Genomic DNA, 126081 nt, shown 5'->3' with positions numbered 1-126081 from the left:
TTCTCATAGCACATGCTTGGCTAAACGCAGTAAACAGCAGAAGTATTATCGAGAGGTGTGCCTGATCAAGTAATAACCCAAGAATTGATGCTTCTTTCAGGGGTGGAGCTATTTGCAGCAGTCATAACAAACTTTTTACATCAGCTCCTGAGAAAAATAAACCAACTAGAAATCAGAAAAAGGAGATACCAATGATCAAGATATAATCCAAATGATCAACTCATAAGGAAATGCCAAGAAAGAGTAAATATCTAGCAAGGGTTGGGACTAGATCTTTGACTGCAGGGAAAATGTGTACTAGATCACACTGGATTATTGTTCAAGGTGACTGGAAGCTACCAGATCCCATGGAGTAACAGTTGAATACTGTTATTAGAACATAAAAATATATCTTTACAACACAAGATTTTGCAGACAAAATTAATCCAGTGGTTCACAGTTTGTGTATGAATATTTCAAGAAGTTTGTAGGTGACTATGGAATTGATCATGTTCTTACCCACAGGCCAATGGAGAGACCAAGATTGCATTGAAAGCTATTAAAACAATAATGATTTGCTGAATTGTAGACTGATATCCTCGAATAATGGATGTTCACTGATGGAGCTGTTATGGGCTGAAGCTTGAAAAACTACAAATGTTATTGTTGTGGCAGGACATAAAACCAAATACTTCTATGACTATAAGAAACTAAAAATTGTGTAGAAAAACAGAAGATCTGGCGTAATTGCAGGCATAGAGTGCAGACTTTGTTTTCATCTCTTTAGTACAAGATAAAAAAGATTTGAAAGACTGAAAGAGTGAAAACAGAGATTACACAAATGGAACAACCACATTCCAATGCCTTTTGGAACATTCAGAAAACACAGAAAAAGTTTGAATATTATTAGAGGCTATAGGAACAAATTAATTTGAGTATTACAAGCTTCTGGCTTGATGGAAGCAAGGCTACATCAATTTATTACAAAATGCTGATAAGTTAATGAACCAGCTGAAAGTATCACCCTTGATTAATGGTGACAAAAACAAGATGAGGGAGAATTGTAAAGGCACAGCAAAGGCACCTGTCAAGTGCAGATTTTGCAGGGAGATAGAATGTAAATCGATTAAGAAAGTAATTTTTAAATGTTCAAGAATGTTATTTAAAAAATTGCAATTATCCTTAGAGTGAGATAGAGTCATAGAGATGTACAGCATGGAAACAGACCCTTTGGTCCAACCTGTCCACACAGCAGATATCCCAACCCAATCTAGTCCCACCTGCCAGCACCCAACCCATATCCCTCCAAACTCTTCCTATTCATATACCCATCCAAATGCCTCTAAAATGTTGTAATTGTACCAGCCTCCACCACATTCTCTGGCAGCTCATTCCATACACATACCACCCTCTGTGTGAAAAAGTTGCCGCTTAGGTCTCTTTTATACCTTTCTCCTCTCACCCTAAACCTATGCCCTCTCGTTCTGGACTCCACAACACCAAGGAAAATTGTCTATTTATCCTATCCATGCCTCTCAATTTTGTAAACCTCTATAAAGTCACCCCTCATCCTTCGACGCTCCAGGGAAAACAGCCCCAGCCTGTTCAGCCTCTCCCTATAGCTCAAATCTTCCAACCCTGGCAACATCCTTGTAAATCTTTTCTGAACACTTTCAAGTTTTACAACATCTTTCCGATAGGAAGGAGACCAGAATTGCATGCAACCATTAAGTGTATAAGTCCTGCTAAGATTTGCTTTCCCAAAATGCAGCACCTCGCATTTATCTGAATTAAACTCCATCTGCCACTTCTCAGCCCGTTGGCCCATTTGGTCCAGATCCTGTTGTAATCTGAGGTAACCCTCTTCGCTGTCCACTACACCTCCAATTTTGGTGTCATCTGCAAATTTACTAACTGTACCTCTTATGCTCACATCCAAATCATTTCTGTAAATGACAAAAAGTAAATGACAAAAGCACCGATCCTTGTGGCACTCCAGTCTGAAAAACAGCCCTCCACCACCACCCTCTGTCTTCTACCTTTGAGTCAGTTCTGTATCAAAATGGCTAGTTCTCCTTGTATTCTATGAGAGCTAACCTTGTTAATCAGTCTCCCATGGGAAACCTTGTCAAACGCCTTACTGAAGTCCATATAGATCACATCCACTGCTCTGCCCTAATCAATCTTCTTCGTTACTTTTTCAAAAAACTCAATCAAGTTTGTGAGACATGAGTTCCCATGCAGAAAGCCATGTTGAATGGGTAAAGAGTAATAAGTTAGTGATATGATGTGGAAATATCCATGATATCATCAGTAAGGGATGATGTAATAGTCTGTGAGAAAAAAGAATCTATAGAGAAGTGTAGAAAGTACCAAAGTGATGTGTCATTGATTCACAGAGATGTGCAGCACAGAAACAGACCCTTCAGTCCAAATTGTCCATGCCAAACAGATATCTCAACCTATTCTAGTCGCATTTGCCAGCACTTCGCCCATATCCCTCTAAACCCTTCCTATTCAGACACCCATCCAGATGCCTTTTAAATATTGTAATAATACCAGCCTCACTTCCTCTGGTAGCTCATTCCATACATGCACCAACCTGTAAAATTTAAAAATGGCCTAAGGGGCAAAATTTTCACCCCTCATCCTCAAACTATGCCCTCTCATTATGGACTTACCCACCCCAGAGAAAAGACCTTGTCTGTTTACCCTATCCATGCCCCTTATGATTTTATAAACCTCTATAAGGTCACACTTCAGCCTCCGACGCTCCAGGGAAAACAGTCCCAGTTTATTCAGCCTCTCCCTATAGCTCAAATCCTCCAACCCTGGCATCATCTTTGTAAAGCTTTTCTGAACCCTTTCAAGTTTCACAACATGGTCCTGATAGGAGGGAGATCAGAATTGCACACAATATTCCAAAAGTGGCCTAACCAATTCTTGTACAGCTGCAACATGACCTCCCAACTCCTGTACTCAATACTCTGACCAATAAAAGAAAACATACCAAATGCCTTCTTCACTATCCTATCTACCTGCAACTCCACTTTCAAGGAACTGGATAGGTTTTTCTTGACATTCGACACTGATTTCATGATCGTCATCAGACTCTTAAATGTGCATTTTTATTGGAATCAAAATTCCAACATTTGCAATGATGGAACTTGAACCCTCTACCCAGATCTCTACTATGGTCTCTGGATTAATAGTCTACCGATAATATCACAAGGGCATTGGGATTGAGAAATTCTGGAATTTCATGGGTTTCTCAAACTTTTGTGCACACTTTTCTCTATAGTTAACAATCCAAACGTGTGTCTGATTCCCCGAAAGCATCCGTGACCCCCATCCCAAAGGATACCTAACCCTGAAAGGATACATGAATCCTACCCCAAGGTATTCTGAGATAGTATGTCCAGGGGTACTCAAGATCTCCACAGGGGCACAATGCACTCAGAAGGGAAATGGCTTTACCTGACATAATTTGTACAATTTGGGTTCCAGACACCAGCAACTTCAAAACCTTTTTTGAGTGGAAGGAGCCTGTGTATGTATGTACCATGACTCTCCCCAAATCCCATCCCATGAAAATACGATATGCTTCGTTTGGGAGCAAGACGCCTCCTAGAATTTTCATCTTGGTGGCAGAAGCTCTACAATACAATGAAAACCTGTCATTTTCAAGCATTGCCTAAAGAATATTTTTGATGTCATGGTCACTGGAATGGAGGCTGTGAGGGCAACCTCTGTCTCAGAAAATCCCCTCATGTTTCACTCTCTGAGGTGTTTATTTTGAAGGAGAAAGTGTTGTGATCCTCTACTTTATTGATCAGCCTTTGGAAGCCAGTAGGAAGGGATTAAGAAAAATCATTTACATATATCTTTGGCCAAGGAATGCACTGAAGATGCAAAAAAAGAGAAGTCAAAGTAGACAGATTGGCACAACCATGACAAAGAGGGATACATTTCCTTTTTGTTTTACATGAAAAAATATCCCCCAAGAACCTAACCTTAGTTTCCTTCCACTTCTCAGTTATCAGCTGCCTATCAGTGACATCTTCTAAAAACGCCAAGTAACATTTCATCTGTGCTCTGATGATAAGCAGTTCTAACTCACCACCACTTCACTCAGCCTTTCCACTCTCTAATAGTTGCACAGCTTATCTGACATCCAGTCACAGATGGGTCATAGCCTCTCTCTGGCTAGCATTTTGTCTTCCTCCTGTGACCAATTTGGAATTGGGGAGGCCATTTAAACAGATATCCACCACACCTCCACTGAAACTAAATCTGTGGCGGCCCATTGATGGCCTTTCCACACTCCCACAAATTAGGCTTTTAATTGGAAATTGAATGCACAGCCAATGCCTCATTCAGCATGTGACTATTAGTTCAGTGGTAGGCAGGTCTGATGTCATGCAGGGCACATGACCAGGAAACATGTTTGGATGCTTATGGTCTCTTCAGGCCAGGGATTTGTCAAGCATCTGTGCCGCTTGTCCCTCATTCAAAGGCACTCTGTGCCTGATTGTGGGACCCCAGCACCACTGAGGGGATGGCTTGCTCAGACCCACCACCCTATCCTTGCTGTTGACCCCAGCATAGTCCCTCCTCCGTGAACCGCACCCCATGAATTCTCTCCTGTTATCAGACACCTGAGTCCAGGGGTTAAGTGAGGATCTAGACCTTGGCTGGAAGTTTTACCAGCAGCAGCGACTGCCAACTTGGCTGAATTGAGTGGGAGACAGAGTTGTTATCCCCTGATTGATTGGCAGCTCTCAGCAGGCCAGACCTTCAGTCACTAGGTACCTAAACCAGTGTAAGACCTAGTTGGAACCTGTCACCCATAAGGAAAAACTAGTGAATGTGATACATTGGGGAGAAAGTGAGGACTGCAGATGCTGGAGATCAGAGCTGAAAATGTGTTGCTGGAAAAGCGCAGCAGGTCAGGCAGCATCCGAGGAGCAGGAGAATTGACTTTTCGGGCATGAGCCCTTCTTCAGGAAGAAGGGCTCACGCCCGAAACGTCGAATCTCCTGCTCCTTGGATGCTGCCTGACCTGCTGCGCTTTTCCAGCAACACATTTTCAGCAATGTGATACATTGGCCTAACCCGTATGCTTCAAAGTGGAGGCGCTATATGACTAGTATGTACATCTTCAAGGATTACTGGCTTTTTTCACTGGACCTTCCTTCTGGGTGATTGCCAAAATCAGCCAGCTCTCCTCACATGGAGAAATTACGGTATGTCCAGTTTCTAGCCAATGGCTGAGTCTCCTACTGTCTACTTAAAAAGCTTTTCCCTCCAAATCCTCTCCTCTCCTTTAAGATATTCCTTAAAAGCTATCCCTTTGACCAAGTTTTTGTTACCTTTCCTAACATGTTGTTCCATGGTTCTGTGCTGGATCTTGTCTTGTAACTCTCCTACATCAGGAGAACCTAGGATGTTTTATCACATTAAACCATACTATCTAAATGCATGTGGTTAGTGTTATAAAATTGTTGCCAGTCTGCAATATTCTTTGGGAAAGGAAAATAATCCTGTGATCCAAGAATAAACAGCAGCGTTCTCACAGAGTCATCATTCCAGATTGTTCTATTTGCTTCTATCACTCTATTTCATAAAAAATGGGAGTACAAAAAATGTTGAGAGAATTAATTTTGCAGATGCTGAACATGTGGACACCACGTGCACTTATGCACAATGGCTTGAGACTACTGAGGATTAAATAGTTTGAAAGAGGCCGCCTGCTGTGCATTTAGAACTGCAGTCACATTTACAAAGCTCGTTTGAAGGCTTGATACCATTCCTGTAATTTTTATAGCAGGCTTAGGCTGTGCCAGTTCTTTGCGAAAACATTGAGCTCTCTCAAAGACTGGGACTGAATAAATAGCGCATGATCCCCTCAAGGCCTCTGTTGCCAGGTAACAACTTCATTTGAAGGTCATCCAGTCCTTATTTGAGGAGCCAGATGATTAAAATTAATGGGAAACTTTGTCTCAAACTGAGAGTTATATAACTCAGCAGTTGTGCCTTCTAGTGTTGTCCCATTCTCCCATGTTTAGTTGTTGTTTGTCATGTGCAAGAGTTACTCTTTTGAACCAACTCTCGCCCCTAAAGGAACGAGACTCTTGTTTTACTTTAATTGTACTTGTGCCTGCAGCCCACTGTAACTTTATCCAATCAGTTACTCTTCATGGCTGAAGCTGAGCACTCACTGTCGGCATTATACAAAAGGCATCAGAACCAAAAGCGACCCTCATACAGAGTCCATACAGTCTTGGTCTTCAATAAGGCCCAATGAATGGTGATCATGAGTCAGAAACGTAGTTAATTTTTCCCTCTCTCACCCCGAAACGCTGCTGCCAATTTGTCAAGCTCCCTATTACTTCACCACACTATAAATAATATAGAAGCCACATCTAGTGAAATATTACTGTCATCTGAATAATCTGACATCTGCTACTACGTAAACCAAATGCAAGTAAACTGAGACAAAAAAGAGAGGAGATTTCTAGCCAACAATGGTTAGTGGAGAAGAACTGGAACCCTAGATGGCTGCAGGCATTGAGTGAGGATTTGGAAAACAAATCCCCCACCACAAAGTTTACTAAGGCTGTCAAATACTTGAAAATTGCTCTTCTGGCAATCTTATCTAGCAGACGTAAAAGGGGTGGAATGTCATCTTGGAGAGACGTTGAGACAGTTGAAAAAAGAAATCTCTCTGTGTGCTCTCAATTTCTGGCAGTGATGACAGGTTATGATCCCAGCTCTCACTTGTCTTCCCGAGCCATTCATGACATAGACTGGGTCTCCAGCCCAGAAAATGTGGGTGATTAACAACTTTAAAAAGATGCTGGATGACTTCAGCAACAAATTGTGACTTTTTGAAATTCATTCACAGAGCCTCAGCATTGCTGGCTAGGATACATTTATTGCCTATTCCTAAATACAAAGAGGTCAGTTAAGAGTCATTCGCATTTCCATTGGGCTGGAGTCACATGTACACTAGACCAGGTAATAATGTGAAATTCCCTTCCCTAAAAGAAATTAGTGTCCCAGATTTTCTTCATTGTGGCCTCCTATACATAGAGGAATCAATGCGCAGACTGGGTGACTACTGCACAGAACATCTACATTCCGTCCCCCCAAAAAAGACGCTGAGCTTCCAGTTTCCTGTCACTTCACCACCACCCTATTCCCTGGCCAACATCTCTGTTTCAGGCTCGCTGCTCCAGTGAAGCTCAACACAAGCTGGAAGAACAGCACCTCATTTTCCACTTGGGAATTCTACAGCCTTCTGGACTCAATGTCGAGTTCAACAATGTTAGGGCTTGAGGCATTTTCTCCTATATCCTTACCCCAACTCACAAATCATCTCCAACAGCAGCCATTCATTCTCCTGGGTTGACCACTATCCACTCCTTTGTCTGTCCAACTCTCTTTGACTCTATCTCTACTTATGGTTTACGCCTTACCCCACCCCCTTCCGCATAAAAACTGACATTTTTCTAGCTACCACCCATTCTGAAAATGGGTCACTGGACTGGAAACATCAGCTCTGATTTCTCTCCACAGATGCTGCCAGACCTTGTAAGATTTTCCAGCAATTTCTTTGTTCGAGCAGACAGATACAGCCTGGTCCTATCCATGAGCTGAGTGCATGTACCTGAGCACACAGTGTTCTTGCTGCAGTATTACGATGAGAGTTACCGCTGCAGCCCTAAGGTGACACTGATGTGCAGAAGTGTCCTATTGGTGGATTGGATGTGCCATGAAGTTTCTTAGAAGCTGGTACATATCTGATGCCAATGTCAGTGGATGTGGCCAGTGGCTATGGAGTGTGCCCTCAGATGTTGGTGTCCATTTGGAGTCAGCCCTTTGGAACATGCAAACAGCTGAAGTTGCTAGGTACCCCCATTTTCACTTCCATGTCGAGAATTCTCACGTCTAGCTTATTTGATGCATTTGGAGAGATGGGACTCTGTACATTACTGAGGTGAATTGGCCTCCATAATGACGTGTTTAACAAACTACAATCCCTCTGAATTGGCGACTCACTACTGCCTAGTGAGAAATTAGGCAAAGGCATGAAAAGTGTGGCGAGTTGCTCCCAATGTTGAGATAGGCCTTGCCTGATTTCTCACCAGATCCTACCATAATCTCAGTGTAATCCATCATCCAGGCCCCTATAAAATTCTAGTCTGAAGGTTTATTTCTCATTTCAAGGCAATGAGGGTTCAGGAATAAACTTGGAATGACTGAGTTGAAGTTTGTTGATTTAGCTTGAGCACAGGATGAGGACATTGGGATTGAAATCAAAATAATTTATATTGGTGCAATACAATTGGTGTGTAGAAGGATATTATCAGCACTTTCATTTGATCATGTGAAGGATGCACACAATCTCGGCCACCAATGATAATTTGTAAACATTTGCCCATTGCAGTCCTCCTACAACACTAAATATGCAGGAGTTACCTGGTCATATTGCATACTCCATCTTTTTCCCTGCAATATTCTCTCACTCCAAATAAACACATAAGAAAGTGGTGGAAGATGCCATAATGGTCTTCACATTCTAGTAAATACCTTCCAAAACCACGGTTACATCCCTTATGATGGCATTCTCGATTTACTTTTTAATAGTAAAGTAGCCGACTGGCAAAGTCAAGGAGTTGCCACCTGATTTCCCTTAGATACCTATTGTAAATGATCAGCCATGCAACTAAGAGACTCCTATCTCTGTAGAAGACATAGCAGGCACATGTTAGTTCTGTGCATTGAAGGACAGCACAGTGCTCACCAATCACCAGATGTGAATTTGAGAGAAAATCAGTCCATTTTCTCATTGACAAGATATGTACAGAGTGATTAGGGCCAAAACGCAAAGAAGCCTGGACAGAACCATTTCCAAATGGAAGCCTTGGTAGTCAGGGAGGAGAGCTAAATGTTAGCAAGGAATTGAGTTTGTTTCCCGGGAGACCATAATAGCAGGAGTCCTTTGGATTGTGATCTGTGCACACAGCTGTTTAGCAGCTGGTAGAGTTCTGCCACATTTTTGGGTTATTACACTGCTTAAGTCTCGAGTTCAGAATCACTGGTCACTCCTGAAAACAGATGTTTAACATTTATAATATGCAAAGCACATTTTCCTGTCTGATATTTAGATACAGGATAGCATGATCCAGGGAAAATTACAAAGAAACCTTACACTGCTCCAATGGCTACTGAATATATCAGATACCAGCGTATGTTAATATCAGACTGGACACAATTATATTAATATTATTTAATATATGTTAATATAATTTAAAGGACAGCACAGTGACTTAGTGGTTAGCACTGCTACCTCACAGCGCCAGGGACCCAGGTGACAGTGTGGAGTTTACACATTCTCCCTGTGTCTGCGTGGGTTTCCTCTGGGTGCTCTGGTTTCCTCCCATAATCCAAAGATGTGAGGTTAGGTGGATTGGCCATGCTAAATTGCCTCATAGTGTCCTGCAATGTGCAGGCTAGGTGATTACACATGGTATTTTGGGGGGTTACAGGGATGCATTGGGATGCTTTTTGGAGGGTGAGTATGAACTCAATGGGCTGAATGGTCTTCTTCCACAATGTAGGGATCCTAGGAAACCTCAAATGGGCCTTTCATCCAATAAGTAGTGGATGTGAGGTATTTAATGTGAAGGGCACAATTAAACAGATTAATATATAATCATATACACTTCTTGAAATACAGAATAAAGGTGTTACAAGTTGACTTTATAAATAGGGATTAAACAGGTAATTGGCAGTGAGCGTCTTTCACCTAACTTTGCTTGCTCACTTATTGTGCTACGAGATTTGAAACAATAATGACTGTTCCTTGGAAACCGACTGTGGTTTGCTTTTTACCTTTCTATCTTTTTATTGCCAGTGTCGCAGACTACCAAACTGTCAATCACAGCACACTGTTGGCAAAAGTGAGGACTGCAGATGCTGGAAACCAGAGTTTTGAGTGGTGCTGGAAAGGCACAGCAGGTCAGGCAGCATCCGAGGAGCAGGAAAATTGACGTTTTGGGCAAAAGCCCTTTGTCAGGAATAGAAGCAGGGAGCCTTCAATAGCCTTACTCTCTGCTGCAAGTTCTTGGTAACAACAGTCAATCAAAAGTTTTATACCAAATAGGGGCCTATCCTTGAGTGTTTGATTAGGGAATTTCTCATAATCTGTTTGGCTATATGTCCTTCTGGATACTTAGCAAAACTTTAAGAGTAAAACATCCAAAAGTTGTGCACCATGGCATCTAATTGACAATAGTTCAGGCTTACTGGTTTTCCAAATAGGAGAAAGTTTTCTTTAAGGAAGGCATCCTTGCAAGATTTCTTCAAGGAAGGCATCCTTGCAAGATTCCTGATGAAGGGCTTATGCCCGAAACGTTGAATTTCCTGTTCCTTGGATGCTGCCTGACCTGCTGCGCTTTTCCAGCGACACATTTTCAGCGCTGGTTTTCCAAATAGCAGACTTCAGCTTAACTTAATAAATAATGCAGTTATTTTCTTATTTCTTTATTATTGCCACTTTCTCTGACATTGCCAAATTTTCAGTTTGATGCTGAAGTAGTTCCACCTGGTTCTGTGGCCTCATGCCAGTGGATATCAATGGTGCCTAAATAGTCTGACCTTTCTATGATTATCTTATTCTCTCTCCTCATTACTTTTGTAATGGCAGAAGAACAAGATTGGGCCGAAGGGAAACGTCTCTATTTCCTGCAGGGCTTATAAACCAGTCGGAGTTTATTCAAATGAAAACTACTGCTGTGCTTGGGTCTAACCAAGAGAACATCGCCAAAAGGAAATTCCACAGCAGCAGTCTTCTGGAACTATTTTTGGCTGTTTTCTGGCTTACAAAGTTTCCTGTGCCTGTGGTGATACACAAGAACATACCATTGTTTCTTTGATGTAAGCACTTACTTCAGGAGACGTGGCCATGGGCAGTCAGGAAAAGAAATGGTGCCTCCTCGAAAATACACCCCTTTCAATGTTATCTGCACAGGGCAAGGCCGGTGAGCTGTGCTTCTGGTAAACTGTACAGGAACGGGTAGTGGTGCTGGGGAGAAGTCTGAGAAGGGACAAGGAGTTCAATTGTAAGAATTGCTGAACAATTTTCATCTTTTGGTCACACACCTAAAAAAATTGGCAAGCTTTCTGACCCTAGCCTGGGCATCTGAAATGTTAATAATCCCATTTCCCACATCTAGGAGAAAGTGAGGATTGCAGATGCTGGAGATCAGAGCTGAAAAACGTGTTGCCAGAAAAGCGCAGCAGGTCAGGCAGCATCAAAGGAGCAGGAGAATCGACAGTTCGGGCATAAGCCTTTCTTCCTTTCAAGCAGAAATGACCTGATGTGAATTGTTAAAATGCTTTTTCTTCAAAAAGTAACCGCAGTAAGTGAACAGATAGAAAGCAGCTATAAACACACCTCACTTTTTCCAGTGTTTTCCTTAAATTCTTGAATAATAAGGAAACACGTTTGTTTTGTGTTATTTCCCTTTCTCTATAGTTTCACCTGTAAAATAACTATGATCTACATCTCAGAGTCTAGTCTTAGGCTTGCTCTTTGTCAGCCCTGATTAAAGCTTAATTCAAGGAGGTCAGGATACCTCACGGACATGCTCCTGTGCTCTGACTGAACAGTCAGCCTGTCATCAAAACTAACTACTTCCGCAGTTCATGTTTGTGGCCTCTTGGTGGGTGCAGGTTGGGTTCAGATGGGAAGATCATTCCAATGATAAAAGTGTAACTGTTCTCCAGAATTTCTAACTTGCGGGGTGTGTGTGTGTGTGTGTGTGTGGTGCTTGAGAGATGATTCTCTAATTTGAGAAGTTGGAAGCCAAGGATACTGCACAATACCAACATTCACTGGTGCAAATTCTCTGTTTAACATACAGCAAGATACAATACCTTTGTTCACCAGTCACCCATAAACATTATCAAAGCCCACTGAGTGTGACTCAGGCCAGTTATGGGTCACAAAGACGACACATCCTTTCTGTGCACTCAAAATTGTGATCAAAATTCAGAGCCAATAAAACATTAAAAAAATGATGATGTTAAAATAGTCCACAAAGTAACACAAACACGAACAGAAGTTGTGGTTCTGTTCGCCGAGCTGGAAGTTTTTGCTGCAAACGTTTTGTTCCCTGGCTAGGGAACATCATCAGTGCTATTGGAGCCTCCTGTGACGCGCTGCTTTGATGTTTCTTCCGGTATTTATAGTGGTTTGTTCTTGCCGCTTCCGGGTGTCAGTTTCAGCTGTAGTAGTTTGTATGTGGGTTCCAGGTCGATGTGTCTGTTGATGGATGTTCTTGCCGCTTCCGTGTGTCAGTTTCAGCTGTAGTGGTTTGTATATGGGGTCCAGGTCTATGTGTCTGTTAATGGAGTTTGTGGATGAATGCCATGCCTCTAGGAATTCCCTGGCTGTTGTCTGTCTGGCTTGTCCTATGATGGTAGTGTTTTCCCAGACAAATTCATGTTCCTGGTTGTCTGAGTGTATGGCTACTAGGGATGGCTGGTTGTGTCGTTTTGTGGCTAGCTGATGTTCATGGATGCGGATTGTTAGCTGTCTTCCTGTTTGTCCTATATAGTGTTTTGTGCAGTCCTTGCATGGTATTTTGTAAACTATGATAGTTTGGCTCGTGCTGGCTATTGGGTCCTTTGTTCTAGTGAGTTGTTGTCTGAGTGTGGAAGTTGGCTTGTGAACTGCGAAAAGAGGAAGAGGAACACCTATACAAGGTATTCGCCAAAAACGGATACCCACGCAACTTTATCACCAGATGCCTAAGAGATAGACCACGGAACGAGGACATGCCACAACCAAAAGGACTAGCCACACTACCATACGTCAGGAGCGTCTCAGAACTGACAGCCAGACTATGATGTGATTATGATGTGATTAGGCAAGATTTAGATGCATAGGATGGGGAAGGAAACTGCAGGGGATGGGCACAATTGAAGTATGGAGCTTATTCAAGGAACAGCTACTGCGGGTCCTTAATAAGCCTATAGCAGTCAGGCAGGGAAAAGGTTGTTGAGCGGGGGAGCTATGGTTTACTGAGGAAGTTGAATCTCTTGTCAAGAGGAAGAAGAAGGCTTATGTTAGGATTGGATGTAATGGCTCAGTTAGGGCTCTTGAGAGTTACAGGTTAGCCAGGGAAGATCTAAAGAGAGAGCGAAGAAGATGCAGGGTAGGACTTGAGAAGTTATTGGCGGATAGGATTGAGGAAAACCCTAAGGCTTTCTATAGCTATATCAGGAATAAAAAAATGACAAGAGTAAGATTAGGGCCAATCAAGCATAGTAGTGGGAAATTGTGCGTGGAGTCAGAGGAGATAGGGGAAGCACTTAGTTGAATACTTTTCGTCAGTATTCACATTAGAAAAAGACAATGTGATCGAGGAGAATACTGAGATACAGGCTACCAGACTAAGTGGGATTGGGGTGCATAAGGAGGAGGCGTTAGTAATTCTGGAAAGAGTAAAAATAGTTAAATCCCCTGAGCCAGGTGGGATTTACCCTAGGATTCTGGGAAGCCAGGAAGGAGATTGTCGAGCCTTTGGCTTTGATCTTTGTTACCATTGTCCATAGGAATAATGCCAGAAGACTGGAGGATAGCAAATGTTGTTCCCTTGTTCAAGAAGGGGATTAGAGACATCCCTGGAAATTATAGACTTGTGAGCCCTACTTCGGTTGTGGGTAAAGTATTGGAAAGGGTTATAAGAGAAAATATTTATAATCACCTGAAGATGAATAAGTTGATTAGGGATAGTTGACTGGTTTTGTGAAGGGCAGGTTGTACCTCACAAACCTTACTGAGTTCTTTAAGAAGGTGACCAAATAGGTGGATGATGGAAAAGCGGTTGATGTGGTGCATATGAATCTCAGTAAGGCGTTTGGTAAGATTCCCCACAGCAGGCTTTTGTAGAAAGTACGGAGGCATGGAATTGAGGATGATTTAGTGGTTTAGATCAGACATTGGCTAGCTGAAAGAAGACAAAGGATGGTGATTGATGGGAAATATTCATCCTGTAGTTCAGTTACTTGTGGAGTACCGAAAGGATCTGTTTTGGGCACTGCTGTTTATCATTTATATAAATGACCTGGATAAGGGCATAGAAGGGTAGGTGGATGACACTAAGGTCAGTAGACTTGTGGATAATGACGAAGGATGTTGTAGGTGGCAGAGTGACATAGATAAGTTGCAGAGCTGGGCAAATGGACTTTAATATGGAAAAATGTGAGGTGATTCACTTTGGAAGGAGTAACAGGAATGCAGATTACTGGACTAACGGTAAGAGTCTTGGCAGTGTAGGTGAGCAGAGAGATCTCAGTGTCCAGGTACATAGATCCTCAAAAGTTGCCACCCAGGTTGATAGGGTTGTTAAGGAGGCATATGGTGTGTTAGCTGTTATTGGTAGAGGGATTGAATTTCAGAACCATGAGGTCATGTTGCAGCTGTACAAAACTCTGGTCCAGCCACATTTGGAGTATTGCATACAGTTCTGGTCACTGCATTATAGGAAGGATGTAGACGCTTTGGAAAAGGTTCAGAGGAGATTTACTAGGATGTTACCTGGTATGGAAGGAAGGTCTTACAAGGAAAGGCTGAGGGCCTTGAGACTGTTTTCATTGGAGAGAAGAAGGTTGACAGGCAACTTAATTGAGACATATAAGATAATCAGAGAGTTAGGTAGGGTGGACAGTGACAGTCTTTTTCCAAATTGGCAATGGCTAGCACAAGGAGATATGGCTTTAAATTAAGGGATGATAGATATAAGACAGTTGTCAGAGGTAGTTTCTTTACTCAGAGAGTAGTAGGGGTATGGAATGCACTGCCTGCAAAAGTAATAGACTCACCAAATCTAAGGACATTTAAATGGTGTATAGATCGGCATATGGATGAGAATGGAATAGTTTAGGTTAGATGGGCTTCAGATTGGTTCCCCAAGTTGGTGCAACATTGAGGGCCGAAGGGCCAATACTGCGCTCTAATGTTCTATGTTCTAACATAATCCATTCACTTGTTGGAACAGCAAACCACACTGGGTTATAAATGTGTTCTGCTGAAACCATTCCCAAAAAATACAATGTGTCTTCTAAGGAAAATAATTAAGAAAGGCAAGCTGTTATCACAATGGATGACAGAGTTGTTGAGGAATGCAACAGGACACGTCCGGGAATGTTATAACTAGATGAGGTAGAGCAGTTCATGTTTTAATTGTTATATAGTGTATGTACAAGTCAGTACTAGAAACAGATGAGAGTATTTTAGATTTAGTCATGGCTACTCCTCGCCAACTCTGGTTGGATGACAATAAATGAAGACTTGCCATTGACATCACTAAAAGAAGTACATGTATATCATAATTTTCTCACCATAACGTTTATTTGGTTTTAGCAATATTTTGCTTGCTTCAAGTCAAATTAATAAGGAAATGCTCATATACAGTGCTTGGTGGCTGATGTTAAACTTTTCATAGCCAGTTACTAAAGGAGATCAAAAGTCAACCTTTACTCACTTTTAGACTTACTTACAAAGTAAATCCTTACAGCGACTAGCTCTTAATTCTTTCATACATGCTGTCGATGTCCACAAGTGTCTCTTTACAATTTTCTGATAAAATATAAGGACACCAATGTTAGAAGCCTTATCCATCAGGCAACATAGTTACTGTCTCTCTGCATTCACACAAATCATCTTTCAGTGAGTACCTGCTACCTGTTTACACATAATCTAATTAACAGCTGATAGCTAGAGAATCTGGCACTGGGTTGTCATATGGAGCTGCTGTTGCTTCCATTAGTTCAATCCATAGAAATGGAACTATTCAGATGCAAACAAAATATATATTTTGTAGTCTTTTGCCTCCCATGAGAAGTTATGGCTGAGTGGAGTTGTTGTTGAGCTGGTAATTCAGAGGATGTACTGGGTTCAAAGCCTACAATGGGAGAAATTGAATTTAATAAAAATTTAGAAGTTTCACAAAGCCATACTTGTTGTTGTTAAATACCCATCTAGTTCACAAGTGCCCTTTAGGGAAGGAACCTGTCCTCACTTGATCTGGCCTATACATGACTCCAGACCCACAGCAATGGGCAGGCCACCTGGCATTGAATAAGGCCTCATTTCTGATTAAGGCTTTTGCCTGATAAGTGGATTTTCCCGCTCCTCGGAAGCTGCCTGACCTGCTGTGCATTTCCAACACCATTTTCTAATCCTGACTCTAATCTCCAGCATCTGCAGTACCTACTTTTTGCCCATTGAATTGAATAGTCTTTGCTCCAAGTGCCAAAGAATATACATATAAATGAATTTAACAATCCAACACTAACTGCATTCTGTCAAAAATCAGGTCTCCATTTTCTGTCAAACCCACTTACTCTTCAAGAACAAAGATGACCCCCTAGCTTCCATTTTCTGGTCTACTCACAACTTATGTTCCCTTTACCCCCACATTTATGCCCAACAAGTGGAAATAACTCACAGCATTTTTATTTCATGAAATTGAAATTATCGGATCTCCTGCTGCTTTCCTTCTCCTTTTCTACCAAACTTGCTTTAGAAAGCCAGCTGTTTCCAAAACCCTGAGCTCAGATTTTTGAGTAATTTTCGTCATCCCTCATTTCTCTCTGGGCTTGATCTCATCCATGATACTGACCACCAGCTACATTTATCCCATTTTAATGAACACATACTTTGTTTTTCTTGCCCCATACTAGTTTTGATTGCAATAGTTTTGTCTCTTGAAGTTGTATTTCCCTTCTGTTTGAAACTCCCATATTGTCCCATCCTCAAAAAGCTCATCTTTGACCACTCTCTCTGAGAAAATTATGTCCAGTCTCCAACCTCCCTTTCCTCTCCAATGTCCTTGAGAGACCAAAACCAAAGTCAAAAGTGACATTCTTTAACTATGGTGCAGTATCCCATCTCATCCACTTTGAATTCACTATAGTCTTGAATGTAATTGATAACATCACCTCGCCTAAGTCCTCTGTTCTGTTGTACAGGTTAATTTTACACTAATCCAACTGATCAGAACATCACCAACAATGGCTTCACTGCCTCACCATGCACTGCTACCTCTTTGTCCTTGATATGGCGCCCTTTGGCATAGAGCCAACTTCATAATTTGACACCCAGCATTACCATCTCCAAGACTTCACTGGACTCCTCCAACTGGCTCTGGATTGTCAGATTGCTCACCTAACATCCCATCCTAGATGAGCCTTGATTCTCTTTAGCTAAACATTAGAAGAAGCATAACTGTCATCTTTGACTCTCACCACAATTCTCCCCAGCCATTTGCTGCAGTTGAACCAAACTCTTCAGAACATTGGTATAGTTGATGCTAAGCTGAACTTCTGACCCAATACCCCTTTAGTCAAAAGCAGCATTTAGTTCTAAGCTGTAGCATCACCCACCTCTTTTCCACATTGTCTCATTTGCTGCTAACCAGTTGATAATGAATAGATGTGGTTTTATGTACAGTAAACTGGGATTGACACAAGCAGGACAACTAGTAACACAACGGGAAATACTGTTGAGTATTCAGGAGAATCCTTTTTTCAGGTATCTCAATGAGTCTCTGACCTGGGAAGGGTTGGGGCAAATTCAATGGTTCGGCATCCAACTCCAGCTACATTGCAAAGCAAATGATCAATTCCAGGAAAACTTCACTGGAATATACTTTGTGCAGAGCAGGGCACATTGTATGTTTCTAACACTATCTATTTCACTGTACTGCATGTACTGAGTGTCCTCTACTGGTAAACGTTCAGACTGCAATGAATTGCAGATGGCATTGTAACCTAATGGTGGCGCTATTCACCTTTGTTGTCAGCTGATCAACTCTACATCAGTTTGAGAAAGTTTAAATGAAAACTAGAAGAAGCACCAGCTCTTTGGGGGTACACAATGATTATTAGGCTCTATCTTTAAGTGGTTTAATTAAAGTATTGCATTAATTGGGATACTTTTACAATTATTCATAAGACCCCCTTCCCACTGACCTCTATTTTTGCCAAAGAATGTGGCACTTGTTCTCCTGAACAGGCAAGTTGGAGCCAATGGCGTCCTTTATTAAATGTGCAGATCAGGTGATCATTGTTGCTTCATTATCATAACCATAGGCCTGAAAGAGAAAACTCATTGTGAGGTGCTACTTCAAAATTCATAAGAAAAAATTCAACCCTCCTTTTTTTTATTTTTGTTTGGATATTGCTGATGGACTGTTGTTCTCTCTGGAGAACTTTTAGTTTTCTCAATGTGTGTAATCAAAGGCAACTGAGTTGGTGAAATAAATAATACTCTTCTTTTGACTTTATCATGGGTTAGATTTATGTGAGGAACTTCCACTAAGACCTTTAGCTATGTTGCTTCAGTCAGTATCATCATTTTATTTGGTTTCCTCACTGCCAATGGCATTGAGTGTGCCTTGGTGGTAATCCCTTCTCTGAATGTTTGTGTTCTCTGGTCTGAATGTAGTAAGAATTCACCAGTGGTTTCAGATGGAAGTTCTACAAAGACTTTCTGGAGGACAAATCCTGAAGATTATTTCATTAATAAGGAACAAATAAACAATTCTTTAAGCACAGTGAAATTAGTAGTCTTTTCCGTGTTGGTAATGTGAAACAGTTGGTTAATACTAATCGCTGGTCTTATTTGGCGTATGGTTACTTCTGGATTTAGCCAGTGTTCTTTTGAAACCAGTAGGGTCTCCTTGTTGACATATGTCAAGTTGGTCAATGATCCACGTCTTTTTGGATGGTTGGAATCCTTCCTCAAAGTTCAAGATGCTTAAAGCAAAGCATAACTGCTGGCTCAAAGGTGAAGTCTTTTGGTTCTGGGTATGTTCTGCAAACTGAAGATTTTATGTCTTAAAGAAATTTCTACCATTCCTTCAAACTTTAGGGATTGCTCTGTCTTCCCTATGTCGCATGAAATCAGTAGGCTGCATCTTCAGCTTTTTCTGTTAAGGACGTCAGTCAGGTAATGCGCTGTCACTTGATCCTGCATCAAGTAGAATGTACACCAACATGGATGAACTCTGTTATTCCTGATTCAGATCGGTCACCCATTTCTGACAGGAGCTGCTGTGGTGTTTTTTTCTAGAGAAGGAATGTCATAATTTATGGATACACGATCCAATGGAAATATACCTCAGGAATCTTTTATTTCTAATTATGTTTGATATAAAGTATTGATTTCTTTGCAGATGTTGCCAGTACTCTCTCTGTTATATAGGTAGTATTTCTGTGTTTCACACATTTTTAAAATAAATGTTCACTTTCTTGCAAAAGTGATATTCTTTTCAGAGAGCTGGAGATTGTTTTGCTTCAAATACTTTTCTTTTGCTCAATATCTTGGACAGTTACTCAGAGTATCAAATATTTGAACACTCTTTGTCATGTGACTGTTTGAGATATTTGCACCTTATGAAGTTGATAAAATTTGAAAGTCTTCTGGAGTACATTTGTCCCTCTCTTTCTCAGACTTCCAGTGGATTTAATACAGTCTGGATAGCCATTTACAATGTGAGACCTTGATTTCATTATAAAAGACCTGATAAAGATGAGAACGTTGAACACAATTCTGTCCTTTAGTTCTATTTGTAATGCTTTATATTCACCAGATTCAGGCTGTGTATGAACACCATTGATGAAGTTGTCAAAAGGTTCGCCTGGAAACTGTATCCCTTCGTTGAATCTATTGAAGACACAATCTTCTTATAGTTCTTTAAACTATTTTTTTAAAAACTGATTTACAGCTTCTTTCTTCAAATCTGCTTTGTTTTTTTCTGTTTAGAGTTGTCAAAGCATATTTTAATCTTTTTATTGTGAAGATAATTCTTCAATAAAGCTTTGAAATCAATTTCAATCATTTAAGGATATTTAAAAATTCTTTTTAAATTATCTAGAATTCCTACAGTACGGAACCAGGCCCTTCGGCCCAACAAATCCACACTGACCCTCTGACGAGTAACCCAACCCATTCCCATTTCCCTATGAATAATGCACCTAACCTACACATCCCCATGAATAATGCACCTAACCTACACATCCCTGAACAATATGGGCAATTTAGCCTGGCCAATTCACCTAACCCGGACATCTTTGGACTGTGGGAGGAAACCAGAGCACTCGGAGAAAAACCATGCAGACAAGGGGAGAATGTACAAACTCCACGCAGACAGTCGCCCAAGGCTGGAATTGAACCCTGGTCCCTGGCGCTGTGAAGTAGCAGTGCTAACTACTGAGCCACCGTGCCACCCCATAAATTGTCATTATTAATCAATCTAAGATGTAAAGAATGAATTGGAGGTCTGGAGTTGTTTTTGGTGGGTTTTCCACCCTTTTTAACAATGTTAATAATTTGCACAACTTCTACTTCACCCTAGTTCATTTGCACTTTTTATAATTGTAAAAGGTGCATGGAATTTTAGTTGTACAACAAAAAATAATTTCAACTTTAAAACAATTACTTTCTTTATCTCAAAATCACCTATTTAAAATAAATCTGCATTCAACTTGTCTTGATGTTATCGATTTGAATTATTTTATGAAGAATTATCTTGTTTTTAAGTATTTTACTGTACTTACAGTCATTTTCACAGCCAAAAAAAGGTCATTTTTAATCAAGGTAAAGATTCTTTCAGGTTCTCAACCCAGAGCTATGCAGCTCAAGTAAATATTTTCACCTTTTCCTTTTGCAGAAATACAAAAACAGTTTTAAAAAATCAAAACTAATTAAATAAGGACGGATGGTCAGGTGACATGTTGTTTCTGCATGATGTGGGAGCTGATGCATCCCATTGTGGATCCCAGTGACCATGGAGTAAATGTTGATTGCTGGAAGAACTCTGGCTCAGAGTCGATGAGCTGGAATCTGAGCTTCAAACATGACACATCATCAGGGAGGGGGGAGAGTTACCTGGATGCTGTGTTTCAGGAGATAGTCACATCCCTTAGACTGACTAACTCAAATTCAGCCAGTGCTCAGGGGCAGAAAGGTGTGACTGCGAGAGAGGCAGATAGAGGGATCCAGGAGGTGGAGTTGCAGGAGCCTCGGTCCCAGTCCTCGTCCAACAGATTTAAGAGTTTTGCTCCCTGTGTTGACGGGAATGGAGACTGCAGGGAGAATGAGCCGACTGACCGTAGCACCGTGGTGCAGGAAGCCATTCAAGTGTAGGGAGAGGAGAGAAATGTTGTATTGGGGATAGTATAGTTAGGAGACATAGACACTGTTCTCTCTGATCAGGATTGAGTGTCCCAGAGGTTGCTATACCTCCCTGGTGGTTAGATTGGGGATATCTCTTTTGGGCTGCAGAGTAAAAATCCAGTGGTTGTGGTCCATGTAGGTACCAACAACATAGATAAAACTAGGCCAGAGGTTTTGTTAAGGGAGCTAGGAGCTAAATTATAAAGCAGAACCAAGAATGTAATAATCTCTGGATAACTACCTGAGCCATGAGCTAATTGGCACAGGGTCAATAAGATTAAGCAGGTAAGTGCATGGCTCAAAGATTGGTGTGGGAGAAATAGGTTTGAATTCATGTGACATTGGCACCAGTACTAGGGAAGGTGGGACCTGTTCCAATGGGACGGTCTTCATCTGAACAGTACTGGGACCAGAGTCCTAGTGAATCACATAACTAGGGCTGAAGACAGGGCTTTAAACTAAATAGTGGAGTGGCGGGGGTGGGGGTGGGGAGGGGTTTGCTCAGTTACAGGAGAAGTTAGAAAACCTGAATTAAAGAAGGAGGTAAGAGTGCAGAACTCAGGAGTGGCTATTAAAATCTCCAGCACAGACACAAATAGGACCAAGTCTATGGAAAGAGTTAGCAATCAGACTTCAAGCACACTGGACAAACGAATGACAATGAGAAGAGAGAGGGTTAATACAGAACTGAAGGTGTCATGTCTGAATGCACACAGTATAAGGAATAAGGTAAATGAGCTTGTGGCACAGATTGAAATTGGCAGGTATGATCTGGTGGGCATCATGGAGATGTGGCTGCAAGGACATCAGGATTGGGAGCTGAATATTCAAGGATATCCATCCTATCAAAAAATAGGCAGGTGGGCAGAGGGGATGGAGTTGCCTTATTAGTAGAAATCAAATTAAATCAATAGTAAGCAACAAAGAAGGATCAGAAGGTGTCGAATCTGTGTGGGTAGAAATGAGGAACCACAAAAGGTAAAAAAAAACATAGTTGGAGTTATGAACAGGCCTCCAAACAGTAGTTAGGAGCTGGGCGCAAGATACACCAGGACATAGAAAAAATTTGTAAGAAAGGCAAGGTTACTGTGATCATTGGGGATTTCAATATACAGGTGGGCTGGGAAAATGAGGTTGGTAGTGGGTTGCTAGAAAAAGAATTTGTGAAATGTCTACAAGATGGCTCTGCCCACCAGGGAACGGGCAAAACTGGATTTAGTGTTGGTCAATGAGGCAGACTTGTAAGGGAGATTGAGGTGAAGGAACCCTTCGGAGGCAGTAATCATAATATGATTGAATTTACTCTGCAATTTGAGAGGGCGAAGGTAGAATCAAAGGTAACGGTATTACAGCTGAATAAAAGCAACTACAGAGGCATGAGGGAGGAGTTGGGTAGAATTGACTGGGAGAGGAGCTTAGTGGGAAAGACAATGAAACAGCAATGGCAGGAATTTCTGGGAGTAATTCAGGACACAGCAGAGATTCATCCCGAGGAAAAAGACACATGGTAAGGAAGGATGAGGCAACCATGGCTGACTTGGGAAGTTAAGGATAGCATAAAGGCAAATTATATAATGTGGCAAAGAGTAATGGATTCCAGAGACTTGGGAAGCTTACAAAGACCAACAGAGGGCAACAAAAATAGAAGTAAAGAGGGAGAAGATTAAATATGAAAGTAACCTAGCCAGTAATATAAAAGAAGACTGTAAGAGTTTCTTTTGATATATAAAGGGCAAAAAAGAAGAAAAATTGGTCATTGGGCCGCTGGAAAATGATGCAGCAGAGATAGTAGTGGTAGCAAAAAAAACGCCAAAGAACTGAATAATTACTTTGTGGCAGTCTTCATGTGAAAGACACAAGTAATATCTCAAATATTCAAGAGAGTAAGGGGGCAGAACTGAGTATGGTGGCCATCACTAAGGAGAAGGTGCTAGAAAAACTGAATGGCCAGAAGATGGATAAATCACCTGGCCTAGATGGACTACACCCCAGAGTTCTAAGGGAGATAGCTGAAGAAATAGTGGAGGTATTAGTGGTGATCTTTCAGGAATCGCTAGAATCAGGGAAAGTTCCAGATGACTGGCAAATCATTAACACAACACCCCTATTTAAAAAGGAAGCAAGACAAAAGATGGAAAATTACAAACCAATTAGCCTAACCTTGGTCGTGGGTAAGATCCTGGAATCCATTGTGAAAGATGAGATTTCTGAATATTTGGAAGTGTATGGTAAAATAGAGCAACATCAGCATGGTTTCATCAAGCATAGGTCATGCCTAACAAATCTGCTAGAATTCTTTGAGAAAGTAATGACCAGGTTAGGCCAAGCAGAGCCAATGGATGTTATCTACCCAGACTTCAAGAAGGCCTTTGACAAGGTGCTGTACAGGAGGCTACTGAGTATGTTAAGGGCCCATGGTGTCAGAGGCAAGGTGCTAGCATGGTTAGAGGTTTGGCTGTTTGGCAGAAGGCAGAGAGTGGGGATAAAAGTTCTCCCCACTTTTATCTCCAGGATGGGAGCTGAGGACAAGTGGTATTCCACAAGGCTCAGTGTTGGAACCACAACTTTTCACTTTAAACATGAATGATCTAGATGAAGGAAGTGAGGACATTCTGGCAAAGTTTGCAGACAATACAAAGATAGTAGAGGGACAGGTAGTATTGAGGAGGCAGGGAGACTGCAAAAGGAATTGGACAGGCTAAGACAGTGGGCAAAGAAGTGGCAGATATTGTACAACGTGGGAAAAAGTATGAGATCATGCTCTTTGGTAGAAAGAATAAAGGCATGGATTATATTTTAAATATGAAGAAAATTCTGAAGTCTGAAGTGCAAAGAGACTTGTGAATTGCAGTCCAGAATTCTTTCATGGTAAACTTGTAGGTTGAGTCTGTAGTTAAGAAGGCAAATGCAATTATGGCATTTATTTTGAGAGAACTTGAATATAAAAGCCGGGAATGTACTTCAGAGGCTCTATAAGGCTCTAGTCAGACCACGTTTGGAGTATTATTTGCAGCATTAGGCTCCAATCAGGAGGGATGTACTGGCCTTGGAGCGTTTTCAGAGGAGGTTCACGAGAATGGTCCCAGGAATGAAAAGCTTAACATATGAAAGATGTTTGGGCACTCTGGGTCTATACTTGATGGAGTTTAGAAGGATGAGGGGGGAATCTAATTGAAACCTACAGAATACTGAATGGCCTGGACAGAGTCGATGTTGCAAAGATGTTTCCATTGGTAGGACCCGATGGCACAGCCTAAGAGTAAAGGGAAGACCTTTTAGAGCGGAGGTAAGGAGAAACCTCCTCAACCAGAGAGTGTTGAATGTATGGAATTCACTGCCACAAAAGGCTGTGGAGGCCAGGCCATTGAGTATATTTAAGACAGAAATAAACAGGGTTCTTGAATATCAGGGAGATCAAGGGTTATGGGGAGAAAGTGGGACAATGGGGTTGAGAAAATTATTAGCCATAAGTGAATGGCTGGAGCAGACACGATGGGCTGAATGTACTAATTTCTGCTCCTAGGTATTATGGTCTTTTACGGGTTCAACTTGTATCTGGAGTCCAATGTTGACTGCTTGTTTCCCAGGTCATAAGATGGAATCTCTCCCTTGTCAGTAGGTGAGACTTGATCTAGTCTTTGCTAACTTTCTCTGTACTATTTCCTGATGGCTCAAGCTTGAAATAATTGCACAGAAGCTGGTATCTCAACACCAAGTCACCCATTATTTACATATGCACAGTGCATGGTCTCTGACTAGACAGAATAATATTATTTTAGTATAATGTTATCATTGTTCTTGCTGCACCTTCAATCTCATCCTGTCCTAATGCACAGGCTAATCCTAAATCTCCCTCCAATTGTAAACATAATTATAGTCTTAGTCTTAATAGTCTTAAAGCAAACCTATCCTTCTTTGAAATCTTGCCCTCATTAGCTACTTAATCTTCTCGAGAAACCTTCTTGAGAATGGAAAATAAACCTTCTCGAGAATGTCAATTTTTGATCTACTAGGGTCAAAGGTTATGGGGGGCAGGCAGCAATGTAGAGTTAAGGTCACAGTCAGATCAGCTATGATCCATTGAATGATAGAGCATGGTGTCAAATTAACTTCCTCCTGTTCCCAACTTTTACATTTTTATAGTTATTGTAATTACCATCCTTTTCACAATTACCCTGACAGTGTAATCTACATGAGTGCTACAACTGGCCAAATGAAAGAAATGTTGTTGGCTCAGTTGGTCTGATTGCACTGTAAAAAGAACAAAATTGGAACAAAAGAAATGGAAATGACTGCCAGACTACTCAGAACCCTTGGCATCTTGGTAGCCCACAAACCCACCAATACACTATAACAGCAGCTAATGAACTTGAAGGATCCTATACAGATAACAAGCAAAACTATTGTCATTTAAAAATACCTTGGAAGAGCTGTAACAAGCACTACATTGGACAAACAGGCAGAAAACTAGCCATCAGGATACATGACATCAACTAGCCACAAAAAAACATGACCCACTCTCACTAGTATCATTACATATTGATGAAGAAGGACACCACTTTGACTGGGACAACTCATCCATCCTGGGACAAGCCAAACAGAGACACACAATAGAATTCCTAGAAGCATGGCATTCCGACCAGAACTCATCAACAAACATATTAACTAGGGTCCCATTTACCACCCCCTGAGAAAAAGAACAGGAAATGACATCACCATAAGAAATGACGTCATCACAGGAAATGACATCAATCCAAGGGAGTCTAAACATATAAATAGAATGCGGGCTACCACCAGTGCTTCATTCGGAGGCTTACTAAAGATGGTGTGGTGACGAAATGTCTGAAAATGAACCTTCCAGCTCAGTGAGCAAACCTACATCCAGAAAGCTTCATGAGTGCAGAAAGCTTCTCTCAATTTAACTAATCAATTCTTTTCAAAATCTGAAAAGTCTTCATCAAATCATATTCTGTATTCAACCTAAAAGCATATTTCATCATTCAGTGAGATCAGGACTGACCAACTCCATTTATACAACTAGGCTCCATTTTCGTTAGTATCCTTGACTGTGAAAGGTCAGATTTAAAAGTACAAATTAACCTGACATCAATTTCCATTTCGGGGAACGAATTCCAAACTGGCATCACCCTGTAAGTGAAGAAATGCTTTCTGACTTTTCTCCTCAATTCTGACCTTGAATTTGGAGATTGGTTCTTTCCTCTGAGATAGCTTCATGAGTGCAGAAAGCTTCTCTCAATTTAACTAATCAATTCTTTTCAAAATCTGAAAAGCTTTCATCAAATCATAGTCTGTAATCCAAAGGCTGGAAGTATAGTTTTCGTAAATCTTCACTTCATAATCTAATTATTGGAGGCTTCGTATCAATCTTGAAGTGAGGTCAGAGTTCATCCTTTGACAATTTTTGCATTCAGATCACAGTTAACTGCTGGTTTTGTCCTGGTGTACCACACAGCTTTAGTTTATATGAGGAAAGAAAATATATTTAAAGACTGATATCCATGAATACCTCCGGAATGGCCCTTGGTTACTTCATGGTTATGGTGCCCTTGTTCTGGGTGTCCCATAGAATGGGCCAAAGACTCAGCTAACAAATTGCTTGATTTAGTTTTCTGCAGCTTGTGAGCAGAGTGCGCGCCACTAGCAATTCCATCAAGGCAGACAGGGCAGTGCCTCCTACAAGCACTTTTTCATATCCTGCTTCTGCTCATAGGATGGGTTTATCAAAACATTATCTTTGCCTAATTAATGATGTTGACTTAAAATACATTTCCTCCTCTGTACCACCCTGGGTCAGTTCGGAGTTTACACTTAAAAGGCAGAGATAGTTGCACCCTTCTGTTGACTAGAGAAAGTAAAGGCAGAAATGAGAAATCATTTTAGACACAGCATCATTTAAGTGACTTGTCTTTTACTGACTGTTTCAAGTTCTCTGCAGGTTCCCTTTCTTTTACATTATCATATGTACAGGAGCAAAATGGTTATGAAACTGCTAAGATTTTGTGTGCTCATGTACATGTGTACAGATGCATACATCCGAAAGGGCAGGCTGTAAGACCATGAATTTAAAAAAGGTAAATGGAGTCTTTCTGGCTGGTCCCATTTGGATAATAATATCCCTACAATGTGGAAGCAGACCATTCAGCCCAATAAGTCCACACGAAGAGCACCCCAACTAGACCCACCCCCCCCGCTATCATATCCCTGTAACCCTGCATTTCCCAGCCTAATCCATCCAGCCTGCACATCCCTGATCACGATAGACAATTTAGCATGGCCAATCCAACTACCCTCCACATCTTTAGACTGTGGGAGGAAACCGGAGCACCCACAGAAAACCTGCATGGACACGGGCAGAACATGAGTGTGGAGTTTATACAGTCGCCCGAGAGTGGAATTAAACGCGGGTCCCTGGTGCTGTCAGGCTAACCTCTAAGCGATCCATTCCACTTCTGTCCATTAATGCTGTTGAAGGCCCTTCAGACCTGCAGAAATCCTGAATTTCCACACTTGTTTTCAAATGCAAATCGTTGCCAAGGAAAAGCAGTGCCCTTAACCAGCTTTTTTAGGTTTGTTCATGTGACCTGTGGCAGAGTTTCACTTAAGTCCATTCTGTTTGATTGGAGTCAAGACTGCATAATGGGTAAAACAAACACCCAATAAAACATAGTGTCAGTGTTGGACACACATTGCCACATTTGTATAGTAATGCTTACTAAAGACACAAAGAAAATAATGAATCCTTGGACTGTAACCAGGAGAAGGCTGTTTTCAGAAAAAAGATTTAATTTTTACTTCCTTCTGGCATTAACAGGTCATCCAAAAGTTAATATTAAATCCAAATAATGATCAATGGTTGGGAAGGAGTCTCAGGTAAAAATGCTGATTAATTTAAAATCGAAGGGTTGGGTTTGTGGGCTCTGCATCACCAGCAAAAGTGTTGAAACAAAGATGACAGCAACATTGAATTTCAAGGGGTTTTTAGTGCATTCCCCTCTGGTGGGTAATTCTAGGGGCGCCAAGATTAGTTAATTTTGTGAACCTTCTCCTGAACACTACAAGTCAGGAGGAATTAATATCAAGGTCCAGTGGATCAATATTGGCTCCTGTGCCAGAAACTGAAAACTGTGGCATTTTGGCCGTGGTGCGTCAGAATGTAGCAATGTCAGGTTGAAGGGATCTGTAAACACAGAACTGTGACCAGCAGTACCTAATGGTTGAGACCCTAATTCTAGGCCCCAGACCATAATATATAATTAGGTATTTGTAAAGCAGAAAAGGTCAGGATTTAGCCAACCATGGATGAAAATAGTGTGCTTTAATTAGATTCCCAAGAAAGTGTATTTACAATTGTGAAGCTACTCAATGAATATGATGCATATATTCATAGCATGTTTGAATGTGTATGAACAGCAATAGTAGGCCACAGCTCCTCAAGACTGCTCCATCATTTAATAAGATCATCGCTGGTCTGATTGTAACCTGAAATCTATATCTGATTTCTACTTCTGATAACTTCTCATTCACATACACCCTCGACCACTTAGTCATAGAGATGTACAGCATGGAATCAGACCCTTTGGCCCAACTCGTCCATGCCAACCAGATATCCCTACCTAATCTAGTCCCCCTTGTCAGAACATGGCCCATATCCCTCCAAACCCTTCCTATTCATATACCCATCCAGATGCCTTTTAAATGTTGTAATTGTACCAGTCTCCACCACTTCCTCTGGCAGCTCATTCCATACATGTACTACCCTCTGCGTGAAAATGTTGCCCCTTAGTCCTCTTTTATATCTTTCCCCTCTCGCCCTAAACTTATGCTTTCCAGTTCTGGACTCCCCCACCCCAGGGAAAAGACTTTGTCTATTTATCCTATCCATCCCCTCATGATTTTATAAACCTCTATAAGGTCACCCCTCAGTCTCCTGCACTCCAGGGAAAACAGCCCCAGACTATTCAACTTCTCTGGATAGCTCAAATCCTCCAACCCTGGCAATATTCTTGTAAATCTTTTCTGAACCCTTTCAAGTTTCACAACATCCTTTGATATGAAGAAGACCAGAATTCCACACAACATTCCAAAAATAACCTAACCAATGTCCTGTACAACTGCAACATGACCTCTTACCTCGTATACTCAATGCTCTGACCAATAAAATAAAGTAAGCGCCTTCTTCACTATCCTATCTACCTGCAACTCCACTCTCAAGGAGCTACGAACCTGCGCTCCAAGGTCTCTTTGTTCAGCAACACTCCCTCGGACCTTACCATTAAGTGTATAAGTCTTGCTAAGATTTGCTTTCCTAAAATGCAGCACCACACATTTATCTGAATTAAACTCCATCTGCCACTATTCAGCCTATTGGCCCATCTGGTCAAGATCCCATTGTGATCTGAGGCAATCTTCTTCACTGTCCACTACACCTCCAATTTTGGTGTCATCTGAAACTTACTAGCTATAATTCCTATTTTCATATCCAAATCATTTACATAAATGACGAAAAGTAGTGGACACAGCACTGATCCTTGTGGCACCCCACTGGTCACAGGCCTCCAGTCTGAAAAACAACACTCCACCATCGTCCTCTGTCTTCTACCTTTGAGCCAGTTCTGTATCCAAATGGCTAGTTCTCCCTGTATTCCATGAGATCTAACCTTGCTAACCAGTCTCCCATGGGGAACCTTGTTGAATGCCTTACTGAAGTCCACATAGATCACATCTACTGCTCTGCCCTCATCAATCGTCTTTGTTACTTCCTCAAAAAAGTCAATCAAGTTTGTGAGACATGATTTCCTATGCACAAAGCCATGTTGACTATATCTAATCAGTCCTTGCCTTTCCAAATACGTGTAAATCCCATCCCTCAGGATTCCCTCCAACAACCGACCACCGACGTCAGGCTCACCGGTCTATACTTCCCTGGCTTGTCCTTACCACCTTTCTTAAATAATGGAACCACGTTTGCCAACCTCCAGTCTTCTGGCACCTTACCTGTGACTATCGATGATACAAATATCTCAGCAAAGATTCCTGGAATCACTTCCCTAGCTTCCCACAGAGTTCTAGGGTCCTGGGGATTTATCCACCTTTATGCATTTCAAGACATCCAGCACTTCATCCTCTGTAATATGGACATTTTTCAAGATGTCACCATCTATTTCCCTACATTCTATATCTTTCATGTCCTTCTCCACAGTAAACACTGATGCAAAGTACTCATTTAATATCTCCCCCGTCTCCTGCAGCTCCACACAAAGGCTGCCTTGCTGATCTTTGAGGGGCCCTATTTTCTACCTCGTTACCCTTTTGTCCTTAATATATTTGTAAAAACCCTTTGGATTCTCCTTAACCCTATTTGCCAAAGCTATCTCATGTCCCCGTTTTGCCCTCCTGATTTCCCTCTTAAGTATACTCCTACTGCCTTTATACTCTAATGATTCTATCCTGTCTATACCTGACGTATGCTTCCTTCTTTTTCTTAACCAAACCCTCAGTTGCTCTAGTCATCTAGCATTCCCTATAGTTACCAGCCTTTCCTTTCACCCTGACAGGAATATACTCTCTCTAGACTCCTGTTATCTCATTTCTGAAGGCTTCCCATTTTCCATTTATCTGCGAACATTTGCACCCCCCCCCCCCCATCAGCTTTTGAAAGTTCTTGCCTAATACCATCAAAATTAGCCTTTCTCCAATTTAGAACTTCAACTTTTAGATCTGGTCTATCCTTTTCCATCACTATTTTAAAACTAATAGAATTATGGTCGCTGGCCCCAAAGTGCTCCCCCACTGACACCTCAGTCACCTGCCCTGCCTTATTTCCGAAGAGTAGGTCAAGTTTTGCACCTTCTCTAGTAGGTACATCCACATACTGAATCAGAAAATTTTCTTGTACACACTTAACAAATTCCTCTCCGGCTAAACCCTGAACACTATGGCAATCCCAGTCTATGTTTGGAAAGTTAAAATCCCCTACCATAGTCACCCTATTATTCTTACAGATAACTGAGATCTCCTTACAAGTTTGTTTCTCAGTTTCCTGCTGACTATTGGGGGGTCTATAATACAATCCCAATAAGGTGATCATCCCTTTCTTATTTCTCAGTTCCACCCAAATAACTTCCCTGGATGTATTTCCAGGAATATCTTCAGTCAGTACCGTTGTAATGCTATCCCTTATCAAAAACGCCACTCCCCCTCCTCTCTTGCCTCCCTTTCTATCCTTCCTGTAGCATTTGTATCCTGGAAGATTAAGCTGCCGGTCCTGCCCATCCCTGAGCCATGTTTCTGTAATTGCTATGATATCCCAATCCCATGTTCCTAACCATGCCCTGAGTTCATCTGCCTTCCCTGTTAGGCCTCTTGCGTTGAAATAAATGCAGTTTAATTTATCAGTCCGACCTTGTTCTCTGCTTTGTCCCTGCCTGCCCTGATGATTGACTCACTTCTTTTCTCAACTGTACCAGTCTCAGATTGATCTCTTTCCTTTGTTTAGTAAGCATGTATTCACAGCAGCCTACTTCCATTACCTTTTCAGGAAGAGAATTGTCAAGTCTTCTGGCCTTCACAGAGGAAGAAAAGATCACCTAATCTCTCTTTAAATGTGTGACCCCTGATTTTTAAACTGTGACTTCTAATTCTTGTATATTTTATGAAACCATCGCACAATTAAGTGTTAATTCACATATCAGATTATTGTATGTTCAGAGTCATAATTGTTTGTGTTTTTTGGATTTTATATTCCCATATCCAGCAAATGGAACACTTTGCCTCACTACTGCATGGTAACAATGAGATGTATCTCCCCCCATATCCGGCTGTTTGCAGTTAGAGTTTGGGGCAGTGAGTATTGATACCTATGTTAACTGGGGTTAGTACTTTCCATAGCATTTGAGAGACTTGCTGTGCTGAAAGGTTCGACGGAAATATGGGTCTTTGAGATCAGAACTTAGATTGCCTGATACTTTTCCATTTGGATTGATACATGAATAGGAAAGGTTTGGAAAGATATATGTCAGAAGCAGGCAGGTGGGACTAGTTTGGTTTGTGGTTATTTTCAGCATGGACTGGTTGGACCGAAGGGTCTGTTTCCATGCAGTATAACTCGATATATCAATGCATCAAAATGCAGTCAAAGCACAAGTCTCACATGATCCAATTGACAGATGTCCTGCATATGTTTCAGTCACATATTTGCTATGGGTGTAACTACATTCAATCATAGCAGTCTTCTTGCAGTTGGTAAGAAGGATTGTGTGCAGAACAGGGCAGGGTCTCCTCTCTGGAGGACAATGCTGAGCGAGTGTTGGTCAAGGCCCGATATCCAGTCATTCTTAAGAGCAGTGTAGGAAATCAATAGGAACAACTCCAACATCTGAAACTCAATGAATTGTCATTGCTGAACTGGTTGACCACTTCTGCTTGTTGGAAAACACTTCATAATCTCCTAAATTTAGCAAATTGTGTTCTGTGCTCTTGTGACATCACTATTGAGATGATATGAAACAATAGTGTATTCATAGCCAATCAAGTTCAGGAAGTGGGTTTGGATTTTGGTCATTCCAGTATGAATCAGCTTTTCAAACTCAAAGCAAGCTCAGGAGCAAATCATTCCAAGTTTACATGCTGGAGTGTGAAAGTGCACAAAGGCGTTGTTGTAAGTTTACTGGTTTGTCTCTGATCCATGTTGGGTTGGGAGTGGTCCGTTTTGCTCTCAGATGCAACAGATTTCAAAAAGTATAATTTGTTTTGTTGGTTCTGCTGTTTTAGGAGTCATGCAATGATAGTGCTACTCTTATTTTTAAACATAAACTTGTTTCAGCAACTCCATTGCAGAATGAAGAATTTAAAAATCTGTTCAATGGGACTGCAGTGATTCCAAGAAAACAATGGATGCTATTGTTTGCGAGTGATGGCGAGGCCAAAGTTGAGCTACTCCAGAATGGGAAGAGTCCTCATACAATGTTATGTTGGGTCACATTCTTCAGTTCATGATCACAAGCATTGGAAGGAAAAATGTTGCAGTTCACAGCAGGCTCTGAGTAAGATGGACCAGTGTCAAGGACTTTCCACACGTAAATAAAGGGTGACTTGAGGATGGGAAAGTGGCCTCTGCTGAGTTAATAGAGTGACGACGAGATAAAAGAAACTTGCTTGCAACAGTCGCCTTTGAGTTGGGGTGAGGATTTCTGGCATCATGTTGTTATTTGGGAAGCTTGACTTGTTTGATCCTGCCATCAAAGACTGGGTGGAAAGAATGCGTTATTTTTACTGGGCAAGTGATATTGAGGCAGATGAAAAGCAACAAGCAAACAAAGCTGTATCAGAACACTATTCCAATGAGCCACCACACATTGCAGCACAGACAAACTTCGGAAAACAGGAGAACCACCTATACAACGTATTCAAGAAGAACGGATACTCAAAAAATACAGTCCGCAGATTCCTCAAGAACAAACCACAACAAACAGACCAAACACAGCCAGAAACCCTAACCACCTTACCATATATCAAAGAAGTTTCAAAAATGACAGCCAGACTAATAATACCCCTCGGAATCCCAGTAGCATACAAACCCACCAACACTCTCAAACAAAAACTAACAAACTTAAAAGACCCAGTACAACCCATGGACAAAACCAATGTCATCTACAAAATTCCATGCAAGGACTGCCACAAACACTACGTTGGACCATCAGGAAGAAAGTTAGCCACCAGGATACACGAACACCAGCTAGCCACAAAAAGACACGACCCTCTCTCCCTCGTAGCCATACACACGGATGAAAAAAAACCCACCATTTCGACTGGGACAACACATCTATCCTGGACTGGCTAAGCAAAGACATGCCAGAGAATTCCAAGAGGCCTGGCACTCCAACCACAACGCCATAAACAAATACATAGATCTAGATGCTATCTATTAACCCCGCAGAAAACGAACAGGAAATGACATCACCACAAACCCCAGGAACCCCATCCAGGAGAAAGATATAAATAGAAAACAGGAGACAACAGCTTCGCTTCACTTGGAGGTCGCTACTGGTGATGTTACCTAGCCAGGTAATGAAACGTCTGGAGATCAAACCTACAGCTCAGCAAGCAAACCTACACCCTAAACCTTAACCTGAGCTACAAACCTTCACAAACCTTGCAACAACTAATTCTCCTGACAGTCTGTGGACCAGCAGCTCTTCTGGTTATTAGGGGCCTAACTTCCTCTGAGGCAGCAGATACTAAAACATTTCATGAGTTGATGGATTTAGTTAAGAAATATTTCAACTCCAAGTCTCCTGTAATTCGGAGACACTATCGTTTTCACTGGGCAATTCAAGAACCAGGGGATTTTTGATGAGGTTAAGATGACTGGCAGGGGCATGTGACTTTTCTTTAACCCTTAATGAGATGCTGAGAGACCAGTTGGCATGTGGTATTAACGGTGTAACCTTGCAACAGTGCCTATGAGCTGAAACCATTTGGAGTATCGTCAACCTGGGCAATGTTTCAGCTGACGAGATAATTTTGTAAGGTCTACCTAAGTCACCATTTATCAAGATGAAATGTTAATTACTAAGAAGACCAAAAAGGAGCACTTAGAGAACTTGAACATAGTCCTTTGATGTTTCTCCCAGGCAGCCACACGCCTAAGGAGGGAAAAGTTTCAGGGACCCCAGATAACCTACTTAGGCTACAGAGTTGACATTGGAAGATAAAGTGTGGGTCATCAAAGGTGCCCCGGCTCCCATGTCTGTACAGGAGCTTAGTTATTTCCTTGGGGTGGTGACTTATTATGGAAAATTCATACATGATCTGGTCTCCATCCTGGGAACTTTGTATAAACTCGTAGAAAAAGGTCAGTCTTGGAAGTGGTCATGCAGCTAAGCCATAGCCTTCAGGGAAGTGAAGAAACAGCTATCATTCTTGAAGGTGTTGGCTCACTATGATCCCAGACAAGATTTGGTATGCACATACAATGCCTCCCCGTTTGGCATCGGGGTAGTTTTAGCTCATAGATAGCCTAATGAAGAGGAATGCCCAATAGCATATGCATCTAAGACTTTGACTAATGCAAACAGCAAATATACCCAGATAGAGAAGAAAGGTTTGGCAGTTATATCTTCAGGCAAGAAGTTCCATCATTACCTTTCCGGTTGGAAATTTGTAATAATAATGGACCTCAAACCCCTGCTAGGTCTACTTAAAGCGGACACCCATATCTTCAGGCCAAATTCAGCAGTGGGTTCTAATACTAAGAGATAATAATTATAAGTTGGAACATTGTTAAAAGGCCAAGTAGCAAATGTGAATGCATTGAGCTGCTCCCACTGGCAGATACACTACTGGCTTATACCACCACTGGAAGAGTCTGTGATGGTTTTGAATTTCCAGTCACAGCTGACAATATCAGACTTTGGACACAGAAAGATCCAGTCCTGGCAAAACTGAAACAGCTGGTGGTGATGGGGGAAACTGAACAGCCGTCACAACCAGAACTGAAATCTTTCTGAACTCGGAGAGACTGGATCCTAGTAGAGGACAGCATATTAAAGTGGGCAGCAACAGTGATTGTTCCAGGCAAAGGTCGCTGCCAGATACAGGCTGACCTCCACCAGGGTTATCCAGGGGTTTCCAAAACGAAGATGTTGATGAGAGGTTATGTCGGGTGGCTAGAATTGGATGCAACATAGTTGCATTGGTGGGGCAGTACCCAGAGTGTCAACAAGGACAGAAATTACCACCAGCAGCTCTCCCACATTTATAGAAATGGCTGGGTAAACCCTGGATTCGGTTACACGTAGACTATGCAAGTCCTTTCATGCGCTCAATGTTCTGAGTCATTGTGGATGCCCACTCAAAGTGGCTAGACCTGCATAGGGTTCATTTATCAAAACCGGGACGACAATAGAAAAACTGTGAGCATCTTTTGCAAGATATGGACTCCTGGAAGTGTTGGTCACAGAAACTGGGCCATCATTTACCACCTGGGAATTTGAGTATTTCTTAATATTGAACGGGATTCAGCATATAAGGACAGCTCCATGCCATCCATCATCCAACAGTCAGGCAGAAAGAGCAGTCCAAACTTTGAAGCCAGGCTTTAAGAAGCAGCCCACAGTTTCACTTGATACCAAACTGTCTTGGATCCTATTTGATTATCAGACCACCCCTCGTGCAATCACAGGGATAGCTCCAGTAGAGTTGCTATGGGGGAGAAGACCCCACACCAGGTTAAATTTTATCTTCCTGGACCGAGGAGGGGGCATCAGGAATGCCAGTGTCAGATGCCAGACTCTGCTAAGTATGTGTGAGTGAGAGAGAGAGAGAGAGAGAGAGAGAGAGAGAGAGAGAGAGTTTATTACAGGGGATAAAATTGATGTAGGAACCATGGAACTGGTCCTGCATGGCTAAGAGGGTGGTCGATGTGAGGTCAGGACCAACGACGCACAAAGTTTGAGTAGGAGTCACAGTCCTCAACAAGCGGGTGGACTACAGGAAAGCCGCAAACTTGCAAACAATGCGGGAGCAAAACGTGGCCTACTCCTTGGAACAGAACGAGCGCTTTCAGAGCTCGAGGTTCTTTCTCTCCATCAAGCGTTGCAGAGACCTCCGGACCAGAGAAGGATTCAGCAGATCTTGCTGTATTGACGTCTTTGCCACCAGAAGGAGAGAATGAACTTCTCCTGAGGGGGGTTCCTGTGCTTCACATGTCACCTGTATCCATCACAGAATCAGAGGAACCTAATATGGTGCTAACATGCCCCAGGAGGCACTAAAGGAAAAGGACCGGCCTATGTCCTTGGACTCAGAGGGGGGACGGATGTAATGGTTTTAATGAGGTCAGCCAGGTGAATCTTATAGAAGATGAGTTCCCTGATTGTACTGTTAATCTGGTCCAATCAGGGAGCCGTGGCTGACAGATAAAAAGAGGAGTATCAGACATCCTGTTCACTCTCAGAGTTGGCTCTGAGGGAGCTGGACCAGTATCTATATGTAAATATTTCTATATGTAAATAAAAGGTGACTTGGTGAAGGTATTCTGGCCTCCATGGAGATATTTCAGTGACCAGCAGGCCAGGATTGTGTACCTGGCAGAGAAAGAAAAAGAGAGAAAAACAGAGAGAGAAAGGGAGAAAAAGATCATAAGGGCCTAAGGGCAACTTAGAGCTTAAAGTATTGATCTACTGTGCTGTTACAACATGCAACTCATACAAAAGCAGTAAAACAAACCCAAGGTTGTTACACTTGAGTTTTGCAGTGGGGCTACACTGGGGAATCAGAGACGTGCTTTAAGTCATAGAGTCAGAGCACTAGAGACATACAGAACATAAACACAGTCTCTTTAGACCAAGTTGGTCAGAAAACCTGGTTAGCATGGACAAGTCACTTTGCTTGCTTTTGGCCCATAGCTCTCTGAACCTTTCCTATTCATATACCTGCCCAAATGTCTTTGAACTGTTGTAATTGTATTCAGCCCCGTGACTTTCCCAGGCAGCTATTCTACATACACACCACTCTCTTTCTGAAAAGGGACCCCTCAGGTTAATTTTAAATCTTTCCCCTCTCACCTTAGACATATGACCTCTGGTTTTGGACTCCCCTAGCCTGGGGAAAAGACTTTAGCTGTTCATCTTATCTATTTGGAAGTGTGGAAGTGTTCTCCTGGAAATTCCGATGTACCACGTCGCTAGTGAGAGCAAGTGAATTACTGAACACTTGTAATGTCGAGATGGAGCACAACATATTCAGGCAGGTCGAAGCCATTTGAAGCACTTTAAAAGCAGTCTGGTCTAATCTGGGTTCTTTTACACTTTATTTCCAGTTCCACTTGTTGTTCTCTGAAAGTTTATTTGGAATGAATCCTTTGTCCATTCAAATTTAAATTTCCCTCTTGCAGTGTTCAGGACAACTTACTGGAAATGAACAACAGATGGAAGTGAATAGAATGCCTATTTCCATTCAAAATTACCCTTTTCCTTTAGAGATGTGGGACGAGAAAGACATTTTCTGGATCAGAAACAGCTGTGACTGCATCAGAGTTACTTACTTCCGCCTTACTTTCAAGAGCAGAAGCTGCACAGCATATACTTTGCTCGTTGCTGATTGTGAATTACTTTGGAGGTTTTAATAAGGTTTTTGATTGTTAATTTGCATTGTGTAATAGGGCCACCATTTGTTTCTGGCAGGAGTCTCAGTCTGCCCATCTGAAGGCCTGAAGTGGGAGAGAGGCAAGAATAGAACAGGAGGTTTGGCATATTATTTTGAATGAACTGCTGCCTCACTTCCTCCTGAGAATCCACTGGAGGATCCCAGCTGAAAGGATAGCAAATTATTCAGCACAGTGATCTGCTATCGCTGCTAGGAATTGCTGAACCATTGAGCACCAGGACACTGACACCCGCCAGTGGAATCAATGTCAGCTGACCAGCGGGGAAAATGATTAACATTTGCTGAGACACAAAACAATAACAAAAAGTATTGGGATGTCAGCAAGAGGCAGCAAATTTGATTTGCAAGGTTAAACGAGTTATATTACTGCCAGGTGATAATGTTATTCTGAGAAGTAATGTTGGACGAGAGCCAGTTGATGGATAGAGAAGTGTCAACTTAAAAATATGATTTAGCAGTATTTGTAATTATGAATAAAAAGAGAAATTTGTTGTGTTGCTGTTCGTTTCCTCTTTAGATCCGGGAGCAGACACAATAAACTGAAAGCCTGGATTGAAACCAAAGGGCAAGGTACTCAAGTGAGTTCCTGGGAGTCTCATTCTGAGGATTTCTACCAGTTAGAATTGCAGAGATACCCAACTCGCTGGAATCAGGATTGTAAAATGGAGTTTGTTTTTAACCATCTCGCCAGCCCTTTCGCAGAACACTGCTTTCCTGCCTGAATGATGTGGAGGTGCTGATGTTGGACTGGGGTGTACAAAGTTAAAAATCACACAACACCAGGTTATAGTCCAACAGGTTTATTTGGAAGCACTAACTTTCGGAGTGCTGCTCCTTCATCAGGTGGTTGTGTCCTCAGCGCTCTGAAAATTAGTGCTTCCAAATAAACCTTTGGACTATAACCTGGTGTTGTGTGATTTTTAACTTCCTACTTGAAGACCAACAGAAGAATGTTGACCTCAGTAAGAAGTGTTTGCACAGAATAGGAAATCTGGTTTTAACATGAAAATTGATGACTATTTTACTTTTGGTTACAATTATGGTTTTGCTTTAGTACAAATTCCTTTAAAACTTATGTTAGGATGTTCTTCATTTCTAGAGTTTTCAGGGATAATAACCATTATTTTTATTTAATTAATGCTGAAGTTTTCCATATGAAACCTCCCAGGTTTCTACTTAATGAATTTAAATAGCAGCTGCATAGGTAAACATAGTTTTGGATTTTGGCAATAATTATGGCATATCATGGTACTATACTGCCTGGGAATCAATGCTGTCTGCTCAATTATTCCTGTTGAACAGAGGATGTTAAATCAAATGGATTTTATTCTGGTATTACATAAAGTATTGTTTCCAGTTTACTTCTGTTTTCCTGAAAGTATCTTAAACATACATCAGAGATTTCTTTGAGGCTGAAGATTTTGAGCTTAGCATTCTAATCCTCATAGCTTTGATTACAGACACTCGGCATTATCATTGCTAGTCTTCAATGCATTCCTTGTATGGCCTTCATGTTGCAGTGACATAAATTACACTCAGTATTGAAGCTGGGATCTCCAGCATGGTCTCCAGGAATTTCCACACTCTGATTAACATATTAATGCAGTATTCTGTTTGTTTTACTTATTATTGTTTCAGCATCGAAAAAGGTGGCGCTGGAAAAGCACAACAGGTCAGGCAGCATCTGTTGAGCATGAGGGTCAACATTTTGGGCATACGCCTTTCATCAAGAATGAGGAGGGGGAAGTGGGATGAGAGGGGTGGGCATGGGGGCAAGGTAACTGGGAAGGCGATAGGTGGATGCAGGTGGTGGATAATTGTGATACATCGGGGGGAGAGTGGAACGGATAGATGGGAAGGATAATGGACAGATAGGACTGGTCAAGAGCATGGTGCTGAGTTGGAGGGTTGGATCTGGAATGAGGTGGGGGGAGGCGAGATTTGGAAACTAGTGAAGTCGGTAGTGCTGCCGTGTGGTTCAAGGGTCCTAAGGCAAAATATGAGGCATTCTTTCTCCAGTTGGCAGATGGCTTTGATTTGGCGGTGGAGGCGGCCCAGGATTTGCTTGTCATTGGTGGAGTGGGAAGGGGAGTTGAAGTGATTGACCACTGGGCGGTGGGGTTGTTTGGTGCGATCTATGAGTTGGCATTCTTTCTCAGATGCTGTAGATGAGATGGTAGATGGGCAGGAAAATCTCTCCTGGTTGTGAAACGATCCTTTGGGGCCTTGGGCAGTGAGGGGGAGGTGTGGGCACTGGTTTTACACCTCAGCCAGTGGCAAGGGAAGGTGCGTTGGTGGGGGCTGTGGACCTAACAAAGGGATTCGCGGAGGGAATGCTCTCTGTGGAGTGTGGATAGGGGGGGGGAGAGAAATATATCATTGATGGTTGAGTGTGACTGAAGGTGGCAGACATTGTGGAGGATAATGTGTTGCATTCGGAGATTTGTGGGATGGAATGTGAGGACTGGGTGGGGGAGTGTCTATTCTTGATGCAGTGGAGCGATGGGGTTCAAGGGTGGAGGTCTGGGAAGTGGAGGAGATGAACTGGGGAGGGCATTGTTGATTACACGGGGGGTGAAATTGCAGTCTCTGAAATACGAGGCCATCTGGGATGTCCTGGAGTGGAATTGCTCCTCCTGGGAGCAGATACAGTGGAGGAGAAGGAATTGGAAGTAAGAGATTGCATTCTTACAGGAGGGAGGGTGGGTGGTGGTGTAGTCCAGGTAGCTGTGGGAGTTGGTGGGTTCGAAGTAGATATCTGTGTTGAGTTAGTTGCCGGACTTGGAGGTGAAGAGGTCCAAGAAGGGGAGGGAGGTGTCCAAGCTGGTCCGTGAGAACTTAAGTTTGGGGTGGAAGGTGTTTGTGAAGTTGATGAACTGTTCAAACTCCTCATTGGAGCACGAGGCGGCGCTGATACCGTCATCTATGTAGCAGAGGAAAAGGTCGGGGATGGTGCCAGTGTAACTGTTCTACATTCCCTAAGAAGATGCAGGCATAGCTGGAGCCCATGCAGGTACCCGTGGCTACACCTTTGGTCTGAAGGAAGTGGGAGGATTCCAAGTTGCTGAACCAATTTCTAACCCATTGCATTGGTTCCTCACTGTCTCTATTTCTTCTGTCATTAATCAATAGCTTAGAATCAACTCCAAAAACACCATGAAAAGCTTAGCTATGTTTGAAGTATATTGATTTTTTAAAATGGAAATTGAACATCACTGCTAAACAACCAATCTCGGAATGAAAAAAGAAATTCTATTTTGTGAAGTTTTGTCAAATGCCTCCATCCTTATTAGTCAGTTTTCTTTTAAAAAAGTTATTCCCCCCCCCCAATTTATCTTCTTCCTTAGCCCCTTGTGCATGCCCTGACCTTTATTTTGATATCTGTGAGAAATTCTTAAGTGTGATTGGTAGCTTGATGACATCACTGCAGTTTGAAACTGAGAATTCCCAACTAACTGTATCCATAGCTAAAAATGTGTTGCTGGAAAAGCGCAACAGGTCAGGCAGCATCCAGGGAGCAGGAGAATTGATGTTTCGGACCCTGAAGAAGGGCTCATGCCCGAAACCTCAATTCTCCTGCTCTCTGGATGCTGCCTGACCTGCTGCGTTTTTCCAGCAACACATTTTCAGCTCTGATCTCCAGCATCTGCAGTCCTTACTTTCTCCTAACTGTATCCATAATCAAGTGAACACTGAGGAAATTAATATTCATACTGTAGGCATCGCTAAATTTTTTGGGAGTGTTTTCTTTAGGGTCAGTGCTGAGAACTGTTACTTTTTCACTTGTCTAAGAAATCTACTCCAATGTTTACTGAGATCTCCTTTGCCACAAGTCCATTATATTCCCAAGTTTCAGTATGTTCAACAGGACTAAAGTCCCTAACAGTTTTGTATTGTACCAGGTGTTACCTTAAGCGTTATGCCTTCCATCGATGTGAGACATAATAATGGCTAGGATTTGGGCTCAGCCTATTTGTTGGTGCCAGTACTGCATTAACATGAAATGATGCAAACTTTTCAATGGAACACATGAAAAAGTATCGAGAATAATCAAAAGAAATTAATGGAATACTATATAATAGAATAAAATGGTAGAGAAGGTAAGCTCCAGCTATACAAAGCCCTGATTTGACTACATGTGGAATACTATGAGTAGTTCTGACATTATGTCCAATGAAGAATATGTTGGTCTTGGAAGGACTGGAGTAGAATATTTCCTGGAAAATAACGGTTAAAATATGAGAAGAGACTACACAAACTGTGGTTGGTTTCTCTGGAACTTAAAAGAATTTTTGATAAAAACTTTTGATATGTTAAGGGGAACATGGATATGGGTAAGTTATTTCTACTGGGGAACGCAGGATGAGAGGTTGTAATCAGCTCCTTTGAGGATGAAATTAGAAAGTACTGTTGGATCCAAACCATGATGAAAGCTTAGAATTCTCCTGTACAGTAATCAGTTGGTGGTAAACCAATTGTTCGTTCATAATCTAGGATTGATACAGTTTTATTTGTAAAATGGATATTGGAGAAATTTGGTTTGGAGTTAATTTATAATCTCATTGAATGGTAAAACAGGCTTGAGGTGTTAAATAGCCAGCTATGGTTCCTATATTCCAAAGGACGGTTAGGTTGGAAGTGAGTTAGGATTTTGCTAGAGATCAGGGTACCATGGGTGGAAGCATATGTGTGTGGTTGATCAGATAAATGACAGACAAATAACATTATTCATACCCCCTTAACTGGAGGAAATAATATACACACTCATTACTGGGCATAATCAATACCCCTATTGTCTTTGAATTCTTCTTACCAAAGTGCATGACCTCACACTTTACTACATTTAACTATCTGCCTTCTTTAAAAATTTACCCATTTATTCTCTTGCAGATTCCTTAAGTCCTCATTACAACATGCGTCCCACATATTTTTGGATAATCAACAAATATGAATGCATTCAACTCAGACCCCTCCATGTAATTAACATAGAAACTAAACAATTATGGCCCTAAAATGTATCCTCATGGCACTCCACCTAGTTATATATTTCAATCTGAATGAGACCTATTAATCTTGGCTTTCTATTTTCTGTATGTTAACCAAACCGTAATCCTTTCTAGTACATTATCCCGAATAGCATGAGCTCCTCTCTTGTGCAGTAGTCTTTTGTATGGCACCTTCTGAAATCTGAACACACTATCTACCAGTTCCTCTTTATCAACTCTATTTGTTGTATCCCCAAAGAGCTCTGGCGAATTTGTCAAACATGATCCTCCTTTCACAAAAAACACTCTGATTGTTTGCTTGTTAAATGTCCCTAAATATCTTGTTAGTTCTTCCTTAATAATAGATTCTGGCATTTTCTGAATGACAGATATTGGACTAAGTAGCCTATAGTTTCTTGGATTGTCTCCCATCCTTGTTGAATAGAGATATTATATTTATGGTTTTGAAATCTGCTGTAACCCTCCCAAAATCCAATATGATCTCAATTATTTCAATCAGTGTCTCCACTATCTCTGCAGTTACTTCCTTTAAAGCCTTTGGATATAGGCCATCAGGTCCTGGCTACTTGTCCATCACTGGATACTTCTAGTAAATACAGACAGGATTATAATTGCTTTCTTCTACATACAGTCATAGAGTCATAGAGGTGTACAGTATGGAAACAGACCCTTAGGTCCAACCCATCCATGCCGACCGATATCTCAAACCAATCTAGTCCCACCTGCCAGCACCTGGCCCACAACTCTCCAAACACTTTCTATTCACATACCCATCCAGATGCCTTTTAAATGTTGCAATTTACCAGCCTCCACCACTTCCTTTGGCAGCTCATTCCATACATGTACCACCCTCTGAATGAAAAGTTGCCCTGTCGGTCTCTTTTATATCTTTCGCCTCTCACCCTAAACCTATGCTCTCTAGTTCTGAACTCCCCCATCCCAGGGAAAAGACCTTGTCCATGCCCCTCATGATTTTATAAAGCTCTATAAAGTCACCCCTCAGTCTCTGACTGTCCAGGAAAAACAGCCCCAGCCTGTTCAACTTCTCCCTATAGCTCAGTTCCAACATAATTGGTCGTGCTGTACAATTATTGTTGGAATATTTGGTCATGTTGTGTACAGTCTGTGTATGTATGTAACTTTGGAAAGAGGCAGTGTAAATTGAACGATAGCGAATGGGCAGCCTGTTCTGCATCTTGAGAATAATATTAGGAGAGATGTGAAAAAAAAACAGAAAGATCTGAAGCAGGGCAGGCAGCATCTGCGGAGAGAGAAGCAGAGTCTTTATTCTGATTCCAGGACCTGGGAACAGCAAAGATGTGGAACAGGCTGCCGGTACAACTTCGACACAAAACAGCAACTCAAAATCTTCCCCCATTTCTGGTGTAAACTCAATCTGATTTTAGGAGGAAAAAAAACCAAACTCAATACCCAGCAGCAGCCGAAACAGAGATACTGCAGCCATTCGTTCGAGCTAGCACAGAACTTTCATATCATCAGAATGTATCCCGTTTTCTCTCGGGCTCTCAAACGGATCTCTGGTCATTTCCTGGTCCTGTCGCGTTTTGGGAACGCAGGCTGGTGTTCGAATTAGAAGCTTTCTAATTCAGAGCTGGCGTTAATAGATCTGGGCTGCCAGGAAGGGGGTGAGCAATTCCTTAACCCTCCTGGGAACTGTCCTGACTTCAGGAAACTAAAGAGAGGTCACGTTAGTGGGCGTTTGTAAAACTTAGACACAGGCAAAATAATTAAACTGAGTGTGTGTGTGTGTGTTATTTTCTCGGTCTCTTCCTAACACACCCGCGAATGACACACAGCCTCTTTTTAAGTTTTTAAAACCCCAAGCAAGAAATAAGGTAACGAATCAGAATTCCACACCCACTCCCCCCTCTTTGGGCTCCTCCTGTAGGAACTCCCACATCCTACAAACCCCCTCTCTTTTCCATCGCCACTGACTGCTGCTGCGGCTTCTCCAAGTTCCCGTCCAGGACTCCAGCTCGCCGAGGGAAGGGAGGGAGGGGGGCTAAGGGGAGCAACTATAGTGGACAACTTTTCCCAACTCCGGGAGTGTGTGATAATAATTTACTGCAGGACAATGAAGGAGCGACCTCGGAGCAGGATTACAGACAACCCTGGGGAATAATTCAAACAACCAAAAAGCAAAACAGGATTTTTTAAAGAGGATTTAAATACTTTTTTTCTTTAAAAGGGTATTTCCCCCCCCCCATGAATGGAAGGAGACCGGTGGAGGAAGGAGCTGAGCCTCTGAAAAACATTCCCTCCGTTTGTTTCTCTGTGCTTGGAATTGCTGAAGGAATGTTTGGCTGTAGAAGTTACTGGGGGTGACCCCCTCACCCTCTCTCTCCCAGGGGGACGTGCCAGAATATGTGAGCCTGAGGTAGGAGGAGGGGGGGACAGAGAGCAGAGGAGATGCTGAACCGGGCTCCCCGCACGATGGATCCGAGTGGAGGCGGCTGCTTCTGGCTGGCTGTACTGACCGTGGCGGCTCTGAGCCGGGCTCAGGAGCTCAATCCTAGCGGCAGGAATGTGTGCAGGGCGAAGGGGTAAGACGTCGGCAACCGGGCAAGGGATCTTTGTTTGGAGGAGGGTGGGGAGGCGGGGGTGGGAATTCTGATACCCTCCGAATTGCCCTCCAGGCGGATGCAAGGGGGAAGGGGGATTGAACTGTCAAGTCTCTTTACCCCTTGGGATGGGTGTGGGGGGGGGGGGGGCGTGCAATATCAGGCACATCCTCCAAACGCACCGAGAATTACCTTGGCCTGCCTCAAACTTTTCTCAGTTCGCCCCCTGTCCCAAAATCACACGAAATCTGACCCCCCCCCCCTTCCCCCAACAACCCCGCTGGACTCGCACCCAGACCTGATAGCTCTCGGTCGGTCTCTTCCGAATAATTCGTCCGCTTCTGTTTGAATTTCCTCCAAATTCCAGGCGAGGCGTCAGACACCAGGGGTCAGATTGGGGAGTGGGATCTGGAGCCGGGAGAGAGAGAGAGAGCTCCCCTCAATCTCCAAAAAAAAATGCTATCCCGGTCAGAAAAGGTAATGTTATTCCAATGTCGGGGAAGTGCTGTGTGAATCGGGATATCGGAATGTTTACGCAGATTTTCATTGCTTCGTAAGGAAATGAGTTGGCATTGTAATTGGGGGAGGGGGAGGGGGGCAATCAGTTCTCTTACAGGAGTTTGTATAATTGACAAGACTTTTTTTCCCCCCCCCCCCCTCTCTCACTCTCACTTCCTCTCCTCCACAAGTTCCCCTGAAGTTGTGTGTTGTCCTGGGTGGAAGCAACAGGAGACTGACTGTCCAATAGGTCAGTAACTATTCACTCAGCCTTTCTCTGATTGCTTTTCATTTCGTATGACCTGTACCAGCCTCACCTCGCCCTGTGCATCTCTCTCTCTCTCTCCAGCTGTCTGTCAGGGAAACTTCACCTGCAAAGTGAATGAGATCTGCGTCAGACCTAATGAGTGCCGTTGTAGACACGGATATTTCGGAGCCAACTGCGAGACCAGTGAGTAAAATCTTACTGATGAGCGTGGGCAAGGAATGCCAGCGCTACACAGCGAGTTATCCTTGTCCTGCTCAGTGAGGCAGAGAGTAGGAGCAACTCATGGAAATGCTAGTTGACCCAGTGCCTCCGAAGAGTTGTCACCTAGGAAAAGAAAGCCAGAATAAGAAACCATTCCTCGGAGCTACACACTGAGTAATCCTCCCCCTGTTAACTAAACTATATCTGAACAGATCCTTAACCTTGTGGATAAATATGCCTGAATCAACTGGAATCTTGCAGAGTGACATCGAGACCCTAAACCCACTGAGTCAACTGGAATCTTGTACAGTGACAGAGTCCTTAAACCCACTGAGTCAACTGTAATATTGTACAGTGACATAGAGACCCTAATCCTGCTAAGTCAACTGTAATATTGTACCATTACATAGAGACCCTAAACCCGCTGAGTCAACTGTAATATTGTACCGTGACATAGAGACCCTAATTCCGCTGAGTCAACTGGAATCTTGTACAGTGACAGAGTCCTTAAACCCACTGAGTCAACTGTAATTTTGTACCGTGATATACAGACCCTAAACCCGCTGAGTCAACTGTAATATTGTACCGTGACATAGAGACCCTAATTCCGCTGAGTCAACTGGAATCTTGTACAGTGACATAGAGACCCTAAATCTGCTGAGTCAACTGTAATATTGTACCGTGATATAGAGACCCTAAACCTGCTGAGTCAACCGAAATATAGTACAGTTACATAGAGACCCTAAACCCGCTGAGTCAACTGTAATATTGTACAGTGACATAGAGACCCTAAAGCTGCTGAGTCAACTGCAATATTGTACCATTACATAGAGACCCTAAACCCGCTGAGTCAACTGTAATATTGTACCGTGATATAGAAACCCTAAACCCGCTGAGTCAACTGAAATATAGTACAGTTACATAGAGACCCTAAAACTCTTGAATCAACAATAGTTTTGTACTGTTACAGCGATGAGTGATTCATGTCTTTCTGAATGAACAAGTAACTTGTAAGGTTGTGTGTCAGAGGTTCTTAATGGGAGTTTATTGTTTCTTTTGATTGACACTATGTAGGTACAACCCAATTATCTATATTTTTTAAAATTACATTTATGTAGTGGCCAAAGTGGCTGTTTAATGTAAGCATTCCAATTTGTGGGTTATACTCTGAAATATTAATGAAATATGGAATATTAAAGCCATTTACTGTAAATTGAACCCCATTTTGTATTTGAATGTACTATACTCAGAATTTGAGGTGAATAATAAGCTTCCAATTATCTAGGATATTGATCTCCGACCTATCCAGGGAGGTATATTTGCCCTGCTTGTGGTGAGGGAGTATGCCTGCACTCCATGTAGCAACATGACTGAAGCTGCCAGCTCACCATGTGTTAAATGGAGAGCCTGGAATTTCCCAGACAGGTGTGGTTCAGCTCCATTATATTCATCATGGTGCTGAGTTGTATTATCAAATATAATACAGCAAACCATTACAAAAGCTCAAACTATCAGCCTACTAATTTGACAGCAGTGTGACTTCAGGTTCTATCTTGCTTTCACATTAAAAAGAAGCCCTCCATTTGTATTGATCTTGCAGTTTTCATTGTACCCAGTATGTTTTGCATCAACATCATCTCATCCAAAACCCCTCAATTATCCAGCTTCTCTCAACTGTGTGTATTAAGCTTGCTACCAATGCCAATTTGATTCTAAAATGTTAAAATTCACATGTAAAATGAACTTGAGTGCACTCCATTCACCTTGTGTCGATTACATCTTTTACATTGGAGTCATTGTGTTCAGATCTCCATTAATGTCTTATGGAAGGGACAGCAATTTTCATTGCAGGGAAGTCTGTACATTTATACACCTGTAATTTGTACAGTTACACAGTGAGTTAATCTTGTCCCACTGAACAGTCATTTTGCATAGTTACACAGTGGGTGATCCTTGCCTGCTGAATAAATGAAGACTGCTGCAAGCAATTTACTGTTATTTTCACAAAGCAGACAGCAGTAAAACAAGAAGTGCAGTGGGCATGGAGGATGCTGCCAATAATTTTAAGGCATACTTTTATTTATTATGGGACTGGCTAGATAATTCATAAATGATATTTAATCATAATAAAAATGAAATATTGCCCACAGGAAGGGAAGAAAAGTGATTGTCCAAACACCAGCTTTGGTTAGGGAAAGGCAGAATATTATTACAATTGAGCAGAAGTATAAAGTGATCTGGAAGTTTCAATAGATTCAACGCTTCCTATATGCAGAACTGCAACTATGAAATAAAATAGAATGTGAGGATGCATTGTCAGAATAGCAGAGTCAGATCAAAGAGTAGTTTCTCAGGCTGTATTGATAGGTGGAATGCTGCTGTATAATCTGTGTTAAGGCTGTTGTTACTGTTATATTCAGAGAGAGTCTGGACATGGGAATGGAGAGTAGAAGAAGAAGTCAAAGCAAGTGCAGGATATACAGCCTTTCAAAGCTATTATCATTAATCCGGATCAAAACCGAAATTCCACAACAAGACCTTATTCAGCCTTATCTTTACATACCTCAATTCTCATAATCTCAGAGTTAAAGAGTGGATATCCACAGGTCTCTAGGTTAGAGAATTCCAAAGATTTACAAATATACGAGTGAAGAATTTTCCCTCTATTTCAGTTGTAAATAGTCCCCCACCCCTTTCACTGAGGCTGTGATCCCAAATTCCCAATTGTCCAGCCAGGGGAAGCAGCCTTCGGATTCTTGTCGAATGAAGCATTCAGAGCATTTTATTCATTTGGGGAGAACGTCTCTCACTGTTCTAATCTCAAAAAAGATTATATAGAGTCATTATTTTCTCACAGGACAACTCTCTCATCAGATAAATTATTTTAATTAACTTTGATTGCACTCACTTTGCAGTATATATCTATTTATAGGGAACAAGACCAAAACAACATTTTCCTACATGAAACTCCTCCTGCCACTATCTTGCACTTTCAATTAATGGGTCTAAATCTTTTTATATTATATTTATGTCCTCTTCATTGCTTACTTTGCCATATAGCCATGCAATGATATCATCAATACAATGTTTATTATATAATGAAAATTATACACAATATTCCAACCAGTCCATTATTAAACATCAGAACATGTGAGCATAAATATAACCTTCAGTTTAGGAGCAAACTCAGGAAGCACCTGTTTTCTAAAAAAAAGTCATAAAAATTTGAACCTACTACTCCAAATTGCAATGCATGTTAAGCATTCAAGACCAAGCTCAATAGATTATTAAGAGGTAATAACATTTTACCACCACCTTCACAAGGGCAACTAGAGACAAGTGATAAATGCTGGTCAGCCAGGGATGTCCCATGTGAATTTAAAAAAATCACATGATATGGAACAGAACAAGCAAATCCGTTTGAGGTGCAGATCATCCATGATCTAACTGAACAGTGGTATAGATTCGATGATCTGAATGGTCTAATTGTGTTCCTAATGCTCCTTTGCCTGGCATATTTCAAGATGACATATATTGTGAAAATTAAGCAGAGGGGAGCCGCACAATTCAATCTCAGTATGAAGAGATGTGCTCTTGGGTAACAATGAAGAGCTGGGTTAGTGAAATCTAGAGAGCTTTCATTTAATGTATTGACTGGTACAGGAAAGGTTAACTGATTGTTATCTAAAGATGAATTAGACCAGTAGGAGTAGAGAACGTATATTTAAATAAACAAATAGTTAACTTAAATCTCAACGCACAGGTATGTCTTTACTGTTGAGTAATAAACATTTGGCATAACCTAATATTCAATCAAGAATTTATACTTATATTGTGCCTTAAATGTACTGAAACATCTCAAGGCACTTCAGAGGAAGATTATCAAGCAAAAATTGACACTAAAACAACTTTCAGGAGATTTTAGGATAAGAGTCTAAATCCCTGGTCAAAATGGAACTCATAAAGAGCATCTGAAAAGGAGAAGAGAGGTCGAAGAGGCAAAGAAAGAATTCCAGATTTATAGGGTCTAGGTTTCTGACAGCATAGCCAAAGACACTGGAGCAATTAAAATAAGGGATATATACCAGAGGAGTGCAGACATCTTAGAGAATTTTAGAGCTGGAGGAGGTTACAAAAATAGGAAGGATTGACAAGGATAAGGAAAAACAAAGATATGAATTTTAAAATTAACGATGTGAAAAATGTTTCAGTGTACATTTGGATGTTGTACTGAGAGAGTTAGTGTACTACAGTATGAGCTTCAATTCATGAGTTGGCCTTTTCGTGCCCTCAATTTTTCCTTTTGTTTGTGCAGTGGGTGTCAAACTGCAGCTGCTTGTAAAACAACATGCAGAAAAATACAGAGCACAGCTGGGAAGTAATTCTTTAAGAGTTGCCTCAAGCTGTGGTTTTTATCTTTTCAGAGTGTCCGGAACGGTTCTGGGGCCCGGACTGCAAAGAGATGTGCCTGTGCCACCCGAATGGGCGCTGTGCTGACGCGACTGGCAAGTGCACCTGTAATCCGAACCGCTGGGGGCCGACCTGCAATAAACTTTGCCTGTGCCACTATGGGAAATGTGACCAGGAGACTGGGAAGTGCAAATGCGAGCCACGCCGATGGGGTCCCACCTGCTCAAACCTTTGCTACTGCAGTGCCAACTCAAAATGTGACCCCAAGACGGGCAAATGCATCTGCCAGCCGGGCTGGTGGGGACGCAGCTGCCACAACCAGTGCTCCTGTAACAACTCGCCGTGCGACCAGCTGATGGGCAGATGCCTGTGTAAGGAGAAGTTCTGGGGACCGAGATGTGAGCCCTGCCTATGTGTGCATGGGAAATGTAACCCTACTGATGGATCATGCTCGTGTTATCCTGGATACAGAGGAAGGTACTGCAGGGAGACCTGTCCCGCTGGATATTTTGGCATCGGATGTAAAAGGAGGTACGCATTACAGAATTATCCATGGATTCTAATGCTTTGGTCAGTTCAGGGCCTCAAGCTAATTGGAATGGTTCAGAGTCTCACACAAGAGAATTGACATAGCAAGTTTTTAGTGGCTTTCTAAAGGGAGCAGAGACTCTTCATATAGGCTCACAGCTCAGTTACTGACGCAGAGGGAAGTTAGGCACAGGTTGCCCAGAGACAAAGCATATAGTGACCAAATGTGGGCTTGGACAATGTTGCAATTAACCAGCAGGGACAACAATAACTTGTAATTATGTAGTGCCTTTAATATGATAACGTGACATATATCCTGATAGGCAGATGTCTTCATTGTGCCGTTCTGTCTTCAAGAAGCCAGACTTGAGGAGCAGGATTATCTGAGATGGTTATGCAAATTGATGAAATTACAAATGAAGTAAGAGAAAATGCCATGGTATTTGAAAACAAGGATGATTTTTTTAAAAAATCCTCATGTTGCCAAACAGGGAACCAATATAATGGCAGCCGTCACAGAGGTGATAGGTGAACAGAACTTGGTGTGAATGATCACATCCAACCAGAGGTGTGCATGGCCTTAAGCTTATGAAGGTTAGGAAGTGGGAAATCATCCAGGCGCTTATTACAATTATCAAGTTTGGAAGTAATGAGAGCTTGAAAAAGGTTTCAGCACCAGATGAGTGGAGACAAGGGTGAAGTAGGGTGATGTTACAGGTGCTAGTGATGGCATAAATATGAATCTAAACACTTATCTCAGGATCGAATGTGATATTAAGATTGTGAATAGAGTGTCTTGGTCTCAGAGAGAGTGAGGGAATCAATCACTTTCAAAAAGGTTTGCAGCGGAAGCTAAAAACACAGTGTCTTCAGTCCTCCTAGTCTTTAATTGAAGGAAATTTCTATTCATCCAGTACAAGATAATGAATAAGCAGCTTGAGAACTTACCAACAGTGGAAGAGCTGGAGATGTGGCACTGTGATAGAGCTGAGTGTCATCATTGTGTGCTTGAAATCTAATGGTGTGCTTTTAGCTGATATCTTCGAGGAGTAACATGCAGATGAGAAATAGGAGGCAGCCCAGTACACAGCCTTGGGGACATCAAGGTAACAGTGTGGGAGCAGGAAGAGAAGCAATTTTAAGTGATTCTCTAGGATTCAATGGATAAGATTAGAATCGAGAGCAGTCTCCTTCAGCTTGTCAGCAGTGGAGAGGCATTAAAGAAGTGTGATGTAGTCAAATGAATCAAAGGCTGCAGACAGGTCGAGAAGGACTACCTCTCGGTCTGGCAATAAAGACTGGTTAATTAGTCAGCCATCAATGCCACTTAACGGTAATGGTCCAGGTCATAAATTAACAAGTCTGGCACAGAAGATTAAGTCAGTTCTAACCTCCTTTCATCAGGCGCATTGTCTTAGAGCTGACACAAACCAAATGGGTCCATTTCCCCACCCTTCTCTTCTCCTCTAACCACTAGGTGGCTACAAATGTGGCTTTATGTTTCACTGAATAAATAGCAAATACTAGGAACTCTTGAGAAGCGTTTTAAGCAGCACCACACATTACCAAATGAGCACACAGGAGTACAGATGGACATCACTAGATCAGTCCACATCTCTGTTGTCACAGACAGACTGTGTGAGTATTAACTTCAGGTGATGTCTATTTAGGCATCATCTAATTGGTTACCCATTCACTGCCACATCCAAATTTCCTTTCCATTGAAATCAAAGGTAGGGAAAGTCCCAGTGAGCCTAAACTGCACCCACATCCCAATTTAAAATGATGTTAATTGATAAATAGAGACAAATAGGCTCAAGCACACAGATAGTAGTTAAACCAACTGGCATTCCCTCTCTTTCCAACCAAAAACCATCCCTGAGGAGATCAAAGTTTTCATAACTGACATGAATTGACTCCAATTGGATTTACTAATGTGAAAACAGCAAGTGTGTACATTGAAGTGGCAGTTCATGAGCAATGTCCATTGAAATAAAAATTTCATTTTAAAGTAGTATTGTAATGGCATTCTGGTATAACATGTAGTGACTGTAGTGTGCAGCTGAGAAATGAAATATCGTCTTGAATGGATATTATTGTCTTCACTGTTAAGAATTTAAGAATCCATTCAGAAACTCTTGGCTGAAGTATTTCTGCTAAAACCATCAAATGCAAGCAGATCTTTATTTTGATATGCAATTTGCTGGAAAGTTTGCCTGTGAGATACATCATGGTAATCTTAGCTAGCTTCTTGGGGGCAAGTTTCTCTTCATCCCTTTCGGAAATAAGGTATAGAGGTACTGTCGATTTCTGCTACCCATACAGGTCACCAAGTACAGCTTTTACTGTCTCATACTATCAGAATCCTATATCAAGAAGTTACTGATGAAATGTTACCTGCTGATTAATGGCGTATGCTTGGGCTACACTCTCTAGTATTGCTGGATATAGAGTGAAATGACCTATATCCTGAAAGGAATGGCTGCCAACTGTTTTGCTGACTTTTTGTCACTTATTCTGTTATTTTTGTCAATGAGGCAGAGAATTATCACCCCACCACTCTACATAAAAATACGTCTATGATCATTCTCAAAAAGTTGATGTAAGAAACATGTGATTATGTAACAGCACTCAGAAAATCACAAGAAAACAGATGAGGAAGAACAGGTGTAGCTACCGGAATTACACCTCCTCCCACCCTACCTCCTGCAAAAATGCCATCCCCTATTCCCAATTCTTTCAGCTCTGCCATAGAGGACCAGTTCCACCACAGAACACACCAGATGGCCTCCTACTTTAAAGACCATAATTTCCCCTCCCATGTGGTTGAAGATGCTCTCCAACGCATCTCATCCACGCCCCATACCTCCGCCCTCAAACACCACCCCTCCAACCGTAACAAGGACAGAACCTTCGGCCTTCTGCCCAACCCGTCCATATATCCCAACCCAATCTAGTCCCACCTGCCAGCACCTGGCCCATATTCCACTAAACCCTTCCTGTTCATATACCCATCCAGACACCTTTTAAATGTTGTAATCGTAACAGCTTCCACCACTTCCTCTGGCAGCTCATTCCATACATGCACCACACTCCATGAAAAAAATTGCCCCTTAGGTCCCTTTTATATCTTTCCCTTCTCACCTTAAACCTATGACCTGGGGAAAAGACTTTGGCTATTTACTTTCTCCATGCCCCTCACAATTTTATAAACTTCTTTAAGGTCCCCCTCAGCCTCCAATGCTCATGGAAAACTGCCCCAGCCTATTCAGCCTCTCCATATAGCTCAAACCCTCTAACGCTGGCAACATTCTTACATCTCCTTCAAACCAAACCTCCATTCCCCACCTGTGTAAATACTAAATCAAACATTGTGTAAACTCTTACTAGATTGAACCTGTGTCCATTTGATTATATTGTCATTGTTTAACTTGAAGCAGCATTTTGGATAAAGTGCAATTCCCTTTTCAAATGTGAAACTCTGGTGGGCTGGCTGAAGGGTCCGTTCATAGAAGCAGTTTCGCCAAGGAGCTTGGAGGAGTGAGGATATGATATGACCATGGAGTAAGGTAGAGTGAACATCCTGGTTGACTGATGCTAATCTTTCAGACAATGTGAAACTGATGTTTCTGCCCCCCAGTGTTGAACTTGTCGGAGCAAATCATCCTTTCATTTTGTCAGGATGTAAGAGGAAGACAGCATATATCTAGGATCTTTATTGACATCTGGTTCCAAAGCACATTATAACAGATGTGTAGTCACTGTTGAAATACAGGAAACAGGCAGCAATGAATAATGATAAGATTATCTATTTTTAGTGGTGTTCACTGAGTACTATAAACTGAGTAAAAATCCTTGTTCTTCTTTGAAAAAGTGCTATGTGATCTTTGTACTTACGTTCGACAGCAGACTGGACTTTGGATTAATGTCTCATAAAACAAGACCGTAAGATTAAGTGCAGAAGTAAGCCATTTAGCCCATGTAGTCTGCACCAAGATTCATTGAAATCTTCAACTTCACTGTCTTGCCTTTTCTCCATAACCCTTGAATCTCTTGCTGATTTGAAATCTGTCTGTCTCAGCCTTGAAGATAATTAGTGAGCCAGCATCTATAGTCCTCTATGGTAAAGAATTCCATAGATTGACTACCCTCAGAAGAAATTCCTCCAGGTTTCCATCTTAAATGGGCAAATCCTTACTCAGAAATAAACTCTCTGTTCCTAGGCTGTCCCACAAAGGGGAACAATCTCGACAAATCTGCACTTTCAAGCCCCAAAGAATCTTGTATGTTTCAGTTTCTCTAATTCTTCTAAACTTCAAAGAGTACAAGCCCAACCTACTCAAATTCCCATCCTAAGAAAACCTTTCTGTAGTTAAGGATCAATCTTGTGACTAACACTGTTCATCGTAATCTACCTATAGACTGAATGGGAGTTTCTTTGTATAGTATTAGCAAGACTTTTCAATTTTTATACTAGATTCTCTTTGAAATGAAGGTCAATATTCCATTTTCTTTCTGTATTATCTGTTGAACTTGTGTGCTGGCTTTTTGTGATTCACAGAGTTCCCAAATTCCTCTGTGTTGCAGTTTTCTGCAGTCTTTCTCCATTTAACATTTAGCTCCTCCATTATTCCTGCCAAAGTACATATCATTTCATCTGATATTATATTCCAACTTCCCAGTTCTACTCATTTAACCTGCCTATATCCCTCTGTAGAATTTTTGTGTCATCCTTTAATGTCTGAAAGACAACTAACAGTGCAGCATTCCCCCATTACTGCACTGAGAAGGCCATCCTAGATTATCTACTCTACTCTCTAGTTTGAGGTGATTAACTCACAAACTTATGAGTTAAAAGGGATGCAACCAACTGAGCCACAGCTGCTCCCTAAAGAATTGCCAGAAATGTGTACATAAAGTAAAGTTGAAATGAGAAAGTTGCATACCTGATATTCCTCCTTGTAGTTAGGCATAGAGTACACAAATATATAAAGAACCTACATTCAGTCACTTAAAATTACATGAATGTCGCTGAATAAAAAGTGACATACTGTTGAAGATTTTCATCTTGCTCTCATCAGGACCAAACTTCTAGAATAACAAATCTCAAAGGGAACAACAATTTATCCTTTAAGAGGGTGATTAGTAAGAAGCTGAATACCAAGGAACAGTGAGCTGCTAAGCTTTTGTTTAAATTCAAATGAGACAGAGTCATAGAGATGTACAGCACAGAAACAGACCTTCAGTCAAACTCATCCACGCTGACCAGATATCTTAACCTGATCTAGTCCCATTTGCTAGCACTTGGTCCATATCCCTCTAAACCCTTCCTATTCATATAGTCATCCAGATGCCTTTTACATGTTGTAATTGTACCAGCCTCAACCACTTCCTCTCGCAGCTCATTCAACACACTCACCAGCCTCTGAGGCCCTTTATTAAGTGCTGGGCTGTTCCTCTATAAATTGTACTGAAAGGCATGAAAAAGTTGCCCCCGTTAGGTCTCTTCTAAATTTTTCACCTCTCACCCTAAACCTATGCCCTCTAGTTCTGGACTCCCCTACCCCAGGGAAAAGATCTTGTCTATTTACCCTATTTATGCCCCTCATGATTTTAGAAACCTTCATTGACCCTGATTGAGCATTGCTATGATGAATGCAAATGGAAATAAATTGTTGCCCAGACTTTTGCTTGGTTGAAATGAGTGCAATATGTGGACAAATTCTTTCAATTTGTAAAGGACAGGGCCTTCTTTGCAAATGTCTGGAGCTTGTAGCATGTTTCTATTGAACCATACTGTGAGCTCAACTATCAATCCTACATTGGTCATTCGAGTAATTTTCGCACAAACAAGATTATTTAGCAAGTATAGTCCAAATGTGTCAAGTTGTATTCTGAGTTTTGCAAGGCTGGTTGGGTGTGGTCAGCATTCTGCCTGCTGCAAACAATCATAGGAATGAAGGTATATTTAGCCAAAGGAATATTGAGGAAATATGCAACTGGATGTAAGTTTGGTCTCTGAGCTGGAAGGTTTGTTTTAATGAAAATGAACCTTCCAGTTCAGCGAGCAAACTTATATCCGGAACCTAAACCTGAGCTACAAATCTTAAAACCAGCTAAGATATACATCCTTCAGACCTTATTGCTTAAATGAGCAGTAACTACTGCCACGACCTCCCACAGAAAATACTGATTAAATGAAAGTGATTTCTTTGAACCAGTGCCCTGTTACCGAAATGACGAATTCAGATATGGGGTTCAACTCGCTGGACAAGTTCATACAAATACAATGGCTCAATGGGCTTTAAAACTCTTCTGTGTTCTGTTGGTGTTGCTAGTTTGGTGAAGCCCAAAGCTCCTATTAACTTGATGGAATAAGAATCCCTCTGCACACTATATGGAGTCATTTGTAAGCAGGATTGTTAAGATTACTTTTGGTATTTCTAAGTGAAACTATAAACACATTCCTTTAGAGTACATTTACGATGTCATCTCCATAAGAACTGAAGCCCTTTATTGAGTGCTGGACTGTTTCCCTATTAATTGTACTGAAAGGCATGAATGACAGTCAATTATTTTTAGTATGCGTGTCTATGATGCTGAAAATAAATCATATCACATAAAGGAGACCTTCTGTCCAGGACAAAAGAAGGCTTGATGTGAACTCTGGAGTACAAGTAAACCAATGTGCAAAGACATAATCCCGTGAAAGCAGGTTACCTTAGTTTAACTAATGTACAGAATGAGGAGATGGGAGATGCAAAGCTATTATTGAGATAGTTTGACAAGTTTATGTAGCTCGCTTTGGACACAGGCATTTTTAATGGATAAAGGTGACAAAGAGGTTTTGCAGGTAGGAGATGCATGCATGAGGATTATTACAGTTTACAGGTACTTATACTTACAGGAAGTTTAAAAGTGGCGAAAGAGGCATCTGTTTGAGGTAAGAGCTGACCCCAGCACTCTACCACACTCTCAACAGGAGCGTGCTCCAGTTGCTGCTCCTTGCAAGGCTGTTGGAAATGATTTACTCCCAGATGAGGGAATGTTCCCTCACTCCCGGGGAAGAGAAATTCAGCAATGAGTTAAGACTTCATTGCTGTCTTAATTGGTGGTTGATGGTCCAATACCTCTAATTTAAATTAGAAGAAACATGCCACAGCTGGCAAACAAAGAGAGAAAGAGAAGCAGCTCCTTCTAATTGTCCACTTTGACACTGCGCTAAAGAAATTAAGGTGGCATGGGTGCCGCGAGGTTAGTTGATCATTGCTGTTATGGCAGTTGAGAGTGAGAGAGATTGGGTTAATCCCATCTGACCCAGAATTTGTGCTTCTAAATTGCTAACCAGTGAGTCCTGTTGGCAAATGCTTTCATTGGGATATCGAGACTAAAACTCCTGTTGTCCTCCACAGGACAACACTATTTAAACTTAAGCCAAGTGAACCACTGGCACCAGGGAAATTTACCACAGAAAGAGATATTCCCCTTCAAGAGAGCATTGAAGAAAACTGTGAAATAAAACCAAATCATGAAGTTTGCTTTGTTTATCTGAACCATTAGTGCCAGAAGTAAGAATTCATCCGTGGACTGTTTTGGTTATTGGTCCAGACGGCAAAGGAAAAGACTAAAACTTGGATGATCTTACGCAGTTCCCAGAAAAAAAGCTGACAGAGTTCCTGGGGTGAGATTTAGGAGCAGGTCGAGGCCACTCATGTGACATGGGGGCTGTGAGCACTTAAAATAAAAACATGTGGAACTTCTCAAACAGGATCACAGAATAAGGCAAAGAAAGATGTAAAACAATCCGCAACACAGTCTAGACAACAGGAAGACCAGATCAAAACACACACAGAGCAGCAGTACGTGGGCAGGCGTACAGAATATTAAATCAGAACGAGGCAATACTGTTAGGGACTGGTGAATTCACGCTCTCACACTCATCCACGATACCAGTCACATTACATAGGTGTTTCTGCCACAGGTATGCAGCTTGCTGCATTTTCCTGTTCTTATGGCTTTTCTTGTTCTAATTCTAATCTGTATAAAATGCTGTGACAGTTCAATACAATATACAGAAATATAATGCTTAAACTTAATTCCCATCAGTTCAGCTGACAATCTCTGCTCCAAAGTGTGCAATTGTTACATACAAGCAGTTTTCTTTCATAATATTTTTTCAGTACATGCCAGTTTGAAGTCAAGATTTAAACATGACTGTTATTAATTTGGGCTGTAACTTTTGAGGAAAGGCTTCCGAGATTTGTATACATTATAAAATAGAAAACTGACTGCATTTGAAGCTTGGAGAGAAATGCACCTCTGAGATGTATTAGTGAGATTTGAACTACAAATTCAGAGCTAGAAGAGACAGACTGAAAGTTAACAAGCCTTAAGCAATGCGAATGTTTAAAGTTTTCTTTATCCTCTCCCAGCAGAGTGGTTGTGTAGAACAGAGTCCCAGCTGAAATCAGTCATCACTCTGTAAAATAATTGTTTAGAAGGAGAACATTGTGGCCCCAGGTTATGGTGTCGGTATACAATGCGATAATCATGGGCTCCATGAGATACAATGGGGCAGGTATTCACATACAGACTCAGAGTATTCCTCCCAGTCCCATTAAAAGAAACAAATTTTCCTGGACTCCCAGCTGATATAGTGTGTATTGCAGTGTTATTTCACAAAATAAGAACACGTTTGTCATATATATTTATATTTAGCCTGCAGTGAGTGGGTTGCCTCCTGACTCTGTACCACCTACAAGATACAGATCATGTGTGTGAAGGTATACTCTCCATATGCCCGCATGAGTGCAGCTCCAACAACTCAACATCATCCAATGCAATGTATTCTAATTGATTGGCAACCCATCCACCATCTTAAATACTTACTGCTTCCACTTTTGGTCCAATGTGCTGAAGTTGTTGTACAAGCTGTAGGATATACTGCAGCTACTTGTCAAAGCATCTTTGATGCACCTCCTAAAAAGAACAATAAAGCAAGTTCTCAGGAAGATGACCAGAAAAGCACTGCATGTGAATATCTGCTCTGCTGTGTCTCTATGCTTTCTTCAGATCACACAAAAGCCTTGTTTGCACAGATACCAACAAAGCTTCATTGTCATTGGGTCAAAATCATGTCATTCCTTCCAATAATAGCCTGATGAGCAAAGAGTATTCTTGTGATCTACAATGGTACAAGATAATGATCCACCATTAACCTCTCAAATTCAAATAGAACATGGGCAATAACACTGGCTTTGCTCAAAATGCCTCCACCATTTTTCATAAAACCACTTATATTGCTGCAGTTTGACAATTTTTTTTTGTCATGTGGTTTTTGAGTGGTCTATCCGAGTCAGCTTTTTGGGGCTACATCGCCCTTTGCTCCAGTGCACAAATTTGTTTGAAAATTGGGCATTTCGGGCTGTAAGCAAAATAAGACATCAATATATCTTGTTTTTGTAAAGACAGTATCATTTTGTTTTCATTTGTCTGTCTTTTTGATTGTGGATTGAAATGGGGAAAAAAATCAGCGTTAAAAACCACAAATGACTGCACTTTTTAAAAGCAAGTAATTTGACCCTCATTGTAAGCACTGTTTACACAGCTACTTGCTGTAGTATGCAGATGAGCAGAAGCCAAGGACTGAGCATGAACAGCTTTGGCTGGTAACTAGTAGTGGAAGGATCTGTGGACTGGTAACCACTTACAAATACAAAGGCCTGCTGCCTGCCAACAGTTATGTGATTGGTTCCCAGGTAGCTGAACAGCTAGGCGCAGTGAAGGTTTTAGCAGAAACCATCAGACCTCGAACGATAAAGAGCTGTTTTTGCTTTGCAGTTAAAAAAAACCTCAAAAGCCAGTTTATTTCCACTTTCCAGTGCTGTAAGTTGTGACAAATAAAGATCTTTGACTTATTGATTATAAGTGTGAACCAGTTACTTTGCACGTCCTGCAAACACACAAAAGTATCTGGAGAAGCAATATTTTGATCAGCACAAGAAACACCTCAGCAACTGGCCTTGATCTGTATGTGTAAGAGGGTTAGAGTTTCAAGTAGTAGTTATATCATAATGGTTCATAATTCTATCTTTGTAGCTATAATGTATTTATTTATAATAAATAGTCATTCTTGTTATATACAGAAACAAGTTCCGTGCTCTGGATATAGGTTTGCGCACTAAGCTGTAAGGTTCATTTTCAGTTATTTTATCACCATACTCAGTAACATCTTTAGTGATCCTCCAGATGAAGCACTGCTGATGATTCCTGCTTTCTATTTATAAGTTTGGGTTTCTTTGAGTTGGTGATGTCATTTCATGTGGTGATATAATTTTTTATGGTGATGTCATTTCCTGTTCTCTTTCTCAGGGGGTGGTAAATAGGGTCCAAGTCAATGTGTTTGTTGATAGAGTTCCAGTTGGAACCACAGGAAATGACATCACCAACCCAAAGACACCCAAACATATAAATAGAAAGCAGGAATCATCAGCCGTGTATTGTCTGGAGGCTCACTGGAGATGTTATCTAGTATGGCAACGAAACGTCTGAAAATGAACCTTCCAGCTCAGTGAGTAAACCTACATCCAGAACCTCAACATGACCTACAAATCTTCTCAAAACTTGCTAAGCTCCATGCTTTCGGTCAACCTGGAACTGAAGGACAGATAAATTGAGGAATTCTATCCAAACATCTTTAATTTTCATATGGACTCCAAGAATAATGGGCTTATTTACCAGCACACTACCTGATGAGGCTTAACGCTATGTTTGGGTGTTCTCTTGATTATTTCAGTTGTCAAATTTGTACATAGGGCACTATGTACACTCACTGACTTGCAATGGTCACTTCATACTAATGTCTATCATTCAGTAGCTGTTCATTGCTATAAATCGTTGGCTTCCAACAAATCTTCCTGGAATCTTTCCCAAATCTTTCTCCAGAAGCATGGCTGAGATCATCACTTTAAGTCAATGGATATAAAATTTTAACCCAACTCCAAATTGCTCTTCTAATTTGTTCTATATCTTCCAGGAATCTTTCAAGTCTTCAGCTGTTAATCCTGATGCTTTATATCTGTGTAGACCTTCGTCCCAGGCATTAAGCAAATCTTAATGACTTGCATTTTCTCACATTGTTCACATCTGAGTCCAGAAACCATTGCTCTGAAGGCTGTTTGAACATTTAAACTCTGTTAAGGAGGCCTGTTGTGTCCCAAATCAAATTACACAATTTTGTGTATATTCTGACAATATGCCTTTGACCTCCTTTTGCAGGCTGTTGACCCAGTACACATGTTTTCCTGCTGTTTTGTCCTTAAAAAAATGTTTTTTTTTCTTTAAAATGCTGTATTTGAAATGGAGGGCTTCACCTTTTGCAACTTAGGAATATTGTTGCAATAAAGCTCTTGAAAACCATTTCCATTTTTAGTGTACCAAGTATTCTTAAAATAGGACAGAAATATCTTCCTTAATTTCTCTTTATTTAAACAAAATGGTGAATTTACTTTGATCCCTCCATTTTCAATATGGTAACCATGAACATGCTTGATTTAATAAACATTCTGAAATTTTAGTAAAAGTTTTTCAAACCTCAGAATTGTTCCTCCTTCTTGGATTGGTTTGTTTTAGCTTCTAAAACAACTTTCTTGCAGTTCCAATTCAGTTTTACTCACAGCATCTAGTATAACCAGTATCTTCTTTTTTCTGGAGTTACTTGCTAATATTTACTTCAAGATATACTCACTGCCCTATAGAATCATTCTACAGCATTTCTATCAATGCTTCTCTTCAGACTTTTAAAGGATTCTCACATTTTCAGTTGCTTTAAATAAAGCTTAAAAAAAACCTCCTTCTATCCATTGCTTGTTCCCATATCATACTAATAAAATTTGCCTAAATAATAAATCACACCTCATGGAATAATTAACTGCATAGTTTATTTGAAACAGTAAAGAACAGCCTAAGTCATTAAACAAAGAGTGCAGCAGACAAAATAAGCATTGCCTACAAAATCAGCTGGACGGATAAAATGATAGGTGGAGTTGCAGCCATATATATACTCAGCGCCTGTGTTCTTAAAGGCAAATTGTGGTAAAGGCAAAGATACGTATACACCAGCATCACTGTGGGAGCTGACATTGCTTTAAGAGGTGGGATTGATGCAGGAGGTGCTTTTGCTGGATGAGGTGGTGTTGCTCTTTAGGCAGCATTGTTATTGGTGGTTGCACTCAGGGAAGATATGGCATTGCTATGTGAGGTGATGCTGCTGCAGCAGGTAATGTTGCTGTTCAAGTTTGCAATCTGTAAGAGGTGGCAGTGCTGTCTGAAATGGCATTGCTTTCAGCAGTGGTGATGGTGGTGGTGGTGGTGATGGTACTGCTGTCAGGACCAGAGAGAGAATGGTGAGCCATAGTGCGCTATTTCTGGGTCACTTTCCATTCCTCCTTTTAACCCTTAACAACTTCTGTCAAGTGCATTTGGGATCCCACAGAATGAACTAATGGAATATTCATCTCACCAAGACAGTGGTGTTCTTTTCAGTCAGCTCTACCATTTCTATTCTTTGCCTAAGTACATTTTTCTGTAAGTATTTATTCAACTGCTTTTTGAAAACTAATTTGAATCTGTATCCACTACATTATCAAGAAAGGATATTCCAAATCACATCCATACTTCACGTAAATTTTTTTCTTTATGTTGTCTCTGTTTCTTTGTAATTAAGCAAGTGAAGTTAAAAGTGGGCTTTGTGATTAGTGATCCTCCAGCCATTGAAAAATTTCTACTTATTCCCGTCATAAATTTAGAAATTGCCATGAAATCCCCTCAAGCCTCTTGGTTCTAAGGGAGAACAGCCCCTGCATCTCTGCGATTTCTCATCTGAGAAATTAGTCTTGTAAATTTCTTCTGAAATCTCTGCAAAGCCTTCATATCCTTTTGGGGTGTAGAAGTGGAAACCATAGTTACAGTAGGATTGAAATGTTTTATGTCTTTGCTTTTGTACTCGATGCTTCCATCCATAAAGACGATCAAAATTGCAGATTAGGATATGATATACTTTGTGCTGTTATATCTCACAGTTAGTGTCAACAAACCTCGAAGAAGATGCTCAAGATATTATCACCAGATTGTAGCAGAAGACCTGAGGGTAGAATGGTTCAGCCTCCATCTTGGTCCACTTGAAACTTGACACACAATGCAATCATGTAACTGATTAACATAATGTTAACAAAGCCACAGACTGCCTGTGAATGTAATATTCATATATATCAGTGAGCCATATTAAAGTTCTGTTGGATCTATTGATAATGCATTACCCATGTCCTAGTTCATTGTCATAAAGTCACACAGCATGGAAATAGACCCTTTGCCCATACTGACCAAGTTTTCCAAACTAGTCGCATTTGACACATATAAACTTTTCCTATTCATGTACCTTTTAAATGTTGTAACAGTACCTGCATCTACCACTTCCCTCGGTAGTTCATTTCACATATGAACCACCCTCTGTATAAAAACGTTTCCTCTCAGGTCCCTTTTGCCAGAGGAAGTGATGGAGGCTGGTATTTCAACATTTAAAAGGCATCTGGATGGGAACTTCAATAGGAAGGGTTTAGAGGGATACGGGCCATGTGCTGGCAAATGGGACTAGATTAATTTAGGATATCTGGTCAGCATGGATAAATTGGACTGAAGGGTCTGTTTCCATGCTATACAATTCTATGACTCTATAAATCTTTCTCCTCTCACCTTAAAAATGGGCCTTTGAGTTTTGGACTCCCCTGCCCTAGGGAAAAGACCTTTGCTATTCATCTTATGTCTGCCCTTCGTGATTTTATAAACCTCGAGAAGATCACCCCTCAATCTCCAGTGCTCCAGTGAAAAAAAGTGTTGCAAGAAATAACATAAGAATTGCTACAGCAGGTAAAGATATCCTCCTGGGGATTAAAAGCACATTATACTTTACAACTATCATTTGTCAAACAATTGCACACAGCTTAATTGTTCAAATTATGCAAACTTAGGCTTCACTTCTTTAAACTTAGATTCATATCAAAATAATATTTTTCAAGGCCTTAAGATTGTTTTTCAAGCACTGTTTTTTTGATTTTCAGAGGCTTCATTTCCATTTTCACGAACTCATTTATTAGGTAATGCTCATGTAATAACAATACCTTCTGTAGATGTGTTCACTCACACAGAATGCAGAATAAGATAAGAATTATTTCTTGACTCTGGTACGCCCAGCTTAATGATACATAACGTACATTAGTAGGTTTACTTTGCAATTATGTCAGAGATGTAAAAAAAAGTTGCATTTATATAGCACCTTTCATGGCCACCAAATGTTTCAAGACACATTACTTTCAATGTAGTACTTTTTGAACTGTGATAATTGTTGCATTATAAGTGAATTAGCAACCAATTTTCTCAAAGTATACCTCTATATCAGCAATATGAAGATGATTAGATGATCTGTTGATGTGATGTTGATTCAAGGATATATATTGCCAGGCACTCTGTTGATTATTCTCCTGCTATCCTTTGAGACTGTGCAATGAGATCTTTTTACACTACTTATGAATGCAGTTAAGGCCTCAGTTTATTATTTCATCTGAAAGTATATCTCCAACAATGCAGCACTCCCTCGCTACTCATACTGAGTGGGAATTGAACCCACAAGCTCTTTCGAGATGTCAGTGCTAACAACCAGTTATTTCATCACAGTCATACAGCACAGAAACAGACCCTTTGGTCCACCAGTCCAACCAGCCCATGTTGACTATAATCCCAAACAAAACTAGTCCCACCTGCCTGTGCTTGGCCCCTATCCTTCCAGACATTTCTGATTCATGAACTTATACCAATGTCTTTTAAATGCTGTGACTGTATCTGCAAACATCACTTCCTCTGGAAGTTCATTCCATGTACAAAACACTTTCTAACAAAAATTGCCCCTCATTTAAATCTCTCTCCACTCACCCTAAATACATGCTTCATAGTCTTGAAATCCCCACCCTAAAGAAAAGACACCTGCCATTCACCTTACTGATACCCATCTATAAAGTCACCTCTCAAACTCCAACGCTCCAGTGGAAAATATCCCAATCCTTCCAGCCTCCCTTTAAAACTCATACCCTCCATTCCTGACAATGTCCTGGTAAATATTTTCTGATCCCTCCCTAACTTAATAATATCCTTCCTATAATGGACATGGCTGACACACTACATTGATGTGTTGGTCTGTATTCTACCAGGGGCTTTGGGATTCCTAATATCAGGGTGAAATGTCTGGTCTGAACCTGAACTTGATGACAATGTGCTGCCTGGCTAGGAGGGAGTTAGCTTGCCTTTGGCTAAATTCCTCCCAGTAGAACCTATAGTTCTGCAAATTGGATTTTGTTTCCTTGAAACAGAGAGCTGATGTACTTTGAGGCCTGCCATGGGGAAAGTTCCCTGGTGGTGTAGCTGCTTTAGAGACCTGGCAGGCTGATGACATCCCTGCGGGCTCCTTGCTATTTTACTGTCCACCTCACAGCATCTGTTCCTACCACCCCATGGGAGTCAGTAGAATACTGCTCATTTGCATTCAGTAATTTGAGGATATATGACATCGGAACCCTGGTAACTCTAAGATCTGACATATTTCAGGTGTCCCACTTTGGGTGTTTCTGGAGTATTCAAGGTGTTGTGCCTATGGGCTGCCTTCAGCAGAGCTATAAAATCTGGCTGTGCTTGCAATGCTGCAGCTGGTTCTCCAGCAGCCCCATAAATTAATGATTGTGGTCAGGATGCTTCCAGGTCCCTCTAATGAAGCCTGCATGGCACAGGTTAACTGCCTCCGTGCCAAGACAAGCATGCCAGGCGGTCAAGTTGGGCTACCTACCTCATCAGCTGATGTGACACATATCTTAGAGCACCCAAGCCCCAGAGAACACCCTCTCCCTTTTTCTTATGACTGAATGTACATTCAGCTACTGTTTTGTGTTCTTTCATGGGAAGTTGGCACCGTGGCCATAAGTATGTGCTGCCTATCCCTAAATATACTAAGTGGAGTGAGCTGTTTTGGAGTCTAGCACATTACATTGGATTGAGGAGTCACCTCTGGGCCAGACTGGATAAGATGACTTCCTCTAAATTCCCGCCTCAGGTGACTGACTGTGTGGAGTTTGCACGTTCTCCCCGTGTCTGCGTGGGTTTCCTCCGGGTGCTCCGGTTTCCTCCCACAGTCACAAAGATGTGCAGGTCAGGTGAATTGGCCATGCTAAATTGCCCGTAGTGTTAAGTAAGGGGTAAATGTAGGGGTATGGGTGGGTGGCGCTTCGGCGGGTCGGTGTGGACTTGTTGGGCCGAAGGGCCTGTTTCCACCCTGTAAGTAATCTAATCTAAATGGCGTCAATGAAGCTGATGGCTTTAACAACAATGGCTGATAGTTTCATGATCACCATTAATGAGACTAGCCTTTGGTTTTATGTTTTTCATTAACTGAATTCTAGTTCCGTCAGTTGCCACAGTGGTTTCTAAACCCTTGTCTCCAGATGATTAGTCTGCTTCTCAGGATAAGTAATCCAAGGACGTTACAGCTTTGTCCGAGATAGTCCCTTACCCCACCAGCATGGATTAAACACCTAAGCATCCAAGTTTAGGTTGAGCTGGTTTTGATAAACTTTTGCCATTTCAAGGTTTGTGAGAGTGTTGTGCCCTTAGAGGGAAGTCAGTGATTCTTAGAACTTTACAAGCAACATTATTGCACTGTGGCAGTGAGATTACAGAAGTTTCCTACCAAAACAAAGCCTCTTAGAGCTATGGGGGTATGAATGCAATTGCTCTTGGGATTAAAGCCTGATAGGGACACAGTGTGCAGGCTGCAGAAAGGGCAAGCTATACACACAAGCTGAAGGAGAACAGTAGGCCAAGAGAAGACATGAAGAGTTTTCAGGCAGTACTTCTACATTCATGTGTGAGGTACCTGCGATTCACCAAGGAAGTGACTGAACCCCTGGCATATTCCAATGAGCACAGAGCAAAGCAAGGGCACGTTTATCATACCTCACAACATTCAGATCCCTCAAAGACATTTGCAGTGTCAGTGTCTGAGATGGTGTCTGCAAGTGTCACACAGGTCATGGTGCTTCTTTCCCAGAGATCTGCAGCACTTCTAATAATTCATACCCTTGACGATGCAGGTTGCAGCTCCTTGATATCTAAAAGCAGAAATACAGAAGGCAAGCATTGAATTCGTAGAAGCAGGTGTTGGCAGGAAAGCTAGGGATCTGTGGTTGCATAACCATCAATTCTTGCCAGAGAGCAGCATGATGGTGAGGTGGATTTGTAAATGGCCACACAGTAGGGAAATACCATTACAAAGAACAAAGAAAAATTACAGCCCAGGAACAGGATCTTCAGCCTTCCAAGCCTGTGCTAATTCAAATTCACTGCCTAAACCTATCGCCCAATTTCTAAGGATCTGTATCCCTCTACTCCCCACCTATTTATGCATCTGTCCAGACGCATTTTCAGTGAATCTACCGTGCCTGCCTCTACTACCTCTGCTGGCAATGCGTTACAGGCACCTACCACCCTCTGTGTAGAGTACTTTCTGTGTGTATCCCCCTTCAACTTTTTTCGTCTCACCTTGAATGCATGACTTCTCGTTATCGAATCCCTCACCCTGGGATAAAGCTTATCTCTATCCACCCTGTCTATACCCTTAATGATTTTGTAGCCTTCAATCAGGCCTCCCCTCAATCTCCTTTTCTTCTAATGAAAATAATCCTAACCTACTCAACCTCTCTTCATAGCTAGCACCTTCCATACCAGGCAACATCCTCGTAAACCTTCTCTGCACTCTCTCCAAAGCATCCGCATCCTTTTGGTGATGTGGTGAACAAAGCTGTACACAGTATTCTAAATGCAGCCGAACTAAAGTATTGTACAATTTTAACATGACCTGCCAACTCTTATACTCAATACCCTGTCCGATGAAGGCAAGCATACTATATGCCTTCTTGATCACTCTATCCACCTGTGCAGCCACCTTCAGGGTATAATGGACCTGAACTCCCAGATCTTTCTGCTCATCAACTTTTCTCAAGGCTCTTCCGTTTACGGTACAGTCCATTTACAATACAGTATATATTACCCTGACCATTGCAAGTGACACTGGGTGCAAGGGTCTCTGGCATAGCCCATTTCATGATCCTCAGAACCTTGTTCATGGAGGTTAGATGAAGCAGATTTTTCTGGCCTCTGTCCTTTTCTGCTCTGTTCCATCCTGTTATGGGCCATTTTGTTCTGCAAAAGAGATGGAAGGATATTAATGAGTGAGTTGCAAAATATCTGGGTGATAAAGCTCTTATGCTGGTTAACTGCAGATAGATGGAAGCCATATGAGATTGGCTTAAGGCTGGTGCGTGTGTGTAGGGGTGAAGTGGACTCAGTGTTCCCTGTAAGCTACATGACCATGTAAAAATATTTAAAGACACTGTGCATTTAAATAAGTCACCCGCACACTCCGAAAAAAAATTAGAGGGTGCATTAGGAGAAACTCTGAATATTAAGCATAAGTGCTATTGCCAGTGAGTGAGTGATAGGGAATATGGTGTATTAAGTGGTGTGAAAAGCTGATAGGACAGTAAGTAGGAGATACCAATGAAAATGCCACTTATGGGAGCCCATTGATTTTCTTATGGAAAGGAATGCATGAATTAATTTCCCTGGCCACCTCCATGTAGCCCTAGGGAAAGTGTCTTAGTTGTTTTGAGGCATAGAATACAAAAGCAATGAGGTGATGTTGAACTGGTATGAGACACTTTTCAACTTCACCTGGAGTACTGTGTATGTTTCTGGGTGCCACATCATAGGTAGGATACAAATGCATTAGAGGGCAGAAGTAATTTACATAATTGGTTCTAGAGATGATAAACTTCAGTTATGAAGATAGATTAAAGATGTTGTGACTGTACTCTCGGAGAAAAGATTTGAGGAAAAAAATCTTTTTTACACAGCTTGTAGTTTTGCGTATGGAATGTCGGGCCTGGAAATGTCATGGAGGCAGATTCAACTGAGTCATTCAGGGCTACTGTTTGTGTAAGTGTAATGTGCAAGGGAATGGGAAAAAATGCAAGAAATTGGCACTGACTAATGAAGCTTGTTTGAAGAGCTAGTGTACATGATCAACTTATTGGCCTCCTTACATAGCATAAAGCTTCCGCGATTCTGACTGTTGGCCTTGAGGGCTACCAGATCTGACAGAAACATTGCTTCTCTCCCCGTCTACATCTTTTGTACACAAGCCTCCAGCATGTCATTGAAACCCCTGTGAGTTCTCTCTCTCTGATCAGCTGCTTCATTTAAGTGTCCTTCTGTCCACAAAGGACTGCACCTGAAAACAGGAACAGTAGAATTGTCGGAGTATTGATTGTTTGAAGTATTTATAGTATTGGTCTTTCATTTCAGTGTATTACTGCACTTGTTCTCTGTCCTGTTGAATTTGCTTTGCTATTAATTCCAAGTATTTGTAGGTTCCAGTGCAATTCTAATTTTGGAAAACTGCTGCAGAATGTGACAGTTTATATTGAGGGAAAGGAGAAAGCAATTGATACACTTTTGCAGAAATTTAGCACCTGTGTCTTTTATTGTTCCCAATGCTCCCAACTCCAGAAAACTACATGGTTAGGTTCTCGCTGTCTGAATGGGTAGCCATCTTTAACTCTGGGATAGAGAATATAGATGTGACATCAATTTAATGTTGACACTATTGCCAAGAAATGCAACATAAATGTTGTTTAAATAAAGTCTAAAGTATAGCTGGTTTCCTCTTTTTCCTGAGTCTCTAATCAGTTGAATCAGGATACTTTTCACAGTCCTTTGCTGTATTTAATTCTTTTCCAAGATTTCAATCTTGAAAATCTCCTTATCACCCTCAGCCCTTCCTGTATTCTATGAACTATAAGCTTTGAAATCTTGACTTGATGTCACTGTATCTCTGTTCCCTAATCTGTGTAGTCTTATTACCTCCTATGCTGACCATTGTCATGTCTCACGCTATGAACTTAGTCCTTCAGTATTGCTAATCAAAATAGAAATATGTTTAGGAACGATTTATGGTCCCTGCTTTGGATTTGGCTTTGATGGGTGTTATGATTGCATGAGGGGAGGTAAACTGATTATTTTTCTTGTCCCACTCCACTAATTTAAAAAGGGAGATATTGACAGTTTTATATAAATCAGACTGAAAATAGCTAAGTTTTAAAAAGGGTCTATTAGAAATAAACAAAATGCTAGTTTATTAAAAAAAAATACCAAATAGTCCAAAGGCATAAAGATCATTAAAAAAGGATTTCAACTATACAAATTTGTACGAGTATCCTTTTTAACAAACTGACACATATACAACCTCTAAGTATGGGAAAAAAATATAAGAAACTGCAGAGATTTATCTTAAAAGCACTCTGGCCAGAAAAACAATTAAGTTCAGATTTTAAAAAATATTATTCATAGTTTGTTCCAAATGTTGGTCTGTAGCTGAAGTCCTTTTACACATAAGCTTTTGCCATTGGTGTGTTTTTGTGGATTGGTCTTAGCTGGCTCAAGTCACTTTTCTGGAGATAGTAGCATACGTTTTGAATTCTCCCTTAGGAACCCTCAACTTGCAGTGAAGAGACCTTCCAGTTGGGTTTTCAATCATAAATTTTGTTAACGGAGCTTCATAGAAAAGTCAGAACGAGGACAAAGGTTGTTGCTCCAAGCAAATCATCCCTCGGACTCAGTCTTCAAAACCAATGTCATTTTATTCCCACCTCAAGCTGCATCATTTGACCTCTGAAAATACTGTAGCCTTGGTTTTCCATCCAAGCAACATGTTCCTTACAATTGCAATATTGGTCTATATTTGCAGCTCATGTCTTTTGCTTTGCAAAGTGTTCTATCCAAAAATTCCAAGGTATTGATATATCTCCAGTCCGTGTTATCCCAAATTAATATTTTCAGATAATACATATACATAACATAGGGTAAGGTGACAACCTGATCATTTCTTTAAAAATTATGAAGGAGATCAAACCCTTGCTTTAAGTGGACAAAATTGATTTGGTGTGAATATTTGTGTGGTGCTGGACTAGGCCAGGTCTGGATTGAAGAGATTAACAATTACATAGAAAATGTAGAGTATCTGCAATAGTTCATTGTCGTATTGAATCAAAACAGAACTCTGCCTATGCTATGTTACAGTTTTCTGGCTAAATGTGATATGTGTAGAGTTTGGTTGAGTGATACTTGGAATCAGGTCAGGCAAGTTTTCTTGCCATATTTTACCAAACTTGCAGAATTAATTAGTATTTCAGACTTTATAGTGAGTATCACATCCATTTCCAAACCATCTTACATGCACCATGCATGGAGTTACTCACCACACACTGGAGACTTCAGAATTGACCGGTATCCCTGGTGCGGGTGCCATATTTAAAAGGGCCATTTTGAACCTGGATAAGAACTGTATGACCAGAGCTATCCTGCATGGTTCCTCAAATTTGCCCAGATATACAGACAGGGGGCAAACCGTTTTGAGCATTGAGGGCAGGGTCTTGGAGCCTGGTTGAATGGAGTTGTGCAAAGGCAACAATTCTGGTAGCCTCGTGACCAGCAGAGGAACCTTTGACACAAGGCCATGTCCACCTAGTTCAAGGCTGAGACAGCATGCTCGAGAATGGAAGAAAGCCCAGGACTGTAGGAAGATGGTTAATATCCCTCTCCACCACCCTGCTAGTGTAAGTACCACCATCTTCTCTCTGATAACTCAGTTACTCAATCTCTGCTACTGTTCTTAACTCCCACCAAAGCTCATGCCCTACTACTCTCACTGTTTTCTATAACTTCTCACCCACCTGCCCCTACCCAGCCCAACCTGTGTCACATTCTGTACACCCTCTGTGCCAGCTGCACACTCACTCAGGAAACTTCTCCACTGTTCACCAACACTAATAGCTGTGCCGTCCATTTCTGTATTCTGTAGTACCCACCTCTCCCTCATTCCTGGAGAAGAACAGCTCACAATAGGGCAGAAAGAGTTAAGATGGGTTAGGAAGGATCTGCCTGTCATTCAGCTCCATACACATTATTGGCAGAGGACCCTGAGTTTGAGCAAGGCCTGGACTGGTATCCAAGGCTGCCTTTGACTGCTTGTACTGGGAATATGTGAGCAAAGGCCATCTCCCTTGATTGGCTTCTTGGACTGAGGCTTGCTGACAAACATACTTCCTGGTTTTATGTCAGCATCATGTCATATGGTAAGTCAGTAATAATATGAGCCTGGTATCTCTGGCAGAGGCATAAATGTGTGAAAAGGCTTTGCAAGGCATTGAGCTACCTGCTAGACACAAGAATAAGTGAGTCCTATGACAGCGAGTGAACTGCATGGAGATGCAGCCTGGCACAGTCCATGAGGTGAGTATGTGTCCCTGAGGACTCAGCATCCTTGAAGCATCATTACAATAGTAGTTGTCAGTCCACATGGTGTGGCATAGAAGTGCAGAAGCAATCTTTAATTGAATCAAGAATGTTCCATGAAGTTTCACAGAGGCTGGATCATGTTGATGGCCAATGTTCATGCATATGGGTACCCATGGACCATGCCTGAGAGAGACTCATACAGCATGGAAACAGACCCTTCGGTCTGACTCATCCATGCCACCAAATTTCCCAAACTCATCCCATTTATCTGTATTTGGCCCATATCCCTCCAAACCTTTCCTATTCATGGACCTATGCAAATGTTTTTTAAATGTTGTAACTGTACCAGCATCGACCATTTCCTCTGGGTAGTTCATTCCACATATGAATCACCCTCTCTGTGAACAGGTGCCCCTCAGGTCCTTTTTAAATCTTTCTTAAATCAACTTAAAAATATGCCCTCTAGTTTTTGAACACCCCTACCTGAAGGAAAAGACCTTTGCTATTCACTTTATCTATGCCCCTCATTATTTTATAAATCCCTATAAGGTCACCTCTTAACTTCCTACCGTGTAGTGAAAAATGTCCCAGCCTATCCAGGCTCTCCTGAAAACTGAAATCCTCCAGTTCCAGCAATATCCTTGTCAATCTTTTCTGAACCTTCTCCAATTTAATAATATCCTTCCTATAGCAGGGTGACCAGAACTCCAAAAGTACTGCTGCCCTGTGTCCAACATGAGGATTGGGTGTAGCAAGCAGTGAGTGGAACTCACCAAGTACCTACTCTGATTTCCAAGTCAAGTTTTCATGATAGTTAGTTTGTACAGTCAGTTGATGAGATTGCTAGCTGTGGTAAGTTGTGCTGTAAACAATGCGTTTAACAAGTAATAATGGCCATCAATTGGGAACTCATTGCTGTGAGTAAGAATCTCATTTGAGAAAAGCATAGAGGATTTGACTGGGGCTCTTCTGATGCAGTGGTAGTGTCTCTAACTCTGGGCTAGGAGGTTCTAATCCCAAACCTGCTCCAGATTTTTGTCATAATATTTGGGCTGCACAGTGGCTCAGTGGTTAGCACTGCTGCCTCAAAGTGCCAGGATCTGGATTAGTGGTGCTGGAAGAGCACGGCAGTTCAGGCAGCATCCAAAGTGCAGCGAAATTGACGTTTCGGGCAAAAGCTCTTCATCAGGAATAAACGCAGTGAGCCTGAAGCGTGGAGAGATAAGCTAGAGGAGGGTGGGGGCGGGGAGATGAAACATCGATTTCGCTGCACTTTGGATGCTGCCTGAACAGCTGTGCTCTTCCAGTACCACTAATCCAGAATCTAGTTTCCAGCATCTGCAGTCATTGTTTTTACCTCCATAGTGCCAGGAACCTGGGTTTGATTCCTTGGGCGACTGTCTGTGTGGAGTTTGCACATTCTCCCTGTGTCTGTGTGGGTTTCTTCCGGGTGCTTCGGTTTCATCCCACAACCCAAAGATATGCAGGTTAGGTGAATTGGCCATGCTAAATTGTCCGTAGTGTTCAGGGATGTGTAGGTTAGGTGCATTAGACAGGGGAAATGTAGAGTAATAGTTAGGGGAATGGGTCTTAGTGATTTACTGTTAGGAGGGTCAATGTGGACTTGTTGGACCAATGGCCTGTTCCCACACTGTAGGAATTCTATGAATACTTTTCAGAACAGATTAACCAAAAACATCCACAAGTTGGAACTCAGCAACATCTGATTCTGTTGCTCACCTCCCTATTGCCTATCTTCCTTCGAGTTTGCTAAGATTTTGTCATACATTGCTTTATGTTTTCACTAAAAATACAGTGATTCAATATGGGCATAATATAATCCTAAATATAACTTTGCCTGTACCTTATAGGAGAGTGTTTTATTTCACAGTGTACAGGCAGCCTGATTCCCTATTAAATCTGTTTTATACCTGACACGTGAGCTATCACCTGGGGATGGTTCTTCATTTGTGACACAACTCTATACTGAGGGGGTCATGGAGAAAGAGCTTTACTTTATGTCCAGCCCATGTTGTACGTGACCTGGAATTGCTTAATGATCTTCATACAGGAACTTTTTAGCTGCATGTAAATTTGGTACAGAAAGCAATAGGTTATGAGGTATGTCCATGCTATGGTCAGAAGGTTTTAAGAAATATTTTTATTCCAAGTTGTAGTGCTTATGGTCAGTAAATAAATATTATGAGAACAGTTTTAACCCCCTTACTGGAGGAAGGATTTAACTACGTTGGAGACAGTTCAGAGAAGGTTCACAAGATTAATTCCAGAAATGAAAGACTTGTTTATGAGGATCGTTTGAACAGGTTTGGCCTTTATTTGTGACAGTCTAGAAGAATGAGAGGCAATCTAGTTAAGATATATAACTTGTTAAAGGGACATTGACAACGTTGACATTGGAGCAGATGTTTTCCCTTGTGAGCAATGTAAAGCGAGAGGTGATAGTTTAATGCTCAGGGCGGCAGACTTAAAACAGAGATGAGGAGTAACTACTTCTCTCAAAGGCTAGTGAATCTGGAGAATTCATTATCCCAGAATGTGGTGGATGCAAGCATACAGAATAAATGTGAGGAGGAGATTGACCGATTTTTAATGAGTAATGGGTTGAATGGTTATGGGGAGTGGGTGGAAAGTGGAGCTGAGGCTGAGATGGGATCAGCCATGATGCTATCAATTGACAGAGTAGACACGTGGGGCTGAATTGCCTACTCTGGCTCCTAGTTCTTACATTCTAAGAACTGTTTGAGAGTTATCCTCGCTGTTCTACATCTAGCCCATGTTGTAAGTGACCTGGAATTGCTTGATGATCTTCGTACAGGAACTTTTTAGCAGCATGCAAATTTGGTACAGAAAGCAATTGATAAATAGGTTATGAGGTATGTCCATACTATAGTCAGGAGATTTGAAGCAATATTTCATTCCAAATTGCAGTGCTTATGGTCAGTAAATAAATGCTATGAGAACACTTTTAGTCTCCTTACAGGAGGAAGGATTTACCTACATTGGAGTTGACGGGTTGAAGAGTTATGGGGATTGGGTAGGAAAGTCGAGCTGAGGCTGAGATGAGTTCAGCCATGATGCTACCAAGTAACAGAGTGGGCTTGAGGGGCTGAATTGCCTACTCCTGCTCCTAGTCCTTATGTTCTCAGAACTGCTGTACAGCTGTACAATGACCAGTGACTCATTAGCTTTCTTTGCGGGGTGGTAGGAGAGATTTCCTTAGATGTGAGATTTGTCTGGTATAAACCACCTGATGATGCAAGTTAGACACAAGTCGATCTAAGTTTGGAAACTAATACTTGAGCCTGATAGGCCTGTAGTATTCCAAGATGCAAACTGTCTGTCTGACAGAATCTGAAAGCACAAAGTTGTTCCTCAGGACTTGAGTTCTTCCTTTGCTCTAAATAACCCTGTAACCTGATATTATAACATGCAGCAGTGTGAATGATCATTGGATTGTGGTCGCGGGGAGAGAACAGTGGCAACATTGTTTAATTTACAGATTACATTTAACCAAATTTTAACATATTTTGATGATTTAAACTCAGTCTCACTTTGTAAGGAATAAACTGGCTCATGTCAGATGTGTGAATTAAAATAATCCGACCCAATGAGGTGATAAAACAACCTAGTGTGATGGAGACTGAAAAGTGAAAGTACTGGGTAAGGGACCACCTCACAGCGTTGTCCTCGCTATTGATGGTAACAGGAAATGCTGACAGGTTTCCGACATGGATGGAAGAACGACCCCAAATAGAAGCACAATTACTATATTAGCAATTGTTTCAACCAACTTAAAATAAACTGACCAGTGTCCAAGCTAAAATGGCAGAGTAAGAAATGACAGAAAGCGTCGAAGCTCTCGTCCATTGATGGCGCAAATGGCTATTTCTAGGCCATTTAAATACACAAACATTTTCTTATCTAACAAATCTAAGTATGTTCCTATTCTGTAATCTTAGGTGTGGCCAGTGTAAGAACCTTCAGCCCTGTATGATTGCTGATGGTCGATGTTTAGCCTGCGAACCTGGATGGAATGGAACCAGATGTGATAAGATCTGCACTGCTGGTTTCTATGGGGAAGGATGTGGAGAACAATGTCCTCAGTGCAAAGATGGACATGCTTGTAACCATATCAATGGGAAATGCCTGCACTGTAATCCTGGTTGGATTGGCACTCGGTAAGGATTTGCTTTGGTTATTGATTATTATATCAAGCTAAGGTTTTTGAGTGACTCCCTTTTCAATCTTAAATCCCATTGGTTTTCTCACAGTTTTTGTTTATACTGAAGGCCTTGATTGCTTGCTGGCGCATAGTTTCATGGCACCAGTGTCATGCACTGTTAACCATTCTTCAAGATCCAGTCAAAACAGTGAGTATCCCTCATGCTGTACTAGGATGGTCCTTCATGGGATCTATATGCACAAGGACCACTGGATAGTGAATACAAATGGGAGGCCTTGGTTAACTTCCACTCTCTACAAGTGCATGGAGCTCAATTGTAGCATGCCCACCAACTGAACTGATCTAACTTACAATTTGATTTGATTTATTGTCAGATGTGCCTAAGTACAGTGAAAAGTTTTATTTTGTGTGCAGTTACAGGCAGATTATAACATACAAGGAAAAACAGGTCATACATTGTTAAGACAGAGTGAGGCATATAGGGTTATGGCTGCGCAGAAAGTACACAAAAGCAAGATCAACATTAGATTGAAATTAGATCCATTCGGCAGTCGTATAACAACAGGACTAAGCTGTTCTTGAATCTGTTGGGATGTGTTTTTGGGCTCCTGTATGTACAAACTAAGTATAAAATCTCAAAATGGTTTGCTTTTCATTGCTTGATAATCATTGCTGGATAAACTCAAAAGCTACTAGGAAGGTATATTTATATGTATTTGGTAACACTAAACATAAACATTGCTAAAAGGAAACAAGAAATTGAAACAGTCTCCATGATCCCTTACAATGAGTTCCTTTTTGCCTACGTTAAATATTAGTATATGCAGCTTCTAGTACATGAGAATGTTTCACACTAGTAATCTGATTGACGACTTTCAATGGCAAATCAGACAGTTATAAAAGAAGCTGTTTAATAATTTTGGTTTAATGAAACAAAGAACAGTGGATGCTGGGGATCTGAGATAAACAAAACAGAAATTGCTGGAGAAACACTGCAAGTCTGGCTACATCTGTGGAGAGAAAACAGAGTTAACATTTCAAGTCCTGTGACCTCAGTTCTGAAGCAATTCTCTGGACTCTAAACATTGACAATTTTTCCTCTCTATAGATGCTGCCAGACTTGCTGCATTTCTCCAGCAATTTCTGTTTCTGTTTGCAATAATTTTGATAATTGTACATCATCAGGTGGCTGAGGATGTCTTCTGTGATGGATGGTACATCAGAAGAGAGTACTTTTATTGTGGTTCCTTGTTTCAAAACCGTTTTCTTTTTTATGTAATAGGTGTGATGTAAAATGCCAAAACGGTACCTATGGTGAGAACTGTAACTCCGTCTGCACCGATTGTATTAATGGACTTTGTCATTTTGCCACTGGAGAATGCATCTGCAACAGAGGCTTTCATGGCCCTTTGTAAGTATTGGAGTGCAGAGGACCACATTCCATTAAGATGCATTGTGAGCTCAAAAATATTTTATAAACAGGCAGTCCACACATACTTATGAACATTCAAAGCCATGACATTTCTCACATATGAATACTCTATGTTGGTTAGGTTAACGCATTGCACGTTTGTCCATTAGTGTTTGTGAACTTACTTGTTGATTGTTTTTTTTTACACTGCATGGCATTATCACAATTGTAGCTTTATCAATGTTAAGTATTTATTTTCTGAACAAAATGGAGCATTGTGCTATATTGATGTTTTTTCTGGTCATTAAGATTGTTTTCTGTTTACCTGTTCCTGGCTTGCTAGTGGGTGGCATGGTGGCTCAGTAGTTAGCATTGCTGCCTCACAGCACTAGGGACCCGGGTTCGATTTCCCCCCCTCGGGTGACTGTCTGTGTGGAGTTTGCACATTCTCCCCGTGTCTGCATGGGTTTCCTCCGGGTGCTCTGGTTTCCTCCCACAGTTCAAAGATGTGCAGGTTAGGTGAATTGGTCACGCTAAATTGCCCGTAGTGCTAGGTGCAGAGGTAAATGTAAGGAATGGGTCTGGGTGGGTTGCTCTTTGGAGGATTGGTGTGCACTTGTTGAGCCGAAGGGCCTGTTTCCACACTGTAGCAAATTTTAAAAAAACTTAAAATGTGCAGGTCAGGTGAATTGACCATGCTAAATTGCCCCTAGTGTAAGGTGCGTTAGTCAGAGGGAAATGGGTCTGGGTGGATTACTCTTCAGGGGTCGGTGTGGAATTGTTGGGCCAAAGGACCTGTTCCTACACTGTAGAGAATCTAATCTAATCTAATCTTAATGTTCATTTCAGATATATGGATCACAGTGTGTTATTAAATCATTCCACACTAAGGCAGTCCTAATTCAGTTCCTGGGCTACACTGAGTTAGACCTCAAGACAATCCAATACAGTTAGTAAATCTAGGGAAAATGAGGAATGTCACTAAAAGTGGGTCTTGGGTCCCTGTGGCACTGAAATGTCACAAGATACTCTGCAGGCATATAAAAATGTTAACTGAATATCTTCAAGAGAGACTGAAGGGAAAAGTTGAACGTAATTTAAGATTAAGGCTTTGAGATAGATGTGCCAATGCTATAAGATTGTGGCTGCTCCATGCTTTAATGTGACAATGAACACTAAACTAGGTTGGCAAACAGATCATAGGTTTGCAGATATTTGAGACGGCTGGACGAAACTTGTCAACACTGAATGACATTAAACTACGAGGGGCTTGGGTACACGTGCTTTTGATGACTGGGTCAGGAGTAAAATATTTCCAGATGTTGGCCTGTTTGTTGCATAAATGAAAGGTTTAATTCAGCTTTCACTGAGGGCTGGTAGTTGAAACAGCAGCAAGTCAAAATCAACAGGAATTTTAATCACTTCAGAATTTGAGACCGGATTATAAACTTTCAGATATGACTCCAAATGCATTTCAGACTTTGTCGTTTCCTGGCTCTTTGTATCTTTGCATGGTTGATGTGCTTTTATTTAAGTTGTACAAGCTACCTTGGAATCTGAACTCATTTTTATGTTTGCCTCATTTGGTTCTGTGCTGTTATACATCCCACAATAGATGTCTGAGTAGCCCAGTTAAACATCCTATTCCACAAAGAGCTGCCACTTCCCTGACCTCTCAGAAGCCTAGCAGAGTATCAGCAGCCAGTTGGATCAAGCCATTGAGCAGCTGATGAAAGGCTGCCTGGGAGTCCATGACATTCATTCCCAAAGAGTAGTCTTTGTTTAAAACAAAACACATTTTTTCGAGGTGGGGTGTGGCACTGGTGTTTCTCGGGAGAAATCCAATATCCCATACCTCCTTCCTCATTCCTCCCTTCTAGAGCAATGCAGTCTTCAACTAGATTTTAAAGTGGCTCATTCAAAATGGTGCTCCATGTCTTCACTATAATCGTAAAGAACATGGTTAGGCCATCTAACCTTCACCCCTCACAGCCACCTTACCTGTAAATCACCTAGCCCTGATGCCTATCCATTGACAACACATAACCTCAATGTCCATAACAACCTCTAACCCTCTAACTGCCCTAACTACACCTATATCTCATTTCTCAAGACTTGTAACCTACTTCGAGAATAGGAGCACATTAATAGACTTTGTGAACAGTGAGTCTTTCTTGGGTAGTCCCTGGACATGAATGGTTCCTGGAGTAAATGAGAATCTTATTTACGAGCTGCTGAGTATAATGACAGATGGACAATGTGTTTTCTTTTGTATTGCTTCAGGATTAGCTCAGAAATCCAGGATGCTGGGCCTGAGGAAGTGGTTGCTGATCATTTCCTGTCATCAGCCTCTATGACAAGACATAGTTGTCAGTTGTCAGATGATATGTAAAGACATGATTTTCTTCTCGCGCTCTCTCTCATGCAGAATTGCAGCTGTAGGGTTTCTGTGTCTCTTCTTCCAATATTATTCCCTTCCCCCCCAAATTTAAAACAGACTTCCTGTTTAAACAATGCAGCTTGCAAACCAGAATCAAACTTTCCTGCTCATGGTCAATGACTACCTCAAGCTCTTCAGAATTAGAGTGGAGAGGATAAAGTTAGCTCATTGTTTTGATCTTTTCAGAATACCCTCATCTTTCTTCCCAATACATTCACTCCAGCCGGAATGTTATTCTGCAAATGACCACTGTCTGCTATCTCAGCCAGGTGCCCTCCTTCTTGTGATTTTCATTAGGCTCTTCAGAAATGAATGTAATCACAAAGGAGGTATGTTGTTGCCCTCAACCCATGTGAACACTATGATCTTCATACACATCACTGGATAATCATTGAGAGATGAACCTGGCTTGATATTTTGTTATTTTTTCCAAACCCATGGTTGACAAGACACATTGCACCATTCCAACACTTACACTCATAGTGACATGTTGATGGGTCAGTGATGGTGTCTGGGATTTTCCAGACTGTTATGGCTTGTCCCATCATTGGAATGTTAAGTACCATTTCTGATTCCCTAGGTGTACTGAAGCAGTCTGTATCCAAATGCAGCAAGACCCAGTCAAGTTTACATGTGGACTGATAAGTGGCAAGTTAGATTTGCATCATGCAAGTGCCAGGCAAAAAAACAGCTCTAAAAATCTAATCATTCCACCTTGACATTCAATGGCATTACGATTGCTGAATTCTCCACTGTCAATAAGTTGGTAGTTCCCATTGACCAGAAATAGAACTGGATCAATCATATAAACATTATGTATCTAAGAGTAGGTCAGAGGCTGGGAATTGTCTAGGGAGAAATTCACCTCAAAATCTATCTATCATCTCCAAGGTACAAGAAGTATGGTGGGATACTCTCCACTTGTTTGGATGAATGCATCTCCAATAACACTTAAAAAGCTTGACATCATTGAGGATTAAAAAGCCACTTGATTATCACTCCGTCTAAAATCTTCACCATCTACTCACACCACCGTGCATGCACAGTATCAGCAGTGTGTACCATCTACATGATGCATGGAAACAAATCAAGGCTTCTTCGGTAATTCCTTCCAAATTTGCAACCTCAACCACCTGGAAGGACAAGGGTAGCAAATACATGGGAACACTATCACCTACAAGTTCTCCTCCAAGCACACCGTCCTGACTTGGAAATATATTGTCATTCTTTCACTGTCACTGGGTCAAAATCCTGGATTTCCCTTTCCAACAGTACTGTAGGTATCTCAACACTAAACGAATTGCAGTGGTTCAGGAAGGTAGCTCATCATCACCTTCTCAAAAGGCAATTGGAAGCAATATCCATTTCCTGAGAATGAATAAAGAAAAGCTGCTCCACTGTAGGATCCTGCTGAAAGTTTAATAATTTCTTTAATGAAAAGCCGTACATATTTGTTTCAGTGACAATTATTTTTACTGAGTCTTTTGGCCATGACCAATGTGCGTTATCTGCCTGCATTCTTCTCCAATTATCTGCACCATTATATTTGGTGATTACTACATCTTTTCTAATGTGCCCATGCTGTTATTAAACTGCATGACATATTCTTAAATTTTTTTTTGTTAACTTTCTGAGTGTAATTGAAACAATAGCATCAGACCTTACAATACAGGAGCAAAATTTTGGCATTCAGCCATCGATTCTGTTCCACCATGCGATCATGGTTGACATGATTCTCAACCTCATTCTCCTGCCTTCTCCTTGTAACCTTTGATCTTCTTACTAATCATGTATCTATCTATCTCTGTTTTGAAAACACTCAATAACTTGGCTTCCCCAGCTTTCTGCAGCAATGGGTTCCACAGATTCACAGCTCTTGCTGAAGAAATTCCTCCTCATTTCAGTTCTCAATGGCCACACCTTCACTCTGAGGCTGTGACCTTGGATCCCAGTCACTTCTACTAGTGGAATATCTTCTCCACGCCCATGCTATCCAGGTCTCTCGGGATTCTGTAAATTCCTTCAGGGTGCCAGGAGGGTTAATCCTTACTTAGCACACTTTTATTTTCCCTTTTGTCGATGCTACATTCACAGGAACATTGTCTCTGGTCATCTCCTACAAGTGTATTGATATTCTGATGTAGCTCTCCACAATTTCTATTGGATCTTTGATTACTTTTGTTTGCCAGACTCTCAAATTTATGCAGCTCCATTTCTGGATAACTGTAGCCTTCATCTCTGGTCACACTGATCTGTCAGCATCACATTTCTTTTCAGTCACGGTGAACTTTCTGAAGCTCAGAAAGACCATTTACAATGTTGATTGGCTTGCACTTTAAATCTCATATCTTGTTCATTACCAAGTCTGCTTACTTGCACCATTCCACGGTCTCCTGCCTCCATCATCACTTCAGCTCATCCAGTGCTGAAATCCTTGGCTGAGATCATAGAATCGTAGACTCAAACAGCATGGAAACAGAACCTTCAGTTCAACCGGTCCCTGCCAACCATCTTCCCAAACTAAACTAGACCCACCTGCCTGAGTTTGGCCTAAACCTTTGCTATTCATGAATTTATTCAAATGTCTTTTAAATGTTGTAACTGTACCTGCACCAATCACTTTCTCTGGCAGTTCATTCTACACATGAACCACTTTCCTTGTTAAAAAAGTTGCCCCCCCGTGTCCTTTTTAAACCTTTCTCCTCTCACCTTAAAAATATACCCCTAGTCTTGAACACCCCCATCCTAGGGAAAGGACTCTTGCTATTCATTCACCGTATCTATCATCATGTTCCCCATGATGTTATTAATCTCTGTAAGGTCACCCCCTCAACCTCCTATGCTTCAATGAAAAAAGTCCCAGCCTACCTTTATAATCCAGCAACACCCTGGTGAAACCTTTCTGAACGTGCTCCAAATTTAATAACGCCCTTCCTATGACAGAGTAAGCAGAACTGCTACAGTACTCCAGACTAGGCCTCACAATGCACAGTATAACCTCAACATGATGTCCCAACTCCTATGCTCAAAAATCTAGGCAATGGAAGCATCCATGCTAAATGCCTTCTTAAGCACCCAGTCTACCTCATGTAAATTTCATTACATACCTGAAACCCTATATCTGTCTGTTCCACAACGCTACCCAGGGCCTTACCATTAATTGTATAAATCCTGTCTTTATTTGATTTATCAAAATGTGATTCCTCACATTTATCCAAATTAAGCTGCCACTCGGAACCTTATTGACCTAATTGATCAAGATCCCTTTGTAATCTTAGATAACCTTTTTGACTGTCCATTATAGCATGAATTTTGGTGTCACTCGCAAATTTATGAACCATGCTATAATCTATATTCTAATCCAAATCATTTGTATAAATGACAAGCAAAAGTGGACCCAGTAGTGATCCCTGCGGAACACCACTGGTCATAGGCCTCCAGGCTGAAGTACAACACTCCACCACCACCCTCTGTCTCCTACTGTTAAACCAATTTTGTATCCCATTGGCAAGCTCACCCTTAATCCCATGTCATTGAACTTTACTAATTAGTCCACTGTGCGAAATCTTGTGAAATGCTTTACTAAACAACATCTCCCACTCTGGCCTCATCAATATCTTCCTCAAAAGACTCAATCATGTTTATGAGACACGATTTCCCTTGCATGAAGCCATGCTGACTATCCCTAATCAGCCTTGCCTTTCCAAATGCATGTAAATCCTATCTTTCAAAATCCCCTCCAATAACTAACCCACCACCAAAATCAGATTCACAGGTCAATTGTTCCCAGGCTTTTCCTTACAGCCTTCAGCTCTCATTACTGATTTCCCATCTTGTACTGTCCATTAACTCCAACATGTCCACAAGTGTTCTACTGTAACTCTGACCTGCAATAGATCCTTGTCTTTCATTTCCCTCTCCTTACCAGTTTACACCGGATTTCCCTGCTCAATGCAACAAATTAAATATCCTTCAACCAGCTAAACTGCATAATTCCCCCAGCTCAGTAACGCTTTATGAATTGCCTCGGGAGAGTTCACTGATGTGATCAGTTTCCCAGAACTTCCAATTACTGTTGTCGTTAGACAGCTAGTAAGGAGTTAACAGATGCTGGCAAGAATAAAGAAAAGCTTGTGTTTCTACATTTCTCAATACATTTCTCAAATTCTCAATGTGTTTCCAATGCAATGGAAAAAGGGAAAGGAACAAAAAAAGGTAAATATTGGAAATTTAGAACAAAATGAGAAACAGAAAGTGCTAGAGTAGTTAAAAAAAACTGATTGGCTTAAAAATTCAAGCAACGCAGTTCGCTGTTTTTACTTCAGGTACAATAATTTGTGTGCGTTCCTGTTGTAGTCAAGGGTGACTTCAAATCCATATGAATGCAGCTTATTCTTAACTACCCTCTGATTTTCATAAAAACTGTTTTCTGGCATTGAACTACCAGTAGTTCAAGAGGAAGACCTGCGATTATCTTCTCAAGACAATTAGGGATGAGCAATAAATGCTAGTCTTGACAGTGATAATTAAGAAAACACGCAGTTTCTGTGAAGAGAAAAGACAAATTAATCCTTTAAGTACAACTCCAGCTGAAGGAATGTAACAGATCAAGCTTTAATCTGTCTTTTTCATTGTAGATGCTGACTGATATGTTGGGTGTTTGAAGTGGGATAAACGTGGCTTTCACAGAGCCCATTTTGAGAGATAATCCATTTTTGATGCTTTTGAACAAGGGCTCAACTATAACAGGGAAGGCAGGAAAACACTTAGTTGTTCTTCAAATAGTGCCATAGGCTCTTTAATTCAAATTAGAATGACATTTTATTGTCACATGTACCCATACAGTGAAAAGTGTACAAAATCGCCATTCTCCAGCACCATCTAAAAAACAAAATACAAAACCAGATAAACAAAAGAAGAAATAACACAAACAGTACCAAAAGATTTTTTTAAAAAACAGAGCTTAAAGTCCTTATCTAAAAGAAAAGGAAAAAAGTCCAAATTTTAAAATTAAAGTCTGAGCCTTCCATTTTAAACTACGATGAGCAATTCTGGGTATGTCGAGGGAAATGTATACATGGTTTTCCACTGCCTTCTGTGCACATGCTTAAAGGGGACATGAGTCTTTTTCTCGAATAATGTTCTTAAGCAGCCATTATCCCTCAAGGTTCCTGCTTTTCCAGGAAAGATTTGGTCTTTGTTTTCTGCCTGACCCTCACTTGGACCTGACTATACTTGTAACCTGTAATGGAGCTGCCTTGACACTGATGAAACAGTTTGCAGAATGGATGACTGCTTTTCAATGGGCGAGTATGACCATATGTTTGCGATCGCCTCTCACTTGAATTATTTCTGCACCACAGCAGGCTTAGGCCAATCAGGTGGATTGGAGTTAAGGTGTATTTGTGGTGTTTGCCTGAGGGAGACAGCCAAGTTCTGGCTGTACAGTGTTGGTGGTGTGAGTAAAAGTCATCTGCTCATTTCCTTTAGTGGGGGGCTGCTCTTGCTGACAGGGACGATGTCTCCATGGTAACAGGGCAACAGATCAGGACAGTCGACACCTCACTCCACCCGCCTCTCCTAGCGAGACCACCAGGAAATTCCCCACTTGTTGAAATGCCCACCACCAACGAAGAGGACCTTATTTGCTCACTTAAGGATCATTGTCAGTTGCTGATCCTCCAGGTCAGCAGAAAGATGATGGGCAGTCACCCTCACCCTTCCTTCTCCCACCCCTGCCAACCTTACCACCTTCCAACATGGTTTCCAGGTTCACATGAAATCCCAGATGTTAACTCTGTTTCTCTCCACATAGATCTGCACTAACTTAACAGGGTAGTCTCAATGTTTTCTATTTTCAGTTGTTTTAAAAGAGGCTTATTTAAGGCTCAATTGGCTGCCAATGTCACTCCAGCCCAAAGTTTGGCATTCATCAAATGTTTTTAAGTACCCACAAAAATACCCAGTTGATACATGTACAAAACACTTTTGTTGTGTAACTGTCAAGAAACAGATCGCTGTGCCCCGTTTTCACTGACCAAACATAGTCAGCAGACATCCCTGACGGTGAATACCTTTCTCCAAATCAGAAAGGCGGTCATTTTATTTTTTAATCTGTGCATGTGATGTCGGCATGGCCATTCTTTTCCCATCCTTAATCCCCCAGAGGGCATTTAAGAATCAGCTTGATTGCTGCTTGGTTTGCGTGCTGGAGGATGAATATATGTGGAATATGTTGGTATTATAGAATTTTACAGTCCAGAGGAGGCCGTACAATCCATAGCATCTGTCTGAGCTCCCGAAAGAGCTACCCAGATAGTCTTATTGTCAGACCCATTGCCATAGCCCTCGAAATAAATTCCTTTTAAATATATATCCAGCTGTCTTTTGGAACCTTGTGTAGTATTATATACCACTCTCCCAGTCACATCTGAACAACTCTTTGAGTAAAGATGTTTTTCCTCATCTCAGGTAGGAGATAGAAGGTAATGGTGGGTTGTTTTTCAGACTGCCTTAAGGATTGGTGCTGGGTCCACTGCATGTTGTCATTTATATAAACGATTTGGATATTGAATATAGGAGGTATTTGAGACTAAAATAGATGGAGTAGTAGGCAGTGAAGAATGCTATCTCAGAGAAAAGACAGACCTTGATTAGATGGGCCGATGGGCTGAGAAGTAGCAGATGCAATTAAATTTACTTCTTACGCTCTCACCATAGTGAACTCTGGACTGGAGTTAAACATTGCCAAGTGTAATCTCTGGGTAATGGACATGTCACCATCTGCACTGGACATGAATCTGTCTGTGGATTTTAAAAGCAAGTTAAGTGGTGGCACTATACCAGCTCTGCATTGTCAGCTTAGATTATGTGCCAATTCAAGTCCTTGATTGAGGGTGAACTCGTGACCTTCTGTCACCAAGGCAGGAGTATTATCAGTGAACTAAACTAACACTTAATCTTAATGGCAGAAGCAACAAGCCAGGCCTGGATGCATCAATTTGACCTTGTTCCTTATCCCAAACCAGCCAGCCATTCCCCTGAAGGAGCCTGATAATTTATTACTGAATTAAACATAGCTTAATGTTGAAGAATCATAGTGCTTCATGTGGTTTTGCTTAGAATAGGAGCCACGAACAGTGCCTGCTATGTTCACAGCTGGCTCTTGTTCAGGTCTGTAGGTATATTTGAAAGTGCTGCACTGGAGAGTTTTGTTGCCAGCACATTGTTTGGTGCTGCGTTTTGAGGATGGGGAGGGGAGGGAGGAATGCAGGGGTGGGGTGGTGGGGCTGGGTAAAAGTTTCTTCTCGTGTGTTTAATTTAGCTTTGGCAGGAGAGCACTGTCTGAGTCTTCAAAGAGATTTCGAGCGGATGTTGCACTATGCAGTCCAGCTGGAATATTGCCCGACTCTGGCCACTTCCTGCTCTGCTCCTGCATTGTGAGCAGTGATCCTATTCTTTGTGTGTGTGGTGGGGGTGGGGGGGGGGGGGGGGGGGTGGGGGGGGGTAGGATGGAGGGTAGGCGAGGATGTGGCGAGAGAGAAGTGGTTGCCAGGGGGAGGAGGGGGAAGGAGTTGTTCAGAGTGGGGATTATATGTCAAACAAAAATTTCATTAACAGGGTCTTGTGGTCAAGGGCCAGTTATGTGGGGATTTGCAAAATGCAAAATGGAAACATTTTCGAAAGTCGTCAGGAAAAAAAATCTGCTTGACAGGAATTTGTTTTGACATTTTCAACGTTATAAAGCTCTGCTGGCTTGCAATGGAAATTTTGAACTCCCCTCCCCCAAGTCCCCCTGCCATCTACTCCCCTCTTAGCCATATCCTGGAGGCTGCTGCATTCCTTGGCTTTTGAGGAAATTCTGCTTTTAGTCGGATGAATGGAATGATCCCACTGAAGGCACGTAACAATTGACTACAATGAACGATTGTGAAGTGTCCACAGTATGCAGCTTTGGTTGGGCACAGAGTTACTTTGACAGCCACTCAGAAAGAGTCCTGATTTTTCGCCAGACAGTGCACAGAACCTAAGTCACTGCCAATCACACTGACATCCTGTAAAACCACCGCCACTTGTGAAGTTCACTTACAGCAATAGAACGTGCTGCAGGACATTTGGGGCTGAAGACTGGGATGGAAATAACTGGCATAGCCATATGTCGGAGTGTGTAATGTTTGGGCCGTGTCGGAGTGTGTAATGTTTGGGCCGTGTCGGAGTGTGTAATGTTTGGGCCGTGTCGGTGTGTGTAGTGTTGGGGCCGTGTCGGTGTGTGTAATGTTTGGGCCGTGTCGGTGTGTGTAGTGTTGGGGCCGTGTCGGTGTGTGTAATGTTCAGGATGTGTCGGAGTATGTCAGAAGCACAAACCCAACGTGAGAGAAGCAGAAATGTAGGCTGACTTCACAATATCGATTCAAGAGCAGTTTTCTGAGGAGGAGAACTCGTATCTTAAGTTTAGAGCTTTGTTCTGCTGGGCAGTGGAGGTGGAGCAGGGAGGCGAATCTTGTGGAATGGTGTCAAAGGATGCTGGATAGTCAGCAAAAGAGCCTATATTACCTCAGAAATAAAATATTCATTACATGATACTAGAGAAACTCTATCCCCAGTACCACAGTCAGTGATTCTGCTGACTCCAACATCATTCAGATATTTTTCTGCTAATCTATAAGCATTGACCCAACACAGACTGCTGATCTTCTCCTCATCATTCTGTGATTGGTGCGGTATAACTGTAACGTTTGAGGTTAGAAGCGAACTTCGACTTAACGATCGATTGACAGTGAAATGAATGCTGGAAATCTGAAATAAAAGCAGACCGTACCTCAGCAGGGTGGGCAGCATTTCTCCACAGACACTGCCCGATTTGTCAAAGTTCTCCAGCATTTTCTGTTTAAGTTGTTATAAAGTTTCAACTGTTTGGGCAGGAGAAACCCATCTATTCTGGGAGAGTGAAAAGGTCAATTGTGGCTCTGTGCAAACATTTGAGTGATGGGCAGAACAAAAAGATAATTTTTTTAGTGTGATCGAAATGTTGCATATGCTAAACATTTGCAGCTTGAAGATTTTAACAATTCCTCTGTTTCTTGAACCCAAATTTCCCCTTCCTTTACAGCTGCAACATGACCTGCCCCTTGGGACACTATGGAGCTAACTGTGCCCATCCCTGCCCCTGTATTGAAGCGGACTGTGACCCTGTCCATGGTACATGCATTCTGGGTAAGATCATCGGGCCGTGTGGAGATTCAAGGAAAAACTGCATCTTTTTTTGGCCAAAGCCTTCACAGTGATCTCTCTCTCTCTGTGCGCAGAGAGGGATTACAGGCTCAGAGAAGTCTTTCAATTACTAACAGATTCAAACGTGATGAAAAGTTTTGGAGTGGCTCTGTTCAGGAGAGTTTCAGAACACTTGGCTTCAATGGTAAACATTATTTCTCTAATGATTCAAGAACATCAGCATTTCACATGTCTCTGTAGGAAAACATGGCGTTGATAAAACAGAGTCCCAAACAAGAATTCAGCAAAACACGAGGGTAAATGCACACACTCTGCTCAGGTAATCACTTACTGCACTAGGAAATGAAAACAGCACTCCAATTTACAATACAATTCTTCAGACAATCCGTACCCAGTCACTCAGTAGCTGCTCCTACTGTCTCAGTCTGTACATAGTCACTCAGTATCTGCTCCTCCTGTCTCAGTCTGTACATAGTCACTCAGTACCTGCTCCTCCACTGTTAGTCTGTACACAGTCATTCAGTACCTGGTACTCCTGTCTCAGTCTGTACACAGTCACTCAGTATCTGCTTCTCCTGTATCAGTCTGTACACAGTCACACAGTACCTGCTCCTCTTGTCTCAGTCTGTACACAGTCACACAGTACCTGCTCCTCTTGTCTCAGTCTGTACACAGTCACACAGCACCTGCTCCTCTTATCTCAGTCTGCACACAGTCACTCAGTACCTGCTCCTCCTGTCTCAGTCTGTACACAGTCACTCAATATGTGCTCCTCCTGCATCAGTCTGTACACAGTCACACAGTACCTGCTCCTCTTGTCTCAGTCTGTACACAGTCACTCAGTGCCTGCTCCTCCTGCCTCAGTCTGTACACAGTCACTCAATACGTGCTCCTCCTGCATCAGTCTGTACACAGTCACTCAGTACCTGCTCCTCCTGTCTCAGTCTGCATAAAGTCACTCAGTACCTTCTCCTCCTGCATCATTCTGTACACAGTCACTCTGTACGTGGTCCTCCTTTCTCAGTCTGTATACAGTCATTTAGTACCTGCTCCTCCTCTCACAGTCTGTTCATAGTCACTCAGCACCTGCTCCTGCTGCATCACTCTGAACACAGTCACTCAGTACCTCCTTCTCCTGCATCGGTCTGCACACAGTCACTCAGTTCCTGCTCCTCCTGTCTCAGTCTGTACACAGTCACTCAGAACCTGCTCCTCCTGCGTAAGTCTGTAGACAGTCACTCAGTACCTGCTCCTCTTGAATTACTCTGTATACAGTCACTCAGTACCTGCTCCTCCTGCGTCAGTCTGTACACAGTCACTCAGTACCTGCTCCTCCTGCATCAGTCTGTACACAGTCACTTAGTACCTGTTCCTCCTCTCACAGTCTGTTCACAGTCACTCAGTACCTGCTCCTCTTGAATTAGTCTGTATACAGTCACTCACCACCTGCTCCTGCTGCATCACTCTGAACACAGTCACTCAGTACCTGCTCCTCTTGCATACATCTGTACACAGTCACTCAGTACATGCCCCTCCAGCGTCAGTCTACACACAGTCACTCAGTACCTGCTCCTCCTACATTAATCTGGGCACTGTCACTCAGTACCTGCTCGTCCTGTCATAGTCTGTATACAGTCACTCAGTACCTGCTCTTCCGGCATCAGTCTGTACTCAGTCACTTAAATCTGGTCCTCCTGCATCAGTCTGTACACAGTCAATCAGTACCTGCTCCTCCTGTCTCAGTCTGCATGCAGTCACTCAGTATCTGCTCATTTGTGTCAGTCTTTACACAGTCACTCAGTACCAGCTCCTCCTGCATCCATCTGTACACAGTCACTCAGTACCTGCTCCTCCTGCCTCAGTCTGTACGCAGTCACTCAGTACCTAGTCTTCCTGTCTCAGTCTGTACATAGTCCCTCAGTACGTGCTCCTCCTGCCTCAGTCTGGATACAGTCACTCAGTTCTTGCTCCTCCTGCATCAGTCTGCACTCAGTCACTCAGTACTGGCTCCTCCAGCATCAGTCTGTACACAGTCACTCAGTAACTGCTCATCCTGCATCAATCTGTACACAGTCACTCAGTACCTGCTCCTCCTGCATCAGTCTGTACACAGTCACTCTGTACGAGGTCCTCCTTTCTCAGTCTGTATACAGTCATTTAGTACCTGCTCCTCCTGATCAGTCTATACACAGTCACTCAGTACCTGCTCCTCCTGTCTCAGTCTGTACACAGTCACTCAGTACCTGGTCCTCCTTCATCAGTCTGTACACAGCCACTCAGTACCAGCTCCTCCTGTCTCAGTCTGTACACAGTCTCTCAGTACCTGCTCCTCCTGCATAAGTCTGTACGCATTCAGTCAGTACCTTCTCCTCCTGCATCAATCTGTACACAGTCACTTAGTACCTGCTCCTCCTGCATCAGTCTGTACACAGTCACTCTGTACGTGGTCCTCCTTTTTCAGTCTGTATACAGTCATTCAGTACCTGCTCCTCCTCTCACAGTCTGTTCACAGTCACTCAGTACCTGCTCCTCCTGTCTCAGTCTGTACACAATCATGCAACACCTGGTCCTCTTGTCTTAGTCTGTACGTAGTCACTTCGTACGTGCTCCACCTGCACCAGTCTGTTCATTGTCACTCAGTACCTGCTCCTCCTGCATCAGTCTGTTCATTGTCACTCAGTACCTGCTCCACCTGAATCACTCTGTACACAGTCACTCAGTACATGGTCGTACTGTCTCAGTCTGTGTATAGTCACTCAATACCTGCTCCTCATGCATCAGTCTGTACATTGTCACTCAGTACATGGTCCTACTGTCTCAGTCTGTGTATAGTCACTCAATACCTGCTTCTCACGCATCAGTCTGTACACAGTCACTCCGTACCTGCTCCTCCTGCATCAGTCTGTACACAGTCCCTCAGTACCTGCTTCTCCTGCATCCATCTGTGCACAGTCACATAGTACCTGCTCCACCTGCATCAGTCTATACACAATCACTCAACATCTGCTCCTCCTGCGTCAGTCTGTACACAGTCCCTCAGTACCTGCTCCTCCTGTCTCAGTCTATACACAGTCCCTCAGTACCTGCTCCACCTGCATCCATCTGTGCACAGTCACTCACTGGCTGCTCCTCCTGCATCAGTCTGCACACAGTCATTCAGCACCTGCTCATCCAGCATCAGTCTGTACACAATCACTTAGTACCTGCTCCTACTGTCTCAGTCTTTATGCAGTCACTCAGTACATGCTCCTCCTGTCTCATTCAGTACGCAGTCACTCAGTATCTGCTCATCTGTGTCAGTCTGTATACAGTCGCTCAGTACCAGCTCCTCCTGCATCCATCTGTGCACAGTCACTCAGTACCGGCTACTCCAGCATCAGTCTGTACACAGTCACTCAGTATCTAGTCCTCCAGCATCAATCTGTACACAGCCACTCAGTACCTGGTCCTCCTGCCTCAGTCTATACAGTCACTCGGTATCTAGTCCTCCTGTATCAGTCTGTACATAGTCCCTCAGTACCTGCTCCTCCTGTGTCAGTCTGAACACAGTCACTCAGTTCTTGCTCTTCCTGAATCAATCTGCACACAGTCACTCTGTACGTGGTCCTCCTGTCTCAGTTTGTATACAGTCATTTACTATCTGCTCCTCCTGCATCAGTTTTTACACTGTCACTCAGTAGCTGCTCCTCCTGTCTCAGTCTGTACACAGTCACTCAGTACCTTCTCCTGCTGTGCCAGACTATACACTGTCACTCAGTACCTGCTTCTCCTGCATCAGTCTGTACACTGTCACTCAGTATGTGGTCCTCTTGTCTTAGTCTGTACATAGTAACTTCGTACATGCTTCTCCTGTACCAGTCTGTATACAGTCATTTAGTACCTGCTCCTCCTGCATCAGTCTGTACATTGTCACTCAGTACCTGCTCCTCCTGAATCAATCTGTACACAGTCACTCAGTACTGGTCCTACTGTCTCAGTCTGTGAATAGTCACTCAATACCTGCTCCTCATGCATCAGTCTGTGCACAGTCATTCAGTACCTGCTCCTCATGCATCTATCTGTACATTGTCACTCAGTACCTGCTCCTGCTGAATCAATCTGTACACAGTCACTCAGTACATGGTCCTACTGTCTCAGTCTGTTCACACTCACTCAGTAACTGCTCCTCCTGCATCAGTCTGTTACATTGTCACTCAGTACCTGATCCACCTGCATCAGTCTGTACACAATCACTCAATATCTGCTCCTCCTGCTTCAGTCTGTACACAGTCCCTCAGTACCTGCTCCTCCTGTACCAGTCTGTATACAGTCACGCAGTACCTACTCCCCCTGTGTCAGTCTGAACACAGTCACTCAGTTCTTGCTCTTCCTGAATCAATCTGCACACAGTCACTCTGTACCTGCTCTTCCTGCATCAGTTTGTACACAGTCACTCAGTACCTGCTCCTGCTGTGCCAGACTATACACTGTCACTCAGTACCTGCTTCTCCTGCATCAGTCTGTACATTGTCAATCAGTACCTGCTACTCCTGAATCAATCTGTACACAGTCACTCAGTACATGGTCCTACTGTCTCAGTCTGTGTATAGTCACTCAATACCTGCTCCTCATGCATCAGTCTGTACACAGTCACTCCGTACCTGCTCCTCCTGCATCAGTCTGTACACAGTCCCTCAGAGCCTGCTCCTCCTGCATCCATCTGTAACAGTCACATAGTACCTGCTCCACCTGCATCAGTCTATACACAATCACTCAACATCTGCTCCTTCTGCGTCAGTCTGTATACAGTCCCTCAGTACCTGCTCCTCCCGTCTCAGTCTATACACAGTCCCTCAGTACCTGCTCCACCTGCACCAGTCTGTACACAGTCAGTCAGTATCTGTTCCTCCTGCATTCGTCTGTACACAGTCACTCAGTAACTGGTTCTCCTGTGTCAGTCTGTACACAGTCACGCAGCGCCTGTGCCTCCTGCATCAATCTGTACACAGTTACGCAGTACCTGGTCCTCTTGTCTTCATCTGTACATAGTCACTTCGTACGTGCTCCTTCTGCATCAGTCTGTACACAGTCCCTCAGTACCTGCTCCTCCTGAATCAATCTGTACACAGTCACTCAGTACATGGTCCTACTGTCTCAGTCTGTGTATAGTCACTCAATACCTGCTCATCATGCATCAGTCTGTACAAAGTCACTCCGTACCTGCTGCTCCTGCATCAGTCTGTACCCAGTCTCTTAGTACCTGCTCCTCCTGCATCAGTCTGTGCACTGTCACTCAGTATCTGCTCCTCTTACCTCAGTCTGTACGCAGTCACTCATCACCTGCTCCACCAGCCTCAGTCAGCACACAGTCAGTCAGCACCTGCTCCTCCAGCATCAGTCATTCACAATCACTCAGTACCTGCTCCTCCTGTCTCAGTCTGTACACAGTCACTCAGTACCTGCTCCTCCTGTCTCAGTCTGTATGCAGTCACTCAGTATCTGCTCATCTGTGTCAGTCTGTACACAGTCACTCAGTACCTGCTCCTCTTGCATTAGTCTGTATACAGTCAGTCAGTACCAGCTCCTTCTGCATCCACCTGTGCACAGTCACTCAGTATCTAGTCCTCCAGCATCAGTCTGTACACAGTCACTCAGTATCTAGTCCTCCAGCATCAGTCTGTACACAGTCACTCAGTACCTGGTCCTCCTGCCTCTGTCTATACAGTCACTCGATATCTAGTCCTCCTGTATCAGTCTGTACATAGTCCCTCAGTACCTGCTCCTCCTGTGTCAGTCTGTACATAGTCCCTCAGTACCTGCTCCTCCTGTGTCAGTCTGAACACAGTCACTCAGTTCTTGCTCTTCCTGAATCAGTCTGCACACAGTCACTCTGTACGTGGTTCTCCTATCTCAGTTTGTATACAGTCATTTAGTACCTGCTCCTCTTGCATCAGTTTGTACACTGTCACTCAGTACCTGCTTCTCCTGCATCAGTCTGTACACTGTCACTCAGTATCTGCTCCTCCATTCTCAGTCTGTACACAGTCACACTGTACCTGCGCCTCCTGCATCAGTCCGTACACAGTCACTCAGTACCTGGTCCTCCTGTCTTAGTCTGTACAAAGTCACTTCGTACGTGCTCCTCCTGTCTCAGTCTGTACACAGTCACTCAGTACCTCCTCCTCCTGCATCAGTCTGTACACAGTCACTCAGTACCTGGTCCTCCTGCCTCAGTCTATACAGTCACTCGATATCTAGTCCTCCTGTATCAGTCTGTATATAGTCCCTCAGTACCTGCTCCTCCTGTGTCAGTCTGAACACAGTCACTCAGTTCTTGCTCTTCCTGAATCAGTCTGCACACAGTCACTCTGTACGTGGTCCTCCTGTCTCATTTTGTATACAGTCATTTAGTACCTGCTCCTCCTGCATCAGTTTGTACACTGTCACTCAGTAGCTGCTCCTCCTGTCTCAGTCTGTACACAGTCACTCAGTACCGGCTCCTGCTGTGCCAGACTATACACTGTCACTCAGTACCTGCGCCTCCTGCATCAGTCTGTACACTGTCACTCAGTTTGTGGTCCTCTTGTCTTAGTCTGTACATAGTCACTTCGTACGTGCTCATCCTGTACCAGTCTGTATACAGTAATTTAGTACCTGCTCCTCCTGCATCAGTCTGTACATTGTCACTCAGTACCTGCTCCTCCTGTCTCAGTCTGTACACAGTCACTCAGTACATGGTCCTACTGTCTCAGTCTGAGTATAGTCACTCCGTACCTGCTCCTCCTGCATCAGTCTGTACACAGTCCCTTAGTACCTGCTCCTCTTGCATCCATCTGTACACAGTCGCCTAGTACCAGCTCCACCTGCATCAGTCTATACACAGTCCCTCAGTACCTGCTCCTCCTGTCTCAGTCTATACACAGTCACTCAGTACCTGCTCCACCTGCACCTGTCTGTACACAGTCACTCAGTACCTGCTCCTCCTGCATCCGTCTGTACACAGTCACTCAGTACATGGTCCTACTGTCTCAGTCTGTGTATAGGCACTCAATACCTGCTCCTCACGCATCAGTCTGTACACAGTCCCTCAGTACCTGCTCCTCCTGCATCCATCTGTACACAGTCACATAGTACCTGCTCCACCTGCACCAGTCTGTACACAGTCCCTCAGTACCTGCTCCTCATGTCTCAGTCTATACACAGTCACTCAGTACCTGCTCCTCCTGAATCCATCTGTACACAGTCACTCAGTACATGGTCCTACTGTCTCAGTCTGTGTATAGTCACTCAATACCTGCTCCTCATGCATCAGTCTGTACAAAGTCACTCCGTACCTGCTGCTCCTGCATCAGTCTGTACCCAGTCTCTTAGTACCTGCTCCTCCTGCATCAGTCTGTGCACTGTCACTCAGTATCTGCTCCTCTTACCTCAGTCTGTACGCAGTCACTCAGTACCTTATCCTCCTGCATCCGTCTGTACACAGTCACTCATCACCTGCTCCACCTGCCTCAGTCAGCACATAGTCACTCAGCACCTGCTCCTCCTGTATCAGTCTGTACACAGTCACTCATCACCTGCCCCTACTGCATTAGTCTGTACACAGTCACTCAGTACCTGCTCCTCCAGCATCAGTCTGTTCACAATCACTTAGTACCTGCTCCTACTGTGTCAGTCTTTATGCAGTCACTCAGTACCTGCTCCTCCTGTCTCAGTCTGTATGCAGTCACTCAGTACCTGCTCCTCTTGCATTAGTCTGTATACAGTCACTCAGTACCAGCTCCTTCTGCATCCACCTGTGCACAGTCACTCAGTATCTAGTCCTCCAGCATCAGTCTGTACACAGTCACTCAGTACCTGGTCCTCCTGCCTCTGTCTATACAGTCACTCGATATCTAGTCCTCCTGTATCAGTCTGTACATAGTCCCTCAGTACCTGCTCCTCCTGTGTCAGTCTGTACACTGTCACTCAGTAGCTGGTCCTCCTGTCTCAGTCTGGACACAGTCACTCAGTACCTGCTCCTCCTGCCTCAGTCTGTACACAGTCACACCGTACCTGCTCCTCCTGTCTCAGTCTGTACACAGTCACTCAGTACCTCCTCCTCCTGCATCAGTCTGTACACAGTCACTCAGTACCTGGTCCTCCTGCCTCAGTCTATACAGTCACTCGGTATCTAGTCCTCCTGTATCAGTCTGTATATAGTCCCTCAGTACCTGCTCCTCCTGTGTCAGTCTGAACACAGTCACTCAGTTCTTGCTCTTCCTGAATCAGTCTGCACACAGTCACTCTGTACGTGGTCCTCCTGTCTCATTTTGTATACAGTCATTTAGTACCTGCTCCTCCTGCATCAGTTTGTACACTGTCACTCAGTAGCTGCTCCTCCTGTCTCAGTCTGTACACAGTCACTCAGTACCGGCTCCTGCTGTGCCAGACAATACACTGTCACTAAGTACCTGCTTCTCCTGCATCAGTTTGTACACTGTCACTCAGTTTGTGGTCCTCTTGTCTTAGTCTGTACATAGTCACTTCGTACATGCTCGTCCTGTACCAGTCTGTATACAGTAATTTAGTACCTGCTCCTCCTGCATCAGTCTGTACATTGTCACTCAGTACATGGTCCTCCTGCATCAGTCTGTACATAGTCCCTCAGTATCTGCTCCTCCTGCATCCATCTGCACACAGTCACATAGTACCTGCTCCACCTGCATCAGTCTATACACAATCACTCAACATCTGCTCCTCCTGCGTCAGTCTGTACACAGTCACTCAGTACCTGCTCCACCTGCACCAGTCTGTACACAGTCACTCAGTACCTGCTTCTCCTGCATCCGTCTGTACACAGTCACTCAGTACATGGTCCTACTGTCTCAGTCTGTGTATAGGCACTCAATACCTGCTCCTCATGCATCAGTCTGTACACAGTCACTCCGTACCTGCTCCTCCTGAATCAGTCTGTACACAGTCACATAGTACCTGCTCCACCTGCACCAGTCTGTACACAATCACTCAATACCTGCTCCTCATGCATCAGTCTGTACACAGTCCTTCAGTACCTGCTCCTCCTGCATCAGTCTGTACACAATCACTAAGCACCTGGTCCTCCTGCATCAGTCTGTACACAGTCCCTCAGTACCTGCTCCTCCTGCATCCATCTGTACACAGTCACATAGTACCTGCTCCACCTGCACCAGTCTGTACACAGTCCTTCAGTACCTGCTCCTCCTGCATCAGTCTGTACGCAGTCACTCAGTACCTGCTCCTCCTGCATCCAAGTGTACACAGTTACACAGTACCTGTTCCTCTTTTCTCAGTCTGCACAGAGTTACTCAGTACCTGCCCCTCCTGTCTCAGTCTGTATGGAGTCACTCGGTATCTGCTCATCTGTGTCAGTCTGTACACAGTCACTCAGTACCTGGTCCTCCTGTATCAGTCTGTACACAATCCCTCAGTACATGCTCCTCCTGTCTCAGTCTATACACAGTCACTCAGTACCTGCTCCACCTACACCAGTCTGTACACAGTCCCTCAGTACCTGCTCCTCCTGCATCCATCTGTGCACAGTCACTCAGCACCTGGTCCTCCTGCGTCAGTCTGTACACGTTTACTCAGAACGTGACTCTCCTGCGTCAGTCTGTTCACAGTCATTCAGTACCTGCTCCCCCTGCATCTGTCTGTACACAATCACTCAGTACCTGCTCCTCCTGCATCCGTTTGTACACAGTCACTCAGTAACTGGTCCTCCTGTCTCAGTCTGTACACAGTCACGCAGCGCCTGCGCCTCCTGCATCAATCTGTACACAGTCACGCAGTACCTGGTCCTCTTGTCTTCGTCTGTACATAATCACTTTGTACATGCTCCTCCTGCACCAGTCTGTATACAGTCATTTAGTATATGCTCCTCTTGCATCAGTCTGTACACAGTCCCTCAGTACCTGCTCCTCCTGAATCAATCTGTACACAGTCACTCAGTACATGGTCCTACTATCTCAGTCTGTGTATAGTCACTCAATACCTGCTCCTCATGCATCAGTCTGTACAAAGTCACTCTGTACCTGCTGCTCCTGCATCAGTCTGTACCCAGTCTTTTAGTACCTGCTCCTCCTGCATCAGTCTGTGCACTGTCACCCAGTACCTGCTCCTCTTACCTCAGTCTGTACAGAGTCACTCATCACCTGCTCCACCTGCCTCAGTCTGCACACAGTCACTCAGCACCTGCTCCTCCTGTCTCAGTCTGTATGGAGTCACTCGGTACCTGGTCCTCCTGTCTTAGTCTGTACAAAGTCACTTTGTACGTGCTCCTCCTACACCAGTCTGTTCACTGTCACTCAGTACCTGCTCCTCCTGCCTCAGTCTGTACACGTCACTCCGTACCTGCTCCTACTGTGTCAGTCTTTATGCAGTCACTCAGTACCTCCTCCGCCTGCATCAGTCTGTACACAGTCACTCTGTACGTGATCCTCCTGTCTCATTTTGTATACAGTCATTTAGTACCTGCTCCTCCTGCATCAGTTTGTACACTGTCACTCAGTAGCTGCTCCTCCTGTCTCAGTCTGGACACAGTCACTCAGTACCTTCTCCTGCTGTGCCAGACTATATAGTGTCACTCAGTACCTGCTTCTCCTGCATCAGTCTGTACACTGTCACTCAGTTTGTGGTCCTCTTGTCTTAGTCTGCACACAGTCACTTCGTACGTGCTCCTCCTGAATCAATCTGTACACAGTCACTCAGTACATGGTCCTACTGTCTCAGTCTGTGTATAGTCACTCAATACCTGCTCCTCACGCATCAGTCTGTACACAGTCCCTCAGTACCTGCTCCTCCTGCATCCATCTGTACACAGTCGCATAGTACCTGCTCCACCTGCATCAGTCTATACACAATCACTCAACATCTGCTCCTCCTGCGTTAGTCTGTACACAGTCCCTCAGTACCTGCTCCTCCTGTCTCAGTCTATACACAGTCCCTCAGTACCTGCTCCACCTGCACCAGTCTGTACACAGTCACTCAGTACCTGCTCCTCCTGCATCCGTCTGTACACAGTCACTCAGTAGATGGTCCTACTGTCTCAGTCTGTGTATAGGCACGCAATACCTGCTCCTCACGCATCAGTCTGTACACAGTCACTCCGTACCTGCTCCTCCTGAATCAGTCTGTATACAGTCCCTCAGTACCTGCTCCTCCTGCATCGATCTGTGCACAGTCACTCAGCACCTGGTCCTCCTGCATCAGTCTGTACACAGTCACTCAGTACCTGCTCCTCCTGCATCCAAGTGTACACAGTTACACAATACCTGTTCCTCTTGTCTCAGTCTGCACAGAGTTACTCAGTACCTGCCCCTCCTGTCTCAGTCTGTATGGAGTCACTCGGTATCTGCTCATCTGTGTCAGTCTGTACATTGTCACTCAGTACTTGCTCCTCCTGCATCAGTCTATAGACAGTCACTCAGTACCTGCTCGACCTGCCTCAGTCTGTGCACAGTCACTCAGTACCTACTCCTCCTGTGTCAGTCTGAACAGAGTCACTCAGTTCTTGCTCTTCCTGAATCAGTCTGCACACTGTCACTCTGTACGTGGTCCTCCTGTCTTAGTTTGTACACTGTCACTCAGTACCTTCTCCTCCTGTCTCAGTCTGTACACAGTCACTCAGTACCTGCTCCTGCTGTCCCAGTCTGTACACAGTCACTCAATAAATGGTCCTACTGTCTCAGTCTGTGTAAAGTCACTCAATACCTGCTCCTCCTGTCTAAGTCTGTATGGAGTCACTCGGTATCTGCTCATCTGTGTCAGTCTGTACACGGTCACTCAGTACCTGCTCCTCCTGCTTCAGTCTGTACACAGTTACTCAGTACCTGCTCTTCCTGTCTCAGTCTATATGCAGTCACTCGGTATCTGCTCATCTGTGTCAGTCTGTACACAGTCACTCAGTACCTGCTCCTCCTGCATTAATCTGTTCACAGTCACTCAGTACCTGGTCCTCCTGTATCAGTCTGTACATAGTCCCTCAGTACCTGCTCCTCCTGTGTCGGTCTGAACACAATCACTCAGTTCTTGCTCTTCCTGAATCAGTCTGCACACAGTCACTCTGTTCGTGGTCATCCTATCTCAGTTTGTATACAGTCATTTATTACCTGTTCCTCTTGCATCAGTTTGTACACTGTCACTCAGTACCTGCTTCTCCTGCATCAGTCTGTACACTGTCACTCAGTAACTGGTCCTCCTGTCTCAGTCTGTACACAGTCACTCAGTACCTGCTCCTCCTGCATCAGTTTGTACACAGTCACTCAGTACCTGTTCCTCCTGTTTTAGTCTGTACAAAGTCACTTCGTACGTGCTCCTCCTGTCTCAGTCTGTACGCAGTCACTCAGTACCTCCTCCTCCTGCATCAGTCTATACACAGTCACTCAGTACCTGGTCCTCCTGTCTTAGTCTGTACATCGTCACTTCATACCTGCTCCTCCTGCATCAGTCTGTACACTGTCACTCAACACCCAATCCACCTGTCTCAGCCTGTTCACTGTCACTCAGTATCTGCTCCTCCTGCATCAATCTGTACACAGTCACTCAGTACCTGATCCTCCTGTCTCAGTCTGTACGCAGTCACTCAGTATCTGCTCATCCTGTGTCAGTCTGTACACAGTCACTCAGTACCTGCTCCTCCTGCCTCAGTCTGTACACAGTCACACCGTACCTGCTCCTCCTGCCTCAGTCTGTACACAGTCACACCGTACCTGCTCCTCCTGCCTCAGTTTGTACACAGTCACACCGTACCTGCTCCTCCTGCTTCAGTCTGTACACAGTCACTCAGTACCTGCTCCTCCTATGTCAGTCTGTACACAGTCACTCAGTGCCTGCTCCTCTTGCATTAGTCTGGATACAGTCACTCAGTACTTGCTCCTCCTGCGTCAGTCTGTACACAGTCACTCAGTACCTGCTCCTCCTGCATCCATCTGTGCACATCACTCAGTGCCTGCTCCTCCTGAATCAGTCTGTACACAGTCACTTAGTACCTGCCCTTCCTGCATCAGTCTGTACACAGTCACTCAGTGCCTGCACCTCTTGCATTAGTCTGTATATAGTCACTCAGTACTTGCTCCTCCTGCTTCAGTCTGTACACAGTCACTCAGTACTTGCTCCTCCTATGTCAGTCTGTACACAGTCACTCAGCACCTGTGCCTCCTGCGTCAATCTGTACACAGTCACTCAGGACCTGGTCCTCCAGTCTTAGTCTGTACATAGTCACTTCATACGTGTTCCTCCTCCACCAGTCTGTACACAGCCACTTAGTATCTGATCCTCCTGCATCAGTCTGTACACAATCACTCAGTCCCTGCTCCTCCTACGTCAGTCTGTACACAGTCACTCAGTCCCTGCTCCTCCTGCGTCAGTCTGTACACAGTCACTCAGTACCTGGTCCTCCTGCGTCAGTCTGTGCACAGTTACTCAATACGTGCTCCTCCTGCATCAGTCTGTACACAGTCACTCAGTACATGGTCCTACTGTCTCAGTCTGTGTATAGTCATTGAGGACCTGCTCCTCATGCATCAGGCTGTACACACTCACTCTGTACCTGCTCCTACTGCATCAGTCTGTACGCAGTCACTTAGTACCTGCTCCTCCTGCATCAATCTGTACACAGTCACTCAATGCCTGGTCCTCAGGCTTCAGTCTGTTCACAGTCACTCAGTACTTGCTCCTCCAGTCTTAGTCTGTAGACAGCCATTGAGTACCTGCTCCTCCTGTGTCAGTCTTTACACCGTCATCCAGCAGCAGCTCCTCCTGTCTCAGTCTGTTCACAGTCACTCAGCACCTGCTCCTCCTGCCTCAGTCTGTACACAGTCACTCAGTACCTGCTCCTCTTGCATTAGTCTGTATACAGTCACTCAGTACTTGCTCCTCCTGCGTCAGTCTGTACACAGTCACTCAGTACCTGCTCCTCCTATGTCAGTCTGTACACAGTCACTCAGTACCTGCTCCTCCAGCATCAGTGTGTACACAGTCACTCAGTACCTGCTCCTCCTGCATCCATCTGTACACATCACTCAGTGCCTGCTCCTCCTGCATCAGTCTGTACACAGTCACACCGTGCCTGCTCCTCCTGCCTCAGTTTGTACACAGTCACACCGTTCCTGCTCCTCTTGCATCAGTCTGTACACAGTCACTCAGTACCTGCTCCTCCTATGTCAGTCTGTACACAGTCACTCAGTGCCTGCTCCTCTTGCATTAGTCTGTATACAGTCACTCAGTACTTGCTCCTCCTGCGTCAGTCTGTACACAGTCACTCAGTACCTGCACCTCCTATGTCAGTCTGTACACATTCACTCAGTACCTGCTCCTCCAGCATCAATGTGTACACAGTCACTCAGTACCTGCTCCTCCTGCATCCATCTGTACACATCACTCAGTACCTGCTCCTCCTGCATCCATCTGTACACATCACTCAGTGCCTGCTCCTCCTGAATCAGTCTGTACACAGTCACTCAAAACCTGATCCTCCTGTCTCAGTCTGTTCACAGTCACTCAGCACCTGCTCCTCCTGCGTCAGTCTGTTCACAGTCACTCAGTATCTGCTCCTCCTGCATCAGTCTGTACACAGTCACTCAGAACCTGCTCGTCCTGTCATATTCTGTATACAGTCACTCAGTACCTGGTCCTTCTGCGTCAGTATGTAAACAGTCACTCAGTACCTGGTCCTCTTGTGTCAGTCTGTACACAGCTATTCTCAGTGGCTCTTATGACACAGCCAGCAAACCACAGGGCCTAAAATGGTAATTAATGAAAACTACATGAATTTGGAGATTATTTTTATGGAGGCTCATCTTTGCCCAGCATGAGGCTGTTGGTCGTGATCAGGAGCAGAGGCCTTGCTTGCCATAGTTGAGGCCATGCCAGTGAATTGTCGCAGAGTGTGTGTTGCTTCCCTGACTGAGATCACCTGGAATATTCCTGGTCTGTTTCAAGCTGCTAATCACTGGCAAGCCCCGTATGCATGCACCATCTGATAGAAAGGAGATGTTTGGCAGCAGGAAACCTTGTGCTGTGCCAGCAAGCTCTTGAGAAAGCTCTGGGGATCATATTTGGGTTGTATTGAACTGTGGGCGAGGTCTGGGAAGTGAGTGGCTATTGCGCACCAGTCACCGTGGGAACTGACTACAGCACCTTGGTCCAGAACAAAGCAGACAGCTCAGAGGGGTAAGGATTCAGCATTATCCACATCCTCAAATCTCCCAAGATTCAACTCTACTGCTAGTTGAAGCGTGGGCAAGTCAGCTGCATTATTGAAGGAGTTGTGAATGGAGCTAAAGACTGCAGAATTATCAGCAGACTGTGCCACATGTGATCTTGTGACAGAGTGGGGGGTCATTGCTATAGTTGGAAATGGTTGAGCTGAGGCTGTTGCCATGAGGAACTCCAGCATTACTTGGAGTTAATTCAGAAACTTCAATGAATGCCACTTTTGTCTGAGATTATTGGTATTTGGATATAGTGGGTTCTGTGCAATAGGCAGGAATCACATGGGGATCCTGACAATCTCTATATTTATCTGACTTGATGACCAATTGGAATAAATCACAGATAACAGAATCATGAGTCTGTTTTGATTCTGAGGGGATTACTGAATAAGTTTTCTTCAAAAGGCCATGGTATTTTTTTTTGTTCCCCAGCACCCGTGTGTGGCCATAATATTTTATTCTTTCACGAGACAATTTTGTTGCTCATTGATCAGTATCAGCCTCCATCGAGATGAGATTACCTGTTAAAACTTCCTGCACAAAACATCTTCAGGGTAGGAAAGAAAGGAGGAGAGGTGGCAGTATATATTAAAAAGATAATTGCCATATGCACCATATGCAACTCCTTGGATACTGAAGCAGTCTATGCCGAAGTGCAGCAAGACCTGGACAATATCCAGGCTTGGGTTGTCTCGTGGCAAGTAACATTTGCACCATGTGTCAGGCTGTGCCCATCTCCAACAAAAGAGAATCTAACCAATTCCTCTTGTCGTTCAATGGTATCAACATCACTGAATCCCCCATTATCAACATCCTGGTGGGTTACCATTGACCAGAAACTAAACTTTTGTTTTTATTCACTCACAGAATGTAGGCATCACTGGCGAGGCCGATATTTATTGTCCATCTTGGTTGATCCATGACAAAGTGGTGATGAGTTGACTTCTTGAAGCAGTTGAAATTCTCGCCTTGTGGCAATTACTATGATGTTGCATCTGGGAAATTAATACTTTCATTGTGAGCTGTGGTACTAGTTTTCATGGAGAGTTAATTATCGAGGATATTGATAAATTCTTCTAATTCTGTTCCTGTATGGGTCCAAATATGCCAGCCTTCATTTCAAAATTGGAAGGTATTGTTATTACATGATTACATCAACTAACAAGATGGGTTCGTGAAAATGGAAAAGCAGCCCCTCAAAACCAAGATGTAAGCCCCAGAAAATGATGGCGTAGCCCTCAAGAAAATCTTAAGAAGGTTCCTTGAAAAGAATGGTTTTGACAAAAGGCTAGATCACAGAAAAGGATCTGGATGTATAATATGAATGACCAAGTTGTATGCTGCAGGAGATACTGCACATATAATGTTATGTTAGCAATTAAATATATTTAATTAAAATACATTAAAATTCAATTAAATACATTAAATAATTTACCATACTAGGAATTTAGATATTAAAGTTACAGATGGTACTATATCTTAACCTAGCGGGTACAGATGTGATGTTTTAATTTATTTTGTACTCAGGAAGCTTCAATGGATTCTAACTCTAGCTTTAAGAGTGATTCCTATGGGAATCTATGCTTCACTTAAATGGCATTCTCAGGAACCCAACCACAATTTTAACTCAGGCTGTCCTGTACACTTCTCACCAACCAGTTCAAGATCTGATACTTTCCTCTCTGTAATACTTCACTCATCACCCTCATAGTGATATTCTGATATACTTTGCTTGTCTGACCCAATGGTGCAGTCTACAACGTGTGGGCTTTTGTCGCTTACTCTTTCTTCCTCTTTACCCACAGGCTCCAATGGGAGAGTAGGTGTCATCGCAGCTGGGGCTCTGGTTTTGTTCCTTCTGCTCCTGCTTCTGCTGTTTTTGTGTTGCTACTGTCTTTGTCACAAGAAGAATCGGGATAATGAGTGAGTATTCCACAGCACAAAGTCTGATTCTCCAGTAATCGAGAACTGTTGACCAATTCCAATAAGCATTTTTCAAAAGGAGAGTGAGTGATGCAATGGATCAATAAATTTGATTTCTCACTTTCATACTGAAATTTGAGTTCAGCACAGACAAATGAGATGAAGGTCTTTTACTTTTGCTACTTCCAGGTTCAATTGGAAATAATTTTAACTTCTAACGTTAACATCTAGTCTGTTGCAATGAACACCTGAGTCATTAATTCCGAAACATACAAAAGAATACATACTGATGACTAAGCAGTGTCATATTACATTGATTCCTATCCTATTTGTGAATGCCAGTGTTCTAATTAGTTAACCAATGATTTCCTGCAGATGTAACTGGGCTAACTTACTCAGCACTATCCTGAGCAGGAGGTGTATCAGTGCAGTCCCTAATGGATGTAACTGATTTAACCCTATTCCATATAGTCCCCTACATATATGACCAATTTAACTCATTCAGAATTGTCCCCTGTAGTTGTGGTCAAGTTATCCTATTCAGCATTGATCTCTATTGAGGTGAGTGGATTAATAGATTTGCTGCCTCATGGATGTGAAAAGGTTAATTCAATCAAAAGTGTTCCCCCTGTGGGACTGAATAGATTAATACAGAGGAAACTGCCTAATGTATGTCTGGGTGGGTTAACAAACTTAGCACTGCTCCTTGTGGGTGTGGAGGTAGGTTCACTCACTCAACATTATACGCTCTATGTGAGAGTGAGCTAATTCTCTCATCTAATTTTTAATATCCTGTTACACGCTAGGAATATGTTTCAGTGTGGAGTTGGTGATCAAACTCATTTGTAAAAAATATGAAAAGGCGTTTAACAAGAAGAAACACCAAGAATGTATGTTCCCTTGTTGAAAGATGGTAAAAAAAAAGCTCAGCTTGAAGTTCACTAAAACATAATCTAATGCCCCAGCTACATGAAAAACGAATAGACTACAAGACAGCCCAAACCCCTACCTTATCAAACACATCAATAGTATGTAAGTAGAAACTCAGAGCTGGATAGAGCTATTAAGCTCTTTTAAGCCTGCTACACCATTCAATATGAGGAAGGCTGATCCTCCATCCTCGCGTCATGTTCCCTCTGTCTTCCATGCCTTGATGCCTTTAATATATCTAAAAAAATAACAAATCTCTCTCTTGAATACACTCCCAGATAGTATTTGAGAATTCTATCAAACTATCTGTTGTTAATGAAGACAATATAGGATAGACTTTGTGAAATCATAGTGGCTGGTATCCCGCCACAAGTCACCCTTTATTTACATGTGCACAGTACACTGGTTGTGGTCAGCCAGCACTGAGTCAGTCCCCTGAACCGAAGAGATTCTAAATTCCTTGTTTAAAAATATTTTTTACTTTATCAGACTGTACAAAACACAAACAGTCAACAATGAACAATAAGCAGCAGTTTGCAAGGAACAGCAATGGACAGGGGCAGCAAGGCCAAATCTCACTGTACAACCAGTTTGCAGAGAAATGCGGATGAACCCCAAATCCCACCTTATCTTACCCTCTGTTTATTTTGGTCAGCCAGGGCTTTCCTGATTGGTCCAAGTTAACAATGCCAATCAAGAACCTCATGGTCAATGAGGTCCATCTCGTTCCAATCACTACACTTTAATATTGAGAATTAAAGTAAAGTGTTCCACATCTCCTAGCAGAGATTTCTTGTCTGTTATCTGTTCTACTACTGGATATGTGATATGACAAAGGAAGAAAACTGTTTGTGAATATTATTAGCAGGAGTACATTAACGTGAGTGGCATCACTTTTGTGTATCTTTGGCCCATCAATGACAGAGACCTTCTATGAGGCTGGCAGGTATTTGGCCCCATTTCTCTAACATTGTGTGTTTTGCCTCATGCCAGTTCCAATCAAGCCATTGCTGTCAGAGGAAAGCAGGCACGGAGACGTTTGAGGGGCACCTTTAGCCAGATCAGTACCAAACTACCTAGGATTCCCATTAAGCACCAAAAGTTCCCAAAGGTTGTTGGTGAGTAGGCAATTCTGGTCCCAAAATTAAAAATGTTCAATGTATACCAGTTAGTGCTTTTTGTTAGATATGAAGAGAAGCTTGTAAATTGTTGAATACCAATGAAAAACAAAAACAAACCTTTGGAGGGCACAGAAAATTTGTCAACATTTGAAGAAGAAAAGGGATGTGAAAGGGATGGACATTCCTTTGATGCCTGATTCAGGACCTATACTGTACACTTAATATATTTGATGATGATGCCCTTTGCATTGCAGTTATAAAGAACAGGCTTGCCATTCCATAACACACACGAGGAATTCTTCTCCACTTGTTATTTTAGTGAAAAAAAATTTCACAGGAAAATGAGCTTTTTTCTTAACAAAATTAATGTGCCTCTCTCTTCTTTCCAGAGGCTGTTATATCACTCTGAAAGAATGTTTTAGTCCTGAGGCCTTTCTTTTTTGGCTGATTCCATTGTCCCATATGTTCAGTCTGCCTCATGTTGTGTTGTCTATATTTCCACACCTGCATGGTTATTCCCTACACTACATCTCTACACTTTATTCCCTTGCAGTCAATGTAATTAATGATATAGCATTCAGACCAGGAGCTGACCTATTAATGGACAAGTCAGAGAATGATGCTACTTCCCAAACATTTTTCAGACATTACCCTGGTTTCAGTTCTAAACAGCCTGTTTCCCTGTTACAAAACACAAGATTATTTCATTAGAATCTGTTGTATAAAATATTTAAACCTAACTCTCCAGGAATTGAATCAAAATAAAATAGTTTTATATTTTTCTGTAATTATTTGAAACTGTGTTATGCAAATCCAAATTAACTCTTGAAAAGATGTAGTAGTTATAGACGTTGTCCCATTTTTAATTATTGCCCCATCATTTGTGCTCTCTGCATATTAGCTCAGAGTGTCCTCACCAATCAGGACCTGCAGGTTTGTAATGTCTTCAATCTTGAAGGACATCCCAAACCATTTCTCAATGGGTATTTATTTGTAGCTTTAAATGTTCAGTACAATTAAATACAAAGATCAAGATTATTATTTTGTAATATGTTCAAGAGGATAAATAACCCACCTTTACCTGTTCCTGTGTGAAAATAGTTAGAAGTTAGTCTGGACTTGTTTGCAGACTGATGATTCCTGAATGAGGAATGTTGGACGAACCATGATCAGATTGATTGGTAGAGCAAATTTAAAGGGCCAAATGGCCTACTCCTGTTCGTATTTCTATACTGTTATGGTGCCAATGCCTGTTGCACTCCAACTGAGCTGCCTAAAAAGGGGCGTTGTATATGTAGCAGGCCATCCCTGAATTGGAAACGTAAATTAGCATGCACTGTGCTTGTTTTACCTTGAATTTTGGGCACGACGCACACCTATTTCTACTCTAGTGCATTCTGCCAGCCTTATCCTGCAGTCTGCTCATTGGGTGCTATAGCAGTTCTTCAAGCCTTGTAACTCGAGACTTTTCCTTTGTTCCCAACTTTTGCTCTCTGGTAGAATTTCCTTTATCCTGAGATCAGCAACTGTGTATGAAAGTGTGCTCAGCAGTTGTGTGTTATAGGTGCTGCTTGAACATTTTTGGCATGAGTCCCACTGGGTTCCATCATATTGAGGACATTACCATTCATGCTGCTGACTTAATTATTACAACATGATTGGAAGATTAGCTGTTATATTTAAAGGTGTTACATGAAAATAAATTATTTTATTGTTGCATTAGTCTAAAAGCTTCACTCCACTATGATTTAGGCTAAAATTGTCAAATGGGTCTATTAAGCAGCAAGAGGAATAATGAGCAGAAACAATGGGGTGGGATTTAACTGGCCGAGTGATGGTCTTCTCCACTGATTGGAGAAACCCCACTCCACCAAACCCCAGGTAGTGCGCTAGTGAAAGCCCGATAGTACTTGCTGAATTTCAGCTACACAAGTGGCCACGATTGGTCCTTATCTAGGTATCAGAACTCTGGCAATGGAAGTCCCCCTTGAAGAGGTGCTGCTGGCTAATCAAAGACTAGCAGAACCTCACGGCCATCAGTGATACCAGGAGCATTGGCTGAACAATGCATTCACCAGAGACTGGGGAATGCAGAATGGCTCCAGGCCACGGGCCAGTGAGGGTAGGCTATAAATCCCAGGCTGAAGGGTGGTATTCACTTTCAGAGGACATCCCCTCCCAGGTGCCTAATTCTTTCACCTGCCCCGAACCACCTCAAAAACAAAAGCAAATCTAACAAGATTTGCTGAGCAGTCCTTGGGTGACAAAGGAAAGCCCTGTGGCTCCCAGTTAACGACTGAGCCATCTCTGAATTGCAATGGACTTGGGAGATATTGGGTGTCAATTTTCTCATTGATACCAAGCCACCACTGGCACAAATTTCACATCAACCTCTTGCATCCTCTGGCTTATTTGGGGTGATGCTTAACTGTGGCAGGGTACTGGCACTGAGTCCAGTCACCATATTTGCCAATGTGATAGACTGGATTAAATTCTGCTCAATGGCACACTGAATTTTCAGACATTACACATTCCCTGATTATAAACTTTTCTGTGATCATTTGTGTCTCTGATCTTTTTAATTGTAATGCTCCCATCTTTGAACTTGAAGAAATATTTGTTAGAAGTCATTGGTACAAAACAGATGGCGATGTACATCTCTTAATGGCAAAAAAGACTTTCAATATTTCAAAAAGTCTAACAAGATGTTTATATTTATATCCATCCAAATTAGAGAATAATGCCTGGTTGTCTATCAAAATAAGACATGTTATGATTTACAACACTAATATCAACATATTTTTTTTTAAAAAGCTGATATTTGTTTTATCAGTTGTTCCACTGCTTTGTTTTCATATACTCAAGACAAGATCAGAAAAATAAACAATTGCCGAGAATGTGGCTGTCATTTTGAACGCCTCTTAAAGGAACAGCTTTTCAAGTGACATTAGGCTGTGCAGCCTGAAGGCTCATGAAGAATGGACTAAATTACTCTATTTTTGTCACAGACCCAACAACAATGACTTGGAGTTATAAAATGACTTTAACACAGAAAAATGTTCCGAGGCGTGTCACGGGAGTTAGTTCAGAAATAAATGTTATTAAGACAAATTGTTTGACATTAGGAAGAGTCATCGAAAAAAATGTTTAAAGTATTGCATAGAGTCTATAGCACTAAAATTGGTCACTTGGTTCACTGTTTTACACTGGCATTTACACTCTGCCGAAACCTTCTCCCTCTCCTCTTTATTTAACACTCGCAGCTGATAAAGATGTCATTCTGAGGATGATATTAAATGAAGGAAGTGTGCCATAAAGGCAAAGTAAAACAAACCAACCTAGTCTTTGTTGCATGATGAATCCCCTCCCTCCTCCTCATATTGTATGAGCTGACTAGGAGCTTGGTCACCAGGAACGAGTTTAGCTGCCACTGTCCTTCTTTTGGTTTGTGATTTTGAGGACCCGTTTTGTCCAGTGTGCCAGAAGAAAACCATGAGGTAGTCTAACAAAAAGAGCCTCTTTTCTTAAACAAGGTGTAGTTTATTCATGACATCAAATAGATACAAGTCAAATTGGTAAGATGGACATTTTTGTAAAGACTATGAGGCGACCTCAATAGTAGGTCTGTTCCTTTGAAACTTATATCTGTTCTCCAAATGTCCCCTGCCTAATCTTGATGACATCATCAAATTAATTGGAATTTAATGTACTCCTCAGCAGAACCAAAGACCTCATTCAACAGTCTTCACCAACATAATCCAGGAATTGATCTTCACCAATTTAGTAAGGAACATTGCAGCCTATTATGATCTGGGTCTCCAAAAATGACCATATTCCCGTGTCTAGTCCACCATTGTTAGTTTTGAAACTGCTGCTAGACTGTACTAACAGAAAGCTAATGCTTGGCTTCATCTAAGCAGCCTGGCAGTTTGCCTGTAATATTATTTTCTTTCCTGCACCAGTTGCTGTGTATTAAGGAGGTAGATGTGGAGGCCATGATTAGCACAGATTAGCCATAATCACCCACAGCTGCTATTACAGCTAATGACATAATCACATCAAAGCAGCACACCAGCAAAATTGCAAAGATTAGAAATTCTTCAAATCTTCCTGTGGCATCACCAAGATATTACATCTGTGTTAGTAAACAGTTTAGTTACCATCCTGTGACTTCCCAATTTGAAATGCCTTTCAGCACGAGAAGGGCACAAAGTACATGAGGCTATGTCAGGGCAAAAGACTGGGGCAGGCAATGGTGGATTTCATCACCCTCCTGCCTTCGTCCTGTCAGAAGAAGTATCTTCAAGTGCTTGTCATGTGGAGCAGAAGCAATTGTTAAATCCTGTGCTCATGCCATGTCAACCCCGTTTTACACTTAGTCAAGAATCATTATTCACCGCAGGAGAGAAGCTTGGGGAATGTCAGACACAGATATAGCATAATCATAATAGGAGGTAGTAGTCCCATTTGATAGTCACAGAACAGTGGATTTTCATAATACAATGCTGCCCCACTGAATGACCTATTGACATGCTGCCTGGTCAATTTCACAAAACCAGCAGGTGGAGGATAGTACAGCAGCCAACCTTTACTCAGGCTCCCATTTATGTAGAGTGAAGCATTTCAAGGATATAGTTCCTAATTGAACCAAATTGTAAATTCAGCAGTATCTTTGCTTTGACATTTTGTGGTGAACCTTTTCCGAATGCTATCACACACCTCTGGATTAGGCGGAACTTGAAACCAGACCTCCTGACTCAGAGGTAGAGTCACTGCAGCACAAGAATCCTCAGCAGTATTGTCTTATGTGTGTTAGGGAGACCCAAATTATTGTCCTTTGACTGAATATAGTCAAATACAGTTAATATGACACCGACACCTGATAATATTTTATGAGGCCTTACAATGGTCAATAGGCCAGAAAAGCATGAAAGTGAGGGTTGATGAGCTCAGTTGGCCAGATTGCTGGTTTGCATTACAGAGTGATGCCAATAATGTGGGGTCAAGGGACTCTCTTGAGGTGCTGTGGTAGGGTCTCTGTGCCTGGGCCAGGAGGCCCAGGTTCAAGTCCCACCTGCTCCAGAGGCATATAATACTATTCAGAACAGGTTAATTAGAAAAATAGGTTAATTTAAAAGAAATAAATAGCATGGGTTCAATTCCTTCACAAGCTGAGGTTACCATGATGAACTGTCCTCAACCTCTCCCAGCATTTAATGCACAGTGATCCTCCGGTTAAATCACTACTTTTCTCTCTGTCTCTAATGAGAAAGCAGCTCTATGGATCCAGTAGGACTATGGCGACTCATACATCTTACTTTACCTTGATAAGAGTGCATAAAATATTAACCAGTACAGATAAATAGCATAAATCTGGACTTTAAGGCAGAAAAGTAAGGCCAAACAATATATGTTAAAAAGACAAAAGGAAGACTGGTACACAATGTATAAGATATTTCAAATATTACTCAGTCCAGGATTGTTGGAGTTAAAATATTAAGTATAATTTAATGGGGATGATGTAGTTCTGAATGCTATGACACAAGTCAATACGGTGCAATTGTCATTTGACATTTCTCTCAACTGTCACATTGCAGACACGTCAATGATTGATGACAGGTGACTGTAATGTGCAGATGTTTCTTTAGGCTGGACTCAGTCACTCCTTTTGCTCAATCTTTGATTCTTCTTCTAGTGGCTCATCATGACATGGAAAACACCTTAAACTGCAGCTTCATCGAGCCACCATCTATGATGGATCAGCCATCTCCATCTTGGTCTTCCCATGGCTCTTTTTCCTCTTTTGATACAGCAGATGATGGTCCTGTGTACTGTGTCCCTCATGAAGGTGAGTACAAATGTCAGTGGTTGCATGTAGACACAAAGCTCCAGTATATCATCACGCCTCAGCTTCTGCAGTAACTATAGAATGGTTACAGCATCGAAAGGGGCCATTGTACCATCATGTCTGTGCTGATCCTCCAATGAGACTGTTCATCTAAAGCTATCCCCTGGCTTTACCCCATAGCCTGGCAATATAATGATCCAATTCCTTTTAAAAAGACTCAATTCATGCTGCTTTCACCACACCTTGAATCAGTGCATTCTGTATCCTCACCATGTTTGGAAAATGTTTTTCTCACATCTCTTGGCTTCCTTTGCTAATTACCTTACCTGTGTGTTTTCTGATTCTCAAAAACTGAGTAGACCACTCATGATTTTGAATACTTCTTTCAAATATCGATTCTCCAAGGAGAACAGTCCCAATCTTTCTACATCACTGAATTTTCTCATCCTTGAACTGTCATTAATCTTGTCTATATCCTCTCTCAGGTTTTTACATATGCTCTAAATTGTGGGGTCTAGAATTAGACATTATGCTCCAGCTGAGGTCAAATCAGTGCTTTCTACAGGTTCAATCTAACTTTCTTGCTTGTGAACTCAATGGGTGCAATTTCCTCTCCCTGGAGGTGACAATGGAAGTGGCGTGGACAAATAGTTGAGTAGGTTGACCCTAGAAGGATATTAACCCACCACCTGTCACCTCAGCCACCAAGTTCTGGGCAATACAGCCCATGGGCACTATCCTATTCCACCACCAATTAAGGTTCCTAACTCATCAATTAACAGCTACTTCAGACCGTCTTATCATTGGCCCAATTACCTGCTATCTGGCAGAGAGAATGCAGCTTCTTTCCAACAAAGGGAATCATGGCACATGCCTGCTGAGTTTAAGGGTTGGACAGGGTGAGGTGGTACTTCCATTTGCCCCAGTCTGGTGGAACTCAGGGCCAGGGTGCAGCCGGAGGAGGTAGACACCGAGTAGGAAAGAACAGCAATAAAACTGGTGAATGGTCCAACTAAATCTTGTATGCATCAAAATAGTGTTCCAGTATGGCCAGTATCTTCATTTCCAGGTATCACTGGCTTTCTAGTGTCTTTGCTTTCTAGGCACAGAAAGTCAATCCCTTGCCCTTGCTTTTAGAGTCATAGAGATGTACAGCATGGAAACAGACCCTTTGGTCCAACCTGTCCATGCTGACCAGATATCCCAACCCAATCTAGTCCCACCTGCCAGCACCCGGCCCATATCCCTCCAAACCCTTCCTATTCATATACCCATCCAAATGCCACTTAAATGTTGCAATTGTACCAGCCTCCACCACTTCCTCTGGCAGCTCATTCCATACACGTACCACCCTCTGCATGAAAATGTTGCCCCTTAGGTCTCTTTTATATCTTTCCCCTCTCACCATAAACCTATGCCCTCTAGTTCTGGACTCCCCAACCCCATGGAAAAGACTGCCTATTTACTCTATCCATGCCCCTCAATTTTGTAAACCTCTATAAGGTCACCCCTCAGCATCCGACGCTCCAGAGAAAACAGCCCCAGCCTGTTCAGTTTCTCCCTATAGCTCAAATCCTCCAACCCTGGCATTATCTTTGTAAATTTTTTCTGAATCCTTTCAAGTTTCATAACATATTTCCGATAGGAAGGAGACCAGAGTTGCACGCAATATTCCAACAGTGGCCTAACCAATGACCTGTACAGCCGTAACATGGCCCCCCAACTCCTGTACTCAATATTCTGATCCATAAAGGAAAGCATACCAAACGCCTTCTTCACTATCCTATCTACCTGTGACTCCACTTTCAAGGAGCTATGAACCTGCACTCCAAGGTCTCTGTTCAGCAACACTCCCTAGGACCTTACCATTAAGTGTATAATTCCTGTTAAGATTTGCTTTCCCAAAATGCAGCACTTCGCATTTATCTGAATTAAACTCCATCTGCCACTTCTCAGCCCATTGGCCCATCTGGTCCAGATCCTGTTGTAATCTGAGATAACCGTCTTTGCTGTCCACTACACCTCCAATTTTGGTGTCATCTGCAAATTTACTAACTATACCTCTTCTGCTTGCATCCAAATCATTTATGTAAATGACAAAAAGTAGAGGGCCCAGCACCGATCCTTGTGGCACTCCACTGGTCACAGGCCTCCAGTCTGAAAACAACCCTCCACCACCACCCTCTGTCTTCTACCTTTGAGCCAGTTCTGTATCCAAATGGCTAGTTCCCCCTGTATTCCGTGAGATCTAACCTTGTTAATCAGTCTCCCATGGGGAACCTTGTCGAACGCCTTACTGAAGTCCATATAGATCACATCTACTGCTCTGCCCTCATCAATCTTCTTTGTTACTTCTTCAAAAAACTTAATCAAGTTTGTGAGACATGATTTCCCACACACAAAGCCATGTTGACTATCCCTAATCAGTCCTTGCCTTTCTAAATACATGTACATCCTGTCCCTCAGGATTCCCTCCAACAACTTGCCCACCACCGAGGTCAGGCTCACCGGTCTATAGTTCCCTGGCTTGTCGTTACCACCCTTCTTAAATAGTGGCACCACGTTTGTCAACCTCCAGTGTTCCAGCACCTCACCGTGACTATTGATGATACAAATATCTCAGCAAGAGGCCCAGCAATCACTTCTCTAGCTTCTCACAGAGTTCTTGTGTACATCTGATCAGGTCCTGGGGATTTATCCACCTTTACCCGTTTCAAGACATCCAACACCTCCTCCTCTGTAATCTGGACATTTTGCAAGATGTCACCATTTATTTCCCTACAGTCTATATCTTCCATGTCCTTTTCCACAGTAAATACTGATGCAAAATATTCATTTAGTATCTCCCCCATTTTCTGCAGCTCCACACAAAGGCCACCTTGCTGATCTTGAAGTGGCCCTATTCTCTCCCTAGTTACCCTTTTGTCCTTAATATATTTGTAAAAACACTTTGGATTCTCCTTCATTCTATTTGCCAAAGCTATCTCATGTCCCCGTTTTGCCCTCCTGATTTCCCTCTTAAGTATACTTCTACTTCCTTTATACTCTTCTCAGGATTCACTTGACCTATCCTGTCTATACTGCACATATGCTTCCTTCTTTTTCTTCGCCAAACCCTCAATTTCTTTAGTCATCCAGCATTCCCTATATCTACTAGCCGTTCCTTTTACCCTAACAGGAATATACTTTCTCTGGATTCTCGTTAGCTCATTTCTGAAGGCTTCCCATTTTCTAGCCATCCCTTTACCTGCGAACATCTGCCTCCAATTAGCTTTCGAAAGTTCTTGCCTAAGACCATCAAAATTGGCCTTTCTCTAAGTTAGAACTTCAACTTTTAGATCTGGTCTATCTTTTTCCATCACAATTTTAAAACAAATAGAATTATGGTCGCTGGCCCCAAAGTGCTCCCCCACTGACACCTCAGTCACCTGTCCTGCCTTATTTCCCAAGAGTAGATCATGTTTTGCACCTTCTCTAGTAGGTACATCCACATACTGAATCAGAAAATTGTCTTGTATGCAATTAAGAAATTCCTCTCCATCTAAGCCTTTAACACTATGGTAGTCCCATAGTTCGATGTTTGGAAAGTTAAAATTCCCTACCATAATATTCTCACAGATAGCTGAGATCTCCTTACAAGTTTGTTTCTCAATTTCCCTCTGACTATTAGGAGGTCTTTAATACAATCCCAATAAGATGATCATCCCTTTCTTATTTCTCAGTTCCACCCAAATAACTTCCCTGGATGTATTTCTGAGAATATCCTCCCTCAGCACAGCTATAATGCTATCCCTTATCAAAAATGCCACTCCCCCTCCTCTCTTGCCTCCCTTTCTATCCTTCCTGCAGCATTTGTATCCTGGAACATTAAGCTGCCAGTCCTGCCCATCCCTGATCAGCCTGATTCTCCTCTCACCATCGACCACATCCTGCAATCTCCTCCCAAACATAAACAGTGCAACCGATGCAGCACTTCTGGGCTGCACAGTCTGAGACTCTCTAGGTACGTTTTATCTCCTTGAGGCTGTGAGCCTGTGATTAGCAGCCTTGAGTGGGGTAACTTGTTAACAGAGAGATTCCTGGTTCAACAAGAAGCTCACTGGGTCAGCACTTACAAACCTATTGATGCTTGATCTGGCAAACGTGGGGTGGATCTTGTTACTTTTGCTTTAAAGGGCCCTGCTCCCACATCTCGTGTGTGGAGCACTGAATCCTGGCCTGTGTTTCTGTAGATACATCCCTGGACAACACAGGCGTTATTAACTACATTCTCAACCTGTCCTGCCACCTTCAATAATTTATGTATATGCACCCGGATCCCTCTATTCCAGCAGTCACTTTAGAATTGTGTGGTTTATTATTACTTTGCATCATCCCTCTCCGCAATCTTCTTATCAGAATTAAATCTTTCCACTAAATTTCAACTGCCACTTTTCTGCCATTCCACCAGTCTGTCTGTTCCATTGAAGTTCGATGGCCTTTTGCCTATTCTCAATGCTTTCAAGTTTCAGATAATTTAAAAAAATTGGATTGTGCTCTGTACATGAAGTTTAAATCATTAATATATGTCAGGAAGGTTAGTATCCTAACAGTGATCCCTTGGGAACTGCACAACATCCTTTATGCCAATCCATCATCACCCATTTATTTCTTTGTTTCCTGTCAACCAGCCAATGTGTATCCCTTTTGTTACTGTCCCTTTTATTTCATGACCTCTAACTTTGCTCACAGGTCTGCCAAGAGACATTGTATCAACAACATTTTCCAAGTCCATGAACACCACATCAACAGCATTATTCTCATCACCCCTCTATTATTTGTTATGATCCCAGTCCAAACTGCCAATTAATGAAACAAACTGATATGAACCAGCAACATTTTATTCGGTAGACATATATCAATGATCTACATCTAATTCTACCTTATTGATATAGATTCTGTTGTGCAGAGGACAATTTCAGCATTTGCAGATAATACAAAACTTGAAAACATAGTTAACTGTGGGGGGGGGGTTCAAGACAGACAAAAGGATATGGAATGGGTGGATAGATGGCCAATGAAGCTCAAGATTATCGTCTTGTCTTTGTATGTGGCCCATCATTTAAATACATTTTCTTTGCCTGTAAATCTTCATTTCGATTTATCTGGGCCAGAACCAGAACCACCACTTCCCACAAACTAATTGTTCTTATTCTGCTTGCCCCTTGTCCTTTTGCAAATATAAACTTATGGAACCCAAGATCACAATATCTAAAAACTCCCATTCTGACACTTGTTCCACCTGGCCCACCTCATTCCCAAGTGGGACAATGAAGATCCTTACTATTAATTGAGAGAAGAGTAGGTGGTCATTGGTACCTATCATTTGAGATAATGGATTGCTTACTGCCATTGGGGGTAGTTGTGGTCTAGTGGCAGTATTCGTACCTCTGGTCCAGAAGCTTTAGGTTCACATGCCACCTATCCTGGAAGTGTTACGATATGTCTGAGTTCCTTGACTAAAAATAACTTGAGAGCTATTTTGGCGTAGTGGTAATGTCTCCATATTTCAGCTAGTGTTCAAGTCCTACCTGTATCAGAAACATATTATAGCATGCCTGAGCAGGTTGAATTAAAAAAAATACTTATGCCATTTATATTCAAAGTAAGGATCCTCGTTGAAAATTGCTGCCAACTGAGTGGATAATAGTAATTCTTCTGTCTGATCAGAAGGAGGTTAAGATAGATCTTTCCAATTTCTTTGAAAGGTGAAGATTTTATATGAACATTTTATGGAGGTGAGAGAGAGGGAAGGGTATAAAGATAGTCAGTCATTCTTCTTTAAGGTTTTGGTGCTCGATGATTGGATTTTACAGTGTAGTGTCAGTGACTGTATAAACATTCTCACGTTAAGATTTGCTTTGGTTTTACAGAGAGTGTTCTGGAGAACAGTGTCCGGGAGAAGGTGAACTTGGCGGAAAAGCTAGTTCCCCCAATCAGTGAAGAGGATGCTGGGGAGTACACATGCCTGAAAAGTGACCCCAACGAATCGCTCTTGCTTAAATTATCAGACAGCGAAGCCTCTAGCAATGGCTCTGGGTCCACCACTGGGGCCGTGTACGCAAAGGTAGCACGGCTCTCTAAGCAGTCCAAGGATAGCGATGTCAGTGTGAACACCAACAGCAGCAAAAACACAAACATGAGTGGCAAGCACCCATCACCTGAGAGGACCAAGCCTCCCCCACCTGATCCTTCAACCAAGCCCAAATTATCTTGGATTCATGGCAAGTTCAACACCTCATCAGCGACAAGATCACCATCGCTGGATAAAGCAGCCAACCAAGTAGAGGGCCATCATGGGACAAACAGTAGTAGACGGAGGAATTTAAGTGAGTCATGTGCTGGCATTTATGGCAGGCAAGATGAGAAGAGAAGCACCTCAGAGGTAAAAATGAGGCACAAAGAGAAAGGTCTCAACCGGGCAAGAGAACCAGTTCCCAATGATATAAGTTGTGGGAGTAAAGTGCAGAAAAATAAAGCGAGTCCTGAACAGATGCAAAACCTCAATGGTGCTGTCCAAAATGCTCTGAAAAGAATTGGGACTTTGCCCGATGATAAGAGTGTAGCAGAAGAGAAAGAGTCACCACGCAGTCCACCACATGCGAAGGGTAGGCCAGAGGTCATTCACCCCCACCTACCCTCAGAGACAGCTAATATGTTGGCTCAACTCAAAGAAAAGACTCAAAATAAGTCAGAGCTTAACATGAGACAAAATGGGCTGATTTCACCTCAGCAGCAGAGGGAAAAGCCTACTCCACCACAGAAAGCAAAACGCTCATTCGGTGCAAATAACCAGAAGTTAAATAAAGCCATCATTCCAACATCCACCAATCTTCAGAAAATGATAAATCCTTCTCCAGAACATCAGGAAACGACAGCAGGCAATGACAGGTGCTCAACCCTGGAGGACAGGCAAAGCTGCAATTACCAGGAGCAGGATGGAGTGAACTGTACTCAGGCCAAACAGGAAACAGGTGACCAGACACCTAAAAGGACACCGATTAAAAAACCGCCCAGGAAGCGCAGCAAAGAAGCAACGTTGGACTCACAGCCTAAAACGGCTGTGATGCCACCTCAGGTGCTGGCTGTTAAAGAGTCATAACCAAAAATCAAACACTTTCTGCTCCTGTTCACCTCATTAACTTTCATGGAAAATCCAGGCAGACAGGCACTTGTAAAACCCAGGACAGCACAGCCATTGTTGTGGATCAGTGCTGTAGCCCGTCTACTCAACATGAGGCAAAATGAAAATGATTGACTTTTCAACCTAATATATTCACGTGTCACTGAACCCTCCTTGATGGTTGAACATGACCAAAAGTGCATTAAATTTTGGATTGGCACTACCTTGGCAGATGACTAAAAGCAGTGTCTTCTTTCCTTTTAACCTTACAACTGCCTGTGACTGATGATCAGTAATGGTACAGAGAGCCTCTGGCATTTCCGCTATTGTTAGAGATAGGCTTCTTTCTATGGACTGTAGAATTGGAGTTTTTATGACATTATATATTTCGATAAATTTTGCATAAGCAAAGCTTTCTCTAAAAAGGAAAACCATCTCCTTAACATTTTCTGTTGTTCTACTCAGTAAAGAACTGCTGGCTTTTGTATTTTATTATTTTACGGTTCTTCTGATGTTTATTTTGACTGAAAACAAAAATGGTAAAAGACCAAAGATGCTGTCTTTGTGCCTCATTGCAGTGTGTGAAACTAGCTCAGTGCTAACCGGCTGCCTGTGTAACATTGGCAGAGGGCTCTAGCAGCATGGAGTGAAGGGAGTTTAGCACTAAAATATCATGGAGGTGAAGGACCCAATGTTGTTTGAACTAATTTGGAGTGGGGAGAGAGGTCCTGGAAAGTTAGCCCAAGAGATCAGAGATGATTGATGCAGAAAGGGTCAGGTTAGTTTAAAAAGTTCATTGTATTGACAGAACACACTGGAGCACAGAGACTGGAGTCTACAGTGAGGTAGTCAGCAGCCACAGTGCTAGTCTTATGAGCATTCTGCGGTAGCTCGCAAACATAGTTTTAGTTTTTCAAGTATTTTTGACATATTTACAGTGTTGCATTCTACTTGAGACACTCAGTAAGGTTTTGCCATTTCACCATCTTTGAATAATTGTCAGGGAAAAGCTTTGTTTCGCCCAGGATACTGTGCTGCTGCCAGTACACTGGGACTCCTGACGCACTGTGTCCCAGCTGCTTTCCATATACAATGATGTTTGTAAAATATTTTTTTATTTCAATCATTAAAAATTTCAAACAAAAGGAATAAAACATTTTCTTTCTTTAGCTATCTCCTGTTTTTTTTTTCTTCACTTGACTATTTATTGTTGAATAGATGTTAAGCTGCTCGTTGTTAGAAATCTGAAGCAGTGGAAGCCTACAACACAAAAAGGGCATTTGGAGAACTGGGGTGGGTCGGGGCAAGGGGAATGTGGAGAGGGAGCTCCATTGATATCTCCTCAACAGACAGAGTCAGACATGGCTTCCATCATTGCCCCCTGTTCAAGCAGGGAGAGAGCTTGAGGCAAGAGTTCACTGGGAGAACTTGAAAAGGTTCGAACTGACGTTGAGGCATCCTGTAAGTTTGGGCTTGGCATCAAATTTGTTACACTTGTCATTCCATCAAAGCACTTGCGATATTTGCTCTTCCACACTCATATTGCAGTTTCAACTAATGATTCCTTTCCAGATTCTTCTGGCTGAGGAATGGTATGCCATATTTCTAGCACCAGTGAGGGTGACAAAACCAACAGCATGTCACATTTTGCGAAATTACTGCTGATTAAAATTTTCAAAAAGCTTAATTTGTGCAGAGGCTCCCCAGATCTTCCAGGTCACCCTCTGTATCTGCTGTCCACAGTGCTGAGCACTTGGAGTCTTGCACCTCAGAAATGCATGAAATGTCATACACATTTCCAATATCTCAAATGTGATTTCACTCCCAGTTAAGTTGGGGTTGCAGTGGTATTGCAAATGTCTTTTGTTCTGGATGAATATTTTAAATGCCAGGGCACTGTAGGCTATGAACCAAGTGCAGGAATGAGTCTATGATTTGAAAAATCCATATGTGAAAAATTACCAAATTTGTTCTGGTGAAGGGTTACATGAAATTTTCAACTCAGAAACAGCCCAATTAATCCAAGTCAATGTTTGTGCTCCACACATCCTTTCCCCACTCTACTTTATCCAACAGCAACCCAGGTGTTCTTCCTTCCTCATGTACTTATCCAGTTACCCTTCAAACAATGTTGTGTTGAATTTGAGGCGGGACAGAACAGAAAATGAACGCATTTCCATTTTCAATACTGCGTATTGTTTCCCTGCATTAAATGACTATTCATGAAAAACGATCGGT

The 126081-nt window shown here is 42.4% G+C and overlaps 1 protein-coding gene and 1 long non-coding RNA gene across 3 annotated transcripts; one reads left to right on the top strand and one right to left on the bottom strand.

Annotated features, from left to right (window-relative positions):
* Positions 1–15602: 15602 nt before the first annotated feature.
* Positions 15603–46517, bottom strand: LOC132827099 (uncharacterized). The gene is made up of 3 exons (XR_009645974.1): positions 46312–46517; positions 18031–18152; positions 15603–15959 (listed from the first exon to the last, which is right to left on the bottom strand). It is a non-coding gene; the product is annotated as an uncharacterized LOC132827099 (long non-coding RNA).
* Positions 45024–125016, top strand: scarf2 (scavenger receptor class F, member 2). 2 transcript variants are annotated; one of them, XM_060843579.1, is made up of 12 exons: positions 45024–45077; positions 45641–45995; positions 46703–46761; positions 46861–46962; positions 51405–51921; positions 78348–78566; positions 79854–79982; positions 91532–91635; positions 108665–108782; positions 110706–110830; positions 116529–116681; positions 122594–125016. In XM_060843579.1, exons 2-12 carry the CDS (start codon positions 45862–45864, stop codon positions 123820–123822), a joined length of 2889 nt encoding a protein of 962 aa, XP_060699562.1. In that variant the 5' UTR covers positions 45024–45077; positions 45641–45861; the 3' UTR covers positions 123823–125016. The 2 variants fall into 2 exon arrangements, with proteins under 2 accessions (XP_060699562.1, XP_060699561.1); XM_060843578.1 differs by lacking the exon at positions 45024–45077 and having other exon boundaries at positions 45165–45995.
* Positions 125017–126081: the final 1065 nt, after the last annotated feature.

The sequence above is a fragment of the Hemiscyllium ocellatum genome, chromosome 24 (genome assembly GCF_020745735.1).
Source record: "Hemiscyllium ocellatum isolate sHemOce1 chromosome 24, sHemOce1.pat.X.cur, whole genome shotgun sequence".
In the NCBI taxonomy this organism is placed as follows: Eukaryota; Metazoa; Chordata; class Chondrichthyes; order Orectolobiformes; family Hemiscylliidae; genus Hemiscyllium; species Hemiscyllium ocellatum.
Note: the sequence above shows the minus strand (reverse complement) of the source record. Positions and strands in the feature narration are given on the sequence as shown.

Excerpts from the sequence above, each read along its gene's own strand:
- scarf2 (XM_060843579.1), top strand. The coding sequence starts at position 45,862 with ATGCTGAACCGGGCTCCCCGCACGATGGATCCGAGTGGAGGCGGCTGC. Across the intron at positions 45,996-46,702 it reads AATGTGTGCAGGGCGAAGGG|TTCCCCTGAAGTTGTGTGTT; the intron begins GTAAGACGTCGG and ends CTCCTCCACAAG. Across the intron at positions 108,783-110,705 it reads AAGAAGAATCGGGATAATGA|TTCCAATCAAGCCATTGCTG; the intron begins GTGAGTATTCCA and ends GCCTCATGCCAG.